This window comes from Chiroxiphia lanceolata, chromosome 1 (assembly GCF_009829145.1).
Source record: "Chiroxiphia lanceolata isolate bChiLan1 chromosome 1, bChiLan1.pri, whole genome shotgun sequence".
In the NCBI taxonomy this organism is placed as follows: Eukaryota; Metazoa; Chordata; class Aves; order Passeriformes; family Pipridae; genus Chiroxiphia; species Chiroxiphia lanceolata.
In genome coordinates, this window is record NC_045637.1 from 153,915,047 (window position 1) to 154,051,156 (window position 136,110).

The 136,110-nt window shown below is 48.5% G+C and overlaps 1 protein-coding gene across 1 annotated transcript; it reads right to left on the bottom strand.

Annotated features, from left to right (window-relative positions):
* Positions 1-12,407: 12,407 nt before the first annotated feature.
* Positions 12,408-100,643, bottom strand: WNT3A (Wnt family member 3A). Its single transcript, XM_032713353.1, is given in 5 exon segments — positions 12,408-13,730; positions 16,919-17,184; positions 50,546-50,761; positions 50,764-50,783; positions 100,573-100,643. Coding segments are annotated over 5 exon segments (1,053 nt in total). The 3' UTR covers positions 12,408-13,250.
* Between the last annotated feature and the right edge of the window lie 35,467 nt (positions 100,644-136,110).

Here is a 136,110-nt window from a genome sequence, read left to right on the forward strand (position 1 = left end):
TAGCTGCTCATGTCAGCCACAGTCCTTCCCTCACCCACTCCAGGGCTATTTACCCATCCTGCCCCTCCACTTCACCGAGACACCACATTGTCCCAGCTGACACTGTGGAAAGCCTGGAGGAGAGAAATCCCCTGCAAATTCCTGGCCTGGAATAGCAATGTGGAAGATAAAACCACCCGTAGGTGTTTGAAGGGGCCGTGTCTCGTCTTATTCCACGTGCAAACAGGTAAGTCTTTGTCAAAAAATTCCCCCATCTTCATTCCCATCAGCCAGACAAAGGCTCCCGTGTGGCCTCTGCTGTCAGCTTGGGTCTCAGGAGTGAGCAGGACCCAAGTTGCTTCATTTCTGAGGGCACCTGGAATTCAGGTGTGTTGCCTTTGAGGGAGCAGGGCGAGGAACAGAAATTCCAAAGGAAGCGTTTCCCCCCCACCCCCGGAAAGCAGCAGTTTGTTGAAAGCAGAATTCCGGCGAGGTTGCTCAAGACTGGGCTGGAGAGTTATCAGGCACCTGGAGACAGCTGGTGACTCAGTCAGGATATGGGCTGTAGGTTCAAGTCTGTCTGATAGGGAAGGGAGGCTTGCACTTGGATTTCCATATGCTGCCATAAAGACCTCGACATTCCCAGGATGACAGACACTTCCTGCATAATCCAACTGCACTGATTAGGACAGAACAAACAGGTTCAAGGCTCTCCTTGGATGCCTCCATGGAAGAAGTTCTCCCTGTAGCAAGCTGGCACCTCATCGCTTATCACCGTTGTTTCCCACACACAGAACTGAGATTACCTCGCATATTCCAGGGAAAAAATATTATAGAGCCAGTTTATTTCTGGGAGCTCAAGGCCTTGGTGAGACACACTCAACACAGCCTTGCTGCACCTCCTCTCTGACAGAGGAGTGGGTGGCATTTAGGGTGTTGGGATGTGCAGGACCCAGGGAGAATGGAACAAGGGTTCAAAGCTGCAGGTCCAGAGCACGGATTCATTTTTTAAATCACTGTTAAAGTCTATTTAACCTTGCTGTCCTTGCATGAAACCAACTGGGAGAGAAACAGAGCTGACCTCACCTTAACACCACCACCAAGTTCATCGGTGAGCACTTCACCTGTTGACACTCGCAGGCAAATCCCAGACCGGATTGTAGCCCTGTGGAATGCAAACCTGGCTCTGTGCCTCCAAATGACTCCGTGAGGGGGGAAAAAAAACCCTCCACACCTGCAAATAAAAGAGATCAGTAAGCAAATTCCACAGCCAGGCTGGGTAGCGAGGAGGTGGCAAAGCCTTTCAGATTTTATTGGGCCACAGCGTGGCCTGGTTTGCTGCTGGTCAGGAGTTGCTTTCAGCTGGATTTTGCGGCTTCAAAGGGTGTTGTATTGGGCTGATTGCTCAAATGGGATTCAACTTGCAGGTTAAGACATCTTAATTTGGATGGTACTACGTGATGTGCTGCCTCCATGTGCTTGAAGGCTCCAAGCTCCTATGGTAGCCGGTGGAGGTGGAATTTTCAACAGTACCATCTGTGGGATCTGAGTGTAATTCCTCTGGGTATCCCCCTCCCAATCCACAGGGACATGAACCTCCTAAAGGGTCTGTATGGGCCAAGTCCACATGGCCAAAGGGACCCAAGGCAGCCCTCAGCCCTCATGGGGAAATAAATCCCTCGTTAGACTTCACCAACAATAACGGGAACTTGAAGGTCAGACCTCAAACTCAGGCAAATTGTCACTTGACTAAAGTGTCTGGTGCCTGGTGACACGTCTTGGGGTATCTGAGACACCCTCCTGAAGCTGCCAGACACGACACAGGCCTGCAGGAGACTCGAGGTGGTTCTGGAATAGCAGCTGGAGGACAGGCAGAACGCTGCGGATGGAGATGCCCCGAGGGCATCCCTGTGCCTGCTTGTGGTTCTGCGGGCACCTACCCCGGTGTGTGAATCCAGGAGCTCAGTCCCACTCCCTGTAATCAGTGAAGCCTGTGTGGCAAGTCTGTGAGTTTGTGGAGGCTTCAGGTGCCTTGTTCACGTGGAGATTTGTCTTGATTGTGGGTGGTTTGGTTCCACCAAACTGGTGCACGAGGACTCAGGGGACCCTCAGGAGCCTTGAACTCACTCCATACACACAGACCAGCTTTCACCTGTCCTATGGATCTGGCACATCCCAGACTGGTTTGAGTTACTGTTTGTACATGACTGGGAAGCTTGTGCATGGAAAGCAGTCGGGAGAGGGGATAAAGTGCTACCAGTAATTGAATTTGGCCGTGGTTTGCTCAGGAGGAATGTGGTCAGTGCTTATTTTACAGGCTGAGAAAGTTGGGAATGCTCAGCCTGGAGAAGGGAAGGTTGTGTGGAGACCTCACAGCACCTTCCAGTACCTGAAGGGGGATCCAGGGAATCCAGAGAGGGAGTGTTCATCAGGAACTGTAGTGCCAGGATAAGGGGGAATGGCTTCAAACTGAAAGAGTGGATTTAGGTGAGATACAGTGAAGAAATTCTTCCCTGTGAGGGTGGGGAGGCCCTGGCACAGGTTGCCCAGAGAAGCTGTGGCTGCCCCATCCATGGAAGAGTCCAAGATTGGATGAGGTTTGGAGCAACCTGGGCTAGTGGAAGGTGTCCCTGCCCATGGCAGTGGAGGGGAAGGAGATGATCTTTACAGTTCCTTCCAACCCAACCCAATCTATGTTTCTATTATTTTTTGCTGGGACACAAACCTTTGACCGAGTTCAGTTCACTGTTTCTCAGAGAAACATGGAGCTCTCAATTCTGATTGTTGGGTACCTGATTACATCTCTGCATCAAGACCTGTGTGCACCTCAATCCTTAAATTATGCTTGGGAATAAGATTTGACTCTTGGTTCTGTGTAGCAAAGCTGCCACTTGGTAGTGGAAGAGTTTTTAGGTGACTTCTGTGATGTGGGTTGTCATGAGCAAAGGCCACTGCCAGGGCTAAATGTGACCATGGTTTGTGCTGCCTTCCCATGGAGAGGGAAAGGACTGTTCTGGAAAAAAAGGGGGACTTCAACAGCTTCCACAATCATGAAAAATCCAGGTCAGGAGGCATCAAAAAGTTACCAAAATCATATTTTCTTTTATTCCTAAAAGGGTCTGTGGGGGTTAATAGCATGTGTAAGGTGAGAGCAACAGAGATGTTCACTCATTTCTTAGTTTTTTCTTATTAAAGTAAAAAGAAAGGCTCTTGCTCAAACCTGGTGAAGCAGGCAACACAGCTTGACAAATAAACTTTATCTCAAGTGCTCTTTAATAAGAATGTTTATCATTTATTTCTGGAAAATATGCTGAGCCCGGTATGCTGAAAGCTCTCCGTGGTGTTTGACCTGTGTCAGCCAAAGCCAGGCATGGGGGGTGGGTTGGGGTGGGGATATTTTGTCTGGGGCATCACAATTTGCTGCTTCCCTCCCTTCCCATGGGAAAAGGGCTTTTTTTTCATCTACAACTGTGTTTGTTTAGAGAAAAAAAGTTTCTCTGGAAGGTGATTTATACAAGCTGAAGTCTGTGTTTTTAAATGAGTGGGATAAACTTGTGGATGTGCTGAAATCCCTCCTCTGGCTCTAAAGGAGTCGTCAAGAATGATCTTAGAGGAGATACTTGGCCTGTGAGGGATCAAGTTGGGTGGCTTGAATCTCCCCCAAGGGAAGGCCACAAGGAGACCTGTGGGATCTGATCTGTTCCTGCTTGGGTGGGGTGGGAGGTGAACAGGCACAGAGACCCTGCAAATTCTGCCCTGTCCCACTGCAGCTGTTTCTGTTGCAGAAAACCCATCACCTCTACAACCAAACCATCTCTTCTGCAGCCAACCCATCATCTCTACAACCAACCACCTCTACAAGCAACCCACCACCTCTACAACCAATCCATCACCTCTGCAACCAACCCACACCTCTACAACCAATCCATCACCTCTACAACCAACTCATCACCTCTACAACCAACCTATCACCTGTACAACCAACCTATCACCTCTACAACCAATCCACCACCTCTACAACCCACCACCTCTACAACCACCCCATCACCTCTACAACCACCCCATCACCTCTACAAGCAACCCACCACCTCTACAAGCAACCCACCACCTCTACAACCACCCCATCACCTCTGCAACCAATCCATCACCTCTGCAACCACCCCATCACCTCTACAACCACCCCATCACCTCTACAACCACCCCATCACCTCTACAACCAACCCATCACCTCTACAACCAACCCATCACCTCTACAATCACCCCACCACCTCTGCAACCACCCCATCACATCTACAACTAACCCACCAACTCTACAACCAACCCATCATCTCTGCAACCAACCTATCACCTCTACAACCACCCCATCACCTCTACAACCAACCCAGCACCTCTACAACCAACCACCTCTACAACCAACCCACCACTTCTATAATCAACACCACTTCTACAACCAACCCATCACCTCTACAACCATCATATCACCTCTACAACCAACCTATCACCTGTATAACCAACCCACCACCTCTGTAACCAACCCACCACCTCTATAATCAACCCACCACCTCTACAACCAACCCACCACCTCTACAACCAATCCATCACCTCTACAACCAATCTATTACCTCTACAACCACCACCTCTGCAACCACCCCCCACCTCTACAACCAACCCAGTCAAACTAAAAGTTCCAAAGAGAAGCTGTGCTCCTTTTCTGAATCAATGACCCCTTTCCAAGGGGCTGCCTTTCCTCACTGAGGACAGAGGAATGGGAAAGGCTGTCACAGGGTTTCTTTTGGGAGCAGATTTCTCTGGTAGGTGCACTGGAAGGCCAGCTATGGTAGGTTCCAATGAAAGGAACAAGTTGATTTTCCCTATTTTGCCTGTTGCTGGAATCTCCCCTTAATTATATCCTGAAGCTCATTCCCAGAAATCTATTCCCTTTTCCAGCATGATTTCAGCCTTGGAGGTTGAAGGACTCTCCAACAGACTCCCAATCTAATGTACTAACAGAGGAAGAAAATTATTGGAATTGGCAGAACCAGCACAAAATTCCTCAGAGCCTTCCAGGGACGTTGTGAAGAGTCACGTCTTTCCCACACTGGGCTTTTATTCTTCTGGAAAAAGAAACTGGGTCCCTATTTTATGCACAGCTGGAAAATGGATTTGTGGCAGTTTAAGTGTGTTTCTTTCACTCACAGTTGGGTTGTCACCTACCACAGCAGCTGTGAATGGATTAAATGGTGCCAACACAGGTGGCATCTCTTCTTCCAAAGCACACAACTCCTGTCCCACAAGAGAAAGATGTTTTTCTTCCCTACTGTATTTCAGCCCATGATATGAAATACCATCCCATCAAAACTGTGGGAAAAAAATACCCAAACAGGTTAAAATCGATGCTTCTTTTTTTTTTTTTTTTTTTTTTAATTTCATTATAAAGTTAACACATCTATCAAACTTAACTGGTAACAAAAAACAGTTACAAGACATCTCTAGTGTGCTGTCAGTAGAAAATAGGGTAAAAGCCAATGAGGTCACAAGCACAACAGCAGAGCAACAACAACACTGTCCCAATGAGTTATTTATATATACTCTTGCTAATATACATTTATTCATAAAATAAATAATCATTAAAAAAAAAATCATCGGACTTAACAAAATACTGAGGAGAGAGGAAAAAAAAAAACAACAAACCAAAAAAAAAAAAACCAGAAACAAAAACAAAAACCAAACCAAACAAAGGTGACAACTCTACTTTGTACAATAGCTTTGGAATCTCAGGTTGTATCATACATGCAGTCTGTACAGGGGGGGGTGCTGGGGTGGGGTGAGGGCAGGGGCAGGCTGGGCAAGGGTTACAGACAGTGAGGTGGCTTTGAAGAGGGCGATGCAATCGGGCAGACAAGTCTGTGGGAAGGGAAAGCAACGGCCAAACAAACCCACTCACAAGAAGATACTTGTCCCTGAGAGCCGGACAAGCACGTTTTGTACCGTGGGGGGAATCCCCTGGGGTGCTACAGGTTGGTGTTTTGTGTCTTCCACGCTGCTGGTGGGCTTGTCAGGTAGTCCAAAGCTATGACAGGTCTTGTTCGGGCAGGTTTTGTCCCGGGAGTGACAGAAAGCGATGCCAGAAAGGACAGATCGAGCGGGTCTGGGTCTCCACTGAGGTCAAGAGATGTAAAGCTGAGCCTGGGGATGGGTGGGCAGTGGGACAGCCAGGTCTGGAGGAACCCACACCGGAGGGAACCAGGGGATTTGATCGTGCACAGGAGGATTTTGGAGTTTTTGGGAGCCTGACTTGCAAAGACTCAGCCCTCCCGTGCTTTCCAAGTGGGAAGGAGCTCTGACATGATGGTGCTGCCCCTCACAAACATGGGTGGTGCTCAGCTGCTTCTTAGCCCGTGCCTGGGGCTGAAATGCCTTCAGGGGCTTTTGGTGGAGTGGAATGAATGGTGAGAAATAAATAAATACTAATAATAACAAGAAGACACTTGGAAAAGAAAGCTTTCCCCACTCTCCACTTCCATGCAGGGCTGTCCAAGACCTCCCTTGGTCCACAGGACATGTGTAAGAAAAGGTCTACAGAGAGAGGAGGCCAAGTCCTGTGGAAAAGACCCCTGTGGCTTCAGGAGCTTTCTCTGTGTGGATGATGTTCAGAGAACAGCAGGATTTTGCCTGTGGATGACTTGGTGGGACATGTCCATTTGCTCACCAACAGGAAGAGCAAACCTGTGACATACCAGGCAATAAAGTGGGTTCAAATAATTCTTCTTACAGAATAATTATCTGAATTTCTCCCTTTGATACACTTCCACCTGATTTATATCAGCTTAAGTGAGAGCAGAATTGGTTTAAGTGAGCCCAGGCAGTTTTCCATCTTAAAATCACTAAAGGCATGAGATTTAGGAATCTGGAGTGGGATCCAGCTCAAAGATTAAGACACACACTTGTGGATGCCCACAGGCCTGTGTCTCCATGTGATCAGACATCTGAACACCCATATCTGATGGAGAAGCATCTGTATGGATCTGTTAGTTATTCCATGAGGTTTAAGGGAAGACCAAACTCTTCCAGAGTAACTTCTAGGAGCCAGTGGGGTACCCTGGAGCATCCCAAATGGCTCTAGACACCTATTTCAATAATTTAGTTCAGTCCTGGATGCTAAATTTAGGCAAATGGAGCCCATAATTTGGCTTGTATGGGAGTTTAAGCACTCAGCTCACATGTAGATTCCTGCCTTTAAGCATCACACTTTGTATTCCACATCCCACTCCAGGTACCACTGCCTGGGAATTAACTCCTGGCCTCTTGTTTGTGCTTGAGAAAAATCAAATCTCCTCCTCCAAGGTGGAGATGCACCAAAGACACCCCTGGGAACTGCAGAAAAGTGGGAGCAGAATGACTCGCCCAAGGCCATGAAGACACTGGAAGTGTCAGGAATGGGGATTAAACCTCCTTTTTTTTTTTTCAGAATGGAGCCTCATTTCCCATAAAACTGATGGGATCTGCACCCCACAGATGTTAACAGAGGCCTGAGTCAGGGGGTGGTGAACTTCAGATCAGTAACTTCTGTTGGAGCACATAAGAGAGGGCAGGAAACATGAGGATGAAAGGGGTAAGCCATGAATAAAACAATTCAGCCACACCCCACCACTGCTGCCCAGTGAGAGAGGGGAAATCTAGAAAAGGATTCTCCCCTAGTAAGAAGTCCCTACTAAAACAGCCAGGATTTAGCTTGGAAGGAGTAGGAAAGAGGAGACATACAGGTATAAAGAAGAGATGAGATCTTGTCCTGCCCAGCCCACCTTCTCTCCCATCATCTAAGACTCTTTCTGCAGCTTCTCATCCCAACCCCACCAGCTGCTCAGGCACAGGAAGGACAGATCTGAGCAAACACCCCTCACTCACTCACTCCACCACTGACAGCACTGGAGCAAGTCTCTGGAAGAGCCAGGAGTTGTTTTCCTATGGACACCCTATTTAACCAGCTGCAATGGCCAATATTGGAGCTGTAGGGCAGTTTGATTTGATGCCTTTTCACGGCCCTGTTTCATCTTCCCAAAGCAATGTCATTAAAGCAGCAAGGGAAGGCTGGAGTAGTTCCCATAGTGCAGATCCTAGGACTGATTTCTCAGCTCCTGGCTCCTGCACTGTGCTCAGGCTGTAACCCTGAATATCCCCAAGAACATCAAGCTCAGGATTTTCAGCACTGAAGCCAATTTTTGAAGCTGAGAGAAGAGCAACCCCCAAAGCTCAGAGTGTTTCTCTTGTATATGAAATGAAAGGTGAGGGCACGACAAGCACGTGACCACACACGACAAATGTAACATAACCCATGGACAAATCTGTGGCAAAATATCTGAATGCACTGAAAACACCAAAAATATCTCGAATTGAGAGGCAGAAGAAATTGCTTTCTGAGGTTTGCTAATACAGAAATCCTGCAATGCTCAGCTAAGAAGGCATCACTTCTCTCTGCAGGGCTGATGTGGTCGGTGCTGACTCAGGGGTTTCTGGGCCACGTGGCATTTTGTGGTGTGGTTGTCACTGCAATCCCCTCCAAAAATTAATTCCTGACTGCTTTAGTTCTGTATGTGAAGCCCCTTATGAGGATTGGGAACAATTCTGGAGGCTTCAACATGCTTTGGAGGAGACCATCGGTGCTGGGCACGACCCTGAGCCAAGAGAGGCACATCAGGGGTCAAGGAACAGAAAATGTCATGCATTTCCCTCCCCATATTTCCAATTTCTCTGAGAAAGAGAAGCCCCCAAATTCTAAAACTAAACCAAACCAAGAAAACAAACAAACAAAAAAAGAACCCAAACGACTCCTAAACTTTTCATTTCTTTCATAGAAAGAAAAGAGATGAGGCCAATTTCACCCCTCGCAGGTCACTCCACTGTCTTTAAAGAGGTTGGATGTGGAACTGATGGGGCCTGTCCAACCCATCTGTCCAGCTGAAGGAAAGGTTGGATAGCAGCACGTAAGAGCATGGAATCATGATCCATTTTTACTTTTTATTTTTTACATCTGGGTTGCCTGGTTGAATGATATTGCCTCCCTTTTTCCCTGCTGCTGCCAGACACACCCCTGATCCAAACCATCTCTGCCTGAGGACAAACCTCCTCAGAAGTGGGGAGCGAAGGGAAGGACACCACAGGTCGTGGAGGTGGAGTGGCCAGCTCCAGTTAGTGGGAAATAAATGATCTTTTCCTTTTGGCTGGAGCATTACCCAGCTCGACTGAGGTGGGGGGGGAAAGATGTGGCAGAAAACCATTTCCAGCTGCCCACACAGACACCTCGGGTCATTCTGGACACCCAGCTGCCCAGGTTTAAGACTTGTGTGAGTCCTGTGTCATTGAAACAACGTCTGGATCCCGATAGGATATTGTAGGGCAGCTTAAATGTCACTGAATTCTTATATTATTGAGTGAAATCCTAAGTCCCCTCAGTAGGGAAGGCCCTGCTGTTCCCACAGAAGGGGAGAACCTGAGGCAGGAGGCGGCTCTGGGCTGTATTTAGACCATCTCCTTAATAACCCTTGATGGAGACACGATAATGTGTAGGAAGGGATGGCACTTCACTCATCATTGTCTCAGTCTTTCACCCCAATACAGTGGAAACCCTGACTGGACATCTGGTGCAGGCAGTGGAGTGGGATCTTAGTTTTCCAAAGACGCTCCCCAAATTCATGTGGATCAGGGAGCGATGGCCCAAGGCCCTTCTCCAAAGCCATGAGGTCAGAAGCAGTGCATGTACCTCAGACCCCTCACAGGCTCCCTTCCCTCCTCATGGATGGGCAGAGCTGGACCCAGCACTAGAACCCTTGGATGCACTTGGAGTGATTAACAGAGTTCACACAGGAATTTTTCACTGACTTTAGTAGCAGCTGCTCAAACCCCTCACGTTCTATCATCACAGTGGATGATTAATTACATAACAAACCCAAAAAATTATGCAGAGGCTTCGTTAAAAACCCCTTGAATGGGGTGGAAGTCCCCAGCCACTGAGTGAAGGAGCACAACTTCCAGCCCATCTCAGCTGACGATCAGGTTGCAGCTTCACCTCCTTGACTCATGGTGGACTTTGCATCATCAGTCTGTGCCCATCCAAGAGCTCATCACCTACTCTGAGCTCACCAGTTGAAGTCAGAGGAAAGGCAGAGGTACACCCAGCGGGCAGTTTACCAAACACAGCCCAGGTACCACCCCAGGTGTGGTGAATCACCTGCTGGACTCGTTTGTTCCTTGCTGTTGGTCCCCGCAGAAAACCAGATAAATAGCTTAGACCAGGTGAAACAAATTCCACCGTCGCAGTCAAAATCTCTTTGTCCACTTTAAGGGGCAATTGCTCAGCAAATGCCTAATTCCAGTTTTCCCCACCTGCTGAAGATGTCGGGCTTGTTGTTGGGTGCAAAAGCAGAAATGGTGGACGTGAGCAGGCTGTGGATGGGTTGGGGAAGAGTCCAGCTCCCACACGTGGAAGCCAAATCCTTCAACCCATTTCTTCACTGGAGTGGCGTAAAAGAAGGACTTTGAAACCACTTTGCTCAAAAATCTTAGGTAAAAGAAGTCGTGGGTGTGACCCCGCTGAAGTCAATGCATTGAAGGGACCTTGACCTGCAATATTTTGCATTTTTGCTGTCAGGTCACCATTTATTGACAGAAGTACCTGGCAGGACGTGTCTAACATCTCTTGTGGCTGCTTCCACTGCATCACATTAAGTAAATCAGATGTACCTTCCCTTATCCCATCTCCTCCAATTCATCAATGTCTTCCACCCCACATGTGGGTTTTCTCCAGTGTTTTCTTTCTTGTCAGCTCATGTCTGAACGTTGGTTATTGTGGCAACTTCCCCCCGCAGTGGCTTCCTTCTCTATTTTCCATAACGATTAGGTTTTCCCTTCCCCCAAGACTGCATTACAAAAATCAGTCGTGTGTCCATGAGTTGGTCCATCTCCCTCTCATTTTTCAGGGATCTATTGCTTTCTCCCAGCTGGTGTGTGGCCATCCACTGGGTGCAGTGTTTGCACGAACACAGAGATTGGTTTCATCCCCGTATTTTCCTTTGCCCCTGTTGATCTCCTCCTCTCTCCTCTCCCTTCTGTTTCTCTGCTCTCATTTCACTGATGCTTGGGGTTTTTTTTTTTGTTGTTTTTGGTTGTTTTTTTTTTGAAAATCACTGCCAGAAGTGCCTCCATCCATAAGCAAATCTTGGTTGTGCCCTCGGGCACAGCCCTGAGACAAATGAGTGATGCATAAACTGCACCAGCCCAGGAGTAGTCCCAGGAGACGCTGTGACTCAGGGTCAGCCCTTGGAGGCATCATTTCCTCCTGTTTTCCCTCTGATGGGATTAAGATCTGTTTGTTCCCTTCTTCTGCATACTCCCTGCTTTGGTTCCCGAGAATGAGCTGACATGCAGGGAGGGGAGAGCACTCTGGCTTCTCTAGGCAGACATCCAGGTGTGAACCAGGCAACAGCCACGGTCACATTGCCATGAGGGGACTCTGGGAGTTGGCTCGTGCCCTGTTTCCCTTCCTGTACTGAAGAGAAAGAGTAAACACCAATCCATTGTCCTTTTTCCAGGATAGAAACCCAAAAGCATGGATAAAGCAAAGAGGACATAGGACAAGTGCATCTGAGGCTAAAGAAGCTGTGACTCCACGCCTGGTTCACCACTCCCTCGTGCCAGTACTGACCACTCAAACAGGGTGACAGTGCTGTAAAATCCCAAGGTGATGGGGCTGAGTTCATGCCTGATACCCACTGAAGGAAGTCCTGAAGCCCACAGAGGAGGTGAGACCTGTTTGTGTAAACTGGTGATCCTGATCTGGAATCAGAAGTAGAGCAGCATGGAAGGATGTGGAGTCAGATGGGCCAGCACTGCAAAGCTGGGATTTGGCTCCGTGTCCAAACTTACCGAACTCTGGTTGGTTCAGAGTCTGGGTTTTGTCCATTTTAAGTTGTGCCACTTTTATAGGTGGGAGTGGCTCTAGAAATCAGGTGTGGAACAAGATTTGGCTTGAGTGTGAGACTGTTCCAGCTCGTGGGCTGTGGTGGGGAGGGTGGGTTGGTTCACCATCGTGTAAATTAATGGGTGACATCGGTCCTTCAGAGTCATGTTGACGACAGACTTGTGGTCTAAAGCTGTTCCTAAGTGCCTGAGGGCAGCCTGAATGATGTGCAGGGTGGGTGTCACTGTTAGTGACAGGATTCTCTAACGAGTCAGGAAGGCTGAACACTTTCCCTTTCTTCCTCTGGAAACAAGCTGGGATGCTGAGGAGATGGATGATCCACACCAGACCCCAGGAGATTCACTCTGCACTGTGTGTTTCCAAGGAAGACCCATTGGCTGATTGAGCCACAGCTGGAGCAACATCCCCATTTGTGGGACTGTCTCCTTCTCAACACACCCCCCCGAGTCCTCTTCACGTGTCAGGCATTGAACTTTTCCATACCATGCACATCACCTGTGTGCCAACAGGGCACTGGCAGGAAGCCACCAGCAGTTATCTCTCTTTCTCTCCCTCTTCTTCTCCCTCTTTCCCCTTTTTCCAGATGTCACTGAATCCCATGTCAAATCTGGCAGAAGCTACTAAGCTAAAAATTCCACACAAAGGGCCTGCCCACTCTATTATATACTTGCAGACTTCCCTGGTTCCAGGACACAAGCAAAGAAGTCATGTTCTTTTAAAAAAAAAAAAATAAAAAAAATTTAATTTATCTGCTTTTATTTCTTTTGCTGCTGTTGCTCATATTACACACAGAGTCTGGCCACTTGGGTATGGAGATGGACCTCTTGGAAAGCTCAGTGCTGCTGTCCATCACAGCCTCTTGCCTGGCTGAGGGAAAAGGAGATGCTTAGGAAGATGCAAGTCTTTCAAAGGACACTTTAATCACACGAGTCACTTCAGGTGGGTGAGAGCAGAGCAAATCCATGCTTTTGCTCGTGCTCTTCTTCCCAGCTCTGTGCTGTTGGTTGAAAAGCCGCTCTCCCACTGGAGGCATCGTTGGGGGCACAACTTGTGTGACTGCCAGATGTACCTCAGGATAGGCCAGAAGTCCTTAGACCTATTCTATCCAACCAGTTTTAGCCTTGTTGTTTGTTTTTTTTTTTTTGCCTTTTATTTTTTTTCTTTTTCCCAGTTTTTATTTCTTTTAATATCAAAAAAAAATAAGTTGACTTCTCTCGCGCCCGCAAACCTCGGAGGAAGTAGGCTCGAATCCATTCCTCCGCTCGGAGCCCGGCGAAGGGGTCCTTTTCCCCTGCTTTTATTTGCACGTGTGGACGTCGTAGACTCGTATGCACTCCTGGCACCGGACGTAGCAGCACCAGTGGAAGATACAGTGGCACTTCTCCTTCCGTTTCTCAGTCCTCGTGTTGTGGCCGCGGCCGCAGCACAGCAGGTCGCAGCCGTCGATCCCGTGGGAAGTGACGTTGCAGATCCTGTCCCGGGTGCCGAAGGAGCCCGTCTCGGGGTTGGGCTCGCAAAAGTTCGGCGAGTTCTCGTAGTAGACCAGGTCCTTCTCGGTGGGAGCCTTGAAGAAGTTGTACTTGGGCCGGAGGGTCTCGACCCAGCCGCGGGATTCCCGGTGTTTCTCCACCACCATCTCCGAGGCGCTGTCGTACTTGTCCTTGAGGTAGTCCCCGATGACCCTGAAGTCTGGCTGGGACCACCAGCAGGTCTTCACTTCGCAGCTGCCCGAGAGGCCGTGACACTTGCACTTGAGGTGCATGAGTTCAATGATGGACTGGAAGAGAGGGGAAAGGCAAAGGAGAAGGAAAGGCGTTAACCTGTGATCAAAATGCTTATGGCACCCTGATATTTAGCCGTGATTTTCTAAGGAATTATAAATTATTTCATATATTCCTATTTCACATATTCCTATTTCACATATTCATATTTCATATATTCCTATTTCACATATGAATATTTCACATATTCCTATTTCATATATTCATATTTCACATATTCATATTTCCCATATTCGTATTTCCTATATTCGTATTTCATATATTCTTATTTCATGTATTTGCACACTCCTGAACAAAAATCACCTCATCCCCCAGTCAATGCCCTGCTCTGATGCTGGGTCTTAAGGAAGATAAAGCTTCTGCAACTTCATTGTTTTCAGTGACTACTTCTGATTCCATCTCAAATTTAAGCATCTACCAAGAGCTTCCACCAGGGGATGAAGGGATTCCTGAGCGTATTAACTTCTGTCTTATCCATGTTCATGTGGGAATACTGCAGTGCTGTCACCCAAGAATTCAGGCACACCTTGGCAGAGAAGTGAAGTACACACAAAACTACTCAAACAATGTCTTCATAAATAAATATGCAGCTATTCCATGGGAAATTAAGGAAATGTGAAATTTCCCAAACTATCAGGAACAGAATTCTGTGTTTTACTTAGAACAGAATCCTACCTTTTACGTATGTTTTATGTTTAATTAAGCAAACAAGGTTCTAGTCTTGCTGTGGCTACATCCAAAAACCAAAACATCACTTATTGCCGTATTTAAGCCAGGCTTATGATTTTTCTAAAACCATTTCAGTAGAAAAAAAAAAATAGGAGCCCAACTTCTGATTTTGAAAGGCTCAAACTTCCACACAAAACACTGTCCTGGAGCAATTACAAAGGTGATATGATCCCAGAAGTTTACTTGTTTTTACACCACTTATGAAATTAGGTTTAACGTTTCCAGAGGTGTTGCCCTCCAGGATTCCGAGGTGGGAGACGACCTTATGCAACAGGCTTGATAAATCTGCATTTTCAGACTGATCAGCAAATTTCTGGGTACGTGAACAGACTCGTGCCAGGCTGAGGCCAAGAGATTTGCCATGAATCAGCACCTTGGTGCTCACCAGGTGCTTTCCTGGGTTATTTACGGAGTATCACCCGCCACAGAAAGGTTGTAATTAGCAATGAGAGGGAACCACAACATTTGGTCGTTATAATCACGCTGAACTTAATCAAAACTGCTGGCGGAGGGGCAGGGCTGGAGTTCCTATGGGAACTGGGATGAAACATTGCCTTGGCTCGGGTTTAGCTGGAAACACTTGGGCATGGAGGCCTGGAAGAGCTACTCCAGGAGTGCAGGCATGGTGAGAATGGAAAAATGCTTTATAAACCAGTAGGATTTTAGATCCTTTGACACCTATAAAATGTCCTAAAATAACTCAGTGTCAAACAAAAGGATTTACAGGAAAAGGCCTCTGCAGGCCTGTGATCACCAGGGATGTTGCTCAAAGCTCATTTTTTCCAAGGATTCTCACTTAAAAGCAAATCCCTTCTTCCCGCTCTCTACATCTTCTCCACAGTCCTCTTTGTCCCATGTCTGTCCCAGAAACTTCCACCAGCAATGCACAATATCTGGGGTTACCTGGGATAAGGCCAGAGCTGGGGGAAACCACATCATTGCTTGTGGTTGTCTACATTGGAGACAGTTTTGGTTTCTGGTGGTATTTCTTTTCCAAGAGTTGTATTCCAAGGGCTCTGCTGGGGTGTGAGGGGGGATAACTCCCCTGGGATTTGATGGTGCCCACCTGAGGAGCTCACACCAAAGTCCTAGTCTGCCTGAGAACAGTTGTTTCCTTGCACAGCACAGCCGTGGTGGCTTTGCTCTAATGTCCTCCCAGACATGTGCCAGACCTTCTGCTGAGGGAACGAGACCATATTAATCTGTTCTTTGATATCTCAGGAAGCTGCATCCTGGTCTCCATCAGCAAGAACCTCGTGCTTCAGTTTCACAAATTGTTTCCCACAAAATACATTCTTCTGGAATTTATGGATTATTCTTGAGATGAAAAAAACAATATCCTCTTACTGGGATTATTCCACCCAGGGAAAAGATTCCCTGTGTATGAGGCAGCCACTGTGATGGGGGAAAGATTTTGTGCTTTCTTTTCCCTGACACATTTTTTTTCCCTTGGTTGTTTGAAGTAAAACCAGCTTTAGGGCATGGTCTAAGTTGATCAAGAGGTACTGCCTCTAATTTTCTTCAATATTTCCTGGGAAATAGAACAGTGTTGAGAAGAGGGGTGGTGGGAAATGGTCTCCTTTTTTCTCCTCCTCAAGCCTACAAAGCAGAGAGATGATCCCATGGGAATGGACAATTGCACTCAAACTAGGATTTAGTTGTCTAAACACGTGCATTTAATGCCATTTTTGAGTGTCAAAGGTATCACAAGTCATTTGTTGGACCAGATGATCTCCAGAGGTTCCTTCCAACCCCAGCCCTTCTGTGATTCTGTGACCAGCCCCAGGATGGCAGATCTGCAGGAGACACACTGTCTTTCCAAGGACAGGTTGGATACTTCAGGATATCTCAGCTTATACTAAAATGCATTTTCTTAAGCAGCTGAATCCACCCCCTGAGCCCTGGCCCATCTCAACTTCAGATGTCCTACAGCCAATGGATGGCAGCAGGCCCAGTTAGGGCATTATAATTGAATTATTTATTCTAATAATGGAATCACAGAATGGTTTGTGTTGGAAGGGACCTTAAAAACCATTCAGTTCCCCCCCCTGACAAGGGCAGGGGCACCTTCCACTAGACCAGGTTGCTCAAAGCCTTGGACACTTCCAGGGATGGGCGTCCACCACTTGATGATGGCCTCACCAAGCTGGGATGAAATCCCACCCTAGACCTGTCCAGATCCATTCTCTACAAAAGACCTCTGGACAGCTGACTCCAAGGCAGACATTTACATCTGGGTGGGTGAATTTACCCGGAGCTTTCACAGATCACTTCCATCGATCACCTCCCTGACGTGAGGTGACCTATTACAGGACAGGTATTATCTTTCTGAGATGTAAATCTGCCCAGATTTAGGTTTGGTCATTCCCCCTCCAATCCCCTCCCACAGTTCACGAGGCAGGTAAACAAAACGCTGACAGCAGATGGAGAAAGGAGAAAAACCCAAAGTCCTTACGGTCCTTCCGGCCTCGTTGTTGTGCCTGTTCATGGCCGAGCGCGCGTCGGGCCTGTTCTCCCGGGCGTCCGCGAACTCCCGGGACACCATGCTCCCGAATTCCACGTCCTCGCTGCAGCCCCCCCACTTCCAGCCTTCCCCAGGGGAGCCCTTGTGGCGGGTGTCACAGCCACAGATGGTGGCGGAGCCCTCGGCGCAGGACCTGGTCACGGCGAAGGCCACTCCGGCCGAGGCGATGGCGTGGACGAAGGCTGATTCCCTGGTGGCTGTGGGAGAGAGAAAGCAGGGAATGAGGGACCACACGCGGGTTTGATCAGTCCTGTGAACGTCTCCTCTCTCCAGGGCATGGCAGGAGGCCAGGAAACTCTCCTCTTCCCTGTGGTCTGGCTTGGACCTGCTCCAAAGACGTTTTCTTTTACTAGGAAACAAGTTCCTGTGCAGGCAGGACTGGGCTTGACTCAAGGCCACTGAGGTCAGCCAAGAAGTTCTGACTCGGGTCATCCCAAGGTCTTTGGAAAGGGCCAGGGAACAACAAAAAGCTGGGCAAACCTGAGTTTCAGGGGGCATGTGGAATATTCCATATGGTGCTTTGCAGTCAGGGCACCACACGGCCATACCCTGAGCTGTGGGCTTGGCTTCAGATGCACAGAGTTTGGGTGTGTTCCCACAACATGGAAAATGCAGGTCTACACTTAACAACAGCCTCCACCCTTAGTGGTGGGACCAGCACCAGGTTAAAGCACCTCCTCTTCCTCGACTGGGAGAGCTGCTGATGGCTGGAAGGGAGGAAAACGCCAGGATGGACGGATAGTTCCTCACTCCTCACTGTGTAAACTAAACATTGTCCTCACCTTCCATCCTGAGGCCACCTTTCCTTTCCCTGGGGTGTGTCCTCTCTCAGTGACAGTGTTCAGTGTATGGCATCTCGCACCTGCCCAAAGTTTTCCTCACTTGCCTAATTAAGGGGACTGGAAAGGAGCTTTCCTTTTCTGCCCATTGCCTCAGGTTGGTGGGGGGATCAGCCAGAGGATGTCCTGGCTAAAGGCTGAGGAGTTTTAGTCTTTGTGAAGACCTTCCATCACAGCCTTTCATCCAAGGTGGAGCTGGGTGGGGAAGGGGAGCTCAGCATTGGCCTGGCTTTCCTGGATGCCAGTGCTTTTCTACACTGTGCCAAAACGAAAGCCAAATGTTTCAAACTGCTTTGCAAATTGGGAATATACCAAAAGATCAGGTTTTGTTCCCCCTCTTCTCCCATACCTCCAGTTTTGGTTTCTTCACTCATAAGAAAATGACCCTGGAGTTCAACACCACACTCAGAAATCTCCCCTTGCTTTTTGGCTTCGGTAAAATGGTATTTTTGCCATAAACAGGGCTATTCTCAAACCCTCGAGGGAATTCAAAGCAGACACAACAGTTCTGATAACTGGCCTCCTTTAACCTCTTACAGCATTCCCCACAGGAGCTCACCTTGTTGCATATAGACCAGTTATCCAAGAAATCGTTGTTGTTTCTGACACCTTTCAGATGATTCTGCTACAACAGTGTTGAAATGTGAACGGATCCCAAAGGCACGAGGTCACATTTTCAGCTGAAGCATCTTCACCAACTTCTACTGAGCTCTGTATCAGCTGACTACTCAAAACAACCCAAACCTTCTCTGCACCGTATTTTGCTGATCTGAGCTTTCCCTGGGCATTTTGGCTTAATCTTTACCCTCCAGATGCTTCCAGGCTTTACTAATGCAAAGAGTTTAATACACCAAGCCAAAAAAAAGTCAACATGTTTTCGGGGAGCAATCAAGACTGCAAAGCAGTCCTGGCTGGATTGTAAGGCTTAAGCAAGAACTTAAGCTTTGCTCTGGGAAGACTACCAAATACAACAACATGCAAATGAAATAACGTGCATGAACTTACAAGCTGAAGGTATGAGCAATGTCCTGGAACATGTTTGTCTATGCACACGGGGAGGTTAATAAGTCACCAAGGGCTAGAGCTTAAAAAAAAATAGGAAAATGTAGAAACCCTCAGGTCCCCAGTGGATTTTGAAAAGCCCTTGTTCAGCATCTGTCCAGCCTGGAGGATCCCAGTATCCTGCAAGTGATGACCATGCAGTTCCTGACTGAAATTCAGCTTGGAGCACGAACAGATGAGTCTGGTTTTGACAGGACTTGAGACTTGCCTAAGTCCAGGTGGGATCCAGAACCCAAATTTTAGGAGTGGAGAGCTTCATATGATCACTCCAAGGATGCTTGACCAGCCTTGGGGTCCTTGAGAAGCAAAGGCTTCTCATAGAAGCCACTCAGATAAGCTGGTGGTTTAAATGTCATTACAGTCTGGAAGGGTATCCATAGTGCTGGGCCAGAAAAGGGCTGACACACCTTCCACCTCCTCCCATTGTGGCCTAACTGATCTTGAAACCCTGTCAATAATCACAGAATGGTTGGGTTGGAAGGTCCCTTAAAGATCATCTTGTTCCGATGCTCCCAAGTCTTTCTGCTCAGGGCTGCTCTCAACCATCCTCCACCCAGCCTGTATTTGTGATCCTGGGGATTGGCCTGACCCAGGTGCAGGACCTTGTTGAACCTCATGAGGTTCACACAGCCCCACCTCTCCAGCCTGTCCAGGTCCCTCTGGATGGCATCTCTTCCCTCCAGCACGTCAGATGCACCTCTCAGCTTGGTGTCATCAGCAAACTTGCTGAGGGTGCCTCCATCCCACTGTCCATGTCCCTGACAAACACCAGTCCCAAACCTAACCCCTGAGAAACGCCACTTGTCACTGGTATCCACTTGGACACCTCTTTGAGTGCAACCATCCATCCAATTCCTTATCCACCAAGTGGTCCATCCATCAAATCCAGGTATCTCCAGTTTAGAAACAAAGATGTTGTGCTTCTACCTGACACCTGGAGTGGCTAAGACACCTTGCTTGGGTAGGTTACCTCCCATCTCTTGGGAATCACCCCTTCCTCTGCTCAGGAGAGACCTGATCAAGGCCTTTGGCTTATTGGGAAGGTGCTGTAGGTGCTGAACTGATGTTTGCAAATGCCATGGAGAGCCCCTGTGCCTTGAAAAGAAGGTGTCTACAGCCATGGTGTTTGTGTAGAAAGCCTTCTCCTGCATCAATATGGGAGGGGTGGCTTTGGCTTGGGAGTTTGCAGGTCTTGGATCTGATTTTGGATTCAGCAGGATCTGAATTAGCTCAGCGGAGACATTGAGAGACTGGAGCTTGTCCAGAGAGGGACAACTGAGTGGTTGTGGGAGGTGGGGATGTTTAGCCTGGAGAAAAGGTGGCTCAGGGAGGACCTCATTGCTCCCTACAGCTACCTGAAAGGAGGCTGGATCCAGGTGGAAGTCGATCTCTTCTCTCAGGTATCAAGTGACAGGATGAAAGGAAATGGCCTCAAGTTGTACCAGGGGAGGTTTAGGTTGGATATTAGGAAAAACTTTCACTGGAAGGGTTGTCAGGCATTGGAACAGGCTGCCCAGGGCAGTGGTGGAGCCACCATCCCTGCAAGGCTTTAAAAGACATGTAGATGTGACACTTGGGGACACGATTTACTGGTAGATGTAGCAGAGCTGGGTTAATGTTCAGACTTGATGACCTTAGTGGTCTTTTCCAACCTTAAGGATTCTACAATTCTACGATTCTGTACAGGTGAAGAGCTCACCAAACCCCAGGAGGCTTCAGGCCACACAGCCTGAAGAATTTCTGCATTTGCCGGGAGTTGGTCAGGGCTGAACAAGCAGTTCCAGGAACTCCGAGTCCTAAATCTCAGGTCCATTACCTAAACTCCCACCGGTTTAGCCCTTAACCAAAAGGGTGAGGGCATCGAGGGGCTACTGATAGGATTTGCCTTGAGAAGCACCAATTATCCCGAGCTCTTCTCTTCCCAGAAAGAGCCCGGTGCCTTTTACAGCCTTGTATACGATGTAATCACTCCCCTGCTTTTGAAATGCAGCCACCCCTGGGGTGGAGCGCAGCCACCACTTAACAGCGCACAACAGGAAGCAAAGAGGTTGTATCTGATCGTAACTACCTGGGGAATGTGGGCAGGCAGGGCAAAGGAGCCGAGATCTGGCCCCGGGGGCAGCGAGGTGAGGAGTTTGTCTCTGAGAAAGTTGCAGCGCAGATGTCTTAATGACTCGCGCGGAATTAGGGCACTGGGTTTACGGCTTCTGCCCTAAAGTTAAGGCACCGGGTTCAGCCCTGACGCAGATGGAGAGGTGCCACGGGTGAATCACGTCCTGCCACCTCCCGAGTTATGGGACTGTCCTGCCGTCACGAAGCAAGACCCGACCCTGCCGAGCTCTTCGGAGCTCCCCAGGTTGTAGCCGGGGGCGGTGTGGCTGCAGGAATGGAGCAGGAGTGGATAAGAGATGGAGATAAGCCGAGGGAAAGCATGCACTTGTAATGGAAATGAGGGGTTATTAAGGTGCCATATAAAAATGCGAGAGATTTAGCGAAGATAGCAGGAAAGCGCCGCGTATTTGTCGGGTCGCCTCATTCCTCACTGGGTGGTTCTGGTAGCAGGAGACACTCAGCTCGTTAGGGCTTGAAGGGAGCTTCTGGAAAGTCGTCTGGTTAATAGGGGCTAATATCTCACGGGGATGTTGACTCAAAGAGCGTTTTAACCACTTGCTTTTCGGCGCAGCACAAGGTCACCGAAGCTCTGGCTTCAGCTTGTTTAATTCCTGCCTGCTCCTGAGTTTCCCTGCAGGCCCTGGGGGCTTGGGTGGCTGGTGCTTCCAGGTACCCTGCTCTGGACCCTTTTTGGAGGGGTTGAATATCAGTGGGAAAGGTGCTGAGACTTACAGAGGGCCTTTTAGGGATGCTTTATAGTTGCAAAGGTCTCCAATTCACTGGTCACTTCTGGAAACTGGTTCCTGAGGAGCCCAGTCTGTGAATCTGAGATCCTGAATGTGCCCTGAATATCCTGTGCAGAACGTCTCTGACCACCACGTCTCAGCAGCAAAAAACACCTTGAGGTGCAGAAACACCCAGCTGAGCAGTATCAACGGGATAATTCAGGGGCCTGAGCATGAGGTGACCTGAGATTTGCTCTCCTGCTCTCACAGGGCTGTTTTGTGTGACTTTAGGCAAATCCTGTGGTCAGTCTGAGCTTCTGGTTCCTTATCTGTGCACCTGAGGACAATCCTGCTTATCTCCTCGGGTGCCTGCAATGCTAAATTCACTGAAGCCTTCAGAATTGCAGGCAGAAGGTGTTGGAGACAAGCAGAGGGTCATCAGGTTGTGGGTGAGGAAGTCAAATGAATAACTGTATAAATATCTCAACTGTCCAATACATGAAACCTCCTGTGTTCTTCTGCCCAGACAGTGACTTATTTTCCCTGAATCCTTCTTGAATGACTAAATGATTAACCCCAGGTCGGGCAGATATCCCAGATATGTGGGAAAAAGGACTAGGGGACATAAGAGGATGAATATAATGGTTTGTTTTGCTCTTGAAAAGCTTAAAAGTCCCTTTTACCATATCTATACCATAACACGAGCCCTGTTGTCCCTGTTCCTGACACCCTAAATCTTTCCTTCCTCCTGCACAATGGCAATGGAGAAAGAAGAAAGAAGGAAAGGAGAGAGAGAGGAGGAAGGTAGGAAGAGAGGAGGAAAGAAGAAGAGGAAAGAAGAAAGAAAGAAAAGAAGAAAGAAAGAGAAGAGACAAAGGAGAAGAAAAAAGAAAGAAAAAAGAAAGAAAAGAAAGAAAGAAAGAGAAAGAAGAGAAGAAAAGAAAGAAGAGAAAGAAAGAAAGAAAGAAGAGAGACAAAGAAAGAAAGAAAAGAAAGAAAGAGAGAGAGAGAGAGAGAAAAAAGAAAGAAGAAAAGAAAGAAAAAAAAAAGAAAGAAAGAAAAAGAAGAAAGAGAAAAGGAAGGTGTCATCTTGCACAGAAGGAAGCAGAGCTCAGCAGCTGGAGACCAGACAGCCAAGCAGTAGAGATGGATCCTCTTTTAAGGGTTTCTACTCATGTTACTTTTCTGGGTGGTTCTCCTGAAGGTGTGGAAGCCCCTTTGCAAAAGGAACATTGATATTTCCAGGACAACTCCTGACCCTGCTCTGTGGAGACAAACCTCCCACCCCAACAATGCAGGACCTTGCCACCATCCTCTTTGAAACATATACCTTGGAGTGAAGCACTTTAGGCTGGATAATGTATAAGCAACATGGAAAAGAACAGAATTGCCCCAACCATGAAGGAAAGAATTCCCACATCTCAGCCACTCCTCCCAGCCATCATTAGCACGTCTCCTCTCGAACACAGGGTCCTGCTCCCTGTTCCACACTAGGGAGGACACTGTAAACCCTGAATTTCTGACACCACCAACTTCTTGGGTGCTCTTGGGAGAGGCAAAAAATGGAGTAAAATGGAGGAAATAATACACTGGCTTAGCAGGACTGTGGGGAGGAGTCGTGCTGCTTTCTCCGAGCTTCATTTTACAAAGCTAAAGGCCAACAGAAAGGGCCCTGTTGCATCAGCTACTTCAGACACCCATCTCTGAGGGGAGGAAGGTGTAAAGTCTTTCCAACATTTGTCTGGTAGGGCATGTACTTAGGGAATGTGAGAAAGGGTTTCAGTTCCCTCCTTGGCTCCGGGGATATAAACCCGCAGCTGTCAGTTAGGATTTGCACGGCAGTTGACACTGCATTGACTCTAGATTGAAAAAAAACGACCAAATAAATGAAAAAACCCCCAAAAAACTGGAAATAGAAGTGGGGAGAGACTGATGATTCTGGTATTTGGAGCCAGCACAGCTGGGGACCTGTCCTAACAGCCCAGTTTCCCCTGATTGCATTGGTTGGGGTCTTTCTTGCATGTTAAAGCAACGTGGGGATTGCAGGGGAGGAAGGGGTTATCCAGTGGAGAAAGGTGGTGAGGAATTTCAGAAGTGAGAATTCTGAGAGTTTTGGAAGCCCAGTCTTTGACTCAAGTGAGTGAATTTTGGTTTTGGCTGCAGCACAAGGAGGACAACCCAGCTGCTGTCAGCACACTGGGGTTTCCTCCTTGAATCCATCGAGGGGCTTGGGAGGAGAGCTGGGCCATTCCCTCGTGGGGAGGGTCACCCAGAAACACTTCCATGGTGAAAGATGAGCCAGGAGGGCTTTGAAAGGAAGGCTGTGCTGCACTCTTCGGATGAAAAAGGAGAATATCAGAAAAAGATTAATACCAAATGCGCCTCGGCGGTTGTTAAATAGATGATGACCCCTGGGAGAAGGAGCTTTCTTTAGGCCCTCACAGCCTTGCAGGCAAAGCTGCTTTCTGAACAGCAGGAGTGAAATCCAGTGGGACTGGTGAGTCAGAGCTCCCAGGATTTGGAAAAGCATTTGCAGGAAACACTGAGGGCTTATAGGAACTGAACGGCCTTGCCTGCTGGCCCCAAAATCCATGTGCAGGAGAGGCAGTGCAGACTCACTTGTCCCAGATTCCAGCAGAGGAGATTCCAGTCCTCAGCCCAGCTGGTCTTTGCTAAACTGGGCAACCAGCAGATCCCTCAAAGCCGAAAATTGGGGGTTCAGGACATAGAGATGATGTCCCTGACCTTGTGATGCTTTTTGGGGGCTGAGAAGAAAAATGGGGACAGACTTTTTAGTAGGGCCTGTTGAGGCAGGACAAGGGGTAATGGTTTTAAACTACAAAAATTGTGGATTCAGACTTGATATAAAGAAGAAATTTTTTATGAGGGTGGTGAAACACTGGAACAGGTTGTCCAGAGAGGTGGTGGATGTTCCATTCATGGGAACATTCAAGGTGAGGCTGGAAGGGGCTTTGAACAACCTGTTCTAGTGGGAGATGTCCCTGCTCAGTGCAGGGGAGCTGAACCAGATAAACTTTAAAGGTCTCTTCCAACCCAAATCATTCCGTGGTTCTGAGAAATGAGGATTCACATCTTCATGGGACACGTTTCTCCCCAGGGAAAGGAATGAAAGGGGGAGGGGAAGTTAAAATGCCTTTTTTTTTTTTTTTTAATGATCACAAAGAAGGAAATGGTTTGCCAATCAGAACTATAAATATTGGCACAGCACCAGGGAAGGCAGGGAACAGGGAAATCCTTGGCACACGCCGGCTGACAGATCCATCCACGCTGCACAGACTGTGCCCAAGTGCTGGAGGGGAACAAGTGTTGTTCCCATCGTGGAGGAGGAGGAGGAGGAGGAGGAGGAGGATCACAGAGGTGTCACGGCTGCTGGGAGCCTGACATTGCTCGTGGGGAAAATACTGGGAACGTTGGAAACAAATATTGGCTCTGGCAGAGCCTCGGCGGCTGCCGAGCTTCAGTTTCCCCACATTCCTCTGGATTGTAGCAATAGAGGATCCCATATCAGATAAACCAATTGAAGGGTTTTACATAAGCTGTCTGGCTCAGCCTCAAGCTTCCCTCAGCTTCTTGCTGGAGAGGTCCCTGTTTCCAGTGTTTGTATTTCCTCTGACCCATCCTCACATTTCCTCACTGCTGGTCTCCTGCAGCACCACAACACCTCCCCTGTTACCCCCTGACTCCTTGAAAGGGGGCACCTGTACCCCACTTGCTGTTTGCTTTCAAAGAAACACACCTTCCCTCCATTTGGAAAGGTGGAGAGGAGCAAGTTGCGGCCTTGGATGTGCTCAACACAAGGATTTTAAAAAGAGGGGACAAGTCAGGCTTCCTGGGGGAGGGAGATTTGTTCCACAGAGCACATTCCCAAATTCCCCAGCATGTGCTGGGTTCATCCTAGTTATGTTGGAAAATACTTTCCAAATCAAATCTTTAGGAAGAGGCCCTGAGCTTCCTTAAAGTTTTTATTTCCTTACCTGGTGTCACTCCCAAGCCTAAACCACTGAGCAGCCAAGTGCCCTGACCCTGGTTTCCTGCTCCACCACGGCAGCATCAGTCAGGAGGTCCCTGTGGCTTCTCTGAGAAGACTCCAGAGGCTTTGGGAAGCTCAGAGCCTGGGAGCTGCCTCACCCAGTGGCATACAAATGCTGCATGAGGTGCCTTTCTGGACATGAGGAACTCCAAAACTCTGCCTTAGTTTGCCCATTTGCAAATAAATGGACTTAGAGCTCAGCTCACACTCTCTAGCCTGAGCTTTGGGCGTCCTTTCGGCCTCCAACATTGCAGAGGAGAGGAAAAAAAGGGATGGCTTTTCTTCCTACCCAGTATTCCATGATTCCTTATTGCCCTAGGAGTGATGCTTATGCTTGGATCACTCTTTATCCATAGGGCCTTCCATGAGAACTTCAGGACCTGGAGCTGCCTCTCTGCTGAGCTGTGCAGGTGCTGAGTGATCATTCAGCTCAATGCAGGGAGGTTGGACTAAATGACCTTTAAAGGTCCCTTCCAACCCAAACTATTCCACGATTCTGCCACATGAAGACTTTCAAATCAGCACCTCATCTGGGCTTAGAGTCATTACAGGACTCTGTGGTAGCTCCAGGACATTCCAGAGCAGCTCTGCATTGCACAAAGACGTGTCCAGTGTTATGTAAATCCCTGTGAATCTTGTCCAGAAGAGCCTGATTGCATGGGAACTTTTGGACAGAAGCAGAGCCTAAATGGCTGCCTGGGACCCCTTGGATGCAGAAGGATCCCTAAGTCCATTCCTTAAAGATCTGTTTCTAAGACTGGAATCAGAGAATTAAAGAATTCCAGAATGGTTTTGGAAGGGACCTTGAGATCATCTCATTCCAACCCCTGCCATGGGCAGGGACACCTTCCACTGGACCAGGTTGCTCCAAGCCCCATCCAGCCTGGCCTTGGACACTTCCAGGGATGGGGAATCCACAACTCCATTCTCTGTTTAGATTTACAGGCAGACCTGAGTGATTTGGAGCCTTTCAGCAAAAAACCCAAGCTCCTGCTGCCACTGACTGGTGTGTGGACTTATCTCAGGTCCCCTGGTCTTTAGCAGCATTCCCAGAGGGTTTATCTCCAGATCTAGGGAAGCCCACTTTGCAAGAACAGCAGTCCCTGGGGGCTGCAGGTAATAAAGGCTTTCAGGTCTAGCCCTGAAATGGGAGGAGGGTGGCTCCAGGATGCCAACCAGGAGCTGCCCCATGGATCCATTCCAGGCTCTGCACGACACCACAGCCTGTCCCCTTCCTCACAGGGAGCTGTGCCAGCTCCGGGCCCAGCTGATTCTGCAGAGCTTCTCATCAAAATCCAGCTCCAGGGTTTGTTTGACTTTTTTATCCATTTAAAAACCAGGCCCCTAAATGCAAAGACGTATGCAAATGCATAATAACAAGGAGTTAACCACACTTTTGCATATCTTAAAGGAAAGGTTAGGTTTGGGTCCCATCTGTGTTTTGAACGGAGTTCTGATTGAGTTCTTGTTTCCTCTGAACCAGCTGTGCTAGTGTCAACACATCCCTGGGAAGATGAAAGGCCCTAAAAAGACATTTGATCAGATTAGCTGTGATTCAGCTCATTGGAGGGAAATTATTAAATGGGCAATTCCTGCCAAGGAACATGAAGGCGATACAGATAAGAGGGAAAGTTGGATTGAAGGAGGTTGGATTAACACAGCCTGTAAAATCCTGAAGGCCAAGTTTCCCTAAAACATCTGAATGATGAGGTTTTTTTCTTACTCTTTTTTTTTTCTCTCTGTTGGTTTTTTTATGGTTATCATTTCGCTGTGGTTATTGTAGCACTCAGCACAACAGAGCTGTAACCTCCAGCGTCGTGCTCGCACTTCCAAACCTTTCTTGCACTTCCAAACTTTTCTTGCACTTGCGAAATTTTCTCACACTTCCAAAGCTTTCTAGCCCTTCCAAACCTTTCAGGCCCTACCTGAAACAGGTAGAGCCAGATTGCCAGGCACCAGAGCAGCCTGGAAGCCCTGTGTGTCGGCACTGGGAGCAGGTCTGAGCCCTCATGTGAGCCTGAGCCGAGGGTGGGTTGGAGGCTGGAATGCTTTCCCTAATTAGCCACTGTCAAAACAACCCAGGTGATCACAGGTAACCAGACCACCACGATAGGCAAATCAGCAGGACAGTCTGGTATCAGTAACCCGGGTCTGATACCTGCAAAGCAAACCCCCCTCTATCGCTCTCTCCATCTCCCTATCTCCCTCTTGATCTAATCATTACCCTGAGTGTCTCCCTACCTACCCTGCTTAATGCAAGCACGTTTTGTCTGTTTCTGTTGGCTTGGTCATGTGTGAAACACTCGGTGGCATCTGATCCCGACCCCCTCCTGCCATCCCAGAAATGCCTCCTCCTGAATATTTCATCGTCCTCGGCCAGCAGGGTCCTCTTCGAACCGCCCCGAATTATCCCGAGCCCTCGTCTCCCCAACAGCCGCCGGTCCCTGGGAGGCTCCAGACAAAAGGAAGCTGTGTGCCAATTGGGGTTATTAGCAGAGATACAGGGCCCTCATTGTGGCAGGACAGAGCCCTTAATGAAAGGGGAAGGCGGAAAAGGCAGCAGGGGAAGGACCGGGGTGAAATTCTCCCGGCGCGCGTTCCAGGTTAAAGGACCGTTGGGGTCCCTTCTGGCCTGGAAAGAAAAAAAAAAACCAAGAAAAAAAAAAAAGAAGACAAGCCCCAAAGAGTCCTATGCAAAACCAGCCCCAATGGGATACAGGGAAGACAAAAAAAAAAAAATAAAAAAAAATAAAGAGAGAGAATATAATTGTATTCTGTTATCAGAAGCAACATGGTGGAACAAAAGGATCGCCTTCGCCCACCTGAGAATGGAATGTGAGGCTCCATTTCGCTGCTCTGATCGTATTTGACAGCCCCCCTCGAGACTGCCTGGTTGGTATGGCAAATCGTCCTTATTACCTGCTGGGGTGAATGAATCCCCCTTTGTGCTGCCACTGTCACGCTGCATTAGGCTGACAATGGCCCGAGATATTTATATGAAATTTGCCCTCACTTGTGATTAGCCAGCACCAACTAAGTCATAGCAACCTAGAACTATGCATTGGCCGGGCCCCGTTGTCGGCCGAAAGGGAAATCCCTATTCAAATGGTTTAATAAAACAATCTAAAGGGCGTGTGAATCGTGAAAAGCATTTTCACTTTTCTCTTTAGCTTAATCTCATGGTCGCTGGGATATTGTGCTCGGAGCAGACCCCAGCAGGGTGTGGGCTAAGGTCCCCCATCAACTTTTTTACAGCCTCCTTTTCTGCGAGTTAATGATATACCGGTGTGTGCCTCCCGCAGCAAGAAGAAACACGCATTTGATGAAAAGGATGGACCTCCTAACACATCCTAAATGGCAACAATTTCTCATCCAAAGGTCACAGGTCATAACCTGGATTTTGAATCACCACCCAGATCTTTTTCAAAGCCCTGCTAAAGCCGGGGGATTCTGTTTTACGCGCAGACACACAGGCACACACACACACACAGACACCGCGTTATCTCCAGAGGTTCCTGCTCCGCTTGAGTCCTCAACTTAGTGTTTGGAAACAATTGGATTTCTCCCTGGGGTTTGGGCTGCAGTTTGCTGCCTTTCACATCCTCTGGGCCCTGGGTTGTGATGCAGGGAAAGCACAAGACGGAGGTGGGCAACGCAGAGAGGTGCAAGGCACCTCCCGAGCGTCCCCGAGGTCACACAGCAGCACCCGGGGTACAAACAGCACCTTGCTGGAATCAGCAGCTGCCTGTTCACCTAAGACCTGCCCTGAGCATCACATCCAGCAAGGCTCTGAGGTCTCAAAACTCTCCCCACTCGCTTGCAGGTGTGGAAAAGCTCCCCCGTTGCTGACCCCTCGATAATCCAGGTCTCCCACACACGGTCGAGATGCAGCCGCGGAGATTTGGCAGCGCAGGGGGGTGGGGGGGGGAGAAGAAGTGCAGGGTTCCCCTTCTGCATTTTTGCTCCACTTCCTCACTGGGGATGGAAGGAAGCAGGCAGGGTCTCTGCTAGGCTAGTGCTGATCTTAACATCTACCTAAACAGAGGAGAGCTTTGCCTCTGCAGGATGAGGCTGGAAATCCCCAGGGAAACAACCTCCCGCAGCCGAGTTTCCAAGCACAAACCAGAGGTGAAGGGGAAGGCAGTTCAGTTTTTCCCACTTTTCTTTCCTCTTCTTCATTCCCCCTCTTCCATCATGAGGCCTTGAGCCAGGTGGGGGGGTGTTCTGGCTGTACATCAGTATTCTCCCTCCACTTTTTCCCCTGGAGCTCAGAGAGTGGGGCTGCAGGGAGCAGCTCCACTCTCGTGAGGGACCCTTTTGGCTTTCAAAATCCATTTAAACCTCTCCTAAAAGGTGTTCACACGAGCTGTGGTGTGTTTCCACTGCAGCTCTCCACATAATTGCAAACTATCTGGGGCAAGGAATGGTTTTGTTATTATGTGCTTGTACCCTATTTAGCACAATGGGGCCCTGATCTCTGCTTGGGGCCTCAGAGTCTACTGTAATACAAATAATTAACCATAATGGAGCTGGGAAAATATCTTAATAAAACCATGGAATCAATTTGAGGCAATTAAGCAATTTTTCAGCTTGCAGAAGTTTTTGCTTTGCAGGCTCAATTTGGAGAAGGGAGGGGGTTTGGGTGCTGGAGGAGCTGCTCACCTCCCTGCAGCAGGCTTGGGCAATCTGGTGTGTTTTTTTTTTCTGTGGGTTTCAGTTTCACCCAGTTGGGGAAGCAGAAAAATTTTATGCAGCTCCCAAAGCACAGAAGCCACTTTTTTATAAATAGCTTGTGAGAGGAAGCATGGTTTGGAGGCTGGATCTGCGGTTCCTGAGGGAGAAGGGGCTCAGTCCTGCAAAACACGACTCTCAAACAGCTCCTCTGCCCGGGCTGCCCACCTGTGAGTTGGAGAGGGATCATTATCTTCCCACTTTCTAATCCCAAACACTCGAGGACACTGCTGGGGCATCTCAGATCTATTTAGACCCAGCAGCACAAGGAAATTGCAAAGCCCCAGACACAGCCTGGATGATTTACAGGCAATTATAAGTCAGCAGATAAGCTCTGGATGACAGATATTCTGATTGTAGTTGGAGCTCTTGTATAATTTTCCAGCGGAAAAGGGAGCTAATATATTGAACACTTGTCTGAAGTTGTCTTCAGTTGTGAGCTTGTCCATCACAGAGGGAGGGCATGTGAGGACACTCCTCAAGGAGCTCATCTAAAGGTGGGCAAACGAACAAATCTACTGCCTCACCCAACCAGAAGAGTAACCCTAAGAACTCAACTACAGCACTGTTTTTGGAAGGAAACAATTATACCTTCCATGAACACGTCTGCTGGCCAAGGGGATGCAGAGCCAGAACTTTGTCAAGCATAGACCTTTCATGGTCAAGCCTTGGCAGGAACACCTATCACAGAACCACAGAGGGGTTTGGGTTGAAAGGGACCTTAAAGATCTGATTCCAACCCCCCTGCCATGGGCAGCGACACCTTCCACCAGACCAAGCCCCATCCAACCTGATTTTGAGGACTTCCAGGGATGGGGCAGCCACAGCTTCTCTGGGAAACCTGTGCCAGGGCCTTCCCACCCTCACCTTCCCAATATCCCATCTCACCCTGCCCTCTGGCAGTTTAAAGTCATTCCCTCTTGTCCGTTCCCCTTGTTGGTATTTTATGACCAACAGTCATGTTCTGACTGTTCACAGCTGTTCCCTTAAACCTTTCAATCCTAAGAAGGCACAACCAGAATAATCAGAACAGAAGAAGTGAAAAAAAAAGGGAAATATTTCCTCCATACACCACTGTGCATTGACAAGTCTGTGAACTGGTGATCAGCCTGGTGTTGGTCCCACATAGGGAGAAACATGTCCTAGTGCTTAAAAAGTGAAGGAAAGGATCTCCACCACAGTGCTTTCAAGGTAGACCTCACCCTCTGCTGAAAGAATGTCCTGTTTATGGTTCACTTCAGCCACAAAGAGTGAGCCTGTCATCCTGCTGGGCTGAAAACATCATTGGTTTGATTTGGGAAGCTGAGCAAAAACATACAAGGTGAATACTCGGCTGGGAGGCCACCTGGCAATATGTCACACCCAGAATAAGACAAGGAGCTTGAGTTCTCAGTGAATATAAGGCCACAGAAATGAGATCCATGGAAGTTTTCCACTGGCTTCACTGTCAAATGATAGGCAGGGGTTAATAATAATATAATAATAATAATAATAATATATATAATAATAACAACAACAACAATAGAATAGGCATAACTTGTATCTCGTGGTGATTTAAAACAGTGAAGCTCTCACAGCTCACACAGGGTCTGCCTTGTCCCACCAGTGTGGAAGGGCTGCTTGTCATGGACAGCTGTGCACCCACCTGCCTGTGCCCACCTGGGGAGGTGGAGGATGTGCAGTTCTTATCCTGAGGTGGGCAAGTGCCACGTGCTCTCACTGCCAGGACGAGGAGCTCCAGTTTTGAGCTTCAGCTGGAACATCCAGCCTGGGCTAGGAGAGTGGTCTGGGTTCCTTCACCACAGAGTCACAGAACATGCCAAGTTGGAAGGAACCCACAGGGGTCATCAATTCCAACCCTTAGTCCTGCACAGGACCATCCTGAGGGTCACACCACGTGCCCCAGAGGATCATCTAAAGGCTTCTTGAACTCTCTCAGTCCAAGAAGAAGCTCTCAGACATGATGGTTTCTGTTCCTCACTGAGCCACGTAGATATTTGAGCCACAGACCCCAAAACAGTTTCAGAATTGTGGATGGATGTTGTCAAGACTCAGTTCTGCCACTGCTACAATCCCTCCCATAACCAGAACTTCAGCACAGCTGGGGCAGCATCAGGTACCAACTTGACCTTAAAAAAAACACCCTAAAAACCAAATAACCTGCTGTAGAAGCAAAGGACACCAGACACCTCCAGATTCTCATCCAGTCATCGTTTGGGTTCACAAGACAAGCCAATTTCATTAATCCCGTGCTTACCTTGTTTTGCCCGAGTTTCCCAAGCTTAACCCAGCTCCCTGATTAGAGGGATGCTGTTTTCTCTCCCAGCTGGAAGTGTGCAGAGACGCTCTCCCCCATGGAGAAGACCTCTTCCAGCCTGAGCTGAGCATGGTTTTTGCCTTCCCAGGCAAGGCAAGCAAGGGGCACCCAAAATGTGAGTAACCTCCAGGTAGGGATTGGAGTCTCCCTGCAGAGACAGGGGCCGTGAGTGGGAAGAGGAGGCAGGTGCTGTGGGGTTTGATCCAGCTTCCATGTCTGTCTCTGGGTTCACCCCTTTTAAGCCAAATGATAACAGTTCCTTTGATGAAGATTCCCTTCCCCAGGCTACATGTCATTACGTATATTTGCTTCTTTTCTTTCACATTGTGAGGCTTTTCCAGAGCTTTGCCAGCCCAGTTGCAAGAAAACTTGCAGTTCCAGCTTACACTTATTCTTGCTGCTGTTAATTCACCTGTTTGCTCTTATATCAGCCCTGCCTTCATATCTGAGGACTGGACGGGATCTTAGTCCTGATTTTGCACCTGATGTTCTGCTACAGGCTCTTAAAGAGCATCCACACCCCAGGGATATGGGTGTGGGCTCTCCAGAGCTGGTGGGAACAACTCATGGCTCCTTATCCAGCAAATTTAACTTGGAGGGGAGGAAGGGTGATGACCTGTTCTGCTTTCGCTGCCCTTGGTGGCTTTAGTGGGAAGGCATTTGCCAAACTGCTGGAGCAACCCAGAACCTTAAGGGTTTCCTGACAGTGCACAGTGCTTTCATCCCTGCCTATCTCACAGCAACGAAATCAAAGCTCCACATCCTGCAGCCTCTTGGGATGGGAATTGCTAAAGATTCCTCTCTTGCTGCTAAATGTGAGCTCCCTTGGTGGCAACGCTGCTGCTGCCCTGTGTAATGAGTGGGGGATAGATGACATGTGAAGTGCAAAAAATAATTGAAGGAAAAGAAACCAAGAACCCTTTGGAAATGTCTATGCAAATCAGTTACTGAATAAATCGAGGAAAGTAAAAATATATATTTTGGCCAGCAGCAGAACAACGTGGGGCCTGATCCTGCTCTTGGCCTGGTGTAAATATATAGAATAACTTATATCTAATGCAGTGGAAGTGGCAGAAAAGTTAAGCCAGCGTAATTAGAGGTGCATCTCGGTGTTAAATATTTATTTTCCTACAAAAAAACCCTTACATTTTTAATGAGACCCCTCACTTGTTGTTATTTTATGACATCCAGATGCACTGGCAGGCTCAGCCCCTGCTCCAGAAGTACTTAAAAATCACAGATATCAGACTTGGACCTCGCACCCTCGTGCCCGAAGGCAGGATCCACTCTGCCTAAACTCTTCCCTGACAGATGTTTGTCTAACCTGTTCTCCAAAACCTCCCAGGTCGGAGCTCCCACCCCTTCCCCGGGCGATCCATCCTCACGCCTCGCTCCCCTCTACTCTCGGTCCCCCGGCCGGGGTTGAGGTGGACGTGGAGGAGAACTCCTCAAATCCACCTGGGCGAACCCAAGGAGGGGGTGGAAGCGCAGGGAAGAGGGAAAGGGAGCCGTGCTGTTGTGTAACAGGGGGGCAGAGCTGGGAACGGAGCTCGGGTCCCTGCGTAAGCGAGGGAGCCCTTTCCTGCCAATCCCGCTGGGAACATCGCCTTTCTCCCGGCTTTTTTTTTTTCATGCGTTCCCTCTCCACGCTCGCTCCCATCTCTCATGCTAATTTCCCTCTGCCTCTCAGCACCCCGCGTGTGCCCTCGGAGGGAGAGGCTGTTGTGACACAGGCAGCCTTGCACTGAATCATCCCTCTGCTTGCACATGACTAACACCCGTGCTATTTGTGTAACTATTCCGACTGATGTGCGTTTAATATGTAAAATTTAATTAAAGCCTTATTCATGAAAAAATATCTGGGCCAATTTAATTTTTTTTTTTTTTAGTTTTTTTTTTTTTTCTTCAAATACCCGAAGGGAATATTTCAATTAGGGACTAAATGCCAGAAAACACTGTCAGATTCCACCACTCCCCCTCCTCCTCCTCAACACCTCCCCATTTCTAATCAAAGCATTGGGGTTTGATATTATAAAGAAAAAGCCACTAAAACCACAACAATATTTACAGGAATTCGCTCTGCAGGTGCAGAGATCAATCCTGAGAGAAGCTGAGAACTTCCAGCTCTCGGTGGAAACCAGTGGAAGTTACTCTGAGGAGAAGCCAACTCCATACCCAGAGCCAGCTCCTTGCCCAGTGGATCTGTGCTAAAGCTCTGATTGCAGAATCTGCTGAATCTTTCTAATCAGTTTGGTCCTGCAAACCTTTAATCATGCAAATGGGTCTGTGCAGTTCCAGACTTGCCAGCAAAAGGCTTGCAGGACTGAAGCTGGGAGTTGTGCTGGCACAACAAAGTTTCTGATGGTTACGGGCCGGAAATGCATCCCTCCAAATAGATGCTTCTCCCAAGTTTGCTGGGAGGAGTAAAAACTCTTGGGCTTGCAGGTTACATGGCCCAACAAGTCTCTTTAGTGAGCAACGTCATTCAGGAGCTGAGGGGAGATATTAGTATTGCACAGAATCAGAGAATCCCAGAATGGTTTGGGTGGGAAGGGAACTTGAAGATCATCCAGATCCAAAACCCTGCCATGGGCAGGGACACTTCCACTTGACCAGGTTGCTCCAAGCCCTGTCCAATCGGGTCTTGAACACTTCCAGGGATGGGGCAGCTTCTCTGGGAAACCTGTGCTGGGGTCTCACCATCCTTATGAAGAATTTCTTTGTGATATCCAATGTGAACCTGCTTTCTTTCAGCTCAAAACCATTACTGCTCATCCTATGACTGCCCCATCACCTGCAGGTGATCCTATAACCTGATGGCAAAGGAATCTATAGATTATGGATTCTATGGGTGTTAGGAAGAAGTTCTGGGCACGGGTTGCCCAGAGAAGCTGTGGCTGCCCCTGGATCCCTGGAAGTGTCCAAGGCCGGGTTGGACAGGGCTTGGAGCAACCTGGGCTAGTGGAAGGTGTCCCTGCCAATGGCAAGGGGCTGGAACCTTAAGATCCCTTCCAACCCAAACCATTCCAGGGTTCTGTGATTCTACAACACCTCAAAATTTTCCTCAGACTGGATGCCTGTTTCCTGCCTCCACCAAAGAAGCCACTGTGCCAAAAACGAGGCCAATAAAAATGCCGTGTGTCACACGGAAGGAGCAGTTCCCAGACTCTCCAACAGAAGGATGAGTCATGAGACTCATCCTGCAGGAAGACCTCCAGCCCCTTTAAGCCAAATCTTCATTTGCAGGAATTTTTATGAGGTGATTGCAAGGGCTCATTGATTCGTGTCCTTAGAGGGAGATAGTGGGGTACCTGAAGGGTGTGTTGGGACGTGATTTGCCCCCGTGGAGCAGCAGCCTGGCAGTGACACGTAGGAGCTGTTGGATATGCTAATGTGGGAGCATAGGCCTCATCCTGAAATCCTAAGAGGGGATTAGAAGAGATGAGTCCTCGTTTAGTTTTCCAGAACAACGGCAGAGATAAATCTGGCTGCTCCCTTGGAGGGTGTTAAAGGAGGATTTCCTGGTGGGTGGGTCTCCCCTGTGGGGTGTTATTGTGCTGGCAGTGGGGCGGGAAGGAATGGATTAAGCAACTGGGGATGGGATATGGAGCCTGACAATGGATATAAGCTGGGGAGGGTGGAAAGCTGTCAGTGGGCTTTAGGAAATCAGGTTTGGTTCCTGGCTTATTCCTGGAGACCACACTGTTGCTCTCGAGCTGAGGATTACCCTTCAGAAATTCAGCCATGGCTCTGCTGGACCTCCTGGTGTGGGAATCAGCCAGATTGGAGCTGTTGGAGTTGGGGCACCCATACACTGCCCAGTCCCACCCTGCAATGCAGCAATGCCAAAGCTGATAAGAAATGTCATCTCCTGCCCACGAGTCGCTCCCAGGTCCCACCATGCTCTTGGCTTTCTTGACTCTTTGCAATTTCTCTGCTGTGTTCTTGGTTATGGTGGAATTTTTGGCATGTTTTCCTTCCAGTCTGCATGTTGGACTTCTATTCTGTGGGCATCACCACCATCCTCGGTGCTAATTTGGGGGGATGGTGGAAGCCTAAAGAGAGTTCAGGGAACTGAGAGCACAACAGAGCAAAGCAGAGCTGAGAGAGGCTTTCCACTTCATCTTGGAGATGCCATTTTGTTTAGAGAGGAGAGATTTTGGGGAGGAACTGTAGGGATTCTTCAAATTTCAAGGGCTGTGTTTGTCCTCATTTTAATGCTGAGTGCAACCTGTAGTTGCTGGGGCTCAGAGTCCTGTTGAGTAAACACATTTAAGAAGCAAAGTGCCCATGATCTGCAGATTCCCACAGTCTCACAGAGCTGCTTAGAGGTCAAACCCAGAAATGAAGAGCTCCCAGAGGGTAAATCCTACCCAAAGAAGATGCACCTTTAACCCAGGCTGGTTAACCTCAGTTGGGTTCAATCAGTTTTTATGGCAAGGCAGTTTGTGGACTTGTTCAGGTGAGCAGCTGAAGTTCAAGGCAGGTTTGGGTATTATCTTGGGTGAAGAGCTTAAGTTCAAGCTGTGAGGGCAGGATTGGCTCCCCAGCACCTCCTGGATCACTTGTGGCTCTCCAGTGTTTTGGGTTTTGGCATGTGGTTGGTGAGCAGCAGGGCTGTGCTCTGTGGGGGCTTGAAGCCCAGTATCAGAGGGCTGAGTTGCTCTGGGATGTGGTTGACCTGCTCAGACCATCTCCAGAGGAGCCCCCACCATCCCCTGAGGCAGCCCTGGCACACCACTACCCTGGACTCTCTGCTGTACATCCCCTGTGGCTCACAGAGGGAAGAAGCTCCACCATCCCACACTGAGGTTCATCCCAAGCTCTCAGATCCCAATCAGCACCAAGTTTAGCTCTCCTGCCATTTTAAGCCAGGCTAATTGCCTCAGCTGCCCAGCCTGAATTAACACCCTTCTCATTCTGGCAGGGTTGATGGAACCAAATAAAACCCCACAACCCCAGGAGTCACAAACCTCACAAAAGAAGGTGCAGCCCTGGATGAACAAACCAGCTCCAAGCCTCTTAAATATCAGAAGACCCATCCCTACCAAGAAAAGCCCAATATACTTCCAGCTTTTAGTCAACCACATTAGTGGTCAAGCCCATAAAATAGGCAAATACCTGTAGTTAATCAGAGTGTTTGACGCAGTGACCTCACGGAGTTGCAACACCGGTGATTAAAGGCTCTTTTCCAGCAGAGCTGTGATGCTGATACATAAATGGTTTTAAACTGCGTCTGCCCCACTCTCCAGACTTGGAATAACTCTTATTTTTTAGCCAGCACCACTGTTGTGGTGATGGGTTGTGATGGTGAGCGTGGCTCTCGCAGCAACGTCATAATCCGTTTGTAAAGTATCTGCGTGGAGAGCCAAGCATGGAAATGTATTTGGGATTCCTTAAAAACAAAAGAAACCCACTGAATAAATGCCTTTTTCACTTCTCTGTGCTTTATGAAAAAAAAAAAAAGAAAAAAACATTGGCTTTATACGAGGTCGATTTAAATATTTTGGGGAAGTCACAGCAGCTGTAACGTGTTCTGGAAACGTCCAAGGTCAGGTTGGGTGGGGATCTGGGCAACCTGACCTGGTTTGAGATGGCCCTGCTCTTGGCAAGGGGCTTGGACTGCACGAGATTTGAAGGTCCCTTCCAACCCAAACCATTCTGTGATTCCATTAATGAACAAAAGCGTTAATGGCTGAGGGGACAGGAACGTTCTGAAGGTCAGTGGTTGGCTTTGGTTCAAGTGAGGAGATTTTAGGGATGGGTTTTTAGCTCTTGCATTTGTTGCATCGTGGATGGAAACAGAGGATCTCTAAGGTCCCCTCCAACCCAAACCGTTCTGTGAGTCTATGACTTGATTATTCTTACATGTTGAATAATTATTTGATAGGGATTATTTGAATCCTGGGGGCAAACGCTGGGAGCATGAACTGAGCACTGAGATGGCGATTTTCTGCTGGCTGAGGGGTTCAAAAGCTCCAGTGTCAAAAGCTCCTCTTAAGAGCCAGCACGAGAAGGCAGGACCCATTGTCTTTCTCATTGCAAGTACAGAGAATTTTGTGATAAACCATTTGTTATCCCCTTCAATTCTTTCCTGATCTACAATGACATGATGTGTGTTTGGACCAGAGTAATTAATAAACCCATAAACAGAACTTAAAAACCCCTAATATTTGCCTTCAGAATGTCTAAATCAGCTCTGATGTGTTCAGGTGCAAGAGATGGGCACATTAACTTTGACTGAGAAGTTCAGGTGAGCAAAATACAGAGAATATTCTTAATTTCTGACGCTGAGCAGAGTGTAATTCTAATATAAATCACTGTTTTGAGCACAGGCTGAACGTCTCACACAGACTGGCTGTGCTCCACAGAGCTTTCATTTACCCCTCTCAAGATACATTTATATCTTCAAATTCATCTCTCAAGGAATCCGCATCCAAAACACAGTTAGGAAAGGAGACTGGAGATGCTGCATGACCAGAAATATCTTTCTCCACTGAAACCAACAGCACTAAAATACGTTTCCACCTTTTCTCTTCTCTAAGAAAAATCTGTGCAACCTCCTCTTGCAGCATCTTCAGGACAGGACTCAGCATTTGTAAAAGGGGAGATTAAGTCACAGATTTGGGGTTTATCTGTTATATCTCTCATTTTAAAGAGTTGTGAGGCTGCTTTATGAATTTAGAAGAGTCCTTGGGTGATCACTGCTGATATTTTCCTCCCATTTAACCTGTATTTAGGCAGATTCTTAGAAGGTTTGGAGATCATGTTACGCTTAAGGCTTATAATAAGGGACAAATATTTACCATATTGTGGGAAATTGTGGTTTGCTTTATTTTGAAGAGTTGAAAAATCAAACCAAGAATTTGAGTTTTTAGGCTGCTGAAGTGTTTTATCCTGTTCATGGCAGATTTTGCTGTTTGAGAAGATAAAATCATTCAGCCTCATAATATCAACCCACTACAATATTCCATAAAATATTAAAGGTACAGCAGTGTGCTTCTACGGTAGTTTAATGATCTCCTGTTTTGGCATAAGATCACATTCAAATTAAAAAGAAGTAAAATGCCTTATTTTCAAAAAAGAAAAAAAACCTCAAGAAAATCAAACCTGTGCCTTTTTTTTTTTTTTTTTGGTCTCGAAATTAAGGGGAACCTGCTAAACATCTCCATTTTTGATGCAGCTGCCTTTTCTGATGGAAAACTGGCCCAGAAAAAAAAATAAATACATTTTTGACAAGATACATAATATCTCCCAGGCTGGATCCTGCCTAGCCTAAGGGGTCTCCAAGTTTTTTATGGCTCCAGGTGAACAGAAACGTCTCCCTGTGCCCTCCCCACCCATTCACACTCCACAACATCCCTGTGGCAACAGCTTCCCTGGGAAAGCAGCATGATTAGGAGAGGATAAACCATAATTATTAGCATCATTTAATGTGATTTAGCACCTGGAAATATGGAGAGGAAATTGTGCCAGATGCTTAGTCAACAAACTGCAGCCTTCCCAGGAAGTGTTCCGTGCAGCTTTACTGCCCTGTCCATCAAACTTGGGAGAAACAGTCATAAGCAGGCCAATAAAACTTCCCAAATCACGTTGCAAGAGCTGCAGGGCCCCACATATGACCTGCTTTGGTGTCTCTCTCTGAGATATCCAGTCTGTGGGGACTCCGTGGGACATGGAGATGCAGAGGAAGGAGGAGCTTCCCCACTGTCTCCAGAGCCAGAAATGGAACCAGAACCTCCTCTCTGTTTTGTCTGCCTTGCCCCCCATCACTGGTCCAGGCTGGGTCATGTGAGCTTTGTAAACTGTTTTTCTTCTGGGAAGGGTGAGATGAGTCACGATGAAACAAAAAGTGAAAGACTCTCTCCATTCCTCCAGTCGGGACCTGCACCCGGGTGTTGGGAACAGCTCTGCACTTCCTGGGATCTGGAGGGATTCCTGGCTTTCTATTTGTGCTTTCACAGAACCATTCAAAGGCTTGGGTTGGAAAGGATCTTCAAGATCATCTTGTTCCAAGCCCCCACCATGGGCAGGGACACGTTCCACTAGCTCAGGTTGCTCCAACCTGGCCTTGGACACTTCCAGGGATCCAGGGGCAGCCACAGTTTCTCTGGCCAACCTGTGCCAGGGCCTCCCCACCCTCACAGGGAAGAATTTCTTCCAAACACCCATCAGGGTTTAGGGTCACCTACTGCCAAAGCTCCAGACCTCCCCCAGGGTTCACCATGCCACCTTCTACCTCCTTGAAAAGCCTGCCCAAACTTAAAAAAAACCACACCAGTTTCCTTCAAGCCCCTCCCTAGGGCATATCCAGACTGTGACATACCTACATCCCTCTTTATGGGCCCACCTTATGGGGTCTGCTGTGGGCAACACTTTCCAAAAGCACCTCTGTGACCCATGGGAGCGCACTGAAGGTGAGCAGGAGGCACATTCCCTGGATGTCTTGGAGTCTGCTTCACAGAGCCCTCAACTACCTCAGTTTCACCCATCTGATGCTGTTTTTCCTAAAAAAGGCCCCTCCTGTGCAGCACCTCCTGCCTACCCTGGCCCAGAAGTCCCTACCTGTGTCAGCTGGGTGCTGAATCTCTGAATTTGTATCCCCAAAATCCTGCCTGGCTCTTTCTCCTGCTTTGTCCTCACTGCTCAGCCTCAAGTCATCCCAGTGAGCCCCTCGTTCATGAGCACAACAGAAATCCAAACACAGTCACAACAATCCTTTGGAACCATTCCCTCCCCTGGTGCCTGATCCCTGCCTCCTTCCTAACCCTGTGGATTTCTTGGGTCATGAGTCCTTCCCTTGAAGGAGATGCTCCCAGAGGGATGGGGCTGAGGAAACAAGGAATGAGAGAGGTTGATCCATCAAGGGACAGGGTTCCTCCTGCAGCAGAGCTTAGCAGGGAATGCGCAAATCTGTGTCTTGCCAAAGATTTCCTCGTCTGCCTGTCGCTCCTGCTCTGCAGGAGACATCCCCATTCCCCTGCTGTGCCATCCCTTTGCAGGAAGAAACACACAGTGCATCTTTATACCCCCTGGTTTTCCTTTTGCTGCCCTGTCATATCTGCTCGGGGAGGGACGGGAGGAAATTCTCTGCCTGTTACACAGGAATCCAACCAGATGATCCCACAGCCCCTTCTGGCCTTCAAATCCCCTCGCCTATTCAGCCCTGCCAGCTCAGAGAGCATCTCACAGGGAAGAAAAGCCACATTCAGGCCTTGGATCCCTCTTTGTCAGAAGACTTTGCTTGTTTGGGCCGTTTGGTGCAGGGAAGTGCGGGAAGACACGTTTGTCCCCTCAACCCACCCAGAGGACGGAGCATCCCAGCTCAGGACTCATCCCAGAGCAAAACCCACGGACAGGACGGTGCACCCCGGCTCAGGACCCATCCCAAAGGAAAACCCAGCGGGTCCCCCTTCCCCCCAGAGCCCGGGTGAAGGCGACCGAGCCTCCGCCGTCCCCGTTTCCCTCCTTGGCTCCCGTCCATGCGTGTGTGTGTGTGTTTGTGCCTCCCGTTGCGCTCCAAGGGCCCATTTGGGGCTGGGATTCTCCCGGGACAAAGGGATGCTAATCAGCTCCCTCTACTGTTCCCTTTTGTCTAGGACTAGCTCCCACGCTTGGACTTGGCACTCTCGGGATGCGGCAGAGGGAGCTCCTTGTTGCAACCAACCTGAGCCCAGTTTGGGGAATGCAGCGCACCCAGCAGGGAAAGGGGAAGGAGGGGGGGGAAGGAAATAAATCCATAACTCCACTCAACCCACTCCCTGCCAGCCCGTCGCATTGTGCCCGAGGCAGAAGTTTCCAGCGCCTCCCGCCGCCGGGAGACGCCACCGGTTTTGTAGCCACGGGCTGTCTTGTTCCTTCTCCCCCCCCGATCCCCCGTCCAATGTTTTAGTCGCCAGGAAAAGAAAAAAAAAAAAAAAAAAACAAGGCAGAAAAAAAAAAGAAGCAGCATGTCAGGGTTGACAGATGAGGGTTGGTGCAGCGGGAGGTGGAGGGAAGCAAACGGGATCGGCTCCTGGAATTGCTGCCATTTCCTTTTCACCATCGCTCCTCTCCCGGGTTTGCAGCCCGTGTCTGGGTGTTGGCTGTTTACAGCTGTGTACACGGGCTGTCTCAGCTCCAGAGGCGCAGGAGCCAGATCTTAATCCCGGGATCGCTTTGCAGGTAGGGAGGTGATGAGGTCAGAGCCTCTAAGAAACCCCAAAAAGAGCTGAGCCCAAGGAACCCAGGCCACGCTCAGCCTCCAGCTGCACTGGGGATGGAGAGGGAAGTGCAACCACAGGTGATGTTGACCACAGTCCTCTGGTGCCATCCTTACCCAGGAAAGTCACCTCTGAAGTCACAAGAGGCTGAAGTGACCCCTCTGATGGTCACCTGGCCCTACCTGGCTCCAGCAGGAAGAGAAGAAGCTCCTCCACTGGTATCCTGCTCCCACAGGCTGAGGGATAACACCCTGGCATGTTTCCTGAGCATCTCTTTGCTGCCCTCACAACCTGCAGCTCCTGCCAAGGCTCAGTGGAAGCTCTTAATCTCCCAGCACGACGTGGGCTGCAAACCAGGGACGTGGCTGCAGCTCATCTAGACCTCCCCAAACTGCTTGTCACCTGCAATGCTGCTGCCTGGACTGAGCTGGCTATATAAATCCCAGTTCAGGAATGCTGAATAGGGGTGAATATGGCCTGGAACGTGGACTCAGGCAGTGCTGATGTGCTGCCTCATCCCCTGCAGGAATCCCCAGCTCCCAGCTCGACTTGCAGGGGCACTAAACACAACTGATGCTCCTGTCCCGAGCCAGGATCTCCCAGCCTTTTCCTCAGCAGAGCTGGCAAACCTCTGGCCTGCAGTATTCCTGCATCCTGACGGCTGAGAGGAGCTTGCACAGTCACATTTTCAATCCTGATCCTTCCAGTTTCCTTCCCCATAGTTACAGGGCAGAGTTTGTAGATCTCCGTTGTTGATACCAGGGCAGCTGCCCAAATTGCCATTAGCGGAGAGGGAGACGGGGTGTGGCTGGAAATCAGATCCTCTTGGGAAGAGTTTCATGAGAGAGCAGAGAGTACCTCCTACATGTAACCTCCTGGATGGATCAGTATCTTGTGGCTTTCTGCTCATGCCTTACTTTATTGCAGCAGTGGAGAAGTCTGATCTGGAGCAGGGAAAGACGGGGGGAAGGATTTGGCACGGAGATGCCAGAATGCCACCAGGAAAACATGAGGTCTGCTAAATATCTTAATTTTAAACGATTATGAGATGTTATTATGTCTTAAATAGCCCGTGTTCAGTGGTCCAGGAGGTCCTTTTCGGTGCCATGTTGTTCCATTGTTAAAATGGCCTCTCCAACCACGACTGGATGCCGGGATTGCTTCCTAACGGGAGAAAGGTGAGGGGTGGGAACTCTTTTGCCCCCCAAAACTGGGCCTCTGAGAAGTACACATGGAAGTCTGAGCCTGTAGCCCTAGGCTCCCTCTATAGTCAATGGAGAGAAATAAACATCTGGGCATGATTCATGTTCTCCTGAGATAGGTGTCTGAGATAGGTCAGATGAATTGCTCCCTGGAGATGCCGATTGCTCTCCACTGACTACAAAGGGAGCCTGGGGTGACGAGCTCAGACTTTGACATCTAACTTTGGGAGATGAGATCAGGCCTATCAGAGAGCCTGTGGAGATATTGTCATGACACAGCGAGAAAAAATCTGGAGGAGACTCGTGTCTCCGAGGGATTATAACTGGATTTTAAGGCTTTGCTCTGTTCTTGCTAAATCTGAGGGAAAAAAATCACTTGGATTTCACTAGACCAAGGTGGGCTTTCTCAGCCACCTCATCCACAGTGGTAACAGGGACAGAAGGGTCAACCTTTACACAGCTTTGTTTTGTCTTTCTTGACAGAGACAACACACGGGGCTTATCCCCAAGAAGCCTGGAGTCCAAATTAAGCCTAACTTCAAAACAAGCCTGGTCCAAATCAGCCTCACTGCGAAGGTAACAGTGCCCAGCATTCCACGTGAAACTGGATGTGATTTGAATGCCACATCTCTCAGGAGGCAGACAAATGCCTGCTCTGCCCTCCACGTAGTCCCTGGGAGCAAGAGTCTTCTCATCCAGAGCCGGTCTCCCTGGATTCCCTCAGTGATTGATGGAGAGATGGAGAACTTCAGGGTGTGAATAATTTAATCCCAACTGTCTAGAGCACAGCAGATGAATCATGCCCTGGAGGACCCCAGCAAGAGATGGAACTCCTTCGACCTGTCTCGCTGTCTGGCAGAACAGACCCAAACTTTTGCTGGCCCACTGCCCTTCTGCAGGCCCCAATTTTAACTTTTTAGGAAGCCTGAGTAGCAAAGAAAATGGTCAGTTCTAGAAGAGCTTTTCTGAGTCTAGCAAAGGGGAAATAAGAGTGGCTGGTTGTCAACACCAGAGCAGTGGAGGAGACTTGTAAAAGAGGAGGCTGTCTGTGTCTTGGTGTGTCAAGGCAAGATGTCCCTTGGGAAGAGATGTTGTAGTCAAATTCAGATTTTGGGTTCATTCCAGAAGTCTTGAGGGGAAATTCTCCAGTCTGCATCATGCAAGAAGTCTACTTGGATAATCTGACAGCGCTGTCAGGCCATAAACATGCATTATGTGCTCTGCTGTGGGAAGGAATGAGGCAGCTGAGATCCAGAGATCCCAGATCTCTGCCAATACACTATTACTGCTACCCCTTTCCGTTGCTGAGTGACCTTCAAAGGGATTGTTTGGTGTCATTTCCTGAAGGACACTCTGACACATTTATAAGACAGTGTCATCTGCGGGGACATCGTGAGGGAAGAGAGCAGTAATTGTTTTGGGCTTTGTGGTCTCTCTGGATGATATGATAGGGAGACACCATCCCATTCCATCCCACCTTGATTTGAGATGGAAGTGCTGGAAGGCAAGACATCAATGGGCTGCCCAGGGGGGGTGGAGTCACCATTCCTGGAGGTGTTTAAGCAGAGACTGGATGTGGCATCAGTGCCGTGGGCTGGTGACAGGGTGGTGTTGGGTCACGGGTTGGACTCGACGACTTCAGAGGTCTTTTCCAACCTGGCTGACTCTGTGATTGTGGGATCACCCCAGTTTGGTAGCAGAGCAATGGAGTGGTGTCCAACACTCCGCATCTCGTTCCGTGCTCACCCCGGGAACTGCGCAAACAGGAGCTGCACCGAAAAGAACATCCCTTTGCTGACAGGGACGGGATTAACCCAGGGGGCACGAGCAGTGGGTCACTACCCCTGTCTTTGTGACTCCTGACATTCGCCTTGCAGCAGGGTCAGTGGCCAGCCGTCGTTTCCGGAAGGAATTTGCCCCCGAGCCTCGGCATCGCCCACCGGGCCCTCGTTTGTCCGGCGGGGAGGTTGATCTACGGCCCCAGAGGGAACATCCTGTGGGTGCACACACTTGACAGAGCACCGGGGAGCACAGCTCGTTCAAACCGCCCCCCCCTCCACGTCCAGATCCACAAAAAAGGGCCGGCAGCTTCCCAAGGCTGCACGAGTGCTCAAGTCTAATAAACAAGCCCCGTCGGCCGGAGCTGAAAGAATCCGAGCCCTCCCCAACAAAGCATTTAATCCAGTTTGGCGTAACCTCTGACATTATTAGGGATCTCAGTGACCCTAATCCAATCAGATTGATTAACTAAAGCGGAGACCCCATAAGCTGACCCCCCTGGCCTCTGCTATTTAGTCCTGACCAAACAGTGGGAGAGTCGTGCCGTATTTACACCACAATGGGGCCGCGCTGAGAACCTGTTTCATTACAGAGGACTTAAACTCCCATTACTCCATCAATGTATCATTCTTCAATAGTTCATTAAAAGCTGCTCCTCCACAATAACTATTAACCATTTCTCAGCCCAGCTGGCAGGTTTAGAGCCCCCCAGCCTTAGCAGAAGGAGGTGGAGTGAGTGAAAGAAATGGATGGACAAGGGCTCCCTTTTTAAATTTAAACGAACTGGGGGCTTAAATAGTTGGAGGTAATTTACTTTTATTGAACTGGGGGGCAGGGGGGGGAGAAGAGGGAGGAAACTTTTATTTTGAGGTCCTTTAAAGAGACAGGGCCATGATAAGTTTTTATTGTGCGACTTCTCCTGAGTTCATATTTCTGCCCAGAGGGGTTTCAAAGACAGCTCTCGGAGCATTGAGAGACTCTAAAACATCAGCAGCCTCTTCAGTCCACAGAAGCTAAAAAAGGCAAAATCACAATCCCCAATGTATGGCACTGAATTTTGAGTTTGTTAGGATGCACCGTTCACTCTCTGTTGTCAGGACGGTGTCCCTCTCCTACATCCTCCAAAATTTCATCCTGTGTACTTCTAGAGGCAACTAAAAAAATCTTCCCTTGTCCTTGGTAAACTGGAAATGCCAATGACTACCTACAAAGTGCCAAGCCATCAGGTGTGCTGAGCATGAACTGTGTCTCCATTTAAGGTCACCTTGCTGTGGCCACAAATTTCTCCATTTCCCATACAGATGAAGATCACATAAACCTTATATTTTTTTTTCATTTACAAACTGTTGAAAAGTGCAAGTGAAGGGTCTTCTCTGTCCAGAACTGAGAGAGCGCTAGGGTACTAGAGAGAAAAAGATCAACTCACTTCTGTACAGGCACCTGTTCCGTTGCAGCCCAACGTCTAGGCTACCCAAGACACTTATTCCCAGGATTCCAGTGAGACCTGTCTGAATGTTTCTCCATGAAGCTGCCCCGCCCATACACTCCCAAGACCACAAAGGGAGAAAACCCTCTTCCACCAGCCCTGTAACAATCCACTGGCTAATTCCTGAGTCATTCCCTTGCCGGTAGCACGGCATAGCAAGGAAGGTGACTCTGTCCCTTGAATAGAACCAGAGAATCAAGAATCCCAAAGGCTGCAAGGGACCTAAAAAAGATCATCTGGTTCAACACCATGGGCAGGGACACCTTCCACTAGACCAGGTTACTCCAAGCCCTGTCCAACCTGACCTGGAACAATTCCAGGGATGGGGAGTCCACAGCCTCTCTGAGCAACCTGGATAGGGGTTTATTCCACAGCCAAGGACCTGCAATCCAGAGTAGTCAAATAGCTGGGTGGGATGGGGGGTTTCTGCTCTTCCTATGGCCTGAGTGACTGACAAAGAGCTAAAGGGACACAGGGGCAAACCTGGCAAGTGTTGCCTTCAAACAACAGCAGATCAGGATCCCCTGAACATCACTAACCCCTCATAGCCAAGCTCATCAAAGCCATTCCTGTTTAATTTGTTACAGGACCACAAATCACAGAATTTTTAGAGTTGGAAGGGACCCTGGAGACTAGACCTGTCTTAAAAAAAATCTATGTACCTAATATAGTCTGAGCTAAAACATGTGGCATTTTTTTTCCCCTTAAAAAAGGACCATGGAGAAAAAGAGTCTGGTTTTAGATGAGATATCAGAATATGACTTTTAAAAGGACCAGAGTCTGGTGACAATTTGGCACTGCTGAATCACAGCTCAAGCCTAGCCCTGAATGAGCAATGAGATGCCACAGCAGCAAGGCAGCCTCAGCAAGATTTGGGCCTAGAAAGGGTTTCCTGAGGGCATTAAAACTGGTCCTTCTCAAAGGAAAAAGTGCAGATAGTCCGTGAGGCAACAGGGAGATGCTTTAGGGGCTGCTCTGGTTTGTGCTGAGGGATGGGGTCCCCACTAACTCCAAGGAGAAGCTGCACTTGGATCTCAGGTGACTTAAAATCCAAGCTGCAAAATATAGTTTTCCTTGCTGGCTTTCCTTCTCTCCTTTCTCCTTCTCTCTTTCTGGGTAGGAGCTCAAGTATGTTCCTACCCTGGGGGATCTGCCGCACAAGAATGCGACCGAGCTGTTTTTTTTTTTCACTCCCCCCTCCTGCTGTAGGTGAAGCAAAACTGAAGGGTGGTTTGATTCTCCCTCAAGGAACAACATTCTTCAGTTATGAAATAGTCCCAGTCTCCTTTCCCTCCCTGAGCCTGGTTACAGAAACCCTCCAGTCTCAGGCAGGGACAGACCCTTCGTGCCGACACCGCCGTGAGACGAGCGTTTGGCACTTGTGGGGTTGGGGTTTATTTGGGCAGCAAGGAGGTGGAGACCCCTGTCCTCACGCACAGGGATTGTTGCTACAGATGTGGGGTGTCTAATCTGAGACTCATGAGGGGCTCCATGTTGCCCAGAGAGGTCAGGGACTCACCATCCCTGGAAGTGTCCAAGGTCGGGTCGGACGGGGCTTGGAGCAGCCTGGGATAGTGGAAGGTGTCAGGGGTGGAACAAGATGGTCTTTAAGGTCCCTTCCAACCCAAACCATTCCGTGTGTCCTTGAGGACATCCAGCCATGGGTTACCTGCTTCACCTCCTGCCTGTGCCCAGTGGATGTTCTTGGACAAGTCATGTTGTGTATGGGAAAAATATCAATTTTTGGTCTAATCCAGCTATAGGAGTGAGGTACCCAGAGCAGGGAAAAATGCCTGGAAAATGCTGTGGTGTGAGACTTTCACATGGGCTCGAGCACACCCACGCCATGGGTCTTACAAATGATTATTTTGGGATGGTTTCTCACTGCTAACCCAAAGTGACATCAGAATGAATCAAAGAGTCACAGGACAATTTGGCTTGGAAGGGAACTTGGAAGGAACAAGAAGAAACTTGGAAGGAACAAGAAGAAGGAACTTGGAAGGAAGGAGAGAGGGAAGGAAGGAAGCAAGGAAAAGGAAGGAAGGAAGGAAGGAAGGAAGGAATGGGTCCTTTTCTGCTAAAGGGAAAGGCAGAGTTTAACCCAGACTTCATGAGACCAGCAGGAGCAGGCTGGACTTTAAAAGACATACAAGGGCAAAGAAGGATAAAAAGGTTCTTACAGGCTAAAACAGGGTCCTACCAACCTATAAGGGGAAAGACCAGATAGCCAGACTTCCTGGGGCTTAAATCTCACAGCACCCAACATCTTAGGGTGAAACATTCCTAAGAGTTCCCAATTCTGTCAAAGGGTGCAGAAATAGTTGCCTAAATTTGCACCCTGTCCTAATTTGCCACGTTCATAATCAATGAAAGCAGAACCATTAATTGATGGTGATTTCCCCAGCCCTTTGATCTTCACTGTATTCCACTCCAGTATCAAAACTGCTGTTATCTGATAAGGCCAGTCCCAGGAACCATCCCCAAGAGCCCATGATCTCCCCTCTGCCACTGTCTGGAGATCTGGAAACACAGCATGACATTCCATGGGGTCAGGAAAGGAGTCAGACATCCAGCTTGGCCACTGCCAACACAGTAATCCTTATGTTCCTTCCAAGGGGCACAGGATCATAGGATAATTCATAAAGGGACACTGGGAGGTCTCCAGTCCAACCTCCTGCTTCAAGAAGGCTCAGAGGTGACCCCACTCTCTGTGGGCACTTCCCAGTTCTCTGGGTCACCTCTACAGTCCCAGCAGAGGTTTGAGGTGAAAACAGTGGTTACCTGGCAGTGGGGGTTGGCTGTGCAATGGGGGTGGAGGGTGACCACCCTCCTGACACTGGGGAGTCCCCCAGGTCCTTGCTATCCCAGTGAGAGTCTCTACAAAAGACCCTCTGGATCAGGTTTGGAATGCTCAGTTTTCCCTGCCTATATCACACACGTCCTTTGTGCAGCTCAAGCCCTGTCTCCTGACAATCTTTCAGAAGGAAATGAGTTCCCAGCAGGTTTCCCAAGGTCTCTGCTGCTGTTCCCAAACCCGCGGCGCCGCACTCACCTTTGTCCAGCACGGGCCCAAAGATGGCCAAGCTGTCATTGACAGTGGTGCAGTTCCACCTCCTCCCTCGGAACTGGTGCTGACATTCCTGGATCCCAATCTTCACCCCTTCTGCCACGCTGGGCATGATCTCCACATAGTTCCGACAGAAGCGCAGCTGCTTCGGCACCAGGCCCGGGATGCTCCCGCAGAGGATGGGCTGAGTCCCCAGGGAGACTGGTGACCAATTGCCAAGGACCTGGGTGGAAAAGCAAGGAAAAAGGGGTACTTTCAGGCTGGCTTTCACCTTGTTACTTGGTTCACAAGAATGGGGACAGAAAATCAAAATCTTCGGTTCCTCCGCGTTCCCCTCGCCGGGAAACGTCATTTCCGCTGTCACCCTGCTCCCCAAAAACATCTCTGTCTCCTGAAGTTCCCTGCAGGCCCAGCAAAGAAAGAAACTCTGCTTTTAATACCTTCCTTCCCTTTTCTTCATCCTCTCAAAGCCTTAACCCATCACTGTGCTGCTTCTTCCCAGAGATGCTCAGCTCCTGCGGAGAGTTTTCTTTACAACCAGGGGGGTCAAACCTGAATTTCTTTCTTTGAGAGCCAAGCATACCTAGACACGATGTTTCATGGGAAATTTTGGCAGTGAGGAAGCCCAGGGAATAGCCTGGGCAAAAGCACTTCCAGAGCTACACAAAGGAACAACACCAGCAGGAGAAGACACCAGTCTTTGGAAGGGGTACATGAAAATTCAGGGAGGGGAACACCATCATTCTGTGGCGCTTTGGATAAAGTGAGGAGGGTGAAATTAAAGCCAAACTGAAACAAAACCAACAAAAAAACTAAAAAAAAAAAACCAAACAATTAAACTTGAGTGCAAATTCTGTGCTCCGCCCAATGGAAGTCTTGGAAGGAGTGTCCATGAACCATCATGTTGGAGAAGCCTCGGAGACAAACAAGTCAGCTCAGCAGATATGCAGCTAATTGGATAGATTTTTAAAGTGTTCTTACTGGTGCTTCTAATAATAACCTTGATTACTAAAACTGAAGGGATTTTTAGAGCATGATTTCCTTTTCTTCTAATTAAATCTCTTGATTGTCTTTTCTGCCCCGGATTAATGACAGAGGGGAACCTGCCTGGGCAGTGTGTATTTCTGTTTACATTCATTTTTGCCCTGTGGTTTTCATTTGGGAACAGCCTGGTGTGTTTGGATTATCAACAGGGCCATCAGGGAATATGCCTTCCCTCCTTCCCTCTCTTCTGCTCTGACTAAATGAAAGTACAACAATTTTATCATTGCTGAAGTTGGGATGAAAATTAGCTTGACTTTAGCACTTCTCTAGGATAAATTTGTTTTAAAGTGCCTCTGCTGTTCATGGGAGAAGGGTCCTTGGAGCCACTTAAGTCCCTTCCTGGTGGGAACCTGGTCAAGCGGGGACAGAAGGGAAAAGGAGGTGGACATTCACATGGTCAGGAGCCACTTCTCAGGGGCTTTGTTAACTATAGACTAAAGCTTTACAAATCACTCCTGTCCAGGCAGCAGGACACCAGCTTATGGATCCCAAATGACCCCAGGTAGGAGTCTAAAACCAAGATAATCAGCTCAGCCAAGAATGTGCCCTCCAGTAAATGAACTTTTAGGTGGACAAGGTAGGAGGTGCCTGGGGAAGCAACGGATTTTCAGCTGATTTCCTAAGCTTAGATGCCTCTTTCCACCTCATCTGCATTTCTGGGAGAAGATTAATCCCACTTAACATTAGAGGACAATCCATCCTACCCTAGGGAGGAAAAATGAGACAAATAGCACGAACTTCCCTCTGGAAGTGCCCCTCTCTTCCCATTGCATTAAAAGAGGGGAGGGCAGCTCACCTTGAGCAGGTGTTCGTGTCACCCACCTTCTGATGGCTGTGACATGGACTCCTCCAGCTGATCCACCCACCCCAACCTGCTTTTGTAACCAACCAGTGGAGAGGAACAGACACTTCCACGTCACGGCTCATCTGCCCATTCCAGAGGTTTGCTCCGGGCTGAGGTGAATCATGGCCTTGCCCCCCTTGGCCAGATTGGATCAGTGGGTATGTCTGCACTGTGGAAGCCTCCAGATGAATCACACCACGATACCTCACAGCTGGGATGGACAAGTGCCTTGGAAAAGTCCCACCCAGGAAAGCTCTGTGGAAGTCCTCCTGTAGGAAGGAGGGAGTTCCTGCCGGAGCCTGCAGGAACCCACAGGAGAAGACCAAGGAAAGGACTCATTAAACTCATTTTCCCTATATAAGGGGCTTGGTGTGTTGTTTTTTGTGTTTGTTTTTTTTTTTTAGCTTTGGATTAATTCAGGGCACAAGTATTGGCAGAAAAACCTCCGTGAAATGAAGCCCATGCCAAGTGTGCGTTTTTTGTTTCATACACTGGACTAAAGTGCTTCTGCACTAAAGACACCTTCTAAAACACTGTTTCAGGCTTCAGGGGACTTGCTGAGCGTGTTGACTCTGTGGCCTTGTTGGAAATGGTGTTTTAGGGGACCACGTATCCAAATTTCACTCCATTCAACCCCCCAAGAACTGGGATTGAGGAGGTATTCACAGGTTAGGATTGGGAGGTAGGTGGTCCTATCTCTGCAGACAACGTGGAGAGATGCCTTCAATGAAGTCTCCAGAGAAAAGCTCTGACTCACCCCTCAGAGAACATTCCATTGACTGCAGAGTCCAGAATGTGGACACTTTCCAGTGTCTTAAGTTAACTTTGCTGGAAACATCTGCAGATTTTGTTTCCACATCAACTACAGTCGCCAACATCCTTCCCAAAGCTTTCCAAAGCCCCCCATCCAATTCCCAATAAAGACATCCCCTCTGAGATAGAATCAACCTCTTGCAGGTTCCATCATGCTGAGAAGACAGAAGGATGTTTTTGAGCTGTTTCAGTAGGACCTGGGTGAAGTTTTAGAATTCCAACCTCATAAACTTCAATCATGTGAACAACCAAACTGATGCCTGTCTCTGGGGGGTTTTTTTTGGTGGTTACTACACTGGTAGAATGAAAATACCACTCATAGGAAGAGGATTTTATAGGTTGGTGCCCTCAACTATTCGTTTCCGCTGCCGGGAAGATCGTCTACGATTAAAAAAAAACAACCAAAACAAACATAAAATCATGTAGAAATACCTCTAATTGCTTTTTCCCACTGCTCCCTCCTCAGCCCATCAGGGAAACAGTCACACCTTGCTTTGATCTGAGCTACAGTCTGGGAAGTTTAATCTGCAAAAGACCATCTCCAGCAAGAGCCCTGTTCTCAAGGTGTCATCGGGCCCCGAGACGGTGTCATGCAAATTCGGCGTTTCGTGGGGGAGTGTGCAGTCCCCTGACTTCCAGCTGAAGGCACAGGGTGGAATCTCAAAACATCTCCCCACTGGCAGTGGCTCTGCTGGTGAAGAGAGCTGAGCCCAGGCTCACCTGCACACTCTGGGGGGTGATAACATCTATCCGAGCACCCTCTTTTGGTTTCTGCTTGGCTTCCAGCTGTAAACACTTTCTCCCTCTCTGAAGTCAATTAATCTTTTGGAGAACCCAGTTCTTTCAGCTCCCCTGTCATTATTATTGATCACCAGGTAGGAACCTTATGAAACTTCCAACCTTCTCCTCCACCCAAAGGAAAAAAAAAAAAAACAACACAACAACCCGACAACCAAAACCTTTAGAAAAAGGTTGGGAAAGTCTATAAAGATCAGAATCTCATTTCAGTGTTACTCAACCCTCTAGTAGCTCCCATCATTCATTTTTTTTCTCACTGTTTCCAGTGATTAAACCTGTCATTTGCATTTTTCCACTCTCCTTCTCAACCATCTCCTGCATGTGGGTAATTCTGAAAATGTGGTGTCGAGAAGCGGGTCGAGCGTCATCTACTGTGGCCTCACCAGGCATCACCTTCAAATTCCTTAAGCACCAACACTTCCTGCACACGTTGATACCAACCTCTTCTCTCCCACTGGAGAATTCCTGAAGCAGGAATTTTACAAACACACTCATCCCCCCCCCCCCCCCAGAACAGGCACTGCTCAAGTCTGAACCAAAGGAAAGGGTCAAAGAGCTGTTCCTTTCGAACCAATTAGGCTTTTTCTTCCCATTAGCACAGGAGGAGCCATGAAAACACTGTTCTGTATGTCCACAGCCAAAGTTCTTGGCTTATCTTTAAGCCTTGCATGCCCTGAAGTGTTTAATTCAACCTCCAGTGTGCATTTTTCTTTGCCAACACACCTAGAGAGCTCTTCATTTCCCTTATCTCAAACTGCTCCTTCAGCAGAGCCGTTGTAAATAAAGAACCTGGCCACCTTCTTCCTAAATTACATGTACCCTCCCTCCTGGAATGGATACCCCAGCCAGGTTAGGAGGGAGAAATATGCAGGAAATACCTGCTCAGAGCTTTTTGAGAAAAAAAAAAAGAAACCCCTTCGTTTCTGGATGACCTTGCTGTACAGCACCACTCCACCGACTCTGAAAGGTCACCACCTTCTCAGCACGGCTGTCAAAAGTCCTTGACACATCAGGAGCAGCATGTAGGGATTCATACACCTGTTTCTTCCTGAATTCTGCTAGTCCTGAACCCTGCTGGGGCTCTGTTCATCTCACAGAGGCCTTTTGCTGGCTCCGGGTGCTGCCGAGAACTTCCTCAGTGGACGTCCCCGACGCAGGTAAAATAACTTCATCTCTGAATCTTGTAGGATTTACAATTTATTCATGTTGCCAGGGTGTAACTTGCCTAATGACCCGGCCTAAGACCCAGACAGCCCTTAAATCCCCACCAAACATTGGGAACTGAGCAACAGCAGTGACTTTGTTCCCTTTGTCTTACACAGATGTGAGGTGGCAGCCAGCCCTGCTGAAGGAGTTAAGTCAAAGGATGCCCATGTTCTCTTGCAGGTCCCTTTTCATGGGATCTCCCTAACAGCAGGATGTCCCACCTCCTCCAGATCCTTCCTTATAATCCATTCAGCTTTCCAGAGGTTCAGCTCATTCCCTGTTCATTTTGGCTGCCTCCCTGGGGGGGCCACATCCCTCGGAAGAGGAGCCTCAGCCACACAAGGAAGAGAGTGGTCTAAAAAGGTGCATTTTCACAACATGCCCTTGGTCTTATGACCCTAAAATATTGAAATTGAGGAGGTGAGGGGAGAAGTCTCCATAGGTTGTGACAAGCTGTAAGAAAAAACCATCAGGGGTTGTCTCACATTTCCTGGTACGAGCCAGAGGGGCTCACAGGGAAGCAGGTGATGACTGGGCAGCCCTTAATCCATCCTAAAACATCCCAGTGAGACCCTCTGTGGTGCCCATGGGCTGGTAAAGTCCATGAGCATGAACTTCCTGTATCTGAGGCTGCCTAAAAGCACATTTTGGGGGAGAAATGAGCAGCTAGAAGGCTGTGAAGTTTCCAAAAGCCTCCCCGCCCTGACACACAGCACAGATGAACTATGGAGCCCTCCTAACAAGGACAACCAGAAGCTGGGAAGGATATCCTAGAGGGAGAGATCAGGAGCAGGACATGTAGTTGGAAACTCTTCTGTACAGACACAGGAAGGACATGGAGCTGCTGGAGCGAGTCCAAAGGAGGGACACCAAGTTGATCCGAGGGATGGAGCAGCTCTGCTGGGAGGAAAGGCTGGGAGAGCTGAGATTGTCCAGTCTGGAGAAGAGAAGCTTTGAGGGGAATTAATTGTGGCCTTCCAGGACCTGAAGGAGCTACAAGAAAGGTGGAGAGAGACTGTTTCCAAGGGCCTGAAGGAACAGGATGAGGGAGAATGGCTTCAAACTGCCAGAGAGTTGGTTTGGATGAGATATTTGGAAGAAATCCTTCCCTGGGAGGGTGGGGAGGCCCTGGCACAGGTTTCCCAGAAAAGTTGTGCCTGCCCCCATCCCTGGAAGTGTCCAAGGCTGGGTTGGAGCAACCTGGGCTAGTGGAAAGTGTCCCTGCTCATGGCAGGGGGTGGGACAAGATGATCTTCAAGGTCCCTTCCAACCCAAACCATTCTGGGATTCTGTGACTCCGTGACTTGAACCACCAGCCCAGGGGCCCTGTGGGTGGTCAGGCAGAAAAATATAATAATACTTCTACTTTCACTTAATGGCATTGATTTTCACAGGAAAATGCCATATTCAAGCACATATTGTGACTATGTCTCTGGTTTTCTATGAAAACAAAACCCAGAGAAATTTTAGAACGAAAAGAAAGGAAAAGGAACCTGTCACACACCCCATCTTTTTAAGAGGAAAAGGAAATCATTCTGCCAATTAATGTCCTCCTGGATGGAAGTGACTTCCTTCTATGGCATTAGAACTATTCCAAACCCAAGCAATGACAAAAGTGTGGACAATAATACAATTCTTAATTAATGTTTCAGCTGAAAACTTGAAAACCACCTTTGCATAGATCAGCAAACGACAGGTTTAGCTCTAGAAGACATGAATCAAGTGACTGATTCTCATGAAAATTATTGGGTTTTGAGTTTTAGGGGGGTTTTTTTGTTATGTATTAGTAATCAAACCTTGGCCTCAGCAGTCTAATTACAGAAAGGACATTTTAATTCTGAAATTATGAGTGTCTGTACAGTGATTACAGTGGGGTCTTCAGCATTTGGTCTCTGGGAATGTCACTATTGACAGTCCATTTCTAAGAGCTAAGAAATCTAAGAACTAAGAGAACTAAATCTAAAAGAACTAAGAAATCTAAGCCTGTTAAATAGGTGAAATTCACTGTGCAGGTGTCCATCCATCCAGAATATTTTCCTTCCAGCCTGGAAAACAAAAAGCCTGCAACCTCCTGGGTTAACTGTTCCTGTCAGACACCTCTTTGCTCATCCTGAAGCCCAGCACAAGAGCTATATTTAAACCCTCTTTCTCTCCTAACCCGGAGAGCATGTGCCTAATTTTGTGGCTGATCCTGCGAACTCACGGGCACGGAGGTAACTTTTTCTCCCGTAATAATAATAATAATAATAATTCCCTCACCCTTGCCCTGTATTAATAACAGCCACGGTGACGATGAGGCAGCAGTTGGATTTCTCCAGCACCTTTCATCAGAGGATCTTTGGAGCGTGGGACTCGGCTCACCCCGCTTTGACCATCGGGAAGTCGGGCACCCCGGCCAAGTTCTCTGTCTCCTGGAGTCCAGGGAGCAAGATCAGCATCTGCAGAGGGCAGCTCGGCCCATCCTGAGAGAGATGCCTCAGATAGGGGGGGGCTGAATCACTGCAGATGCCAGGAGGCACCACTGGCTGTGGAAAAACCATGAGCATAAACTGGACACCTTTATTTTACTTTTTTTTTTTGGCAGAAACCAGGAATTTCACCTTTTTTTTTTTTTTTTTTTTTTTTTTTTTTTTTTTTTTTTTTTTTGCCAAATCTCAGAACTCCCTGTAAGAGGAGGCCAAGGGAAGTCTTTGCTGTCTCTAAGGTGGACCCCACAGTAGCTTATTTGTAGTAGTTTGAGTCTGGATTTGAGAACTAACGCGCTCAGTGGCAACTTCAAGTGGATGCTAAGAAAGCAAAATGTAATTGTCTGAGCTGAGGTTTGGCCAGGACAGTGAATTCCCACAGGAACTGAGGCACCGACCGCAACACTCAGCACCTTCCACTCTGAGTGCAAGAGAACTTTGTCTTCCCTAAGGATCTGCAGAACAGGACAGGAGAGGAGGGAATACAAGTATTAACAACCCAGTTCCTTGGAAAAAAAAAAAGTCTTTGGAACTCTTTAATTACCCAGGGCAATTAACTCCTTTGCCGTAGCTGTCATCTGAAAAACAAACCCATCGAGCAGGAATAATGGCCCCTCAAACCATGTTTTCGAGCCCGGACCCGGCTCGGGGTGACCCCGCCGTTGTTTCCCTGCCACATCCCTGCATCTGGGGCTTCTCCCCGGAGGTCTCCCCGCCGGGATCCACCTCCTTTGCAGCTCCCTTTATCCCCCAAGAAGTGCCAGGCTGGCGGTGCGAGGGTATTAGAGGTGCATAAAGCCCTTAACATTTTAATCTGCCACCTACACTGCAGTTTATGAGCGCTGTAAATCTCGTGGTTATAATGAACTCATCTAATGATATTGCTGATGGATAAATTCACCCGGGCTGAGGAACAACAGTTACTTGCAAATGAAAGGAGAGTAATTTAAAGTTTCGTGTAAACACCTTTGCTGCCTGGGTTCTGAGTTCTCCCAGCCTAACCCCTCTCGGGGTTTCATGACAAATGGAAAATATGTGTTGTGAGGCAACGACTGGCTGGCCTGGAAAAGAACCTGCCTCCTTCTGCCCAGCTTATGTAACTTGGGCACTGGAATGAAGTTTTAGGGGAAAATACATGTAATTTTCTGGGTCAGGTGTGTTAAATTAGGGAATGGAGGGAAGTAAAGCGCCGTATTAGGCAGTGAAAATGCCTACACAATGTAAAGGTATTTAGACTCCTACTATGAATTTCAATAATAATTAGGAGTGTGGCTGGTTTTAATGCTCCCAGTTTCCCCCCCCCACCACACAGCCCCTAAAGCATCCCAACTTGAACCTTTTTTAAATGATCAGCATATAAAGTACATATTGTGGTTTCCAACCTCTCATTAAGGCTCATCCCCCTGCGCTGAGGTCTGGTCTGGGCTATGTCAGGGCTAAATACCTGGGAGGACTGGGCTCAAAGACCTCAGATCCCTGCAAAGATTGGATTTGGACTTCTAAATTGCTTAAGTGCTTAAGCGCTCGGGGGAATTTTATCCTGAAACTCCTCAGCGACGACGAAGCCAATTTTGAAATGGGTGCGAAGGTTTGGGGTAAGAACAGCAGGGTTTTCACTGCCCACTGCTCTATCACAGCAAGTTAATCGTATTTTCCCCCCTTTTCCCTCCAAGAAACACGTTTTGAACCTGCATTTGGTGGTGTTAACACGCAGTTGTGCACACACACACACACACACAGAGAGAGGTCTGCGAGTTCCTCCTCTGGCTTTCACTGAGTCATCAGGCTCCCCAAATGTGTGAACTCACGCTATAATGTTCTCCAGAAAAATAACAAATTGATTTCATTTTTACAGGCTACAGCATGCTGTATAATTGGAGACACTGCCTTGTCAACTCAGACCGGTCTGACCCGACCAGAGACATCGCTTACAGCTGTTTACGGAGCCATAAAGTTTCCTCCTCTTTGTTTTTCCTTCCTTTTACTCTCTCTCTCTCTCTCTCTTTTTTTTTTTTTTTTTTTTCTCCCTCTAATGAATCCTACAACTACTTTTTGTTCTGGTCACAAAGTGCCGTTAAGGAAAACGCAGGAAGTTTTGGTTTAGAAAAGCCCTTCAGTGAGTGCTCCACTTTTAACACCGGAGTCAATGGGACTTAAGCACATATTTAAACCCCGAGCGTGTGTTTAAGGACTTTTGTTGCACCCAGACAGTCAATAAGGGACTTGCCCTTACACCTGTGCCTGCTTTTTTTTTTTATTTAATTATCGATACCAAATTAGGAGGGTTTGATGGAGCAACCTCAGGGATTGTTTCCTTTGGAGACCCACAGCACAGCTCCAGTTTGCATCAGGAATTTTGCCATTTCTCTTTGTCGCTGTGTCCAAACCCTGATCATCCAAAGAGCACCAAACTCCTACAGTAATTTATCAGCTCTACAGAAACTGCCAGGAGGACTGGGCACAGGTTTTTTTACAGCACAAAATCCCCACCCTGAAATCTGCTTTTCCCATATCTGTGTCGTGTAACACATTTGTCAGGCACTCAGAATAAGCTTGATTTTTCTGGCCTTTGTGAAAATAGAGTTTTATGGAGGGTGGTTTTGCAAACAATTTTATTCTGTGTATGAATCTTTTAGGTTTAGTACTCAGAACCTCCAGCCTGAAGTGAAATAGAACCTCAAAACCAAAGGGAAATATTTTGATTTCTGTGGGGAAAGGGTTTCTGATCATATCCTTGATTTTCCTGCCGTGAAAAAGTTGCTTCACTTTGAACTAATGAACTGGAAAAAAAAAAATTCTCAAACCCGAAAAAGGGCTTTTCATCTAGTTGCACTATCCATCAAAATACCTTCTAAGTACTTTGCAATAAATTACAGTTGTGCTTCCTTTCATATCTTTCATTCATCTTGGAATCTGCTCCTCCTTTGGTCTGAAATGTCACAACGTTCATTCAATCCCTCTGAAAGGCTCAAGGACTGATCAATTCAGCTGTTCCAGAGCCAGACATAGTTATAAATACAATAAATACAATTTACACCCTCTTTGAGGACCATTTCTGTACAGAGGATGGGGGGATATTTATCTGGATCTTGATCCAAACATGGAAAAAGAACGTGAGTTGCTCAGGGAAGAAAACCTTCCTTCCAAAAATACATTGAAGCTGTTCAGGTGTGTATTTCATTTTTTAGGAAAATATAGAAAGCATCAGAGGGCAGAGACCTCCTTATCTTCCCCTTCCCTCTCTTTGGGAAGAGCTGCAGCAGAAAATGACCTGTTATTAGACAACAAAAATCCACATGGAGGAACGAGGAACAACCCAGCCCAAAGGGAAATCAGCTCTTATTTAGCACTAAAACAACAAGACTGCCATGAGACCAAAGCTCAAATATTTTTTGCTGCCTGTAAAACTATTTTTTTTTTTTTCGAATGAAGCAGCAATTTCTGCTGCAAGAGAACAACTGGATTTTCTTTTTTTTTTTTTTTCCTGCAAAGAAACTGCTTTGCATGGGAAAAAAATCCTCATGGCTCCTTGACATGTTTCAGCTAGATCTCAGGAAAATTAAGGAGGTACAGACTGATGAGTCGCTCAGAGGTACAGGAAAAATGCCAGTGGATGTCCTGGCATTTGTATCCACTCTGAGAGAGAGAAAAATTCTCGCCCAGAGATCGTCTCCCTCAACTGAAAGAATAACAACAGCAATAAAACCTGGTGCAGAGGAAGAAGAGGAGGATTTACCTTCCTTTGCAGCACTGGTTTTACCACTGTTTATGGATAACTCCTGTCTACCAAAATGGATGCATTGGTCTCCCACAGCCCTAAATTCACCCCGGTGAACAGGCAGGGTGGTTTCAGCCATAAGGCAGCTTAATTTTGTTGGGTTGCTAAGCAAAACCCCTCCATTTCATACATTTATGGCAATGACCTAATGTTAAGTCAAGGTTTTACAATCTGTTTTTGAGATAGGAAGCCATATATATATAATATATTATATGTGTATATATATATGTATGCATTTAGATTAGATGTTAGGAGGAAATTCTTGACTATGAAGGTGGGGAGGCCCTGGCACAGGTTGCCCAGAAAAGCTGTGGCTGCCCCATCCCTGGAAGTGTCCAAGGCCAGGTTGGACGGGGCTTGGAGCAACCTGGGCTGGTGGAAGGTGTCCCTGCCCATGGCAGGGAGTGGAACTGGATGAGCTTTAAGGTCCCTTGTAACCCAAACCATTCTGGGATTCCATGACTCTTAATAACGTATCACCCACCCTCCAAGGGTCTCCATATCTCTTGGGTGAAAGAAGATGATTTGTGTGAAAAGCTCTTCCAATCTTTTGAGTGATTAAGCAACAGACCTGGCCTAAATTCCATCAAGCCATCTGGAAAACCATGGCACCATGTGCACCAGCAGACAGCACAGACAAGGACCCGACTTTCTCCTCAGACTCCTCTCCCTGAACTCCCTGGAGTCTGGTGTTCTCACACCGGGAGCTGCGGCTCAAAGAGTTTCTTCTCCAAGTGACTCAGCAGGTGAGGTGCCTTGGTGTCCCTCAGCAGAACAGAACTGTTCCCCAGCACAGACAGTGGGATTGGAGAGCCACTGGGCTGAAAAGGCTGGAGATGGTCAGGCAGGTGAATGGGGAAGAAACTGGTGTGAGAGAGGAAGAATCAGTCATAGAATGACCTATGTTGGAAAGGACCTTCAAGATCATCCAGTGCCACCCCCTGCCATGGGCAGGGACACCTTCCACTAGCCCAGGTTGCTCCAAGCCCCATCCAAACTGGCCTTGGATACTTTCAGGAATGGGGCAGCCACAACTTCTCTGGGCAACCTGTGCCAGGGCCTCCCCACCCTCACAGGGAAGAATTAATTCCTGACATCTAATCTAAACATATATTTATATGGTTTCCTAATCTAATCTAACCCTACCCTCTGTCGTGTGAAGCCATTTCCCCTTATCCTGTCACTCCAGGCCCTTGCAAATAGTCTCCTCTCCCATCTTTCCTGTAGCTCCTTCAGGCCCATGGAAGGCCACGGTTGGTCACCCCCAACCCTTCTCTTCTCCAGGCTGACAATCCCAGCTGCAGGTAGGAGAGGAAGGATTTTGAGGGGAGAGCAAGTGGAGGGGAGGTGCCCTTGGAGCAGAAGAAACCACCAAATTCTGACTCGGAGGATGAAATAAATGCAGGGTGAAGTGCCAACGAGCCCTCAGTGCTGGGGCACGGAGCCTCCGGGAGAAGGACCCGGGAGTCTCTCCAGGGAGCAGGAGCAGGAGCAGCACCTGCAGATCCCTCGTGTGCCATCTGAGCACTAATGATTTCTTTCTGAGAGTCAGAGAGCTGCAGACAGGCTGCCAGATAGTGATCAGCTCGTGGAGGGGTGATCACTATTAGGCAAAGATACCAGCTTTGACATGCAGCAGCCGAGGGAAAGCGGCCCAAGATTTGGGAAAGCGATCCCAGCTTTTCTGCTGCCACGGATCCCCTGCCAAGATGCCTCCTGTGTTTACTTAGAACAGAGACGAGCCCTCCTCACTCCATCATCATAATAATAAGCTGCAGGTCACTCAGCTTGGCAGATGGATTCCTTCCAGCTCGGATTTCTGCTCCTTACCTGCGGAGCTGATGTACCTGGGGATTATGCAATGGGAATAATTGGGTTTCACGGGAGATCTGAGCAGTGACAATGCCAGGCTGTGGGAAGGAAGCTCCTCTGGAGAAAATCACATCGACCCAGGGATCTCACGTGCTCTTTGCTGGGGTTTGAGGAGCCTGAGTAGCCACAGAGACCACTTGGCCTCTGCAGAAGCAGCTCTGTCTCACCAAAAAGCTGCAGGAGGAATCAAACAGGCTGCTCATCCTCTGGTTTCCATCTTTCCCCTGCTTCTAAATCCTAAATATAGAATTACAGAATCACTGATGTGTAGGAAGGGACCTTTAAAGGTCATCTAGTCCAACCCCTCTTCCAAAGGGCAGGGACACCTTCCATTGGACCATGTTGCTCAGAGCCACGTCCATCCTGACCTTGGATATATCCAGGGATGGGGGTATCCACAGCTTCTCTGGGCAACCCAGTGCCAGGGCCTCACCACCCTCACTGTGAAAAAGTACCTTCATGCATCAGAATATTGAAAAGGGGGAATGTAAAGGAGATGTTTTTGCCAGACAGAAATATTTAACTGGACACATCACTCAGGATTTTAGCAATTATTTTTTTTTTTGATTAAGGAATAAAGGAATTTCCAACTGTCCCTATTGCCTGGAAAAGAGAATGTTCAGTTTTCAAGGATTTTTACAGGAAGAACATACTAAATGATATACAGGTGATATAACTATTAACATGCAGGGCCCTGCACACCCTGGGTTTGTTGCAGCGCTGAAATAATAATTAATGGAACTCAGTTTCACAAATTATCATCGAGGTCTGGAGGAACAGAAGGGGATTCAGCAGGAACAAGAAGGGACGAGTCATTTTACTGAAATCAGGAGTACCTGGAGGTGTGACAGCACAAATATCCCAGGATTTTAAAGGTTTCTGAGCACTTCACCTGCGGGACATCAACCCATCCATAACCAACTCAGAGGGCAAAGAGGATGCTTTCTTTGGAAGGGAGTGTTGCTTAACTGCAAGGCTGAAAATGGCAGTGGAAGCAAAACTGGGAACATGTTTACCCTCCATGCCACCATCAGATGTTCTCTGCCCTCCTGTTCCCTTCCCTTCCTGTGTCACCCACGCACGGACACCCTATTGACACATTCCCTGTCTGTGGAGGCCCAGTGAAAACTTCTCTGCTCCACTGCACCAAACATCAACCAGAAACATCAGGTGCCCTCAAGGAATCCTTTCTTACACCTTCTTTTCCTGCTAATACTGACTAATAATGTTTGGAAACCAGGAGCTCACAACGAGGTGGGTCAAGTCTCTCCAAAAGCTGGTGAGGTGTCTCAAGACGTGGGGGGGGGTCAGTTGGGTTGGCTGCACGTGGGTATCTCACACCCTTTAAGCTACACTTGGGTATCCCACCTGGCTCCCAGCTGCCACAGATCCTTCTGTAAGACCCATGTGGGAGCTTCCAGCCCCGCTTGGGTGTCTTAGGACCACTGGGAATCTCCAGCAAGAGTGGGTGCTTTGGTATGGCCCACTCAGCTGTGTGGGATTCACCTCACCTTCCTGCACAGACCTTAGTCAGCCATCCTACATTTCCCATGTTTCCAGTGGAAATAGGCATAATTAGGGACATGGGGATTTGGCCTAGCTGAGATATCAGATTCAAGAAGGAGTTAAGTCATGGGCTGGACTTCACTGTCTATTTAAGAGTCATGCTCCCTGTGCATCCCTGGAAGTGTCCAAGGCCAGGTTGGACGGGGCTTGGAGCAACCTGATCTAGTGGAAGGTGTCCCTGCCCATGGCAGGGGGTTGGAACAAGATGATCTTAAGGTCCTTTCTAACCCAAACCATTCCCAGGACTCTGTGATACCTCAGGTGTGAGTTACTGACAGCGAAGGTGTTCAGTGAGATGAATCCCACCCTGAGCTCAGGATCTTCTGGCCAGGTGGTAACAGTTGTGTGTTCACCTCTACCAAACCCTTGGCCAAAGATCCGTTCTGGAGGAGCTTCAGGAGAAACTTGCTGAGAGGAGAAAGGTGGGTTGCAGTGGGGTAGAAACCCCCTGCATGGGAATTATAACAAATACAGGAGTAAAGGGCCTAATCCAGCATTCCCACTGTAGTTCCAGTGGTTTCCAGTACACAGTAGTTTCAGTGCAGTCCTAGGACAGGGACATTCTCACTGGGACATAAACCCCTGAAGATTCAGCACTATTTCATTCACTTTTCTCCGTGTGAGATAACTTTCCTTGGCTGGGGCAGGGGAAACTGCTGAGAGGCAATCCCAAAATCTTAGGATTCTGCCTGGTTCCTTTTCAACACCACTGTAATCTTATTGATTCATCAACGTTGTAGTTTCCAAGTTAGAACCACCCGTTAGCTCATCTCCGCTACACCACTGGCCACTGCTGAATCACCTCCTTCAGAAAGGGTGCCCACATCTTGATCCAGAGATATCCAGAGACGGGGAATCTCCCAGTTCCCCTGGGGATGTGCTAACCATCTTCCCTGGAAGAGCTGCCAGAGCTGCTGAAGCCAATCTCTTGTGGCAGTGGTGGCAATTGTAGCCCACAGTGCAGAGCCTCACTCAAAAGGACTGTGGCTTTCCAGACACGGGCCTTGCAGGTGCTAATTTTGGCTCCAGTGTAATCAGTGAGACCTGAATCCTGTCTAGGATAGAAGCAAGAAGGAGGAAGGCAGCCAGTCCCCCATAATTTTTTAATCTGGTTTTGGTTTCTGCCCTTTAAACAATAATTAGAGGCTTCACCCGCTCCCTACAAGAGAACTGCTGTAAAAATGAGTTTGTAAGCAAAATACTTTGGATCTCTCCTGGAAGTGCTTCTGCTGGGTATATTCTCTTTAATGAGGGTGATCTCACCAACTGAAGAGGGAGTTGGTGGAGGGGGAGGAGGGGAAGGTTTGTGGTGTTCCAGGAGGCTCGTGGGGGAGGAACGGGGGGACCTGCCTCCCCTCCACCCCGTGCTGCTCTCCCCGAGCTCCCCACCACGCTCACGTCCTCTTCCTTTGGGAGCAGCAAATGCTGCGCTGCTCCTCTTATTGACACATATTTCGAACAAGCCCGTGCAAGGGCCTCAGACACATTACCTTGCACATGGTGCCCCGGGCCATCACATTCGCCTCCTTACAAACCGACAGCACGTTTTGCTTCACAAGGAATGTTCAGGCCCTCACCTCCAGCTATTATCTGCCGTGCTCAGGAGGAATAGGAGAGAGGGAGAAAGCCCGACATGCCCACAGCTGGTTGTTAACCCCGTCCTACAAACCCCACAAAGCGGCCAAACATTGACCTCTCTCCGCACGAGGTCTGGGCCACTGCCCAGGCTGAGGACCTGGACATGGACGGATGCCTGCAGCCCGTTCCCCACCTTCCTGAGTTCCTGCACTTAGGAAAACAGCTCTGGAACCTCATTGGAACCTCACTGACCCATTCCTCCAGCTCCATAACAGAAGCACAACCAGGCTATCATATCATCCCACCCTGGAAGAGGAAGGCTCCGTGGTGATTAAAGGTTGCTGATACACAACCTCTTTCCAGGATCAGGATAATCTTCCCTGGCTGTTAGCAACACTTTTTTTTCCCCCCCTGCTTTCTCTAAATCTTTCCATCATTGTTATTACAGTGATATAACAATAATTATTGCTATTATGCCTTGAACTTGAGGCTGAGATGAGGGCTCCCATTGTGCGAAGAGCTTGGTGGAGGAATGTCAAGGAGAAGATTCCTGCCACAGAAAGCTCGTTTTCTCTGCATTCAGGCAGGACTGAAGGGGTGAAAGGAGGAGAGAAAAGGGGCCAGGAATGAGGCAGGATGAAGAGACAGCAGCAAGGGAGAAAAATGAAGAGCAGTCACAGATAACAGGAGATCAGCGCTGGTGCCTTGCCCAAGCAAACCCCGCTCCTTGTCTGTGTCCACACATGTCAAATCTCGACAGGGAGAAGAAGGGGAAATGCTCCCTTGAAGTTTCCCAGCTGCAGAAATGTGGATTTTTACTTTTTTTTTTTTTTGACAGAGCAGTAGAAGGGCCTTCAGCAGCTGCACCCAGGGTCTGATCACTGCCGTTGCCTCTTCGCTGCTACAGCCCCGCTTCAAGTCCATCAAAGACCCCAAAAAAAAAACCCTCTCTCTGTGGCAAAATCAGGGTGGAGGCCTTTCCACCACAACCCCCCTGCACTGTGCTCTTAACCTTGAAGAAGAATTATCTGCACTCCTGTCCTTTTTGGGGGCTGGAAAGCTGCCAGGGATCCGGGGTAAGGAGTTGCTAACACCGTGCCATACTAATAATTCTTCATTTCACCCACCTTTTTTTCTGTCTCTTTAGATTAGATTTGAAGTGCTTCAGGGCAGGGACTGTCTCCTGCTATGTGCACATAAGGTGCTTAGGACAAGGAGCCTTTCCACTTCCTTGGAACTGGCAACTGCCAACGAATAATAAGAAATAATTGGGAAGATCTTGAAAGGCGAGATGCAAAGTGACAACAGACTCACTGAGAAGGGTTGGGAGGGTTCTAAAATGTTTTGAAAGCTTTCTGGTTTGGTAAATGATGAATTAAAAAAAAAATGTACTTATTTCCTGGCTCTAAGAATTTTAAATTAGTACTGGATGTGGTACGTGAGCACTGAACAACAGTCTGGGTCAGGATGGGTAAAAGAAAAGTGTGTCCAGGTGGAATAGCATGAGAAGTTTAAATAAAGTGAATGTAATTCCCTAAGTGAACACCTTTGCTCTTACCAAAAAAAATGGCATGTAGGTTAAACTATCCTGTGGGATAGTTTAAAATCATCCATCAGCTCCCAACTGCCCATGAATCTCAAACTTGCTCCATTTCTACTCAAAATCGGTGTGAGAAGAGTGGGAAATTGTGAATATAATGAGGACTCAATGAGGCAGATAAGTGATAAGGGAACCTAAACCCTTGGTGAATAATCCATGATTAGTAGTGCTAAAAAGAGGAGAATGACCAATAAATAACAGTTTAATGTGTCAGAGAACATACAGAGATATTCACACACAGTCATTTATGGTCCCTAACAATGTATTAACCTTATGCAGATAAACAAGGATATAAAGATATGGGAATCTGGGATATTTCTGGGTAACTACTCTGAACATTTGTAATAAATCTCCAAGTGATGATGGAAAACAAGAGAATGGCCAAATAGGTGAGGAATCCACTGTGTTGTTAAAGAGCAAATGGTGACTGTAAAATCTGTTATCTGGCCCAAAAGGGAAATGGTGAGTACAAGACTGAACCCAAAGAGAATGGAAAAGTTGTTTTATATATTAGTGGCAGCAACCACAGTTCTATGGGAAACTAATTTCATGTAATTTTTAAATGGGATTGTTAAACACAGGTGGATTAAGTGATTTGATACAAGCATTCTCTGTCAGAGTGTAAAGAGAAAGAGTGACTAAAGATTCATATAGGATCCTATATGGGATCGATGTAGACACAAGAAAATAGAGGCACAGCTGAGAGTTCCCACCCTGCCAAACCCTCATCAGAGGGGCTGTTTCTAACTGAAACTCTCTGAGATAATCCAGTGCTGCTTGATTTTCTTATCAATGGTCCAAAAACCCCCTCAATCACGTCATTGTTTGAAAAAGGGGTTCTGGAGGACATGGAAGCACCAGAGGGGTGAAGTGAAGGACACGGACAGGGCAGCAGCACAAAGGGGGATGAAGACGTGACCACCCAAATTCCTAGTCAGGCTTGTAGGAGTGACTTAAGCCATGCCAAGGATGGGATTTGGGGACTGACCCCCCTGATGTGAATGCTGAGCCCTGCAGGGCTGCAGAGCGAGGACAGAGGAGGAGGGTGCAATATCTACACCCAGCACTGGTGAGGACACTGCCAAAATGCCACATCCAGGAAAGCTGGAGAAGGCCTGGAGAAGCAGACAGACATCCAGATTTGGAGGGAGTGACTGATTCATACCATCTGCAGTCCATAAGGTGCTACAATCATCCCTCCCTTTACAGACAATGAGGATACTGGACATTGGGATTGGAAAAAATCACACACAGAGATACTTTGGATGTCACCAAAGCTTCTCTCTGGGCTGACCAGAACTACAGTTTTGGTGAATTATTCATTGCTTTCTTGATCTCTGATGCCACAGTAGGCTCCAATAAATTCCTCTAAGGTCCAAGAACAGTGCTCTGAATGTTGAACTACGGGAATTTTAGGAAATGCCACCTGGAATAGCTTTCTCAGTGCTCCAGCTCAAACACAAGGGCTGACAAAGCAGGGACCAGGTGTAGCTCTCAGACATCACTCTCCTAATGGTCCTGAAGATAGAGAATCCTACTGGGATTTCCTTGAAGGTTCCCACCCAAGTAGTGGACTCAACCTCCTTATTGTTTTCGGGAAGGAATCTGACACGATCAGGCCCAAGATGGTCCAGGGCTTTTGGGCCACAAAGTTCCCTATCACCAAGTGCTGTAAAATCCCCTGATCAGAGAGCTTTCACCACAAGCCCTCAAAGGGCTGAGTACCACGTTCTGCCTTAGACAATGGGATGTAATATATCTACAACCATATAAACAGCTAGTTGGATGAGAGCTGGATAAGATCACGGCTTTACAATGCTGCCCCTCCTGCTTTTAAGCCATCCCAGCCCTTGGCTGAAACCAGGATGTGGCAAGCCTCAAAGGGATTTATGCCTTGGATTACCAGCCTTCTTCAGCCTTACAGGAATAAGGATGTTGATTCTCACCAGCAAATTGCTCCCACTCAGCACTGCCTTTCCTCCTTGATCCTTTCAGCACCACCTTTTTGTTGGGAGCACCTAATCACTCATCAGCAAAGGTTCTCCCCGGGAGCACCTGAGTCGTGGCCCTTTCATTCCATTGTCCTGCTCAAGAGAGGCTTTTGCACCCCAGAATTTCCCTGTAAGTGACACTCCACTCTGCTTTGGGTCGTTGTGAAAGACCCCGTGCAAGCCCAAGGAGAGGAATTGCCTTGCTGCAACTCCTCTGCTGCCTGCTGTGACAGGACAGAAATGTCTCTTGGGTACCCAGAGTTTGGTTGGCGCCAGAGCTCTGGGAACAGACTGAAAGGGCGTGGGCTGTTTTGGGATGAATCATGTTTTTAATCATCAAACACTGCCAATCAGAACTGCAGCAGATTTTCCCCAGATTTTTTTTTTTTCTTTTTGTTTTACCTTAAGAGTGATAATTTCAGGCTCACAACTCTGGATTAAGCACACACAGGAACTTCACAGGTGCTGACTAATGAGGTTTCCCAGCCCTCTTGTTTGAGATGGAGAACCTTCAGTGGGTTATGAAACTGTCCCAACTGGAGCTGACATTAGATTGGAGATAATAACCCTCCCAGTGTGCACATGGATCAATTATATCAGTAACTAGCTTTAATTAGGAGAGATGATGTAGTTATTAAGTGATGCCCATGGACTGTGGGCTCATTGCACTGAAGATCCCCTGTGGACTTGAGGCATTTTGGTTTGCCTCAATTTCCCATCTATGAAGTGGGAATAATATTATGGATTTAATATACTCACCCATAAAAACAGCCATGTGCTTAAGGAATTAAAGACAAAGGCTGTTAACACTTAGATGATGGATTATTTAATGACTGAGCCACGTTGCAGTGGCAAACTGAGGCTCATGCCAACCACCAGAACAGCAGGCAGTGATGGATCACTGTATATTCTGTAGAAAGCCTGCAAAGATGCACATCATGTCTCTGCCTGTACCAGCTGTTGGCCAGTGGTTATGAAAACCTGACTTCCAAGTCACTGGAGCACCCCTGAACCCTATTTTGGGTGAGGGAGGCTTCACTCCTATTTATGGGTAGGAATCCCCCCAGTTCATCTATAAAGTTTTCTCCTTTTAATCTTTGGAACAGCACCAAGTTCCACTGTTTTCTGCATTTCCACTAAATTCGTGTCTGATCACTGAGGGCCTTTTGTTTTCAGCCTTTCAACTCCTTTTAGTAAATAGGGCAGATGGTGAGAAGCTGGAAATTTCCTTTTTTGTGTAGGAATCCCCCCACCTCATCCATAAAGTTTTCTCCTTTTGATCTTTGGAACAGCACCAAGTTCCACTGTTTTCTGCATTTCCACTAAAGTCGTGCCTGATCACTGGTGTATTTTGGTTTCGACCTTTCAACTCCCTTTACTAAATATCCAGAAATTTCCTTTTCTCCCTCCTGAATCGTTTGTTCCTGATTTACCTGATGCCCTGGCTCAGAGATGGATCAAGGAGACACGAGCAAGTAGGCAAGGACAGGATGTCCACGTGTTTAAACACCTGCTTAAGTGTTTGGCTCAAGCAAAGTTTCCATAAGGATTAGATTTAATGCAAAGAAAGTGAGTAATCCCATCCATGACCCGGGTTTTCCTGTGCTGTGACATTGGACCCTCCTCTGAGGAAATCTCTGTTCTAAATGTTTTAAGAATTCCATAATTTAAAAACTTGAAAACATCGAAGAATTAAATATAAATAAATAAAATAAATGAAACCGAACTAAAACCAACAAAGCCCCCCTCAGGTAAAACTTCCAATAAATCCATGTTCAGCTCTGCTTTACCAACCATAATTATCCACTTAGGGATTTCATCCCAAACTTGTTTACTGAGGGTGTTATTTATTCATATCTGTTGCTAACTCGAAAAGATCTGCAGGGATGCTTTGGTAGCAGGAGACAAAAGTGGGCACATCATTAGATGGAAGGTTTGATCCACAGCCTGATCCAAAGACTATTCCTGAATAAGAGATCTCCAATGAAGAGACCTCCAGGAAACCTCTGCCTCTGCAGCTGGGTGAAGGTGACTTGAAGAGGACCCCAAACAGAAGCCTGATACAATATCCTGAGTTAGGAAAAGTGACGCCTTTTTGTCTTTGCACAATTTATACATTTCACACGTTCTCACTTATCCTTTCTATTACAGCATCCTCTTGAATGATGCCAACAGGACAAATCCAGCCTGCAGAGCACAAGTAGGAAGCTCAGAGGGACCCAGGGAAGACTCAGCCCGTGGTTGTCTAAGATTCAGTACTCACAGACGAGTCCTGAGCAGACACTGGCCTTCAAGAAAACCACACAAACACATCTCAGATAAGATCCCTGAGCCCTCAGATTCACTTCAAACTTTTGCATCCAACCCCTTTGCATGTGGCCTGTACAATATTAATGTCTTCTTTTAACAGCCCTCCTTGAAAACCACTTGGGAGTTTCCATTTGTGTTTGGCTTTTAGGATACGTGGAAAGAAATCACCGGGGCAGTCAAGTCAAACTGACTCTCTGATTTTTGAGACTATCAGTCTTCAGGTTGCCTTTTCTGCTATTTCTCCTCCTTTTTCACAGAGGCAGGTAAGGAATCACGTGGCCAGGGTGTTCCTTGGGAGAACAGCCCTCACCTGAGGTCGGAGCTCAGCTCCTGAGGAATGGAAACCAAAAGGCATTTTGCACGTTCCCCTCACCGTGTGTGCACCCCATCGATCTGCTCCGAGGGGAAGTGTTTCCTGGCAGGAGTTGGCTTCAGAGGGCTTGGGATAAAACAAGTCAGGATCCTGGCCATCTTTTTGCACCCTGAGCCCCACGCAAAGCCTGTGCCAGCTCCCTGCTCTGGGGTGCCCAGGCAGCAGACAAGATCAACTTAGTGCCCACTCAAGATTGGGGGATTTGATCAAAGCGAGGAGATAAGAATCACAAAGGCCACCTTTATGGCTGTGTTACTGATAAGGTGACAGAACAGGGGCTAATCTCTACACTGGCATAATTGACAATAACCTTGGAGCTTCTGGGAGCTGTTTAATGACCCAGGAATCTGGGGAATGCTGTTGCATGGCAGAATTCCTGGCATGTGTCTAACCCGGGCTGTGAGAGGAGGCATCAGGACAGTTCCATTGGACTGATGGGTCAACACTGAGCAAAAGGATTCCTTCAGACCCCAAAGCTGGGTGCCTGAGACCTTAGTTCTTAGTGCATCCCCAGGCCTGGAACGGTTTGGAACCACCACATCACGAAGGGCAAGAAAACGCGTATCGCCCTTGGATAATTCAGCAGCTGGGAGGCAATCCAAGTTCATTAGAAATTTGCTTATATAAGTCACATGTCACACCTCAGACTGGAATCAATCATTTCAGTAGCTATGGTAAAATGTGCAAACAGTGACTTCCAGCTGAGACAAGTTCAGCACGGCTCGGCCAAAGGGGTGGAGGCCCCGTTTTTTGACTCACCCCGTCGAGTTCCTGCCTCGGGACCGTGAGGGTCTCTGGGCAACGTGCACACGAGCCATGAAGTCCAGCCAGTGCTGGAGAAGGAGTGGGGAAGGATCTCTGGGTGGGTTTGGCTGCCAGCTGCATGGGGAGGGTGAGGTTGTGCTCCCGAGCTTGTCTCAGCTGGAAGGAACTCACTGCAGACACAGCTCATCCAGGCTCTGTCCTCTGCAGCTTCCTGTAAAAACCCAATCCCAGGGCATTTTGGAGCAGCACCTCGAGTGCCACTGTTGAAATCCAGAGATCTCTATCAGCTCTGAGGGAAGGCAGGTCCACAACTGGAGTCCAACAGCAGCACTCCTGGGCTTTCAGAAAGCCAGGACTCGGGTCCTTAACAGCATTTAGCAGCCAGTCTGTCCCAAAAGACACCAACCCCACTTCCACTGCGATGACAAACCCCTTCCTCCTGCCCACCAGCTGCATCTGCACAGTGCTCTGATGGTAACTCCACAGCTAAGAGCATATTGGAACTTCATCACACTCTTAGGGGCCCCAAAAATGAGTCTGCAAGTTACATATTCCCTTCTTCTACCAATATCTTTGCAGTCATCAATAAACTCTGGCTCTTTGACCCATATATGTGCATTTCTTTGGCCATTTTACATGTCCTGTGAGAAGCCTCTTCTCTAACACCAGCTCTTTGACTAGTGAACATGCTGGTTTCCCAACGAATCAGCAGGGTGCTAAAGAGAGAAGTAGCACAGTCCTTAAGTAGTGTTGATCCTAAAAGTCTTTTTACATCTGTAAAAAGGTACAGCCCTTTCACACCCCTTAGGAGGGGAAGCTGAGAAGTGACCATCTCACACTGAGGGTGTGTCCAAAGAGGGGAATATCTGTGTCCTACTCTAGCAAGTGGTAGGAGATCCCTCCTTCACTTCATCTTCACTTAGGAAAACCTAAAGTAGAGCCCTAAGCTGAGCTTGGAGGCTCTGAGAAGTTATTATCTGTTCTCACACACTCCAGAGCTTCCCAAATGCTCATTTGCAGCTCAGGTAGGACCCATCTCACTAACTCAAACCATCTAAACTGTAGTCATCCAGTCTGACCTATTCATTCAGTTCCTCCCAGATTTTATGGAAGCAGAGGCACTTTCAGGCAGCAACTCAAGCCACATATCTGAGTCATGATAACCTGAGTGAGACAATTCCCGTTTCTGGAATCACAGAACGCTTTGGATTGGAGGGACCTTTAAAGCTCATCTAGTCCAACCCCCTGCCATGCCCAGGGACAGCTTCAGCCAGATCAGGTTGCTCAGAGTCCTGTCCAACCTGACCTTGATGTTCCCAGGGATGGGGCATCCACAGCACCTCTGGGCAACCTGTGCCAGGGCCTCACCACCCTCAGCATAAAAAAGGTGTTCCTTAGGCCTAGTCTAATCAACCCTCTCTTTGTTTAAAACCATCACCCCTTGTCCTGTCACAGCAGGTTCTGCTGAAAAGTTCGTCCCCATCTTTCTTGTAAGCCCCCTTTAAGTCCTGGAAGGGGCTGAAAGGTGTCCCCAGACCCTTCTCTTCTCCAGGCTGAACAATCCCAGCCATCTCAGCCTTTCCTCACAGCAGAGGTGCTCCAGCCCTCCATGGCTTCTGTGGCCTCCTCTGGACGTGCTCCCACGCTGAGGACCCCAGAGGTGGTGCGTGCAGCACTGCAGGTGGGGTCTCACAAGGGAAGAGCTGGGGCAGAATCACCTCCCTCGACCTGCTGCCCACCCTGCTGGGGGTGCAGCCCAGGACACAGCTGGTTTCTGGGCTGCCAGTGCACATTTCTGGGTCATGCCCAGCCTCAAGTCCATCTCAGCAGGGCTGCTCTCCATCCCTTCATCCCCCAGCCTGTGTTGATACCAGGGCTTGCCCCAGCCCAGGTTCAGGAACTTGCATTTGACCTTGTTGAACCTCAAGAGGATCCCATGGGCCCACTCCTTGAGCTTGCCCAGGTCCCTCTGGATGCCATCCTTTCCCTCCATCATGCAACTGCACCACTCAGCTTGGTGTTGTCTGCAAACCTGCTGAGGGTGCACTAAATCCCCCTGACCACGTCACTGATAAGGAAACATGGATAAAGAAACAGCACTGGACACAAATATGGACCCCTGAGGGATCCCACTTGTCACTGATCTCCAGCTGGACTCTGAGCCATTGACCACCACCCTCTGGATGTGACCACCCAACCAATTCCTCATCACTAGACAGTCCATCCATCAAACCCATAGCTTTCCAATTTAGAGAGAAGGATGTTGTGTGGGACCAAATACAGTTACTCATTGGACCAGAAGATACTTGTCATGATTAACAGTGTGAAGACACACAACCTGGTCACAGCAAATTGCTGAGGTCAGTGGGAAATCATCAGTTTACACACTTTGTTACACCTGGTACACCAAGTCACTAATTGGCAGCTTCACCATTTTACATCTAAAGAAGTGAGTGCCCAAGTCCTGGGGCTGAGTACACACAGTAATGCCAGGAGAGTCCACACAGTCACATCCTGAATTCCAGCTCTTCAGTTGCCTATTCTATCCCATTGACTGGATTCTGCAACAGCTTCATCAAAGTCAGGGCAGCCCTGGTGATTCCCAGCAGCTGAAGATAAGCCCTCACTGAATTCCAGTAAGAAATCAGTCATTTGGTTCCACTCAGCCATAAAACAGAAACCTCCATTTCACATTCCCCATGGTCCTGCCTGGAATCATGTTAAATAAGCCAAATGATGGTATTTCTACCATTTTAAAAACACTCCTCTACGCTCTGACATTCCAGAGCATCCAGGCAAGTTGTTTTCCCCGGTATCTGCCTGGTATCCCCCTTCCTTTCCTTCTCCTGGCTCTGCCCACTGTGGAATGATTCCTCCTGAGTTTCCTTTACTATATACACCTGACAACGTTTGGGAGCTATTATCCCATCACTGTTTGGCCCGGATTAGTACCTGCTATCTTTGCTCATCAGCATCAGTCCTTCCAGCCCTCTGGCTCTTTGAACACCCTCCAGTTTGTCAATACCTTCCTGGCACGGGGCAGGGGATGGAACACCAGCAGTCCAGGTGCACCCATTGATATCATCATATCAGCTCAATTCCAGGCTCAGTGCACTGGATCCCGGGTGTTCTGCTCCGCCGTCACCTCACATTTCTCAGCCAGGCTGAGGGCTGAGGGCTGCGTGCCCGTGCAGGGCCCACCCGCTCGCTCACGTGGAGCTCCGTGTGGTTGTGCACGTTGGCATGGCAACGCTCCGGTAAATGTGGAGGTAGGGGCTCTGCCTTCCCTCTGTTTACTCTCCAGGGTGACTGAGAAGCAAGGTGTTGGCACACGGTGAATGAGAGCAAGTCGTTCGCAATTCCTGCCTGCCAGGGGAGCCGCCGCGACCGCCGTGCGCGCGCTCCGAGCCCACACCAAGACACGGAGGCTCCCGAGCCTCTTCCTTTCCCCCTGACATTAGAAGAAGTTGGAGTCATGCACAGGTGTTGCAGTGCTGCTGGTGGCTGGTGTCAAGCCCCAGCAACTCTTATTTTGATCAGTCATCTGAAGCTGGGGTGTTTATTCCATCCCAAAAGCTTTGATAACCCGCCCGTGTTTAGCGCAGCTGCCGCGGCGGTAAATTGAAGATTATCCCGTGCAACGCCACAACTTATCCTTCTAGGTAAGACAAACAGCTCAGTTTTCTTCCTCAACAGTTATCAGACACAGATCTAAATCAGCACCACTTGATGAGGGAGAAGTACTTCAAGCCAATTTAAAATTGGTGACTGGTGCTAGACTTCCAGTTTCTGGAAGCTGTGGTCTTCCTTCACCTCCACACATCAAAGGAGCTTCCACTTCCCTGAACAGAGGCTCAGCCTGATCCAGATCAGCTGAGGCAAAACACAGGAGGACGGTTAACTCTTTTTTTCATGTTTCATCCCACTGTCTCCATGACCAGTGACTCCTTGTGATAGCCAACAGCTCCTTGGCCAGGCCAGCAGAGTTCTCCACCACCATTCCCACGGCCAGGATAAATGTTCCCTGCTGCACATAACTCCCATTGCTTTACATAACACCACTTTCAGTCAGGAACAGACATTCCAAAGCAACCCTAACAGCTGCCTTTTGGGAGAAATTGTGTGTGCCTGCTTGAAATTATTGGGATGTTTTATTTTTTTTTCCCCTAGTTTATCACACGGTGAATTTGGGATGGAATTCCATTGCTGGAGCATGTTGAGTACCATTTGAGGTGCTCTACAGTGCCCACCTGGCTCCAGCCTGCCTCCCTAAAGCATGTGGATTCCTCAGGTGACATAAAACATCCCAAATGGCACAACCCACTCCTGCAGAACTGCAGTGAACCTTAAACTTCCACTGAACGTAGCGAGACTTGGATCATTCACCAGGCATTGATATTGTGGGAAGGGAAGGTTTGGGAAGGTAAGGGAAGAGAAGGGAAAACTGGACAAAAGCAAGTGTTTTTTATTTTGAATGAAATGTTAAAACTAAAAAAAAAAAGGAAAGGAAGAGAAAGGGAAGGAAAGGAAAGAAAAGGAAAGGAAGGAAGAAAAGAAAGGAAGGAAAAGAAAAGGAAAAGAAGAAAAGAAAAGAAAAGGAAGAGGAAAGAAAAGAAAGAAAAGAAAGAAAAGAAAAGAAAAGAAAAGAAAAGAGAAAGAAAAGAAAAGAAAAGAAAAGAAAGAAGAAAGAAAAGAAAAGAAAAGAAAGAAAAGAAAGGGAAGGAAGGGAAGGGAAGGAAGGGAAGGAAGGGAAAGGGAAAGGGAAAGGGAAAGGGAAAGGGAAAGGGAAAGGGAAAGGGAAAGGGAAAGGGAAAGGGAAAGGGAAAGGGAAAGGGAAAGGGAAGAGTGGGCAAGGGAAGAAAGGGAAAGGGAAAGGGAAGGAAAGGGAAAGGGAAAGGGAAAAGGGAAAGGGAAAGGGAAGGGAAAGGGAAAGGGAAAGGGAAAGGGAAGGGAGGGAAAGGAAAGGAAAGGAAGGAAAGGAAAAGGAAAGGAAAGGAAAGGAAAGGAAAGGAAGGAAAAGGAAAGGAAAGGAAAGGAAAGGAAAGGAAAGGGAAAGGAAAGGAAAGGAAGGAAAGGAAAGGAAAGGAAAGGAAAGGAAAGGAAAGGAATGTTTGGGAAGGGAAGGAATGTTTGGGAAGGGAAGGGAACTTGGGGCATTGTACAGGCTAGTGAAATGTACTGATTTAAAAAAAAAATAAATGTTCGGGTCATTATTTCTACAACTCTCAGTCTCTCCTTTATCTCCTGTGCTCTCAGCTACCTTGGAATGCGACCAGTTCTGTGATTTTGGCTCACAGAAGGCAGGAATTGCATGAGGCAGAGAATCTCCAGCTCTCTGAGTCATCGTGAGCACCTATAAAATGTATGGAAATCACTAATGATTTACCTCCATGGGACACCATGGCAGAGCAACCAGGACTGCAAGTGCATTCCTACCTATTCCTCCCAAACCCCAAAATACAGATCAACAGCACCTGCATTTATGTGCAGTGGAATGTCCCAAGAGTAACTCCTGCTTCTTTGGAAGGGAGCAAGTTGTCCCACATTCAGGCCACAGTTCCTAAGCTGTGCTATGGGACTGACAGGGACAACACAGGACCTTTGGGAGACCTGAGTTCTTTTGGAGGAGCAAGTGAAGGCTCCAAAGAGCACCAGATAGATCCCTTGATGTGCACTGGAAATTGGGATCCACTTGTTCAGCTGATGGCTGACAGGAAGCTGAACATGAGCCAGAGTGTGCCCAGGTGGCCAAGAGGGCCAATGGATCCTGACCTGGCTCAGGAACAGTGTGGCAGCAGGAGCAGGGCAGGGATTCTGCCCCTGGACTCAGCGCTGGTGAGGCCCCCCTGGAGTGCTGTGTCCAGTTCTGGGCCCTCAGCTCAGGAAGGACATTGAGGGGCTGGAGCAGGTCCAGGGAAGAGCAACGAGGCTGGGGAAGGGACTGGAGCACAATTGCCATGAGGAGAGGTTGAGGGAGCGGGGGGCTCAGCCTGGAGAAGAGGAGGCTCAGGGAGACCTCACTCTCTGCAACTCCCTGACAGTAGGGGGGAGCCGGAGGGGGTCGGGCTCTGCTCCCAGGAACCAGCAGTAGGACAAGAGGGCTCGGCTTCAGCTGTGCCAGGGGAGGTTTAGGTTGAATATTGGGAAGCAGTTCTTTACAAAGGGAGTGCTCAGCCATTGGAATGGGTTGCCCAGGGAGGTGGTGGATTCTCTTCCCTAGAGGTGTTTAAGGTGAGACTGGATGTGGCATCAGTGCCATGGGCTGGGAAGCACAGCGGGGTTGGATCAAGGGTTGGACTTGATGATCTCTGAACTCCTTTCCAAACTGGCTGATTCTCTGATTCTATGATTCTATGGCATCTGCAATGTCACGCTCTACCTGAGTAAGTCACCCAGATCTCCTTTCCAGCAATGTAGAGAAATCCACCATTTCAGGGCACACTTTAATGCGGCTTCATTTTTTTTTTTTTGACATCTTCTGGGTGAGAAACCTGTCTCACCGTGACCATCCACTTCTCCTCTTTATCAAGGAAACAGAAGAAGGTGTCTCTGAGGGTGGATGTCTCAGAGCCTGTCCTGGAGGAACCACAGCTCAGACACCCCCATGCAACAAACCCACGGCTCCGCTCGGGGCTCAAAACCTCGGTCAAGCAAGTGGAGCTCAAATGACTCCCCTGGTAGCTGACCCACAGCAATCCTACACATGTGAATTCCTAGCCTACAGCAAACGCTGGCGAATGTGATTTAAATTAACCCTTTTTTATTGTGGGTAAGCAGAGCCTAATTAGCTCAGTTGCTGCAGGCAACACAGGCGGCTCCCAGGGGTCAGCTGATGTGTGGTAACTTGCTACACCGCAGAAACTCGATCAGGAGTTTAATTTGCTATAACTTCCACGCACGGGCAAACCCTTAGACCTGCATTCTAATTTCTCCCCAAGCCTCGGGCGGTGCAAAATGGACTAAAAGTTGCAGCCAGAGCCCTCCGTGCTGGGAGGTGCCAGGGCACGGTGGACGTCGGTGTGGACTGCTCCAAACCCCTCCATTCTGCAAGAATCTGAGAGTGATAACAGTGAAAAAAAGCTCCTAAATCCCTTAAGCTTTTTTCCATCTTAAAATATCAAGAGCTTCTCGCCTTTAAGAGCAACAAATCCGGTTCTAGAGCATCCCTTGTAACAGAGCTGTGCCTAATAAAAACAATAAATGCATCTGTTTATCACAAGCCAATTAATTTTTAGAGAAGTTAATAGTCCCTCTTGTTTCGGGGAGGAAACAAATAAAGGTCACCCAAGGTCCTTAATCCTTGGTACCACGATAGTCCAGGTAGGTCTAAGTCACAAACACGTGTTAGAAGAGACAACTTTCAAGAGAGACACTGAGATTTTTCTTTTCCCCCATCCAATCTGTGTTTCCTGCTGCCCTGGTAGAAGATAGACATGATCAGCAGCGTCCTGGCCATAAGGAGGGACCTGCTCAGCTCACCAGCCTGGGACAGAACACAGAAACAGTTGTTTCCCAGACCTCCAGCGGTCCATGGGCTCCATAGGACACCCTTGAATTTATTTACTCCAAGTCCTCTTGGAATGACAAACTCCCAACCACATACTTGGTGGATATGAGGGGTTTTTTTTCCAATGGTTCACTGAAACCAGCCAAATTCAGCTCAGAAGGAGACCTGAATTGCAGTGATGTTGAACCCCACTGGCCAGTCCACCACAAGAAAGGATGGATTGTTCAGGTGAGGAGGGAAAAATATGGTGAAATCCTCATCATCACCCTAAAAAAGTGACCCCCCAGAGCCTCAACCCCACACCCACTTTCAAATGGGACAGACTCTCAATCACTAGCACTGAAATGTCCCAGGGTGGGACTCAGCTCACAGGCTGAGACATAAACACATAAATGTCTGCATAGAAAAATGTCCAGCAGGGCTAAGTCTGCCTTTACTGAGTCCACCATACACAGAATATTTGGCAATTAAACCTTATCTATCCAGGATTGCAGGGGACCCCAGTCAATTCTGGGAGCAAGGTCTCAGTATTTATAAGAAAGCCCTGGAAACATGGAGCAGGACCTCCCTAAATAAGTCATATTTGTGGAATGTACTGCACTAATGAAGGAGTTTCTTAAATCCAGGGGGGGAACAGGATGCAAAGAGCAAGAAAGGAGAGGAGAAGGTGTTCAGGCATTGTGGAGTTACAGGAGAGGAGGTGGATGTTTCAATCAGAGAAAAATGGGTCAGTTCACAGCATCACAACCACAGAATGGGTCAGGTTGGAAGGGACTGTAGTGGGTCATCAAGCAGGGCCACCCCACAGCACACGGCACAGGATTGTGTCCAGAGGGTTCTGGAATATCTCCAGTCAGGAGACTCCACACCCTCTCTGGCAATCTCCCAGTGCTTGGTCACTGCCCAGCAAAGAAGTCCTTCCTCATGTCCAGGTGGAACTTCCTGGGCATCAGTTCCTGCCCGTTCCTGCTGTGCCATTGCTGGGCCCCCCCTGAGCAGAGCCTGGTCCATCCTCTGCCCCTCCCTCCCTTCAGATACTTGTAGACATGGATGAAGTCCCCTCTCAATCATCCCTTCTCAAGGCTGAACAGCCCCAGCTCTTTCAGCCTTTCCCAATTCTGTTTAAATCTTGCAAAGCTAAAACTTTGCATTTACTCAGAAATTCAATCGTTGTGATTTTTGCCATAAGGGTAAGAATGGGGTAATCATCACAAAAACCAAATTGCCACGGGCCTTTGTAGGTCAGGGAGACCAGACTCACTCCCTGCAAAGCCACACGAGTTGTGATGACACCTCAGGATGTTTCTGAGGGAATCTCCCTGTTTCCAGGTTCCACAAAAGCCTAATGAAACACCGAGGTGCTTATGAAATCAGTCTGGAGACAGAGACTTTCTCACTGGGGAGGTTTGAAGCGAAGCAAAGCCAGAAAGAAGCTTCCAGAGCTTGGTTAGAAACTCCCCTGGAGTCAGGGTTGCTACAGAATTAACCCAGTTAGATTTTTGGGATGACGTGTAGGCACTGGTAAACTTCTCAAGCACAGAACTGTGCAAGCAGCTTCCTCAGCTTCCTCAGTGACCTCTTGGCTCATCCCTGCTCTGCAGTACCCTTGGTGTGACATTTGTCACTTTGAAGGGGCTCCCAAGGCTGCAGGGCTTCAACAGATTTGCAAAAAAACCCCAAAAAGAAACCAAAAACAACCCTCACCAGGTTTGGAATTTTCCAAATTCATCACCAGCCTGGAATTTCACAGGTGCTCATGGCAGAAGCCAGCGCTCAGTGGAGTTCATCTAATCCCTCTTTAACACCTAAAAGTTAGGAATCCAGGTAATGATATCACTTGGCCCTGTCTGACCTCACAGAAGAACAATCAAGGCCACTGAAGAGCAAGTTGCTCTGTCCTAAGGTAGATGTGTGGGGTAGGTGGGATGAAGAGCCTTCTGGGGGAGTTGTCCCTAAAAAAAGGAGTCAACATGGAAGCTGTAAACTGGAGAGGTTTTTAAATCACCTTTCAGAATGGTTTTAAGCTAAAGGAAGAGAGTTTAGATGAGATATTAGGAAGAAATTCTTGGCTGGGAGGGTGGGGAGGCCCTGGCACAGGTTACCCAGAGAAGCTGTGGCTGCCCCATCCCTGGAAGTGTCCAAGGCCAGTTGGACAGGGCTTGGAGCAACCTGGGCTAGTGGAGGTGTCCCTGCCCATGGCAGGGGGTGGAACAAGATGAGCTTTAAAGTCCCTTCCAACTAAACCCATTCTATGGCCCTGTTATTTCTGTGATTCTGTAATTAGCAAACACTGTTGGCAATTCAGTATTTCTCAAAAAAAACTTGTCAAAGTTCACCAGTCACAAACCATGAGCTGCCCCCTGAAAGGTGCAGTGATGAAAAATTACTTCTATTTTCCCTACAAGGCCTTGGTTGTTCCCATCACAGCCGTAAATGGGTTCACACCGTGCACACCAGGCTGGTAACAACACTCCAGTCCTAAAGGAAACTGGGAGTCAGCAGCCCTGAGACCAGTAACCATTTCTTATTGGGCAGAACCAGCTGCTCCAAAAAAACACAAATGCCCTGCACAGGATATCTGTGGAACATCATTTCCTTGCAAAAATCTTATTCTGGCCTTCAATAGCCAAATGTCACCTTAAGCCCAGAAATAAAAGCCCCAAAATACTTGTTGTCATTAACTACGACAACCCTGAATATTCTCATATTTCTGTAAATATTGCCTGGGAAAAATTCCACTGAAAAATGTTGTGTTTAAAATGGGAAGAGTTTTGTTGGCTGCACCAGAGAGGATTTGGGTCTTTTACCTCTTATCTCCAGGCAAGATCACCAAGGAAGGTCAAGGAATGACAGACACTTAAGGCTTCTCATCAGCCTCTTTTAAAATAGGGATAAAAACCTTCCAGACACTGAGTGGCATCAGAGAATTGATATTTGTGGGTGTTCAGGAACTCAGTCCTGCCTCCAACTCTGCCCAAAAGGGAGCTGTTTAGGCTGTTTCTGGAGTGGCTGGAGAGAGATACACAACTCCAGACAGTGATTCATCACATCCACTAGAAAGATTCCTATCTCAGGAAGGATGAATCTCCCTCAGAAGGTGCCCAACTTTCTAGAGGGAGGGAAGATGATTAGCTCAGATAGTTGAGCGTTACGCGGCTAAAATTGCGAGGATTCCATCCAGAGGTCGGTTTTGGGAAGGTTCTGTCGCCCACAGAGCACAGATGCAACTCCTTCCATGCTTGGAAGCAGCAGGTGTGCTCAAACTTCCTGAGAAAACCCTGTTTTCCAAACGGAGTTGTCCTGAGTTGGCAGGACAGTTCCTCAAGGATGAGCTGAATCTTCCCCATCTAACTCGAGAGGAGATGCCTCAAGATAACTTGAGTCAGCCAGTCTTTGGCATCATCATGAGACAAAGTCCCAGCCCATAAGCAAGTGGGTTGTTGGGGTGTTTTTTTGGGTGGTTTTTTTTGACTGGAAAATTCAGATTGGTTCCTGGTAAATTTTAAGGGCATTTTCCCTTGTTCTGTCCTTGGGCTCGTGCCCGGTTGTGCTCAGCCTTTTCCTAGGAATGGTTTCTATCTCTGTAGCCCTGGGAGGCTCCCAGACCAGCACTCCAAGAAATGAAATCAAGGTCTTTCCTTCAGAACTGCTGCCTTCCTCTGTGGCCATTTCCCAGGTCTGTGGGAAGCACAAGGAAAAATGCTGAGTACTCAGTGACCTCCAGGCAACCTGCAAGCACTGCCCATCCCACAACCACACCACTCTTTTTTTTCCAATGGCTAAATAGTGGTTTATGTGTAACTTCATCATCTCCACATGTTTAAAACCTCTTCAGGGCTCAGGAGCTGGCTGTGAGAAACAGGAATTTAATGTCAGTGCCCAGAAGGTCTCTGACTGTGGAGGCAGTAGAGCAACTGCCCGTGTTGGCTGAAGGTGGACACCAGGATCCCAAGGACCTCAAGTTCTCTGCCAAAAACAGTGCAGTGGAGTCAACCTCAGCACGTCCTTTCTGCAAAACCAAACCCACCCTGAAACAGCTGTAACTGGAAAGCAGAGAAATGGCAAAATCGTGGGGTTTTTTTGGTAAAAAGAGTTTGGTTTTTGCTTTTTCAGGTCGGTTTCTCAAGGGCACTGAGGTTAGAGGCACAGGCCCAAGCTACTGGGAGTCAAAGCCGGGGTGTGAGCCGTGTGAACACCCACGTGAACGTTTTCTCCACCCCCCCCCCCGGTAAATATGAACCAGCTCGTGTTTGTTGCAGGGAAAGAGGATTCACACGGGCAGTTACCACAGAAAAACTGGCATCTCGTTAGTTCACACCCTAAACTTAGCTCGTGGTGGTTTGTTCATGTGCCCATCCCCGGGGTGCCATTCCCGAAGCGGAGTCGGAGGACGAAATGTCCCCTTTAAACTCCCAGTCAGCAGCTTGGTGGTTGTGGGCACCTACCCCTGGCATGGGAAAAACGAGCTGCAGAAATTCCTTGCTTGGTTTGGGAGCAGGGTTTCGAACCCAGGTTTCCCAAAATCTCAGCAGCACACCCCTTTGCCAGTGGAATATGCTGTTGCACAGAACTGCCTTAATCAATTAGTCACATTGATTGAGGCTTGGCCAGCGCTGGGGATTGAGCCAGGAACCTCTGGAGCTCAGAGCAGGAGCTCTCAACACCCATCACCCCCGAGACCTGGGTGCAGATCAGATAAGGGAGCACAGGGATGGGTTTTTTGCAAGTGCTGAAGCCCAGTAGGACACACAGAAGTTCTGCAGTTCTGCCTTTGCATGCCCCAAAACCCCATCCAGCCCCAAGCCAAGTTTTGCTGCACGTTGTCAGATGTGTACAAGCCTTAACTGGGCTCCTTCTCTCTCCTGCAATGGGATGGGAGATGGGACTGAGATATGGCAGCAATTTCCATACATTATTGCTGGATGTCCCTGATATAATACATGTATAATAATGTGCTGTGTATCAGCCCAGCACAGGAAAGACTCCCTGCTCTCAGGCTGGATCTCAACCTGTGTGACCCAGCGGTACCTGAGCAGAGAAAATGACAGAACTGCCCAGATATTTGAGGATAAACACAAAGCAAACACAGCATTTTCCTGGCCCAGAGTCAAAGCATGAAGCAACCAGTAGGATCAAGACCTAAAGGAACTCGGAGTCTTAAGACACGAGACGAAGAAATCACTCCAAAGCAGCACTTTCCTGGCCCAGAATCAAAGTGTGAAGCAACTTGTAGGATCCTAAAGGAGCTCAGTGTCTAAAAAGATTGTCCCAAAGTCTGTTACAGTCAAAAGAAGTTTTCCTTTGAGTTCCACCTGTCTTTGGAGCAGAAGCTAAAGCTAAGAGGGATATGTGCCTCTACCTACTTATGCATATACATAAAGACATATGTATTATATATATATTTAACTACCTTCCTTCATGGTCCACACTTCTACTCTCCAAAGAATCCTCAAAGTAGTTCCTAAGTGGACTTTTCTAGATGCCACTGGGAGCTGCTGACACCAACCCAGTACTTAAAAAGGGCTTACAAAAATGAGGGAGAGGGAACTTTTTACAGTACTTAAAGGGGAAGAGTTTTAACTAAATGAGGAGATTTAAATTAGATATTGGGAAGAAATTCTTTTCTTGGAGGGGTGATGAGACACTGGATCAGGTTGTGGATGTCCCATCCCTGGAAGTGCCCAAGGCCAGGTTGGATGAGGTCCTGAGAACCTGATGCAGTGGGTATGATGGGGGGATTGGAACCAGATGAGTTTTGAGGTCCCTTTCAACCCAAACCATTCTGTGATTCTATGAAACAGAAGATGAGTAGATGAAAACAAAACCAGAGCAAGGAGTTATTCTGTGGGTGCTGAAACCACTGAGCACTGACTCCTCTGTCCTTCTGTCTGGATTCGGGATGTCCCGGGAATATTGCACACCCAGGAATTCTTACTCACGTGCACACACACACATCTGCACACACACTGCAGCCCCTGGGAGGGCTCACATCACATCTCTCCTCTAGTTAAATGCCCCTTTTTGTGAGACTTGTGGGTATCTGATGACTTGTGGACATCCAACGCTTTTGAAAACCTCTGCCAAGTGAAGCTCCTTGGGCCGAGAGGTTCAAATGTCATTGCAGGGATGAACAGGCAGCAGGATTGCTTAAGTCTGGGATCACGTAGAAACTAGTTCTAAGAGATGGAATAGAGGAGAAGTGGATCTGAGAGCCCTTCCATGAAGTCCCTCTTCGCCCCCAGCCCGCCAACCCCTCCAGGACCATGAAGACCACGACCTGAAGGACATCATTCTTTTACACAGACTCTCCCCTTACAGCTACAATCTTCATAAGAACACTTTGGAAGGGACAGAGTTTCACAGAAAAAGGGACCAACACGACTAAAAATTACACAAATCACACCTGAGGTCTCTCCATCTATTCTTTCCTAAGATTAATAATCAAGTCTAACTTAGCACAGCAGCACCTAAGGCTAAGTTCATGCCTAACTTACCACCCAGATAGTTTTAATGGCAAAACCTAAGACCTGATATTTAGTCAGTTTAGAGTTCACATCACCTCCCTCACTCTTCCACCGTATTGATGCCACTGCATCCTTCTGGCATCAAGGAAAGCCCCAGGTATCTTTTCTGACGCCTTTAAGATCACAGAAATTTAAGATAAACCAAACTCTTCCTCATTCACAGTAACAGAAACAGTCTGGGAATTCGAGGACTAGACAGCACAAGTGTATGAATAAATTTGCACAGATCTTATCAGCAAGGTCAGCAGAACCTACAAATCCGAAGCTCAGGAGACAGTATAAGTTGTTGAGTTCTCTGCAGTGATTTCAGAACCATGCTTGGCTTTGAGGGTGGTCTCTGCCACGGTGCCTCCACTTGGCAGCTCACCAGTGGTTACAAAAATCAGTCCACTTGAGGAATTCTTTGCCAAATGGTGCTGCTGCAGGAGCCCTTCTCTTGAACGAGCCTTTGCGTTGCAGGCTGACATCACACAAACCAAACCCATCAGACATCTGCAGAAATACAATACATGGGGTCCTGCAGCTGAGGGCAGGATGAGCACAAGGATTTGGGTGTGATGGAATTGGAGCATCTGACCCAACCTTGCTCACCCAGGCACCCAACCAGTCACCTTGGCTCTCCTGACCACCAGCACAGGGAGATGGGCTGCTGCGGGGAGTCAGTGCCTCCAGAGATGGACACCAGTGATAGGAGTGCTGAGTCACACCAGGAAGTGTCAGCCTCCATTCATGGGCTGGCAAGGGAGCTGAGATGACTCCCTCAGATGGGATGTCCAGCCCTGAGATGGAGTGTGATGAGCCCTGCTCAGCCGTGGTGCGTCAGCGCCGTGCGCGTCGTCTCTACAGCGGAGGACAAACCTAAACCCTCCCCTCCTGCTCTCTGTCACACTGACTCATGTGTGTCCAGCTGCCCTGGCTGTTTGCCTCACCCCAGCATGGTTGTTTTTTTTTAATAAACGGTGAGTCAAAGGTAACTCCAGCCCAGCTTTTCCTCCTGTACCTCGGGCTCAGCACAGTGACCCCAAATTGTCCTTTGAAATGGGATGTGGGCACCTGCCTCTGACAGAGACTGCAGGAAACTCTCTTGTTTCACAGCTTTCTGATTCTCATCTGTCCAGGTCACCAAGCTTTTTTAGGCTTGTCAAGGAATATGACCAGAGGTCCCATGTCCCTGGGATGTGCTTTAACCCCTGAGTTCTTTTCCCTGGTTTATCACAAAGTCTGCAATTCATTAGATAACCAAGGTTTTGCATATCACCCCGCCCTGCTGGTACTAGAGATTGCCAAAACTGGGCTCCAAACAATTCTGCCCTATTTCTGGCCCGTGTGCAGGACCAAATTCCTCAATTTATTCTGAGAGGCAGCAGGAGCATCACTGTTGCTGGCAGGCACCAGCACGGTACCTGTGGCTGTAAATATGTCCCAGACTACATAAATCCTGAATTTAGTTTCTCTGCTAGAATTTGGAGAATCTTCTGGTCCACATGGCAGTTAAACTGCCATTTCAGTGGAGCTGATAGAAAGCTGCTGAGAACACACTGCCCTGTGTTAGGGCTGAGTTCCAGCCTTCATTCACCAGGAGACGTTTCATCAGCAGGACAGATGGACTCCTGCTCCTTTGGATCACAGACTTCCCATGTGCCCGTGGGCAAGTTGCACCAAGGATTTCAGTGGCCACTGAATTAGCATTTCCCTGTCTGATTCCCAATCTTCTGCTAATGTGCCTTATCTATTCTCTTTCAACTCAGTCGTTTGCCCCATCTGTCTGGGCCTTATACTCAGGCAAGAACCAGTTCCCACTGTGCCCTTATTCTCTGTTGTGACTCTGAGGTTTTGCAATCAATCCACTAATACCCATGACCTGTCCTGTTAGGAAAGGCTGTGATCCAGTAAGCTCCTTCCTTATCCACACGATATTCCTGTTAGCAATGACTCAGTGTTAACTACCTCTTATATCCATTATTCTTCCCAATTCTGATTTAGGTTTATTTAATCCAGCCTGGGGCACGCGAGGATGGATGAGATAATTTCTGGATCAAATGATTTAGTGGTGCTAGAAGCTGTTGCACCTATTTTTGCAAACCCAGCAGTGGGGTGCATCTCGACTAACCCAAGGTGTCTAATTGTTGGACAGCTAAATCTGTGCTTCTTGACTTCTGTTCTCTCTGTGGCACGTGAGAAGAAATAAGCACTTCAAAAAAAAAAAAAAAGAGAAAAGCAACAGAGCTAATCCACTTTTCCTCAGAATGAGGAAATTCAGAATGAGCTGAGGGTATTCATGGAGCAGCCACTGCAATCCACTGACAAGGGGCAGCTCAAGAAAATCACTTAATTGATCAGGTTGCAGCAGTACCATCAATAAATCCGAGGCAAAAAGCACGAATTATGTGTCTAAGTAGGCTTACACTTCCCTCCTGTTCCTTCTCCACTTGCACTTCCACAAGCAAATCTTTCCACATCATGACCCAACCACATCCCTGCTAATGCTGCAGCAGAACAGCTCTCAGGGCCTGGAGATCAGGCTGCCAGTTTTTAACTCTATATATTTATACTATTTCTAAATAGAAACATATCCAGGCCTTGAAAAAAATCAGCACACTTTGTTCAAGGGCTGGGATGGGATGAGATTCCCAATCCCTGAATCCTTCATGGTAGAGAATAATAGACCATATCAATATGCACTTCAAGAGGTTGGATGGGGCTCTGAGCAGCCTGGGCTAGTGGAAGGTGTCCCTGCCCGTGGCAGGGGGTGAAAAGAGATGATCTTTCAGGTCCCTTCCAACCCAAAGCATTCCAGGATTCTGTGATCCTGGCATCCACAGAAAGGTCTCCCCTCAGAGCCTGCAGGATGCTCTTTCCCACCACTGTGAGGGAAACCAGAAGGAGAGGCAGCACTTCTGTGACACACAGGATCAGTGTGGTCCCCAGCTCTGCTGCTTTGGATTATTCATTTCCTGTCAAATCCACCTGGATGGTTCTTCCCACGGAAGAATGTGAAAGAAATTGATACTTAAAGAAAATTCCCTTTAAACACCTTTCTGAGATCTGGGATTTTTGCTCAGCTCTTCCTCACATGTGTGGAATGACACAGCAGAGCTTCAAGTGGAGAATTTTTAAACAGAATTGGTCATTAAAGACACCCCTTGAAGGGTCCTTCCAATGGAAAAATCCTCTTTCAGCACTCCAAAGGTCTAAGCCTTCAGGAAAATTCAAAGCAAAAATTCATCTGCCTAAAAGGAGATCTCTTTGCCTGTCCTGGTCATCCAGGATCCTCTTGCAGGGAATGGTTAGAAAACTGGTACAGCTGGGATGAGATTCATCCCATCCAAAAGTAAATGTCTGACACAGATGAGTTGCATCTTATTTCTCTCCACTCATTCTAAAAGGACATTTGGCTGGAGAATGCTAAAGCTTCAAGAACCTTCTCCCTCCAGGAGGGATAGAAATCAAACATGGATCTCCTAAAAACACCTTTATCCAGGGTTTTGTGCCTCTGAAGGAAGTCTGAAGGCAAATTCTACAAATCTCATCTGATGCCCAGTAGCATTTCCCCAATCTTCCCTGGGATTTGGATGGAGTCCTACCTGCCCAGACCGGTCCCTTTCCTCCCAGCTCCTGCAGGCTCATTAAAAACCTGGGAATTCTCCCTTAAGTGTGTGTCCCCCAGCCTGCAAAGGATTTGGAGTTGTTCTCTGTCATGCCACACAGACACTGTCGAGCAACAGGCTCTATTGTTGCTCCTCTGGGGGCAGAGGGACAGACTGAATGGAAGGCTTGGCATCCGTTCAAGGAGCTTCATTCCTGCCTTCCCACCCCTTGGGAAATATCTCTATTAGACAAGGTGAACCCTCTGGGAAGTAGAAGGAACTCCTGCTCTGCTTGGCTTCATTTTACAGGCCTGGCTACAGCAGAGATGGACTGTGCTCCATTTATTCCAACGGGAGTCCCGTGGACGGAATTCTTCCCAGAAACCTGAATGTGCATCATTTTGGCCATAAAACTGTTCCAGCAGAGATGTAGAGAAAACACAAAGCTGGAAAGGGAAATTAAGAGATGCAGGCCAGGAAAAGGGAAAAGGTTTGGATTTCAGGGAACTGGAGGAAAGACAAAATCAGGGGAGCTCTTGGAATGCAGATACAAGTCTTGCATTAACCAGAGTGGCCGTGTCCTTCTGCTGAGATAACTCGTGACAGGGACACAAGAACACCACTTCAGATCTCATTTTAAGAAGTTTTTAAGGATAAAATTCTATTACAGTCTTGAGGTGATGACTTGTGGATGTGGTTGGAGGATGGTGGGAGGCTCTGGATGTGTTTGAGGATAAGGAGCATGAGGAAAATGGATTTGTGCTCTGGAGAGTCCTGGATTAGAGGCAGGATTAAATATGTTACAGAGGAAGCTTCAAAACACTCAAGCTGCTCAGGCTTTCAGCAGCTGGGCTGAGACATGACAAAATACCACCTGGTGTGGATTTGTTGTGGAGAGGAGGTCTGGAGGGTTTTAGTACCAGCCTGGATGGAATGAATGTTCCTGCAATGGCTGCACCCCTTCCAGTTCACCAATGGGCACTGCACACCTTATTAAAATACAGGAAAATAGTGGAGAAAAAGCCCCTGATTTGAGCCATGTGAAATGGGAGCCAGGCAATGGGAATTACAGATTTTAACAGCGAGGAAACAGGCAAGTGAGCAAACCCTCCAGGAGGATTCCCTGTGGGGTGTAATCCTGGATGACAGTGGTGGAGGTATTTCTGAGCTGATTTCCTCAACTGTTCTGCAGGATTTAACCAGTCAAGTTCAGTCAAAGAACTGCACCATAAGAAAGTTCCCACTTCTCCCCATCACAGAAAGGAGCCAAGAGCTCCTGGCTCGGGTGGAGGCTCCAAAATTGCAGATAGAATAAATGAAGTGGATTCCACCCCAAGGCTTTGCTCAGTTGCCTGCAGACAGACATGAAGTGCCACTGAGATGTTCTGGGGTTTTCGGGCCTCCATCTCCTGCTGAGAAAGGGGCAGGTCATCAGTGGATTGTGGACAATCCCTGCCAGGCCTCTGGAGCATCCAGGATGCCACCAAATATCTTAACTGGCAGTAGAACCTCTGCAGGGGCCTCCTTAAGGGAACCTGGGCACCTTCGTTTTTGGCCTGGATGTCATTCCAGGAGGGGTGTTTAAACTGAATGCTGGGAATGATGCAAGGCAACCAGGAGAGTTCCCAAACCTGGGGTGAGCACGAGGCCAGGCCTGAAATGTGAGGGTCTACCACGACCTGAGCTCAAGGAACCCCTGAGATACCCTCTGAGCCTTCCAGGTAAACCTACTCCAACGCCCTTTGAGCCTACAGAGCCCTTTGGAATGGGAGAAATGAGCATCCCAGACCATCCCAGACACCTGGAATACCTTGTGAGGCCGGTGATGGAAGAAGGGAACCAGCCCACGGTGCTGCAACGTGATCTTGGTGAGGCCTGAGAGTGTTCAAAGATGCCAGAAGAGAAAAGCATTTCACACCAACAGAGTGTGGAGGGATATCCACTTGGAAAAGAGCCACAGCACCCCTGCCAATAACTCCCACCATACCAATACAAAGCATAACTGGCTATTATTGACACCAGGAGACCAAAGGCACCTTGAAGTCCTTTGATGGCTCAGGCTCCTCAAATGCAAAGCCCCCCTGAGCAGCAGCAACATCCAAGTGGGAAGGGGACTGTGAATATGCAGGTGACAAACCAGGAAGGGAGACAAACAACACCTTTGTGATGCAGAACAACTCTGCCCCTGCTCACAGCCTGCTTTGAAAAGCTGTGCCCTATGTTAGGAGTTCAGAAAAAGGGAGTTAATGTATCAGTTCTTCTCCCTCCCTTGTTTTTTTTGCAAGTTCCAGTAGAATTTGGAGGGAACCCACGAACTGATGATTTTTACGTGTTGTACAAAGGTGACAAGTGGGCTTGGTGAAAATCCTTCCATTTTTACAGAAGGGAAGAAAGGTCAGAAGGGGAGAAAAACACCACAAACAGCCTGGGATAGATGGAAACAGCTGGCACAGTTTCAGGGGTGGTTTTCTGCAAGACCAACCTTAGGTCTGATCCAACAAAGCCCTGATGGTTACACAGTGGGAGGGTGAGCATCCCTGACTATTCCTCTCCTTGCAGTTTTCAGTCCTACTGAATTTTATCTTGGCTCTGGGCCTTCATTTGGCTCTAAGTGGTGACAGCAAAGCAGAGATGGGGGTGTTTAGTGAGACCTTTCAGTCTGGGAATGCTCTTGCTGCAGCCTTGGGGCTCTGCCTCATCCCGTGTGTGAAGAAGGCAAAAACACCCTGCCCAACACTTCTCCCCCTGCTCTTTGCCCTTCCTTTCCACTATATTTTAGTGGGTTTAGCTGGTAACATCACCCCAGCACTGGCCACCACCTGACTGGGCAGAAGGCACCAAGCTCCACATCACCAGAAGGCAGCGAGTGCCTGTTTTGAACCTTCTCCTCCTTTTCAGCCACGATCTCCAGACCTCCTGCGTGCTCCTCCTTCCCCCTACACCCCACAGGGTCTCCTTTGGCATCCAGAGCAGGATCTTGAGCCCAGTCCTGCTCTGAGAAGGGAATTTCAGCACGGATCTTAGTGGGACTGGTAGAAGGAGGCTGTGAGCTCACACCAACCGCGCTCACCATGCCGGGAACAGCTCAGCTGTCCAAAGGGAGCATCCTGACTCAGTGCCCGGAGGATTCCCCCCTCGACACACTTGAGCAAGGCCCGTGAAGTGCTGTCATTAAGCCCAAATAAAGCCCTTTGAAATGCGGCCGGGCTGTTTGAGTCACGCACTCGAGGAACGCTGAGCGTTCCGCATCAACCCGCGCTTGTCCCGCTGGGATTTTCCTGCGCAACCGAACGCGCAAAGGGGGAAAAAAAATATATATATGCTCCTCGTGGGGTCTGACACGGAACGAACTCCTTCCCCCGCTGCTTTGCACCCATGATAACAACCAGAGAGAGGCAGGAATTGGTGCAGAGGGTGGCAACCCCCTCCTGGAAAAGCGGCAGCATCGCCGCAGGGCTGGAGCGGAGCTGCCTCATCCCGCAGGGAGCGGGATGCGAGCAGGAAAGGGATCCCAGAGATTCGGGATGGAGACACCAGTGACTCAGCCTGCTTTCCCCTGGTACAGTCAGCAGTCCTCGACTTTCCTCTCCTAGAAGAAACCATGGACTCACAGCAAAAATCAAGACACATTCTTTAAAGGGAACGGTCAAAAAGCCTTTTTTTTTGGCCAACAGAAAGCAATGCAAAGCCCAGCCCCCTGTTCCAGCTACTCTGGTTGGAGATGTCCCTGCTCATTGCAGAGGGGTTGGTCTAGACGACCTTTAAAAGGTCCTTTCAACCCAAAGCTTTCTGTGATTCCAAATGCTCAGAAGTTTCCAGGGAGAAATCTCAGAGGTGTTCAAATGCCTGGGCAGGACATGTTTCACCTCCGGGGTTACCAGAAAAGGGCTGGGGAGCAAAATTATTCACTTTTCCTTGTCTTAGTTAGGAGACAGTTTGATGCAATGCCTTCATCCAAAGCTTTGAATATCTCATGGCTGGTTTTCAGGGTAACTTATCTAATAAGTCCTCTTAAAATTCAAAGAAACAAATCAATTAATACGTAGCAGGACAACACAATTTAGTAAAAAGAGTCTGAAATCTGAGTAGATGAGGGATTTTCTTCAGCACACTGGGCTTTTGGGAGAGTCCCACCTTCCCCAGGTTTGAAACAGGGGCTTCCTGCTAAGACCTTGTAAAAATTTCAGTTCCTGCTGGGAAAAAACCTTCTTGTGTGAGCTTGGCCCAGTCACTGAATCTCAGCAAACAGCTCCTCCATGCCTGGACTGTGCCAGGAGCAACACAAATACCATTGAGCTGTTTCTCCATGAAAAAGGGAGGTGGGAAATAACTTCCCTTATCCTTTGCACGCTACACCCTATGCATGGAATGGCCAGAGCTGTTTTTTTACCACTTACATCCACACAGCAAGATCCCCTTGACCCAGTTCTCTCCACCCTGTTGAAGTTTGGGGGCAAATCACCCGTCCTGCCCTCTGAAAATCCAAACCATTGGGTGAGTTGGTACCTGAGCACAGGCTGAACCAATATTCCATGATTATACACTGCCTGGAAGAGCAGGGCCACGTCAGGTCCTGTTGTAACACAGGTAAAAGACAATTCCCAAGCCTTGGGGTGAGGGTGGGAGAGAGACACATGTGGAGGGATTGCACTGTGTGCTGATGGACTTTAACATCCCTTCAGTGCAGGAGGGGAGGGGATGGACGGAATGTCATCACCTTGGAAATGTCAAAATCCTCACTCCCAGCTAACGGAGAAGGGAAGTGGGGGGATGCAGTTCCTGTTTCCCAGCTCCAAAGATTACTTCAGGAGCCTTGGTTGCTGCACACACGGCCCAGGCTGTCCCCTGGGTGACCTTCCAGGGCTCTGCTTCCCTCCTGGCTAAAGAGGGATCATCATGTTAGGCTGCTCTCTGCCAAACTAAGCTTTGCTTTCTCCAGAGCGGAGCCTGCCAAGGCTCAGCTTTAAGTTCTGCAGGATTTGCAACCGAAGGAGAATCGTGTTCCTCATGGGATCCAGAACCTGGCCTGGCTTTTCCCTGTGTAAATCAGGGGCTGTTCCACCCACCTCAAGGGGGACAGATCCCAGGAGAGACCTGGACCAGAGCACGAGCCAGGACTTCCCCTGTGCACGATGCCACCAACCAGGGACAGGCTCAGCTGCTGCACCGGAGTGTGGCTGGAAAAATGCCACTTGTGTGCCTGTGGGCAAAGCTCCCTCCCGCCTCACTCCCCTTGCACTGACACCTCCTGAACTGCAAAAACAGGGATGGGAAGATCAGTTGGATCATCCTCCCCAGTCCTCTTGTAAAGTGGATCCTGCAGAACATCACAGGCTTTTCCAGCTTTGTCCTACGTGGACGAGCAAACCCGACAGAGCTGCTGTGACCAGTGGTGGGGAACAAGCAAGAGCAAAGCCAGGGAAGGTTTCCAACACACATCCTCACATCCTTCATGTCCTCTTTCCAGAGAGCAGCCTGGCATCTCCAGGAACACTCTGTCCACTCAGACACTGGTGCTCCCAGCTCACCTCCTTTTCCAGCTCGTTACGGGGCGATCCCATCCCACCCCACTCTGGATGTGACAGGGGTGTTACAGGGAGCAGCAGAGGGGACAGGAGCCCCACCACGACCAACAGAACACAGGAAGGGACAGACATTCCTGCCCCAAAGTGATGCCACCACATCAGATGCCAAGCCAGTGCCCATCTCCTCCCATGAGACATCCTCTTCCAGTCCCTCTCCGGGCACACATTGACCACACACATCCCCAGCAAACCCCAGGCTGCCTCACACCCAGGAAAAATGACATTTCAGATGCCAGCTAACTTTTAATTCAGCCCAAAGAGCCTCTCCTGGGATCATGTCCCCTTGCACCAGCACCCTGGGCTACTGGAAGTGGAGATTCCCAGCATGGAAGTTTTGTGTTAATTTTTGTTGCTGGTTTTTTTTCCCTCCTGAACCAAACCCTTCTGAATCTTTTCTTGCACTCTGACTGTGTTCAGACCAAGTCAGGCCAGATACCACTGTTCAAACAATAAAATAAATAACATAAAGTGCCTTTTTTTTTTTTCTGTTCCATGTGGAGTCAGTCAAGGCAGTGCAAACTAGGGGGGAAAAGTTTTAATTTTGTTAATGCTGCTACCGTGACTCCACATGGACCCCAGACTCCCACAGGACAGGGAACAGGTTAAATCTAACCCTCCCTTACCCACGAATTCTGCTTCTGAATTTCCTAAGTCTTCCTTCATTCATTCCAATCTCTCTCTTCTTTTTTTTTTTTTTTTTTTTTTTTTAACAAACCAAAAAATGAACAGCACTAACACTTAGGGAAAAAAAAGAAAAAAAAAACGCCAAAAAACAACACATTTTTGCTCTTAATCTGGCCCCCTGGGTGTGGAAGAGCCTGTTGCTGCTCCCAGCAGCTCCTTTAGGTTGAGCAGCTCAGTTGCTGCTGTGCTGGAGAAGGTCCCGTGGGGTTACTGTGGCACGATAAATCACGTCAGCACATCCCTAAAAACTCGGCACATCTTCCAAAGGGAGCTCGTCCCTCTGCCTTTATCACTTCTAAATCGTTGCTTTGAAAGCCTCTTTTATCCCGCTCTGTAAATACTGTTATTTTCTGCTTTTAAGAAGCTCCCACTGCTTCCCCCTCCTCCTCCCTCATCCCTGAAAGGACGTGGACGGAGCCCGGCAGCATCACTGCTCTGAGGGATCGTCTCCCTTTTGCTCCACCGAACTTTTCCCAAAGATTCCAGGCATCTGGATCCGCCAGCGCTGCTTGGCCTGATTTAAACAGGTGCCGTGGTGGGAACAGGAATTTCAACAGCTCAGCCAAGTAAGAAGCTGGAAGGGTGGACAGAACTCAGGGCAACAGGGACACGTCCCCTGCTCCCCCTGATAAATGCACACTTTATATTTCCCCTCGTTTTGGGAGAATAATTAACCAAAACCTACAGGAAAATATAGTTTCTCAGTCCCTGCTTTGGCACAGGTTTTCTCCCCAGTGTAACTCTCCACAGCCCCCGTGTGCTTCGGGATGAGTTTACTCTTTAATTAGAAAGTATTGTTGGGGAGGGGACACAGTTTGGGGAGGGTCAATGAGAGATTTTCTGCCGAAAGCAATCAAATCACTGCGAGCTGACACAGGGGAGGCTTTAGGCAGAATGTTGAGATGGATTGTTGCTGTTTGCATGGACAGACTGAAAAATTCCTGGTCCTCTCCTCAAAAAAGAAAATAACACCACTACACCACACACACAAAAAAGAAACAACGGAGAAAGACAAGGGGAAAATTAAATTAAAATAAAATAAAGCAGCGTGACATCAAATCAGGTGTTTTGGGACTGCCCTGGACTAGGAGACAAGGAACTTTACTCCCGATGTTGGGATGTGCATGGATGTACCCAGGGGACCCCTCCAGGCCCTGATTCCCACGTCTCCAGGGCTGCTCCAGCCTTGGGGGTGGCCGTGGGTTTATATCTTGCTTGGGGATAAATAAAGAGGGAAAGGTTGAGGATAAATAAAGCGAGAAAGGGGTGGGTGGTGGTGTGGGAGGGGGGAGTGAGAGGGAATTTAGGCAGCCAATGTAACAGCTCCCGGCCTCTCCCCCGACTCCCCCACCCCAATCAAACCCTCCTTTGCATTTCCATGGCCTAAGGGGGGTTTCTCCTTGCGAAAGAAACGTCTAAAACCGCTCCTTGGCACCGGGGACGGACGGAAAAGAAAAACAAAACACCCCAAAAAACCCCAAAGCGTCGCCGCTGCCGCCCCCCCCCCTCCCTGCACACACCTGATACCCCCGGCTCGGAAAGGGAGACCTCCTGCCCCTCTCTCCATCTCCTCCTTCCCAACCTTTTTCCCCCCGACAGCCGCTTCTCCCGCAGCTCCGGGAGCGGGGACAGGGGACCGGAGAGGGGGGGGGGGGGTCCCTTCGCTCCCCTCGCTCGGGTGACAAGGGAATATTTATGTTGGTATTGGAGGAATGCGCTTCCTTCTCCAATCAGGAATGCAACCGGAGTTTCTAATTATAAGTTAGATGGTGGCTGGGAATAAAAGATTGCTTTTTAATGACTCCCCGTCCAGGTGCTCTCTCCGCCTGTCTTCCCAGGAACACATTTGCATTTTATTGCTTTTCTCCCCATCCCAACGAATTCCCTGCTTTTTCAGACATACCTGAAATAGTTGGAGAGGCTGCTGCCTTCAACACCCTCAACCTCCGCACCGCCGGGCAAGGGAGGGGGGGGACGGCGGATCCCGCCGGATCCCGCACGGATCCCGCACGGATCCCGCACGGATCCCTCCCGAACCCCGCGACCGGCTGGGGGGCGAGGGGGGGGGGGGGGAGGGAGGGAGGAGCGGGGAACAAACGCACTTAAAAAAAAAATAAATTAATTATGATGCTCAGGATTTTTTTTTTTTTTTTCGGTTTGTTCGGGGGGCGCTTCCGAGCTGTTCGCCGGCGGAGCAGCCCCTCTCCCACCCGGCGGAGCTTCCCCGAGCCCAATTACCTCCGCGGGGTAATTAGAGCAGATCGTGCGCTCACACGCCTTGCCCAGCACCATTTGCTTTTTGTGGGGGAGTGAGAGAGAAAAGGCTCTTAAAGGCGTAGGGTGCTAAAGCGCGGAAAAGGCAAAAAAAAAAAAAACACCAAAACAAAGAATCCCCCAAGGAACTGCGACCTCCCTCCTCTCCTTCCCCCCCCCCCCCCCCAAAAAAAAAAAGTGCGTTATCCCCGGGAAAAGGGGCGAGAGGGACCCGCCGATCCCGCGCCGGGCTCGTCTCTCCCAGCGCCGTCCCCGCTCCCTGCTCTGCCTTCCCAACACCCAGGTTGTGGAGCCTTCACCTCTTTCTCTTTCTTCTCATCCCCCCCCCCTTTTTTTTTTTTTTGTTCCCCCTTTCCCCCTAAATATTCCTTAAAGCGAAGGGGAGGGGGGGGGGAAGAAAATTCCCAAAACTTTTCATCCTTTCCCCCCCACACACCCCTTTCCTTCCACCTGACTAGCTCGAAATCACCTTGAAATGCTCATGTCAACTTGTATCATTATCTCTTTAATTCAGGCAGCGCCTTTTGTTCTTCACAGGAGAGGATCAAAGCACTTAAAAAAAAAAATAACTTTCCGATCGCTCCCTCTCGCTCTCTCTCTTTTACAGTAGGAGAAGGAGAGATCAGGTAAACCCAGTCAAAATAAACAAAGTGAATGCATAAATAAAAGAGGTGAAATGCAGGTTCTAAGAACTTGCTGGCGCTGGAACAATCCCACCTCTTTAGCTGAGTGGCAACGAAAGGAGAATTTCAAGTCATCTTAAGCGCAGGGGTTGCAGAGAAAACAGAGGAGGGGAAAAATAAATGAAAATGAGAGAAAAAAAAAAAAAGAAGAAGAATAAAACTTACCACCAGATTGGGTAACTTGACAGAGCCTGACTCAACCCACAAAGAAACAGGAAATATCCAAAAGAGGCCATTGATGAAAAGTTGTCTTTTTTTTTTTTTTTTTTTAACCAGAGTTGCCAAAAACCCTTTCTTCTTCTGAGGCAGGATGATTATTTTAATAATAATATAATAATAATAATAATAATAATAATAATAACAATAATTTAAAAAAAAAAAAAAAGTCAAATGAAGTGAACTCAACCCCGACCAGGTAAATCCTCTCTCTCGCTTCCTCTACTACTCTCAAGGAAAAAAAAAAAAAAAAACTCAGAGAGGTAAAAAACTCTTCTCTCAGCCAAGACACTGAAGGCAAATATTAAAAAAAAAAAAAAAAAGAAAAAGAAAAAAAAAAGTTTGAAGTAGCTCTCTTAAAAAGGACCCAATCAGCACTTATTGCCAAAGGGAGAATTCTGATGCTTTGGCTTGTTCTGTCAATCAGGAGCGTGAAGTCAGGAATGAGCTAATTGCGAGGAGATAGTGTTTTAATACTCATTAGGGGGCACGTTGGCCCACAAGCCAAGGGATAAAATGTAGTTTTAAAAAGGGGAAGGAAGATTTAGGGGGTTTAAATAGACAGGGGGACCCCTGTGGATTTGGGTAGCTATAACAACCTGCCCGGATTTCACTCCCTGGGTCGAAGCTACTAAAATGCAAAAAAAAAAAAAAAAAAAAAAAAAAAAAAAAAAAAAAAGTGTGAAAGTTTTTTTTGTTGTTGTTGTTTTGGGTGTTTGGTTTTGGGTTTTTTTGCAATTATTTTTCTCCAGTTTCTCCTCCTTGCCATTCTGTCTTCTTCTCAAATCCCCATTTCCTCACGGTGACGGTCGGGACGCATTTGAATAACTTTCTAGAAACTTTCGGTTCGTTCCTTTTTGGGTTGTTTGGGTTTTTTTCCTCCTTTTTCCATTAAAAAAAAAAAAAGAGGATTTACACCCAGACATTCACAAACCACCACCCCTCCCTTCCTTCCCCAGCAGTCCAACCAGCCAAATATCCAAGGGCTCCACTGAAGACATCTGCTAAAAAATCAACTTCTTCCATGCAAACCTCAACAAGGCTCATCCAGATCATCCCCAATTTCCAGGAATTCCAGCCCCGGACATTGCGAAGGCGCTGCTGCAAACGACATCCACCAGATCCACCCCACAGGGCACTAGTAATTGATCTCTTTTTAATTTCTCTCTTTACATATTGTACCAATTCCTCCCTTTTCAGTGGCGGTGGTGGGGGGTGACTCGGGGTGGATCCCACGGGTCCAAAAAAAAAAAAAAAAAAAAAATCCGCAGGTTTTCGATGGGGTGAAAACAAGAGGGGGGGGAAAAAAAAAAAAAGGGAAAAAAAATCATTATTAATGTTATTATAAAGACGTAGCTCCTCGCTCGTGGGTCCGTGCTTGGATTTGCTGCTCCTCTGGAACATATTGTTTAAAGCTTGCTGGATCTGGGAGCAAGTGTCACCCAGCTGACAGGCTTTCCCTTCCCCTGGCTCATTTGAAAGGGGGCTGGAGAGGCGAAAACGAGGGGATGGAGGCACTGGATGAGCGTGGAGATATTTTCTCCCTGGAATAACAACAACGATTCTCTTTTAACATGATTTTTTTGGGGGGGCTGTCGCAGCTTCTCGCTGCCTGTGTTGTTTTTTTGTTGTTGTTGTGTTGTTTTTTTTTTCCCTTTCTGTTTTTTGTCTCCTTTTTTTTTTATCTTGTTGGGTTGTTGTTGAGGAGACAGAGAGCTGGATGAGATTTTTATTTACTTCTTTGAGCTTCTTTTCATTTTTATCTGCGAATCAGAAAATTTCTGTGGCTCCCAGGGAACAAAGAGAGGTACAGTTTTTAATGACTTTCTTGGAGGAAGGCTTGCAACCTCGCATGAGCTCAAATCAAAATGCGCTTTCATTCTCAAGAGCTGCATATATATTTTCCCTTAGTAGGGAATATTCCTATTTACGCACACGCAGGGCTTTATATGCATATAATATAAAGGATATGTTGGTTGAGCGAGATGGAGGAGATATATTCATTCTAGTGAAATTATACTAGAAATGCAGTTCATTCGGGGATATTTAAATCATTGGGAATTTGGCAGGGGTCGGGCCCTGATTATTTTCTTTAGGGTTGGATGACAGTGATTGCAAATGTGAGCTCTGGCAAGTGCTCCGAGATCTAATCGCTCCGTGGAGCCGAGCTCCAGTCGATCCGAGCGGCTTCTCTCCCACTTCCAGAGGGGGAACGGATGCTCTTCCCGGCTCTCCCAGCGAATCCCCGCGCGCCGATGCCGCAATTATACGGAGTGTATTAAATCCATCCCCCCACCGCCTCCTCCGGCAGCTCCCCCACCCCGGAGGAGCCGAAGAGGCTTGGAGGGAGGGAGCTTTTATTGCATAAGGTGGGATGAGGGAAAGGAGGAGGGGGCGGCGGCGGCGGCGGTGGTGGTGTGTGAAAAATCATCTTAAGGACTTTCCCTGTGTATTAAGAGAAAATCCCATCCAATTATAGCATTACTGGAAAGAACCAAACGCTGCGACTTTCAAAGGAGGGGGATTTCTCCGTCTTTTCAAGCGCAATTGCTCACACTGCAGACTGGAACACACACCACACACACACACACAGACCCTCAGACAGCAGCCCCCGCCTGGGCGAGGGGGTCCCGCCGAAGCAGGGATGGAGGGGGAGGAGGATGGGGCAGGACACACATCCATCCCTTCCAGGGGTCGAGCTAATCTCCCGTCCTTTTGTTCCCGGGGAGAGGTTTAAACATCCCCCAAAGCCTCTCTGCCCCTCCCTCCAGGAAGCACCAGGCAACTTTACCTGGAGGTACAAATTCAGCCACTCTCCCTTTTCCTCTTTGCTTTGCAGCTGCTGTTCGGGGAGGATGGAGATAATCCACTTTGTCGGAGGCACACACACACACACACACAGACACACACACACGGATTGATTCCCTCAGCGGCACCGTCCCTGCTCCCTCTGCCACCGACTGCTTTTAATGACTCTGATAAAAAGGGAGCAGGGTGTGTAGTGGCCATTCCCGTCCCCGGGAACGCTCCCGTCGATTAATTATCTGTTATCAACGTTACCTTTGAGCCCAGACCTTCGAGGGGCAGATTTTGCAATCCATCAGAGTCACTCAAAAGGCTGCCACGGGCCTTAGGGATGCAGGGCAGCCTTAGGGATGTGGGACTGCTGGTGTTTGGATCTGTGGGGTTTTTCTCCCCACAGCTGATTTAGGGCCTGATGGCAAAACCTGGCCAAGCTTCCTCCAGGCTGATCCATTGTTTCCCATCCTTTTCCCAAATATCTGTGCATCCATCAGACATCCATGTTGCACTGGGCAGGATCTGGGGTGACAGCACCCTCAGTGGGGTGACAGCAGCGTTTTGGCTTCTTCTCTCTTGATGTTGCTCTTCTGTGTCCAGGGGCACGTTCTGAGGGAATAAGTTGCCCAAAGAACCTGTGGATGCCCAACCCTGGAAGCATCCAAGGTTGGGCAGGGCTTGGAGCAACCTGATCCAGAGGAAGGTGTCCCTGCCCAGGGCAGGGAGGTGGAGGTTGGAACTAGATGATCTTGAAGGTCCCTTCCAAGCCAAACCATTCCAGGATTCTATTACTCCACGATAATCCTGCTGCCAGAGTGGGTGGGTAACTTCAGTTATCAAACTGGCACAGGGGGAAAAGGGATGGGAGGGGGCTCATCACCCGGGGCTGGAATGCCTTGTGAAGGCACTGCAGGCTGGTTCTGTCCTGCTTACTCAGGATGAAGGCCCAGCTGGCACCTTCAGGGTCCTCTGGAGTGTGTCCAGAGGGCTGGATTTAGAAGCATGACTGCAGTCAGTGCCACCAGGGAACAGCTGCGCTCACCCAGGGGCAAAAAAAGGCACATCCCCGATGCTCCCACCCCAGAGAAGTCTCTGGAAAGGGATCAGGGGCCAGGGGAAGAGGTTTGGAGGGATCCAGGCAGGTGACACTTCCCAAATACTCTGGGTGTCACTCTTGCTCTCCTTCCCCCTCTGCCCTGCGTGGAGAAGGTTTGTTGCAGCTGCAGGATGGGAAGATGATCCTCGTGGAGAGCCAACACAGAGCCTGGGAAGGCTCCTTGTGGGGCAGAAGGTTCTGCTTAATTTCAGTGGAGGACACCAGAGAGTTCTGCCCCTTCCCTCCTTCACACTCGAGATCCCACCGGGAAAACCTGATTAATGATTCGATTTTGCAAAGTGCAGCTGGAACTGGATCTTACTGGAAGGTGGTTGATCTTCCCCACTTGAGGTTCACTCACTGTCTGCCCCACACATCCCCCTCTGGTCTCCATGGACTGGGACAGCCACCATGGCAGTGTCAGAAAGCCACTGCCTGCTTTTCCTTCTATCCCAAGAAGCCTCTTTTTCCTCCTATGCTCCCACCCTGTGGCTTGGGGAGCACTGGGAGCACCACTAAATGCCCACCCTTCCCAAAGCCAGCCCTGGTGAGGAACCCCAAGAGCAGGCAGGAGCTGCTGCAGATATTTGGGGACCCAGATACCAAAACATGCTTGTGAGCACTAAACCTCTTATATTTCTAGGAAAATACCATATAAATATTGGGATCCTGGGTGTCAGGGTGCTGGGTTGGTGGAGGCCAGGCTTTCCCACTGGCCTTCTGGCTTGTGACGTGTCATTCTGCTCCCCTCTCTCACTTTGAAGGTCGCTGCAGACAGAGATCCACCTCAGGCATGTCATCCATACCTCCTGACCAGGGCTCCCAGCAGTACAAACAGTGACAAGGTGGGCTGATATCCACCTCAGCAGATGTGGAGGACGAGGCAGAAGACGGGCAACATCTGGCTACGATGTGGCTCAGTGGCAGAAATGGTGAAATTGTGGGGTTTGGGGCTAAATTCGTGTCCCTCTGTCAAGACCAGGTCTCTGTGACTGCCTGGCTTTGCTGTAGAAAAGCCACTGCTGCCCAGAAATGGAGGTTGGAGTGATGCTGCAGGGGTTTTAGAAATCAAATACCCTAAAAAGACTTCACTGCTGTCCCACCCTCCTTGCAGGATGTTGGTCCCTGGTGCTGTGGAGCCCCGAGCAGCTCAGCCCAGCAGACCCCAGGCTGTGGGAAGGGGGGAATTCCTCCTACAGCTGCATTCCTCTGTCTTTGGGATCTGCTTTAGACCTGGTGCCTAATCTGCAGTCAGGTGAGATGCCCACAGGCAACTCCTCCCGGGCTCTAAAGAGGCCCTGATAGCAATGAGCAAATCAGGAGCAATTTTTGGATGGGTTTCTCAGCTCTTTAGGCTTCAAAGACATGTCCTCAACTGGAAGGGAGCAGCAGACATGAAAGGGAACAGCAGGCATTTGGCACTTGCCTAAAACACCTCTGGCTGTGGCTGTGCCCAGGTTATTCCATGCCAGTGGCACACTGGGATTTTGGCTGCTCCTGGATTCCCGTTAAAAAATGTCCATAGCAATGTGGTGTTGTCTGATCACAGAGCTCACAAGGGAAGTGGAGGATGGCTGAGGGCATAAAACCCAGGGCTGGAGTGTGACATGCAGGAAGGGTGACATCCATGGCATGGCTCTGGGTGTGAGGGGGGCAGAGCCCCCAAAGAGCTGCACCAGCCCCTTTCAGATCTGTCCTGGGTGATGATCCTTTCCCTTGGACTTTCATAGACAGACCTTTATATTTCTGTCACCTCACCTTGAGTGAAAAAGTGCTATTTTAAGGAAAATTCCCTCTCATATTGTGTGTGCCTCCAGTTTTTCCAGCAGGCTCTGGATCTGGCTCTGTTTCTTCCCTACCAGGCTCTGCTGGGCACGTCCTGGCCAACAATGACCTGTTTTAGGAGGGCAGTAGGTGGCCTTAGGGCTTGATGGTGGTGAGGGTTCTGCTCCTTTTGCCACCACTCTGTAACGTGACTTTGTTCCAGAGACCTCCCTGGCACATGTCACGTCCCAGTTGGGTTCCTCCCCCCTGGCATGGTCCCTTCTTTAGGACAGGACACCTCTCCTGCAAGGGCTTGAAGGGCAACAAGACTCCGGGTGAAACCTGGGGCTCCCTGACACCTCTCGCTGCTCCTTCCCTCCGTCTCCTGCTCCCTGGGATGCCGCGGGGATCCCGCGGACCCACCTGCCTTCCCCGCGTCCCACAGGAGAGGGAGGATTCTCACCGGTGTAGCTCTGGCCCACCTAGTGGTGCAGCGGGAGAACAAACCTGGAGAGGAAAAAGCCTGGATGGAAAACGCATCCTTGCAGCACCAGGGCTCTGCTTTCCTATCCCCCTCTCCAGAGGAGCTGGCAGAGCCCGGAACGAGGAAGGGGCTCGTCTCTGTGTCCCTGGTGGAGACACGGGGGTATCAAAGAGACCCGGTGGGTAGAAGGACTGCGGGGACTTGCCCTGGGAGGTGGGAGGGTGAACTGTGGGTGTCCCCTCTTCCCTCTGCTCCTCCAGGCACGAGCAGTGCCCCGGGATGGTGTCACCAGGCAGCTCCTGCCTTGTCACCTGCCCACTGAAGCACTGAACAGCACCCCCGGCCCTGACCCTCTGCCCTGGGGGAGAGCAAAGTGTCTTCTGGGAGGGATGTTGTTAATTAGAAATAACAGGGGTTTCACCCAAATCTCCCCTAACAACTGATGTCAGAAGGGAATGAATGTGATCATCCAGTCCTGTCAGGCTGCAGAAGCAGCCAAGATGACATTGCCAGGCCTGTGTTCAGATAAATATTCCCTTTCTCATCCTTTCCTCCTAAACCCACCAAGTTGGTCACCTTCAACCATCAACAAGCGTTCAAGGCCGGCTTGGATGGGCTTGGAGCAACCTGGTCTAGTGGAAGATGCCCCTGCCCATGGCAAGGGGCTGGAATCAGATAATTTTTAAGGTTCCTTCCATTCCTTCTGTGATTCTGGTTCTATGATCTTCTCCAGAACTTCCCCTCGGGGCTGTGGCGAGGGTGAACAATGAATTCCGTGAAGGATAAGGTGGGATCTTCCTTATGGGATGAGATTTGGGGGAAAATCAATTTATTTTGAAGGCAAGCTGACCATTTGAAGGCAAATGTAACTCCCTGAGCCCATGAGGAGCAGTTCTGCTTTTCTGGCACGTTGAGAACTCGGATCCAGGGAGGAAATAACCTAAAACAAGAACTGGAGACTCTGAGCAGTGGAAGTTTTCCCCCTGAGGACTCAAATTCAGCAAATGCACACGAAACCTGAGCCCTGGGTGTGTAAAGTGTGTTTGCTTGTGTGGAATTTCTCTGGGCCAGATTCAGATTAAAAACCCTATTAATCAGCACTGGAAGCTGATAATTTTTAGGGCCCAAACCTGCTCTTAGGGACACAGCTGACCATTCACGGGACAATGCATGGCTCAGATGCCAATAACAGAGCACAAAAAAAATCTTCCCAAGAGAATAATAAGGATGATAATCACCTGCTTTCTTTGAGAGAGACAGTTTAGGGTCTGGTATTTTGGTTCCTGGAGGCAAATCCTGCATCCTTTTCTGGAGATATCCACGTTTGCCAAGTTTCAGCATCTAAAAGGGTGACACCTTGTTAACTGTGCACATCCAAAGGGATCTCCTGCTTGGAAGTGGAGAGCCTTTGATGGCTGGAATGAAATGTCCTTTGGGGGGTCCTTGTTTTCTGCCCCCCCTTTCATTAACTGCTTTATTAATTACCTTCAGCTATGTGTCCAATGGAGAAAATTAAATTAAGGCATTAATAATATTGCCCTACAAATGGAATATTGCTGCTCTCAGAAGGAAACCTCGGAGCAGAACAAGGATTTGGGGGAAGATTTTGTGCTCTGGAGATGTTCAAGGCCAGGTTGGAGGGGGCTTGGAGCAACCTGGGCTAGTGGAAGGTGTCCCTGCCCATGGCAGGGGGTTGGAACTGGATGATCTTTAAGATCCCTTCCAACACAAACCATTTTATTATTCCATGAAGATTCCCTCCAAATTAGAATAAGGACCGCCTTTAAAACTGTAATTTCTTTACTTTGCTCCATCCAATCTCTCTTTATGTTTTTTGAGGGTGGAGATATACATTGGATTAAGGGGGAAGGGGGGGAGGGAAGAGAGAGGAAAAACAAGTGTTATGAGACAGAAGAACAATAAAAGAAACAGTTATTTATTAATCACCGATGCCACTGATGTTGAAATTTTCTAATCCCTTTCTAACATCCTATTCAAATCAGCCCATTTTCAAAGGGCTGGCCACACTCCTGCTGCAGGTGCAAACAAAAGGAAAAAAAAAAAAACACACAACCAAATTTAAAATTTAACCCAGAATTTTGATCCCTTTGTGAACTCGGTCCTAACCCACCCCTTGAAACTCAAGTGATACCATCGCCCAGATGAAGGTTGGGATTCAGCCTCGTGTTTGCAATCAATATGCATTTTAAAACAGGGATTATTTTATGCTGCTGACAAGCACCGGACTGAAAAAACTACCCAGACCTGGAGTGTCTTCTCTTCAGCCCACAGAGCGAGTTAATTAAGATACATTAAAATCAGGAATAGGAACTCAGGGTACAATTTGAAAGCACAGGAGTGTTCTGCTCTCATTGCAACAGTGCCTTGTCAAGGTCTCCAAACCCTTTTAAATGTGTTTTAAAAGTGCAGAGCAGCAGGATTGTTAGATTATTTTTTTTTTTTTAAGATTAATTAATTAATTAAGCTGATTTTAAAACGGCTTAACACGAAACATCACGGTGGGGAATTTGTCACCATCCCGCAGGACGGGAGAGGGGAACACGAGCTGGGTCAGGGCTTTGCCACCGGGTGGGAAACGGCGAAAGGAGAAATAATGAGTAACGAAATATCTCAAAAATCACCCCAAAAATCACTGCCAGCGTCAAGGGCTGGATGGGACACTGCCCGGTGTTTTCCTGCGGGAGAAGAGGAATTCCTGCAAAATCGGTGGGAAGAAACGATCTGCCTGCGCTGGAGGGGGAAAGAGGAAAAAAAAAACCCAGACAGCTTTGGCCGAAGAGTTAAAAAGGCAAAGCACAAAACCCCACCAAGGTGCTAAAACCTCAGTCGAGTGAGGTGTTGACAAGGGATCCGAGCTGATAAATAAACAGAAAGCAGCTCTCCCTTGCAAAGCATGAATGACAAAGAGAGAGACCCGGGAGCTGCCGAGTGTCCCTGAGCATTTTCATCACAAAAGCCGATGGGGGGGGCAGGTTTTAACACGGCAACAAGTCCGACTTTCTCTCCCTTTCTCCCTCTTTTTTTTTTCTCTCCTTTTTCCCCTTCCCCTCCCTCTTATAAACAGAGAGGACAAGAGGTCATATCCCCAGGGTTTAAAGAGACACTTCTCCCCCTTCCAGGGAGGTGGATGTTCTTTCAGCCTGTTACAAATTAGTCCAAGTTATGATGTCTTAATGTAGTTGCCGGGTGGCCACCTGGCCCGGCCCTCTCTTCTGGTGCCTTCACTTGGTGTGCAGGGGTGACACCTGCAGAGGGTTCTTGCTCAGCACCCAAACTAAGTGTGAAATATGGGGGGAAAACGCCAGGAATCGGCGTTTTTGTGTCTGTTTTGCTCCGGTGGAAGGGGTGGTGAAGGTCAGTGCATGGATCTGCAATAGCCACGGGATGCTGGAAGGAGGTTTAGATGAGATACTAGGAATAAATTCGTGGATGTGAGGGTGGGGAGGCCCTGGCACAGGTTGCCAGAGAAGCTGGGGCTGCCCCGGATCCCTGGAAGTGTCCAGGCCACGTTGGAGCAACCTGGGATAGTGGGAGGTGTCTCTGCCCACGGCAGGGGGTGGAATGAGATCTTTAAGGTCCCTTCCAACCCAAACCTTTCCTGTGATTCATGATTCCCACTCTATACAAAAAGGTGATTGAACTGGTCCTTCCTTCAGCTTCTCTTGCAAGCAACAGCCTCTTAAATTAGGGGGAAAGAGGTGAGTGCTCTAAAGATCTCCCCTTCCTCTTCCTGCATGAGATACCTCAAGATATTTTATGATGTGTCCTGTACGAGGTTAAGAGAGGGAGATCTCTGAGGGGATTGACGATTTGGGGTTGAAACGAGATGATCTTTAAGGTCCCTTCCAACCCAAGCCATCCTATGATCCCGTGATTCTACAGAGGGATTTTTGCCATGGAATTTGGAGCACGGTGACCTACGGAAGCAAAAGCAGGGGCTGCCTGTGTTTGGTTTGCTCTGACCCCCAGGCCCCTCCCGGTTCTTCACACTTAAAAAGTCTTCAGACTTTTTCAAAAAGTTTGTTTCCAAGCCCTGGGCACGAAACAGAGGAGTTCAGTGGGAAAAAAGGTGCTAATGGTGCTCAGTGCAACTTCCCCTTCCTATGTGGGCTCCCTAACAAAAGGCTGAGCTCCCATCCAGCCCTTTTCTCCCGGGGGAAAGGAGGGAAACGCAGTAATAAGATTGGTTTGGTTGTTTGTTTTTTTTTTTTTTTTCTTCTTCTTCTTCCTACCTGTGCACTTATTTTCATACAGCCTAATCTCCCTGGAACTTTTATCTTCCTGCCAGCGTGGGCCGGGATTGGCCGAGGGGTTGAGGAGTTGGGAGGGGAGGAAACGAGCGGATGGAGCCACCGAACGCGAGCGGCTCTGCCGAGAGTTTCCCAAGGAAACCAGGCTTCAAATGCTCCTGCAGCCCTTCCCAAAGCCTTGCAGGAGCTGCTTCCAAATCCCAGCCATGAGCCAGAACCCTCCACCCCCCCCAGTGCCAGGCACTGCAGGAACATATTCCCCAGCACGATCCTTTCCAGTGGGTTTTAAAACGAGGAGTTTGAGGCACGGCAGGTTGAGCAAGAGCCCCCTTTCAATATGAATGTGGAGCAAACTCCCTTCAGTGTGGTTGGGTTTGGCTGGCAGCTGCCAGGGAAGCAGAGCTGAGGCTTCTGCTCGGCGTTGTCTTTCTTTTTTTTTTTCCATGGGAATGGCAAGGGAACTCACAAGGCTTTGAATATAACTTTGCCTCCTACTTTGCTTTCCATCCTGCCCAGTAATCCTGTTGGCACTCTGTTGGAGTAAGACGGAGGGAGTAAAATCTGCAGGGCTGGCCCCATTGGTAGTAATTCCTACAAAAAAAAAATTGGTTATTTTTAATACATTTTTAAATATTTTCTATTTTTTTTAAATACATTTTTTATATTTTTTACTATATTTTTTTCCCCCCAAGAAAGCAAAAAAGGATTATACTCTTTTTCTGCAGCCATATCAGGTAGAAAAGTGCTTTACAGGGCACTGGGTCACCCCCCAGGCCACCTGCTGGTGTCACACCAAGGGTCCAATGGCTGGAAAATGGTTTAAATCCTGGAGCCATTACAGAGGTTATTTCATTTTTTAGGCACTTGTTGAGCTCCAATTCATCCCTCACAATACCAGAACTTCCCAGGGGACTGGAGGGGAGAGGTACCTTGTGGCCACAGCCCTGTGGGATGTGAGCACTGCACAGTGCTGGGAATATTCTCTCTCCCCCAGTGGACTCCTGGAGCTGAGGCTGCACAAGTCTGAACCTGCAGACTCAGAAGGCATCGAGCAACTTTGCACTCCAGGCATCAGGAACCAGCTCCTGCTGCCCCTGTGCCTTCTCCTAGAACCTGTAAGATTTAAGGGAATCAAATATATTTTGGAGCCACGAGTTGCTTTCGAGTTTCTGAACTTTAAAATAGGCAGGGCAGGTGGTTTCTGAAATATTTTGCCCGCCATGAAACTTGATAAATAGTTGCACAAAACCACACAACTCCAGAAGAAACCCCAAATACCAAAGAAACCCCCAAAATGCCCATCAAACACTGGGATATTTGGTTACTTAATTGGGAGATGCAGACATTTGGGGAAGCTGTGCATGAAAGGGAGAAATGACAGGTGTATTCAGGTGGAGTTGGTGAGATTGGACATAAAGAACAGCAATTCTTTGAAAAATTTTGAGGTTTGGAAGAAAATTGGGGTTCTAACACCTCCTTGAAGCTCTTTGACAAGCTGGGGAATGGGATAATTGGAACAAGTCCCCACCAGCTCAGTGGGATCAGTTAAGGGAAGGTGCTGGAGGGTGAGGACAAAAAGCCACATTGTCCAACTGCCTTTTTATCACATCTCCCATCCAAGGTCTTCCTGAGAGAACCACAGAACTTGGAAAAGACCTCTCAGATCAAGTCCAGAAATCAGTCAAGAAGCTGCAGTTTGTTGTGACTCACCACTCCAGCCGAAGGAACTAAAAGCAACAAAATTCAACCCAGCAAAAGCAGCAGCCACTTTTGCACGTGACAAACTGAGCAACTCGCTGCCACGGGACAGCCCAGGGCTCAGGGGAGAAAAGCACAAACCCCAGAGGGGAGGAAAAAGCAGTTTTACGCTTTGATAAATCATTTCAGATTGGAGAAGTTTAATAACACCTCCAGCAGGGCTTGGAGTCTCCATTTTCGGGCCTTTCCAGAGGGTCCCTCGAGGATGTTCGACCTCAGCTTACATCTGGTTTGTGCCACCTGGGAGGCTGCCCTGTTGTCCTTTTCTTTTTCTTTTCTTTGTCCCACCTGATGACAAGCTCAGAAATCACGGATTCAACGGAGCAGAGCTCGCAAAAGGAAGGTATTTTTTCTTCCCCACACCCTCAGCGTCTCGACACAAGAGCGCTCAAGGGGTAATTAGAGAGTATTGATGGGTGTCGCATTCAAATGAAACGTCCCCACCCCAGAGGAGCACCTGCTGTCCTGTGTCCCTCTGGTGTGTCCCCCAGGTTCAGATTCTATAAAGTTTGTGGATCAAACCACACTCAAAACAATACAGTAAAGTCCTTCATCACCTCAAAAGTCAACAATTAAAATCAACAAGACCACATCAGTCAATTCTTTCTTTCTTCTTTCTTTCTCTTTCTTTTTTCTTTCTTTTCCTTTCTTTCCCTTTCTTTCCCTTTTTTCTTTCTCTTTTTCTTTCTTTTTCCTTTTTTCTCTTTTTTTTCCTCTTTCTCTTTTTCTTTCTCTTTCTCTTTTTTCTCTTTCTTTTCCTCTTCTCTTTCTCTTTTTCTCCTTTCTTTCTCTTCCTTCTTTCTCTTTTTATTTCTCTTCTCTCTTTTTATTTCACCCCTCTTTTTATTTCTCTTCTTTTTCTTTTCTCTTTTTATTTCTCTTTCTCTCTTTCTTCTCTTCTCTTTCTCTTCCTCTTTCTCTTTCTCTTTTTCTTCTCTTCTTTCTCTTTCTCTTTTTCTCTTCTTTCTCTTTCTTCCTCTTTTCTTTTTCTTCTCTTTTTCTTTCTTTTTCTCTCTTTCTCTTTCTCTTTTCTTTCTCTTTCTCTTTTTCTTCTCTTTCTCTTTTTTCTCTTTCTTTCTCTTTTCTCTTTCTCTTTTTTCTCTTTCTTTCTCTTTCTCTTATCTTTTTTCTTTCTTTCTCTTCTCTCTTTCTTCTCTTTTTCTTTCTCTTTCTTTCACTTTCTCTTTTTTTCTTTTTTTTTTCTCTTTTTCTTTCTCTTTCTTTCATTCTTTCTCTCTCTTTCTTTCTTTCTTTCTTCCTCCTCTTTCTTTCTTTTTTTTTCCTCTTTCTTTCTTTCTTTTTTTTCTCCTCTTCTTTCTTTCTTTCTTTCCTTACTTGGCGAGATTTGGACAGGAAAATATACCACTGCATGGAAAATCACATTGAGACACATAATTTTTGGGGAAAAAAGCTGATTTTCCCACTGTGTGGCACAGATTAGGGATGCTTTTTGGAGCCTGATGAATTTTTAATTTCCCTTTTTTTTTTTTTTAAATTTATTTTTAAAATCTCCATCTCAAGTTTTTTCAAGAGGAAAAAGGAGGATGGGAGGGATGTTCCATAACTATCAAAAAAAAAAAAAAGGCCATTTTTAAAGAGGGTTTTTTTGTGCTTTTCCAGGGCTGTCTGGGTTGGCTTTGGGCTGGTAGTGGTCAGTCTCCCTGGCAGAGGAGAGGGGGAGTGGGGAGTGGATCCTTTCCTTCCCCCACCTCCTCTCCACCCCACACTGCACAACATCCTCTTCTTCCCAAGCTCCAGAGACACTGGGATGCCTCCTTGAGATCCCAGAGAAATCCTCCTCGTTGTAGAGCAGGGAAAAAAACCTCTGTCAGACACAGAATTAAGGACAAATTCAGGAGAGGACACGTCCAGGCACCTTGTCCTTGATGTTCCCCTGTTCAGAGAGGCAAAGCCCCATGTTCAGATGTGCTCCAGCCCCTCAGCCCCAGCTCTCCAGGGATGTCCAGGTGGTGGATACCCCAAAGAGGTGACAGGTTCCTCTGTGTCCTTAAACCACCTCAGGCTCTTCTACCTCAGGAGATAAAACCCGTGTGTGAGAATGCAGCCATTGGGTCAGTAATAACTGGTCAAATTAGTGACCTGCCTCACTTAATTGCTGTCTACAAATTGTGCCCCAATTAAGGATTCTCCTGGGGAATGATCCTGTGGGACACCACTCACACACAGAGCAATGGGTCACTGGAACAAGAATGTTTCTCAACATATCACAATATATTTTTTTCCCATTTGTTGTTATCACAGAAACCCGAATGGTTTGGGTTGGAAGGGACTTTAAAGCTCATCCAGTTCACCGCCTGCCATGGGCAGGGACACCTTCACTAGCCCAGGTTGCTCCAGCCTGGCCTTGGACACTTCCAGGGATCCAGGGGCAGCCACAGCTTCTCTGGGCAACCTGTGCCAGGGCCTCCCCACCCTCACAGCCAGGAATTCCTTCCCAATATCCCATCTAAATCTACCCTTCTCCATCTCAGAGCCATTCCCCCTTTTTCCATCACTCCATTATTACCTCCTGTGCTTTTGTAAACGGGATAAACGTGTAATTAATTTTATTTACTGAAATTAATTATCGGCAGGGATTTTTCCTCAGTATCTTGCAGCAGTGAGATCCTCTGGTGAACAATGCATGGCAAAACTTCCCTTTACTTCAGAAATGTAGGAACATCTCCTAATAGTGTCAGGAGCAGCACTGAAACCTTTTAATTAGTGGTTCTCAGATTGTTAGCCACAAGTATGACCTGAGTGTGGCCACGGATTTGGGATTTACAGAGGGGAAAAAGGGATCACCTGCAAATATTCGGGTGCCTCTCTTGTTAGTGTAGACAGAGATTGGGGTTTTGGGCAGCACCAGCCAAGCTGAAGCCCAGCAGGTGTGATGGGATGTGACCCCACAATTCCCAATGGAATGAGGCTGTTCCGTGCTGGGGTTGAGCCCCGTGTCTCCTGGGTGAGCTCAGACCACTCCAAGTCATCTTCTGCCAGAGCTTCTGGAGACACGGATCCAAACTCCCGGCAGGATCCCCGGCCCTGTGCCCGTGCAGAGCTAATCCCTGCCCAGCAGTGTGGAGCTGTGGGGTGGGGAAGGAGTTCAGAGCCCCCAGCTCTGGCTCGCTGTGCCACGTCGATCCAAAATTGCTCTTAACCACCGAAGGAGGTGCTTCTCTGTGTCCCCAGGGGTCTTATCCCGGTGGGATGAGCGTCCTCCTCTCTGAGCGCCTTTATTCCTCCTCACCTGTGAAATGTAAACAGCCACTGCCATCTAGTGACCGTGGAACAGCTCACGGCTCCAGGGAATTCCTTCCCTGGCCTCCTGAGGAGGGGATGTGAGGGAGCAGGTGACCCCTTGCCCTCAGATGGAGGCCCCAAGCCGGGGTGGAGGCACATTTGAGGCTGATCCGGAGATGGCATTCCACTGTCCATTGGTTTGGCATTTCTGGAGCAGGGTTGTTAAGGTTGGAAAAGCCCCCTAAGATCATCAAGTCCAGCTGTTTACCCAGCCCCACTAAACCACGTCCCCAAGTGCCACATCCCACACCTTTTTGAACACTTCCAGGGATGGTGACCCCTCCACTTCCCTGGGCAGTTTGTTCCAATGCCTGACCACCCTTTTAGTGAAGAAATCTTCCCTAATATCCAACCTAAACTTTCCCTGGTACAGCCTGAGGCTGTTCCCTCTTCTCCTGTCCCTTGTTCCCTGGGAGCAGAGACTGATTCCACCCTTCTCCCCCCTCCTGTCAGGGAGTTGCAGAGCCAGAAGGTCCCCCCTGAGCCTCCTTTTCTCCAGGCTGAGCCCCCCCAGTTCCCTCAGCTGCTGCTGCTGCTCCAGCCCCTTCCCGGCTCCCTTCCCTTCCCTGGACACACTCCAGCCCCTCAAAGTCTTGTCTGAGGAACCCAAAACTGCCCCAGGATTTGAGGTGTGGCCTCAGCAGTGCCCAGCACAGGGGGAAAATAGGACTTGAGGAGCTACACTCCCTAGGGGCTTCAACTACCTGCTCCTATCCCCAAGAAAAGCTGTCCTGCCCATGGAGAAGATGATTTGGGAAAGAGGGATTATGCACCTTAAGGGGATTATGCACCTTAAGCTTTTCAGCTGCTCTGATTTTCCCTTTGGCTCAGCTGGAGCTGAGCCACATAGATGCATCCAACAGTTTCACCTAGCAGAGCGTTAATTAGCTGATTAAGGTGATTAAATTAAGTGATAGGTGATTAAATTAAGTGATAGTGTTGTCTTTTGCAGTGCAGGAGGAACCCACGCCCAGAAAGGACTGTAATTTCACCTTCAGCTTCCCATGAGCTGAGTTACTTCAGGAAAATCCCAAGGCACTTCTCAGATCCCAAATTTTAGCCTCACTCTCTCAGCGGATTAGCAAATGGGGGCTGGAACTACAATTAGTCCCCGGGTCATTCATGGGGAAAGTTGAGGTGACTCTGTGTTATTGGTCTTCATAGCACCCTGAGAAACCCAAAAATGAGTTGGCACAGCCCTGTTTGATCCCATGAACAAGGAAAACAGGTGGATTTCCAGCTCTCCCAGGAGCAATATTTTATTCTACACCTTCACACAGCCTAGAAAAACTCAGCTGCAGCCCCGAGCGTGGTGGGGATACGATGCTGGTGCATCTTCTGAAGCTCTCTCTGTCCAAAGGGACCCTGGAATGTGCTGTTTTGCACTGCCCCAGCCATCGACGCTCGGGCTGCGCTGGGAAAGGTCTCCTTTGCCAGAAGATGGCACTGGTTCTCCATGGAGCCGCTTGCGGGAACAGGTGCATCCCATCCCTTCCCATCCCTCAGCTTCGGAGACGCTCCTTCCCGGGGATCCTGCCGGTTTCTGCCTTATGAGGAGCCCAAGGGCAGCTTCATCCCCACCTGGCCAGATTCCAGATCCTGCAGATTCACATCTCTGCCTACAGAAGGATTGCAGACCCTGCAGGGTGGATTCCTCACCCGTAAACCTACAAAAAAACCCCCACTCTTTTTTTCCTTCCTGCCATTGTTTCACTCCCTCAGCTCAAAGCTTTGCTTTCTTAAGGAGAAAAAGCACCTGCAATAAGTGTATTCAACTCGGCAAGGCCTCTTTTATTTAATTGCTATTTATCTCTCCCCTCACAGCCGCTGGAGATGTTCAGCTGCCCATTCCAGCTCTCAGAATCCCCCAAAGACGAGGGGAGAAGCAGGAAACTGAGTCTGTTACCCACTGGTAGCTGAGCAGTTTTGGGGGATTTCGGCCCGATTTTGGAGGTCGCTGTGCTCAAAGCAAAACAAAAATGTTGTGGCCGATAGATGGGGCCATTTCCACACCTACCACCTCCAGGTTCCTTCAGAGCGGGTTCTCCCGGTGCCCACAGGGAGGTGGCTCCTGTGTCCCTGGGATGAAGGTTTAGGAGACGCTGTCGGGAGGAAGGTCAGTGAAAAAGGTGGTGTCAAAGACCAGCAGACAGCCAGGAGCAAGTCTCCAACAAATCCTGTTCCTCCACTCTTTCCCATGGTTAAACCCTACAGGTTCTCCCCAAAAAACCTCTGAGGGCAGTGCTGGTTCCTCAGAGGAGAAGCAAAGCTCTCCCTGCCTGCCAAAGGAGGGGACCCCAGGAGGGAAGAGCACAGAGCTTTTCCCAGCCTTTTCCGCCTCCATCACCTGTTCCACCCTGTTCTTGAACTTTCCCAAGTAGGACTTCCCTGTGCCTTGAGAAAATTAAGTTATTAATAATTTAGTGAGCCTTGACACTTTGAAGAGGTCAGATGCTCACCAGTGAATCACAGGATTCCCAGGCTGGGAATTTGGGGCCACCAGTGGATCCATCAGAATGGCAGAAACACTCAGTTTTCCCACATTTAAGAAAGCAGGGAAAATGGAGAATCACTAGTTGCAGAGTTTCAATTCCAACAGTCTTTTTAATCCCTGGTGCGTTAAGACCTCGACAAGTAAAAGCAAATAAAAGTATTTATTTTTTTTATAGCAGGAATTTTCCTGCTGATTAATTATCCTTAAATGTGATGCAAAAAGGCCAAGTGCAAAAGAGCAGTGCTGTGTCTTGCTTTGGCCTGATTGGTACCATCCTGTGTGGGGATTTAACTGGACCATCGAGTTACTCACATCCTGTGGGAAGAAAAGAAAGCCCCAAAACCAAAATAAAACCCCTCAAACATCAAAGAATAGCCCAGAAAACTTCAATTTTAACCCAGGACGGGTCTGAGTCCCCCAACCATAACCCAGCAGCACAGGTAAGTGCTAGTCCTGATTTTTTACAAGGCTGCTGCCAGTCATGCTCAGAATCATGGAATATTCTGAGTTGGAAGGGACCCACAAGGATTATGGAGTCCAGCTCCTGGCTCTGCACAGGACAACCCTAAAAATCACACCATGGTTTGATAAGGGAGAAAATACCCCAACATTGGCTGTGTTATCCCAGTTCTTCTCTTCCAGCAGTCCCACTGGCCTTCACCTTCTCTCAAGGCCAACTGGTTCACCCAAAAGCCTCTTCCCAAGCTCTAGGCTCCTACTATTTTTTATATATTTTTTATATACATATACATATATAAAATATATTAAAAATATATAATTTTTTATATTTTTATATAAATATATAAATATATATATATATATATGATATATTAAGCTATTGTTTCTGACCAAGACTACAAGGACACCTCCTTTGAACATCCAAGACCACCTTCAGCTGGTAAAACTTCATCCGTCCTAAAATCATCTGCTGCTCTTGACTTATCCCAGTACTTTTCCACCCCAGGCTTTGCTGCAACTTGCAGGAGCCCTTAAAAAATCTCAAAATGGCTTTGCTTCAAGACAGGACCTGAAGGAAGGAGGGACTTGGTCCAGCCTGTGCTGAAAGTGCCCACGAGCCTTGGCCAACTCGCACATACCTGGGAGGATTTAAAGTGAGCGGTTAAATGAGATGGGAATTACTTTTATCTGCCCAGCAGCAAAGGGCCAGCAGGAACACGCTCCTTGGAAGCCCTTGGAATGCCTTTTGGGGTTTTAACACGCCCCAGTGGAGGAACCAAGGGCACACAGGCTCCTCTCTGCAGGGAATGTGAGAGCTGCAGCTTTCCCTCCAGGTGGGACCACGTGGAGCCCCTTCCTGCCACCACCGTGGGGTGTGGAGACCAAACCATAACCTTGTCCTAACTAGGTCAGCTTAGGACTGCAATTAGTGTTAACGGCAGAAAGGCAGAATCACAGAATATCCTGAGCTGGGAGAGACCCCCAAGGATCACCCAGTCCAACTCCTGCCCCTGCACAGACACCCCAACAATCCCCCCCTGTCCCTCAGAGCGTTGTCCAAACCCTCCCTGAGCTCTGGCAGCCTTGGGGCCGTGCCCACTGCCCTGGGGAGCCTGGTCAGTGCCCATCACCCTCTGGGGGAAGAAACTCTTCCAAATATCCAACCTAAACCTTTCCTGACACGGCTCCAGCTGTTCCCTCAGGTCCTGTCCCTGGTCACCAGGGAGAAGAGATGGACACCTGCTCCTCTTCCTCCCCTTGTGAGGGAGCTGTAGCTCAATGATTCAGGTTGGTGGGCACCTCAGGAGGTGCTGGCTGTGGGGACAAGGAACACTTGTTTGGCCTGGAGCTGGGATGCAGAAAGAATGTGGGAATGGGGGAAAGAGAAGACCTGGGCTGATAAAAAGGTTAAGAAGGGGATTAAGAGAGGCTCGTGTGAGGTGATGCTGATGATCTCTGTGCTTTCCATCCACTGTTTGCCTGGATCACTTTAACAACCAACATCGTGCTGAAGAAGCACAAAATCTCTCTGAATAACCCAAAGGAGACCTGTGGCAAAGGGCTGATGGCCCCTGGTGTGCTGTGCCTTGCCTGTGTCTCACCCACACAAATCTCAAGAGCAAGAACTGTGACAGCAGTTTGTGTCCTCACATGTGTTTTCTTTTGGTGTCTCACCCACACAAATCAAAAGAATAAAAACTGTGACAGCAGTTTGTGTCCCTTGCATGTGTTTTCCTTTGCAGAGGGTACAGCACCTGGAAAGGGAACAATATTTCAAAGCCCTGTAAATTAATATGAGGCATTTTTTCTAGAATTCAGCAGTCTGGTGTGTTTTAATAAATCACAAACAACGTGTTCTCATAGCAGGATGGCTGATTTTTAGCAACCTCGTGTTTGGGACAGCAATATCACACTCAAACCAGGAAAATCTTAGGGGATTTTACCCTCTCAAAAAAGCCATTTCTTTTATTGGAAATAAGTATATCTGCGTTTTGTGCCGTGCAGTGACAAGTGCTGAGTGGTCAAGGCTGATGTAGGTCTGTTCTGCCAGCTGAAATCAGCTTTTTTCCACGTGTGAGGCATCTGAATGTGACAAAGCTGCACCTCCTCTCGCCCCCAGAACCACCTGGAAGCATCCTGTGCCCCCCAGAGTGGCTGATATCCCTCTGGATTTGCCTGAGGAAGCATCTCAGGAGTGCTTGTAAATCAGGGGGTAGGCGGCCTGTTTGAGAGGTGATGCTTCACTGCTCAGACCCTGAACTATGGCCCTGCTGTGTGGGGAAGCTGACAATGATTTACAGGCCAGCAGTGGGTTTTGAATGCCCACACACACACTCTCACAGGTCTGAAATGCCCTTGGATATGGAGCTGCCACTGCCCTCCATCCCCTGGGGTGCCCAGGCAGGGGATGGGCTTTTCCTCTCCAGCCCAGTGCCATTATCTGTGCAAGGTGAGGGTGAAGAGCAGATTTGATTCCCTCTTGCTCTGCACTGAGCTTCAGGAACAGCCAAACAGGGGAGAGGAAGGGAGGGCCCAGGGGTGGTGGTGATTCAGCTGTGGGGGGTGAACCCTGCCCATCAAACGTGAATTTTAGAACCAATTTTAGAACATCACGCTGAATTTTGAGCTCAGGTGTGCCAGGCTGGCCACAACACTGCCCCTGTTCACCCAAAATCTGAGCCAGGATCCTGTGGCAATACCTGTGCCTCTACATCCAACAAGGTGGAGGCTCTCTGTGCATCTGAGTGTGGCCCAAAGCACATCCAGATATCTGCTGGTGTCCCCCCTCCAAATAGGGTGGCTGCCCCAAATTGGGTCCTGGGAAAGTTACATTTTTACCTAGAAATAGTCTTGAAAAAAAGAGAGCCCAGCCAAAAAATATGTACTCTCTCTCTCTCTCTCTCTCTCTCTCTCTCTCTCTCCACATATACATACTCTGATCCTTTGCTCCAGGTAAAATAAAATAAAAAAATAAAATAAAATAAAATAAAATAAATAAAATAAATAAAATAAAATAAACTAAAATAAAATAAAACAAACATCCCCAAGCATACCACCCCAGCTGTGACTTGTGCACATGGCCCAGTGTTGGGGTGTGACTGTTTTTTAAAGCAGCACAGAGAAGGAGGCCTGAGCATCCAGTGCCTCCAGCGCACTCAGCAGAACATTTTCCTACTGCCTCATCCCTGGAAATTCATTCAGAAAAGCCAGAAGACAAAGGACAGGAAAGGTAACATGGAGATAAACTGGAAATTAGGAATCAGGGCTCCCACAACCTCCCTGGCAGGTTTTTACAAATGCAGAACCACTGTTGGCCTGTTTTTGTGGCTCCTTTCAAGGTTGAATTTTGCTTTTCATTCCAGGTCGAAGCTGAAGGCATCAAGTGCAAGTTATCCTGCACTTGTGGGCCTCTGGGTCCCAGAAACCTCCCAGGAAAAGGCTTTGCTGAATCCAGAAAATCCAGACAACCTTTCCTCACACTTGGGTCGTTCCATGTGGCTCGAGGGGGTCCAGACACACGAGTAGGAGAAAAGCCAAGATGGGATGAGTGATTGCCCACGTGTTTGGTGATGGGGACAAGGGCCATGAGCACCCTCACACAGCCCAGGCTGCTCTCCCCCATGCTGCTATGAGCAAGAGACTCAAGAGGTGTGGCTTCCTGAACCTCTCCACAGTCCCCACGGATCAGATCTCCACGGATTACAATGAAACCTTAGATATCCACCCAAATGGAGACCCCAAAGCTCAGTGTAGGGGCACCCCGGGCATCCACATGAGCCTGGCCTGCAGGACATGGGGCTTTTGGATGCCTGCATTCAGGTGGGATGGCAGCTGGAGGCTGGTGGGGCATCCCACGGAGCATTTCAGGTGGCAGGAAGCACCTGGGGTTAAACCACATCGTCCCTCCAGGTGTGGACACCAAGATTTAGGTGTCCTAACGTGCATCCAGATCCCACTTCCATGGCTCTTTCATGGTTGGGGTAATCCAAAGGCTTCCTGTGGTCAGCAGAGCTTTAAAGGCAGTGGGAAAAGACAGGAAAAGAGCCAAACTGGTGGAAATCTGGCAGCTGGGACTTGGAGGTGGTTTTCCACCCTCTGTGTGGTTTTCTTGGCCAGCAGTGTCCTGGTTAACCCTGAGTGAGCTGCCCTGGGATGCTGCCAGTTTTGCCCTTGGCCACAGACCCACCAGCCCCAGAGCTCATGTGGAGCACTTAGGAAGTGGTAAAATAGGACCATTTGCTGCAGGAACATTCAGAAGGGGAACCCCCGAGGATCAAAGTCAGTAGTTTTATGTCAAGGTGGTTTTAGCAGCAATCACGTTGTCGAGAGCAACAACACCGTAAAGGAATGGAAGTTTAAACCCTGAAGCTTCTTATTTAGCTGGAAATTAGTGTGGCAAACCCCTTGGATCTGCTGGAGAGAGAAATTTGGATGGGGAGAGACCTGTTGATACTTTGCATTGCATCACAGTGACATCCACTGGGCATTTTTGGGGGGATTATCCACCTTTGTGTTCCCCGGCACAACCATGGATTTCAGCTTCCACTTTTTAGGACTGTGCAAAGGAGGGAGAAGCTTTAAAAGAGCAAGGTGGGGAAACTGGAGAGAGGGATCTGCAGGGTGGAATGATGTCAGAAATGACTGATGAGTGGCTTGATCACGTATTTTCTGTACCTTGCAGATGTAACGAGCAGAAAATGATTTGGGATTTGAGCTGAAACTGCATTTCCCAGGTTGGGGCCCTTGGAAAAGGGAGGGGTGGCTCCCACAAAGATATAACTGGTCAGACTGGGAAAAGATCCTGGGTGTTTCATCTACTGCCTCATCCCTGGAAGTGTCCAAGGCCAGGTCGGATGAGGCTTGGAGCAACTTGGGCTAGTGGAAGGTGTCCCTGCCCATGGCAGGGGGTTGGAACTGGATGAGCCTTGAGATCCCTTCCAACCCAAACCATTCTGGGATTCTGTGCTCTGTCACCCTGCCCCAAGACAGTGTGGCATCTGCCCAGGTCACCCCTAGGGCAGGACTGTGCCCTTAAGGACCTCCACAGGCAGCTGCTTCCAGGATTTTTCTGGGTTCTCATTTATAAAACATTAGCCTGATGACTGAGGCTTGACATCAAAGACATCAAAGCACAGGTGTCCTCCAGGGGCACAAAATCCAGAGGCTGGAGAGTGTGTTGGCACTGGATGGAGAGAACTGGGCTAAGACAGAGGGTACAGGCAGGCAGGTGTGAACTGTGTGCATTCAAAATCAACTTTTTGTGCCGGGGAGGTGTTTTGAGTGTCACTTTGCATCCCTCTCTTGTCAGCTTTGTCTTTTCTCCCTCGAGTAAAATACTCTTTTGCTGCACTAAACTCTTTGCCCTGGTGACTTTTAGCTCCTGAGGCACCCTCTGAGTTTTGTGGGTGTGCTCCTGTTCCTGGGGCTGGGCCAGGCTGGTGATTTTTGAGTGACCCTTTCAAACTCCAGCCCTGTCCCTGCTGCTGCCAGCCAGGCCTGCAGACAGGTCACACTAATGTTTAACTCCAGCCTGTGTCACTGCATTCACAGCCTGCTGTTGCTTCCCCTCTGGAAAAGAAGTTTATTCCCTCTGCTCCCAGCAGGGCAAGTGGACACACTGACCCCGTCACCTCCCGCTCTCCCCTGCACCAAACAAGTCTGTTCCCCCATTGCCCTTCACAGATTGTCTTCTGAGGGGTCTTTCCATCTTAATTCCTGTGCTGTGACCTCTCTGGAGGGGACACATCCTTCCTTGGAGCAGGGCAAAGCCTGACACTGGTCAAGGCTTGGTTTTGCTAAGGAAGGACACGTGGATTCCTGTGGGATGAGGATGGGGTTCTGAAACAGGTCAAATTCAGGACTAAGGGTGAGAGGGCTCTGCCTTATTGTCCCTGAGCAAAAGAAAGGCCATCTCTTTGTTGATATTTGATATTTCTTTGATATCTCTTTGTTTTGCTGTCCTTCACCTGTAGGGTTGGATATTTTGGCCCAGGCCGTGGGATCACCTTTATGATTGATGATTATGACATGATTATGACGGTTACAATATTATTATGTATTATTACAATTGTCACGGTTATGATTTATGATTATTGATGATCATGATGCCAGATGATCATTATCATCTGGAGTACCTGGGCTGTGGGCACTGTCCCACAGGCTCCTCCAGGAGTGCGGAAAGCTCTGGCATGAGGGCAAAAAGACCCATGTGGTGTTTATCTCAGCCTAATTCCTCAAGGAGAAATGGCAGCCTGTCCCCTTCTCCCTGTTTTTAGGATGTGAGTTAGGCACATTTTCCCTCTGGAGACAGGGACTCATTTCAGCTGGTGATCCTCTTCTCTCACCTGGTGGCCACAACCTCTCCCCACCATCCAGTGCAACATCCACTGCTTAACAACCAAAAAATCCCGGGAGTCTGTGCTGGTTTGTGCCTCTCCAGGTGGGAAGGGGACCTGTACTTCAAAGGTTACTCATCCATGCCCTGGAAGGCTGGAAGTACTTCCTAAGTGTCAAGTATCCTCCAGGGAGGAACAAACACTCCAAGTGTTTGTAGACCATTCTCCCATTGCCTCTTTCCACCCTGGGTGATGACATGAAGTCAAGGTTGTTGTTCCTGGAGTGGATTTCAAGTGTGTTGACCCTGTTGAGTCAAGGTTGCTGTGGGGGGTCCTGTGTCTGGTCTGGCAGCCCTGAGTGTCTGAGATGTGTCAGTCCTTCCTCTAGTGGCTTTCCTGGTGTTGGGTTGCCTGGCTGAGTGTTTTAGCAGGTAGGGAAGTCCTTGTGATGGGAATGTATCAAGGATGGTTATAAAGGACATCTTCCAGCATATTGGGGGCTGATATTTCCTTCCACCAATTCACAGACATCAGTAAATGAGAAAATTTACCCCAGTGGCTCCTGCCTTGACACTGCCAAGCTCTGACCTCTCATCTGGATGAATCCAGGTGATTTTGGACCATGGTAGAGTCCCCAGGGACATCAATGTGGTGTTTAGGGACATGATTTAGTGGTGGCCTTGGAAGTGCTGGTTGGACTCAGTGATCTTACAGGGCTTTTCCAACCTCAATGATTCTATGATTCCAAGTTCTTCCAAGAATTAAATGTGTCCAGGAAAGAGACACCTCCAAAATTACACCAGTGAGTAGAATTGGGCCACCTGACTCCTCCACAACACCCCTGATGGATCTATTCAGACAGCACAGGGCCCAGGGGCGGGATGTGGAGTTTGGGATCCAAAAGGAAAGAGTTGTATGATGTTCAAGCAATCATAATAAGAGATATTACTAAGAACTTGAAATCCTGACCGGCCCTCAGTCTGACTTGCTGCTTAAAAGAGTTTGGAGTGAGTTTTGCCTGTCAGTTTGCAGCCTTTTGTGTGAAATGTTTCTATCTGCTCCAGTGGAATGTGTCCCTGTCCATGGCAGGGGGTTGGAACTAGATGAGCTTCAGGGTCCCTTCCAACCCCAACCCTTCTGTGCTCCCATGATGTCTGATAATCAGCTAATTTAACTGTTCAGCTGGGGTTGAAATATTAATTTCATGTGGTTCTGTGTGTGTGTCTGCTCACACACCCACCTTTGCACGTGCAAGCACCTGCAGTCGTGCCCACCCCCCCTCTGCGTTTCTGTGTGTTATTGCCCATGTTGCAAGCTCCAGCTTGAAGTCAGAGCCTCCCAGCCTGGCATTTTTCCTCTCTCCCTCCTTCTCCTGGTGTTAAATACTTTCCCTGCTCCCAGCTGGGAAGTCAGGCTGTCACATGAACCGCAGGCAAGGAGCATTATCTGCCCGGTTTTACTCGGCGAACAATGCGAGTAGATGATTAACCATTAAAGCAACAGAGTTTGCTGACCCATTAACCAAGGAGGAAGGCCCTCTGGATTGCTGAACAATGGGTCCCATACAGAAATCACCCCGGGCTGTCCATCCCAGCAGAGCTGCTCTGACAGCCCTGTGAGGATATTGCGATATAATGACCTGCTTGGGGCTCTCACGCAACCAACCTCGTGCCCGAGGCCGCTGGTGCTGCCCACGTTTCCACCCGCACTGGGCCGACCTTGGCAACTAATCTTGCCCAAATCCGTGCTTTGTAACAACCCCCAGGAGGCTTTAATAGCTGCCACTCATTTTCACCCTCGCTTTTGCGTGCGACGGGTCCGCAGAAATGCTGGCTCTGAGCTCAGGAGCTCCCAAACCACCCAAATTCACTCACCCGGAGGCAGTGGCCAAACACCCATCAGTCCTTGCATTTCTGATTCATTCCCTTCTTTCTGATTGTTACCAATTAAACCCTTTTTTGGGATTATTTATGGGAAACCATCCTTGTTTAGTCTGTCAGATGCATTCCCAATCAAATCATCATAGAAAAGCTTGGGTTGGAAGGGACTTTAAAGATCATCTGCTTCCATCACTCTTGTGTTTTAAAGACCATCTAATTCCATCACTCTTGTGCTTTTGGTCTTGCTCAGCTTGCTCAGCCCTCTGGTACTTATTACCTGTCATTCTTCTTAGTGGGTGCTACTGGAAATTCAGGGAGCTGAATTTCCCAACTCTCTGACTTCAAAAGAGAAGGAAAATTGGTGATGTGATGATATGAAAGAAGAAACTTTGTCATAAAAGTCACGATGTGACAGAAAGGCTTGATACTGTGATGGAAAGATTCCCTTTTTTTGCCCTTCCCAGGCTACATGGATGTAGAATGGAGGGATGTTCTGCACCTTTGGTGTATGGAATATTCTTGGTGTATCTCAGGATTCCCAGGAATACTAAAATAGGAAGTCCCCCCAAAGGTAGAGTTAACTCTGGGATCCTTGAAATTCCTGTGGGTCATATTTCCAAAGCTCTTTACTGCAATGAAGATGAGAACAGAGCACAAAACATTCATTTTGGGGATGGGAAGAAGGGTGAAAAAGAGATGAAAGTCCAGCATTTGATTATGGCACTTGGAGATGTAGTTTAGGGGTGATGATGTTGGTGCTGAATTGACGGTTGGAGTAGATGATTTTCAAGGTCTCTTCCAACCTGGATGACTCTGTGGTTTTGTGAAGTGAAACTTTGAAACAAAACATCTGATTGCAACAAATAAGGAGACAAACTTTTCCAAGTATTAAGCTTCATCTCTGCTGCCCTCCGCAAATTCCTTGAAAAATTCCTTGGCAGATTAACCAAATACATGATAGCTGTCGGATTTTGGGTCAGATCTGGAGCTGGTCCATCTAGGATGAGCATCCTGCCCTATGGTCTGCAAATACATCACAGTTTAACGCTTGGATGGACTCTGCTTCCCAGGGCTCTGCTTCCCAACCACCCACACAGTGATGTCCCGTCACAAACATCAACCAGGCAACACAGCCTTGGGCCTCTGGGCACATCCAGCCCATCTGAAGAGCCTTGTGGGCACACAGAGCTGGATTCCGTGAGAAGACAGGACTCCAGGTTACCTCCCAAACTGTGTTTGGTGTTGAGTTTATCATCTAAGACAGAAGGCAACGGGCTGCAGAGAGAGCAGAAGGACACAGTGACGTTCAGATTTTCCCCAGCTGTGAGTCACCTGTTGAGATCTGGCATTTCTGTTCCTTTACTTGGATGGAAAGAAGTGGTAAAGGGTTTCAGAGGTGCAGCAGGCTGGGGATAAGGCTTCAAGGGCCTGAGCAGCACCTGGCACTTTGTAAGATGATTATTTCATTCCTCTGGCTGTGCAGGGAGGTAGGACATGGAGCCAGCAGAGAGCAGGACTGGCAGCAGATGGGTGGCACAGCAAGAATGATCCCCTGCACTCAGATACTCTAGAATCCCAGAATGGTTTGGGTTTGAAGGAGCTTATGGATCATCTCCTTCCAACCCCCCTGCCCCCCTGCAGGGACACCTTCCACTAGCCCAGGTTGCTCCAACCTGGCCCTGGACACTTTCAGGGATGGGGCAGCCACAGCTTCTCTGGGCAACCTATGCCAGGGCCTCCTCACCCTCCCAGCCAAGAATTCCTTCCCAATATCCCATCTAACCCTGCCCTCTGTCACTCTGGAGCCGTTCACTTTGGTCCTGTCACTCTGTGCCTTTGTAAAAGGACTTTTGAACTTGAGTTTTCTTTCAAAGGGCTCATTTTACTCACAGGGGTGAGGACTCACTCATAGGAACTTTATTCCAAAATCTGGCAGCCTGCTCCTGCACTAACAGGTGAAAACACCCGGCTCCCAGACACTCTGGCTGAAGCCCAGACAGATGACAACCCTCAAGACAATGACATTTCAGTTCCAGCAGTAAATCACAAGCCCAGCTTTAAAAGAAAGCTAAACACTGTGAAATAAAACACTTTTATTAGCATGAAACGTCCAAAAAAAAAAAAAACCCAAAAAAGTGCAATAACATGACCGAAATGGCCCTTCATCTAAAAATAAAAGCAACGGGAGGGTTTTCGGCGGCGCTGGAAAATCCCCGACACACATTCGATGGGTGGGCTTGATGTTGTGACTACGAAAATATTTTTGCTCAGTTTGTTTCTGGCTGTTCTGCAGCTGAAGGGGTGCCAGATCTCTTGACTGGATCCCTTCTCCTCCGGCATTCCGTGGGATGGGTTTTGCTCACCCCCCTACAGCTCGAAGGGACGGCGGAGCCGTAGAAATAACCCCCCCCCTCGGTGAATCCCCCAGAAATATCCCACTGTTCTGAGCCACTGCAACTGTCAACAGCTCCAGAGAAACTGCCCAGAGCTGCTTAAAAAACAGCCTTGTGGGTCCCTCCCAACTCGGAACATTCTGGGATTTTGTGAACCAACGTCGCCTCTCGCTGCGGATTTCGGACAGGGCGTAGCAGGATTGAGGAGCGGCACTTTCCCCTTCTGCTTAATTAAGTGTGGCTGCTCACAGGACGGAGGAACAGAGCAGGACAAGCCCCTGGAGAGACTCCTGCCCTCCAAGAGTTGTCAGTGAGTGGTTTTGGACAACCCTCTTGGCTCCTCTCCGCCAGCGCTCGCGGCCCCGGCGCGGGGGGGAAGAGAGGTGGATCTCCCAAGGGATGAGCCGAACCCAAAAACCAGGGGCTGGGAAAGGTGTGGCAGAATGAAGTTCAGGTAGATTGGAAATACCAGCTGAGTTTGGTCTTTTTTTTTTTTTTTTCCCCCACAAGGCTTTTCAGCAAAAAAACGAAACCGGAGAACGGCAAATGTCCTTTTGGCTCAGCTCTGACAGTCCATTCGAGCTCGGCTGATGGTTTTGTTCCCTTCTGAGGGCATTTCACTCCACCCTTTGCTGCCTTTCCTTTGCACACAGGGATTTTTTTTTTTTAATTTTTTTTTTTTATTTTTTTTTAAAGCCAGTACGTAATTTTCAAACAAAAAGGTCATATTTTGAAATATCCAAGGAAATCTGTTGACGTTTCGGACCCGCCTTTGAGAACGCGGCAGGGGAAGTGTTTCATTTTTTCCCCCCCCCCCGACCCCGAGAAATTTTCTCCCACCTTTTCCTCCAGCCCACGGAATTTCAGCTGGAGTTCTGGAATCTCTTCTCTTCCTTCCTGATCTCCGTTTCCAGAAAATTCGCTGTTTAAGAACAAACAAAACCCCCTCAAAATGAAACAAAACCCCCACAAAAACCCAAACGAAAACCAAACGAAAACAAACAAACAAAAAAGCCCAAAAACAAAAAAGAGAAAAGGCAGTGCCCAGAGCTGCTCCTTATCCACTATTATTATGATTTCTTGTTCTCTGCCATGTTAAAAACTGGTCAAACGTCCTGTATCCCTTCCCAGTGGAGCCAACAGAGGGAACTGGATCCAGGATGCACATCCCCAGATCCATCCTCCAGCCCACACCCCTCTCCTTCCCTCTCTTCCCATGATCCTGCAACGACATTCCACACACACCAGCCCATCTCAGCCCCATGTTTTTACACCCCATGGCAGAAACACAGCCCAGGAAAAGCTGGAAATGCTGTGACCTCTCATTTCCCATCAAGGGAATTTTCATTTCCCACAATGAAACTGTGGCGAGAAACTATGAATCAATAAGAGGATTTTTTAATCACAATTATTTTGTCAGAGCATTAATTCACTAGAGGAACTCAAAATCAAACTCCGTGGTGGAATGCAGCACCCACAGACAACTGAGATGACTGGAAACTGCTACAAATCATCAACCAGATATTAATTTGCAGGAATCTAAAGAGGTTTCTGTGCACCTCTCTCCGAGGTGACAGCAGTGACCACAGCCAGGGACAGCTGGATTGCATAAAAACAGCATCAACACTCCACTTTCTACTTTTTGCTTTTCCTTTTAATTTTTTTTCCTTTTCCCTTCTTTTCTCCCATTATCAGATCTCTCCTTTTCCCTCTCGGGGACTGTGAGTGTCCTTCAGTGAACGGGTTTAATGTGTGTTCAAGGTCAAAGACCCCTGACTTGGGCACGTCCCTGGTCATTGCCACCAGCCCCTGAGATACAGAGGTGGGTGACCTTAAAGATAGAGGGGCAGGTTATCCCAGGGCTCCTGTCACCCTCGGGGGGAGGTAAACAAGAGGTCCTGGAGGAGCAGAGCTAATGAGGTCTCCTGTAGATCTGCAGACATCCCCAGTGTCACCCTCTGCTCCCCACACATGCACAACCTCAATTCCTCATTTCTCCCCTCCAGTCACTGTCCTGTCACCTCCAGGATGTCCACAATAACCCCAGGAGCAGCAAAGCCAGGGAATACTTCAGGACTGGCAGCACATTAGCAGGATTAATCAGCAGAGAGGAGCTGCTGAGCTCACACAGGGGCTTCTCCCTCCACCCTGCTCGAGTTCAGGTCCCTCCCTCCCATCTGATTTTCACGAGGAAGCAAATTGTCATCAAAATCCCTCAGATAAGCTGGTTCATCAGTGTGTTTTACAGTACAGACTCTGGCAGAAGGTGAAATGATCCCTTGGCACTGCTCCTTCAGACCTAAAAAATACCTCCTGCAGCTCTAACAAAAACACATTCATTCCTGACGTGCCTGGTTGTCATAAAGACACTGAGGACATGATTTTGCACTGGGATTAAATTGCATTAAAAGTCTTTCTGGCCCAGACTAGAAAGTCCCAGATTCTCCACGAAATTACCAGGAGAAATGTGGTTTCCACATGAAGAACTTGATTTACTCAGAAGGGATATTTTGATATTACTTGTGTGTTGAAGAAGAAAAACCTTTGCAAGAGCAGAGCACAACTCAAGAAAGATGTGCAGGGAAACAGGAGGCGAAAAAATTCCATTTTTAGGGACTTTTAAAAAAATAAAATAAATTGCCAGCTCTTGGAAAAACCAGTGAAAAGAGATGTCCCTCTTAAATTAGGGGGAAAGAGGTGAATGCTCCTGAAGACCTCCTCTTCCTCTTCCTGCACAAGATATTCCAAAGTATTTTGTGTCCTGTAACGAGTTAAGAGAGGGGATCTCTGAGGGGAGTGAGGTTCAGGAAATCTACTGCTTGTTGAAATTTGGTGTGAGAGCTCCTGCTTGGGGTCATTTTGACAAGTTTGGTGCCCCTGGGTGGTTCTGTTTCCCCCAGATTCGGGTTCCATTTGCCCCATTTCGGGGAGACTCGCTGAGGAACAGGCTCAAACTGAACATGTGCAGCCCAACAGGTCGTGGCTTTCATTCCAGCCCGGGCCCCACACGGATCCCAGATGGATTTCAGGGGGCAAAGCTGGTGGCCCCACATCTGCAGCAGGGGACACACACAGCCTCACAGTACCCCCATATCCCTGCATCCAGCTCTGCCCTGGATGGGAAAGGGAGGGCTCCATGATGGAAAACTGCTCTCATTTGCTTTGTGCTTCCGTAACACTCGGGATACTCTGTGTGACTCACAGGCCTCTGGAAGTAACACACTGCAACTGGTTCTTCATTTGGAAAACTGGGAAGGGGCAGGAGTGGGGATCAAGGCCATGCTGCTCCTTATTCCGGTGATTTGCATGATCCAGAGCCCTGGGGAAGCAGGGAAGCTCTGAGCCTGGCTCTCAGCAGCCCAGCTGAAAGCAACAGGAATGTTTTGACCACATTCCCTCTTGGAATCATTGGCCTGGATCGGAGGATGGAGGGAAGGGATGGAGGTGTAACACACCACCACCGCCTGAAGCTCAGAGCTGTCCCGGGGGTGACTTAAACTGCATCCAAGCCTGATGGAAAAGAAGCAGGAATCTGGCTGCCAGCCCGTGTGTGGTCACTCAAAGGGAGGGAACACCCTGGAATTCCACGTGACGGCGGAAAAGGAGTAACTGGAACCGAAGGTGGCAGGGGAGACTTGCCCAGTGTGATCCCGGGGCCAGTGGAACAAACCATGTGCCCGTGGGCAGGCGGCATTCCCGGGCCTGGGCTGTTATTTCAGGCTGTATCCCGAGGGCAGGGAAATGCCAGGCCCACTTCTAATTAGGGAAAGCGAGGAAGGGAAGTGTGAGTGGCTCCTCTCGGAGGCGATGAAGACGAAGGATTCCCAGTTATCCCGGGCACAGCCTGGGATACCCGGCCCAGCCCCAGCCTGGGGATGATTCCCAGTTATCCCGGGCACAGCCTGGGATACTCAGCCCAGCCCCAGCCTGGGGACGATTCCCAGTTATCCCAGGCACAGCCTGGGATACTCAGCCCAGCCCCAGCCTGGTGAGGTCCCCACCTCTTCCTGCCTCGCTTGAGTTGCTCCAATCTGGGAGTCGGTGCCAAATATCTGGGGGGGAACCCAAGCAGGATCAGCAAGGAGGGATGAAGGAGATGAGCTCACGGGTGTTTTCCTTCCCTCTCCACTCCTATGAGTCAATCAACCCACTGAGCTGGAGCTGCTGCCCTGTAGAGGTTTGGTTTGTACAGAGGGACCTCGGTGAGCTGGTCAGAATCCTCCTCTCTCTAATGGGAGCTGCTTGGAAGGAGAAAAACACCCTCAGAAGAGCCACGGGGAGGGAAGGGAACGCCCCAAGCAAAATAGGTGCTGGGTGTTGTGCAAAAAACCCCCACACGGGTGGTGGTGAGGGCTCCTAGGGGTGGGGAAGTCTTTGGAATGACACAGGCAGGCTGCAGAGCTGAGTCATGGAGAAGGAAAACTTGAAGTCACCTTCCAGATCCCCCTGTGGCCTGAGGAAGAGCCCGATGGGGTACCCACAGCAGCCTGTGCTGGATGAGGATCCCATCGGCTGCCACGGGACGGTGCCACCCACGGGGCTGGGAGGCACCCTGGCACTGGGAGAAGGATGTCAGGGCTCTTGCAGGATGCCAGACCCTCTGCCTGGACCCTCACAGCTCACTCCCACGACTGTTTTGGTGCAGGAGCATATGACACATTAATTACAGGAGCACAACGGTGGGGCCAGGATCAGGAGGACACAGGGTTTCTGCTGATGCCAAACCAGAGATGACAACCACTCTGGGGCTCTTTTCCCAGCATTATCCTTGTACCCCATTATCTTCTTTTGACCCCAAAGAAGGCAGTACGCTGCTGGCAGCAGCACTATTCCCTGGGGTGGTCGTGACCCTTTGGAATTGCCACTTAAAGCACGAAATCCCTTGGGGACTTGGCTGCTTCCCTCCGGCCCCGGTGTGTCCCCTCCATCCTGGACAGAAACCACCCCGCTGAAAAACTCCCACTTAAAAAAGCCAAAGCATTCCAAGGTGTCCACGCTGCCCCGGACGAGGCGCTGTGCCTGTGTGGCACTGCCCTCTGCTGTCGGTGCCTGTGGGGACACCGGGCCGAGCAGAAAACACCGGGATTTATGTCACCTGAGGCACCTGGGAAGCCACAGCGCTGTCCCAGGAGGATGCCGCGCCCGGGACTGCTGGATGGTCCCCAGGCATGACAGGCAGCAAAGCCCTGGAGGGCTCAGCCCTTCTTGGGCTTCCCTTTTTCCCGGGCTGAAAGCAGAAGTGGGGACTATATTTGGTGCTGCCTCACCTCGGAAAGAGTCACACAGAGCCCAGAGCATCACCCCGGGCACGGCACCTCCTGTGGGCAGAGGAAATGAGTAACGGCGGGGTCGCTGCCTTTCCATGACCCTCTGCCTTGGGGCTGCCTGGAGGAACAGGAGTTTCCTTCCACGTGCTGGGATCACCAGCTTCTTGGGGACCCGCATGAAAAATGACTCCTCAGCTGACTTTTCCAGCAGAGAAACGCTCAGGCAAAGCCTCCCAGTGATAATATATGGCACTGTTTGTCCTTCCCTCCATCAACAGCCTTTTTTCCCCTTTCCCAAAGCTGGAAGAACTCGTGGGGGAGGATAAGGACACACAACACAACCCCAGAGATGGTTCTATCTCCCAAATTCTCCTCAATGAAAGGCCTCTAGATGGGGCTTTAATGCAATATTGCTGCAGGCCTCTGCCAGGCTGGGATGGCCCCCGGAGCCACTCACCTCCCAGCACCCCTGGGGGCACCCAGGGGGGTGGCACGGTGCCACCTCACCCCAACCACTGGGATGAAAGAACTGAAATATTCCCAGATCCTGGTGAATCACGTGGAGTTGTGGAAGCTGGATTGGATTTGACACCCCTGCCATCATGTTTCAGCCCCCACCCCAAGGGTGCTGATCCACGGACACTGTGGAACCCCAAATCCCATGCAGGCCTGGATGGGTGAAGTTTGAATGGTGCTTTTCCATAAGGCTTTTTTTTTTTTTTTTTGGAAAAGGTTTGGTCAGGAACCGGGCTGAGATGTTTTATACATTAAAAATTAAAACATCTTCTCCCCTCCCACTCCCAAAATAAGCAGAATCCACATGGTTTGCAGCACTGGGAAGACTGGAAATGCCTGAGTGCACGGCCAGTGCTGGGAATAAAATCACTGAGCTCCCAATGTCACTCCAGGAGCTATTCCAGGACAAAAGGTTCATCCCCATTATCCCACCCCCTCTGTGGCTCCTGAATTGGTTTGCCCACCCACTCTGGGGGCCAAATCCACAGATGACACCACCACGATCACCCAAGGTCTCACTTTGTTAGGTGCCCAGTTGTCACCTGCTGGGCACGGCTTTGTGGAGCTGAGCTTAAACCCCCAGGCACGGTGGCTTTTGAGAGGAGAGCCCAGTGTGTCCTCCTGCCATCTGTCCCCGTGGGGACAGGGGGTGGCTCAGCAGTGCCACA